At 40.3% G+C, this 144179-nt stretch overlaps 1 protein-coding gene and 1 non-coding gene across 2 annotated transcripts; both read left to right on the forward strand.

Annotated features, from left to right (window-relative positions):
• Positions 1 to 16086: 16086 nt before the first annotated feature.
• trnaa-ggc lies at positions 16087 to 16158 on the forward strand. Its single transcript has one exon. It is a non-coding gene; the product is annotated as a tRNA-Ala (tRNA).
• Positions 16159 to 39786: 23628 nt separating this feature from the next.
• Positions 39787 to 117409, forward strand: rbm19 (RNA binding motif protein 19). Its single transcript, XM_007902328.2, has 25 exons — positions 39787 to 39895; positions 41406 to 41588; positions 45421 to 45549; positions 46190 to 46225; positions 46337 to 46553; positions 47008 to 47282; positions 47543 to 47617; positions 48418 to 48496; positions 49058 to 49129; positions 49260 to 49463; positions 51556 to 51686; positions 52690 to 52814; positions 54049 to 54145; positions 58052 to 58162; positions 58967 to 59167; positions 60153 to 60255; positions 66025 to 66164; positions 69179 to 69239; positions 70190 to 70269; positions 70677 to 70732; positions 72552 to 72668; positions 87408 to 87513; positions 89709 to 89829; positions 103686 to 103774; positions 115113 to 117409. The coding sequence occupies exons 1-24, from the start codon at positions 39860 to 39862 to the stop codon at positions 103751 to 103753; spliced, it is 2823 nt and encodes a 940-aa protein (XP_007900519.2). The 5' UTR covers positions 39787 to 39859; the 3' UTR covers positions 103754 to 103774; positions 115113 to 117409.
• Positions 117410 to 144179: the final 26770 nt, after the last annotated feature.

A 144179-nucleotide genomic window follows, 5' to 3' on the forward strand; every position in this document is an offset into this window, starting at 1 on the left:
AATACAAGGCAGCAATGAAAACAATACAGGTTGAGAAGGTTATTTATTAGTAGAGGTTTTTGGGGCCTTGTGTGGCCCTATTATGTTGGTTAGCTACACGTTGACTGTGACCTCAAAGACCAACATTTTCTTAACTTAAAAACCCCGAGCACATTTTTTGGTTACTGCTTAAAAATTCCTGCCATTTTCAGGAAGTGTTTTGTACAACATAGCACTTAGTCTGAGGCAGTGGTTTAGTAACTACGGCAACCGTGGCTTGATGATGAATCCCTCATTGGATAAATTAATGGGACTCTTACATGGAAGCCTCAGGCAATTTGCTTTCAAATAAAAAATGCATTTAAAATGAAATGAAATAAAATAAAATCAACAAACCAGAACTGGTGAAATCATTTTCTATTCTTGCTCTTTATTTCTTTAAAATAAAGGCAGCGGTTTCTTGATGAAATGCAACAACTATTTTTGGAAAGATCACACACTAGTCTGTTCCAGAATAACCAGAATTCTTAAAGATTACAGACTCAGTTTTCACTTCTGTTTTCTGTAACTTTCTTTTTAAGAACCATGTGGAACCAACCTCAAAGTAAAGGCTGCGTTCAACAATTGCCAGACTAATAATTATAACAATAATCCTTGCACTTGATATAGTGCTTTTTCACATCTTAGAGACATCTCAAAGTGCTTCACAAAATATATTGTAAAGTGGTTTGACTGTATATTTTGTGGGTGAAACGCAACAGCCAGTTGTGCACATCCATGTCCCACAAACAGCAATGAAGTGAGTGACCAATTTTTATTTGGGGCATTATTGGCCAGGACACTAGGAAGAAGAAATTCCCTTCTCTTTTCGAATAATGCCATGAGATGTTTAACAACAATCTGAACAGGCATACAGGACCTTTATTTAATGTCTCATCCAAAAGATGGCACCTCCGACAATGCAGGATTCCCCCAGCACTACACTGGAGTGCCACCTTAGACTATGTGATTGCAATTTCCGACGTGGTACTTGAACCCACAACCTTCTGACTCAGAGGTGAGAATGCTACCACTGCACCAGGCTGACGCACAAGAAAGGAATTTAGAATGGAACGTGCACTCTCTCTTTCTCTCTCGCACTCTCTCTCACTCTTTCTCTGTCACTCACTCTCTCTCCCTCTGCCCAAAGTCATGCACCTTGCTCACCCAATCCTAGAAAGTACAATACTGCAGGCTGTCAAGAGAGCCAAGGCTTGGAGGACCTCAGAGTGTGGGTTGGGAAAAACTGCTGGAGTTCAGCCAGGCAAAACTTCATAGCTTGCCACTGTGTACGTCTGTCTGGGATTTGGCTCTTGCAGGGTCAACAGGGCTGAGTGTGAACAATCCTAGGGTGATGGCGGAAGCAGAAAATGTTGATTCTTTCAAAAGCAAATTCGATAGATTTCTTTTAGGAAATAGTATCTTGGAAGATAGTATACAATTTGGGACATAACATGTGCATGAGGCAGAATGGTAGAAGGAGAATCTTGGTCTTCTTTGGTTTAGCAAGTCTTATGATCTCATCCCACATTCCAGTGAATTGGATTGTTGACCCAACTTCTCAAACCACCCAAAGCAAAGTTACTGCAGGGTTAGAATTCCAGCACAGACACAGAAGATGTGAGGCGCAAGTGAGTGTGTGTGTGAGTGAGTGAATTAAAAATCCAAAGAACCTTTTAATTTGTGTTGGTATAAAACCTCGCCAGCAGGAAAGCACAGCCTGCACAAGTATTGGTTTCCTGCCAGGACTATAAATACAAGTGAGAGCGAGAGAGACCATGAACTTAATAGGATTTCCAGCTGCAATGGTTCCAGCTTCTCGGACGGACTTCGTCTGCCTATTTCTGGACGTCGGATAGCACCATCCCTCCGTGGAATGGCAAATAGCTCGGGAATGTGAGCCAGACCTCGGGTCATAGCTCCTGTAGGCAAACCAGTGCGTGCGTGCAAGAACCCGCGAGAAGCAGAACTGCTTTCAGTCAATGACGTTGCAATTCCTTTTGACAGGATTGCCAACTGGCCAGCCAACAGGCAGTGTAAATGGCCTGGAATATTTTGATCTTTCCTCTTAACAACAACACCTGCTGTCAGCACTAGTGTAATCCTCTCTCTCTCTCTCTCTCTTTCACCTACCCTTCCCCTCCGCAAACATGTACAGTGATTTTTTTCCCCCAACCCCAGAAAGCTGACTTTAGGTGATTTGCTGAGAGGTGTCTCTCTTGGGAAACAGTGACATAATGTAATAATAATAATAATAATAATCCTTGCATTTGATATAGCGCCTCATCACGTCATTGAGACATCTCAAAGTCCTTCAGAGAAAATACTGTAAAGTGAATTGACTGTGTATTTTGTTTGACATCTCATCCAAAGAACGGCACTTCCAGCTATACAGCTTTCCCCACTTGCAATGAATTGGACCTTTAATACTTTGCGAGTTCAGTTGTTTGTCTGCCCCCCACACCTCCCCAACCACTTTATGTCTCTATAGACCTTATCTCTGCCACTTGCTTCTTGGTTATTCACAGGTATTAGCTTCTATCTTTGGTCAATACTGATTGTTCCTTCTGTTCCTGTCTTGTCCAGACACTTTCATTTAAAGACCTTCTCTGCCTTCCCCAGTTAATGGAGCAAGTGTGCTCATCTCTGCCAAAACTACATTACCACTGTTACTCGAAACCATTCTCTCCTTCAACCAACCGTCAGTGTAAATGTTTAATCGTGTGATCTATTCTCAAGTTGAATGGAACCTTTAGAATCTTAGCTTATTAGTTGTGACGACTATGGACCTCTTTCCTTCTGCAAACTTCCTTCATCTTTCCAACGTGCTACTTATTATAAGGTCTGTCAGAGTCAGTAATACCATCTGCTGTTACTTTATGGATGTTCTGCCTCAAGCCGGAAGCCTCTGTTGCCAATTTCCAGATCATCTGCCAAAGGAAAGTGTATGAATGAAACCCATCTTCAATTCTGTAGCATGCAGAATTGCATGCTCTTTTTTTCTTAATGAGCGGACATGAACACCCAAAACTGAAAACAAAATCAGCCATTCACTTCATAGCCATTTGTGGGACGTTGCCATGCACAAATTGGCTGCTGCAGGTTGGCAACGATTGCACAATAGGAACGCTCGCCCTCTATACCCTACGCCCTACCCCCTCCTTCCCCATCTTCAGGTCGCGTCTGAAGGTGTTTCTCTTCGACCGTGCCTACGGTCACCTTCTTCCTTCCCCCCAGCTCAGCATCATGCACCGCCACTGTCAGGCGCTCTGGGACGATACCCTGCATGACAGGTTCTATATAAAAGCAAGTGGTAGTGGTGGTTGTTGTTGTTAGGATCCTGTGAAGTGCATTTGAGATGTCTTGATAACATGATTACGCAGTATCAAATTCAAAGATTATTATTATTTATTATCCCAGAGCTTGGCAAGTTGCTGAATCCGTGGGTTTTTTTTTAATTTGGACGGACGCCTGTTTTCTGCAGTCCTTAAAAAGAAACTCGCAGAAAGCGACAAACCCTAAAACATCACCGAACAAATTCAAAGTTTGCTTTTCAAAAAAAAATGAAACATCTGCTCACCGAAGGAAAAAGAAACAACTGGAATCGGGTTCTGAAGTTGTTTTCATTATCGTTACAATTTAATCTTGCGTTGTAAATATTCCGCTGAAGTCTCCTGAATTGATTTGCGACAGCTGGCTAGCTTTGTTGAAATAATTTATTGTAGTACTGCCTTGTGCCTTGCCCAGAATAATTATGTTGAGACGGATGCACTGACATCCCAAGCTTTTAGTGTCCGTATTATCATGACTGAGTTATTTGTCCGCAAGAAGGAAAGATAATCTAATTTTCAGATATAATCCAATTGCCACACAACGCAGTCTAAATTTAAACCGGACATTGATTAAAACAGACAACAGAGAGATATCAGGAACAGTCTACTGTCTACTGCGCAACAGCTGAAAGTCCTGCCTTATGGCATCATAGAGATTGGGAAAAAGCTTCAGTGAATCTCATATTCTGTGAAAGCCTGGAGATTCCTCTTGTCTGTTGTTTCTTTCAAGTTTTAGTTGTCTCTCTCGCTCTGTCTCTCTTTTTTAATGCAGCTTTCTGTGTGCTGTGGCCTCACTAGAAATAATAATAATCCTTGGATTTGATACAGCGCCTTATCATGCCGTTGAGATGTCTCAAACACCTTGCTTCCTTCAAGGTCCATCTCAAGACCCTCCTCTTTGACCGCGCCTTCGGTCACCCTCCTAACCCTACCCTCCCTGCCCTCCAACCCTCCTGATCCCAACCCCCAGTTTGGGTCCCAAATCCCTGACTGTCCAGTGCCTTGGGACGTCCTCCAGACGTGACAGGCGCTGTGTAAATCTAATTTGTTGCTGTTGTTGTTGTGGAAAGACCTGCTCACTCGTTTCGAAGGCAAAACATGAGACTGTTCCAAAATACTCCGAACAGCACAAAGAGCAAAGGAAAAAACGTTGCATTTCGCCAGGAGCTTCATTGACCTCATTTTTTATTGTCGAGCATTCAACAATGTTTACGATCAGCATAACACTCCAGCCTTAATAGCAGCCCTGAATTGGCACGAGTTCAAAGCCTTGTGGATTCCCTTTCATGCTTTGTCCCTTTTCTTCTGTTCTCCGAAGATGCTCCTGTGGATCTCCTCGCTGTCTCTCTCCCGCTGCCCCCACCCGCCCGCCCCCACCACCGCCACCAAAAGCATTAAAGACGCAGCTTTAGAATTTAATGGGGACCGGGAGCCATCTCGTGCCATGGATAGCCCACTGCAAGTAGGTGTGCTTTGCTTTAAACAGGACAGGAGGCTGTGGATCAGAGCGGAGAGGAGAGGGAGGGATCAGAACGATTCACAACATGAGTAATCTGACACTGCATACACAATCGTGAAGCTCCCAGCTACCAGCTCAGCAAAGCGTGAACTGGGAAAACATGCCAGCCAGCATTTGCCTGTCGTTGGCATAGATCAGTCGTCAGGTATAATCACGGGGATTACTGTTAGATTGAGTTGAGTTAACGGGCACGAGCCTTGTCAAGTCTTTGATAGCCTGGACTCCCATTCGAGTTTGTCCTTCAGATGAGACGATAACCGAGGTCCCTGTCTGTGTCTGTCCCTGTTCAAGTGGACGCTAAAGATTCCATGACGCTACTTGGAATGAGAAGGGAGTTTATCTCTCCCACCGTTGTCCTCACCGACAACCTTCCCCCAAATAAAATGAGTCATTCACTCCAAGGCTGTTTGTGGGACGTTGTTGTGCGCAAATCGGCAGCCGTGGTTAAATATAAGAGCTCCACACTTGCATACCGCCTGAACACAGGGAAATTTCCCTGTGTCTGCTTACTTAAGTTTGGAGAGTGTTAAACACAAGAGCAAAGCCTTGGAGGAGGCGTTGCGGGGATGGGGCCATGGGTTGGGGGCAATGGGGCTAACTGCCGGTGTTTAACCCGTTATAAACCTACCACCTCCGAAAAGAACGGCTCTTAAATTATGTAGAGCCTTCAAGGAAGGGAAGGTCACTGCAAAATTAATGGGACATCTCAAGTTACGGTTGTTTGGACAGCAAGGTGAAGAGGGACACTGAACCTATTGGACAGGTGTGCTCTCGAAGTGAAAGGCGCTCTTGTTAATGCTAATTGTATTGTGTTGTATTGTAATAATAATAATCCTTGCATTTGGTACAGTCCGTTATCACATCGCTATATTAAAGGCAAGGAATTATTGTTATTATTGACATCTCATCGAAAGGCGGCACCTCCAACAATGCAGTGCCACCCCAATACTGCACTGCAGTGTCAGCACTGCTATATTCAGCAATGCATATCCACACAACATATTTGGGGTTAAAAAAAAGCTATTTCGACACAGTGGAAGTGTGTGAAATGCAACTTTTTTTATATACTGATAGACTGTGTTACTGCTCTCTGGTCAGTCAGGAGGGTTTTCCTGCCACCTGCAGGTAACTTAGTAGAATAGCAGATGATTGACCATTTCCTCTTCTATTACCCTGTTTGTCTGCTTGGCTCAGGTGGTAGCATTCGCGCCTGTGAATCAGAGAGTTGAGGGTTCAAGCCCTGGTGTAGTCCTGGAGATGCATAGTCCAGGCTGACATTCCAGTTCAGTATCGGGGGAGCCGTCCTTTGGAAGAGACAATAAACCAACGACACAGCTGTACCTGTTCATGTGGATGTTCGAGATCCTGCTATCCGAAAAGAGAAGGGATTTTTTCCCCTCTGCTCTTGCTGACAATCTTCCAGGGAGTCCCACAGCATAGTGGTTAGCCCACTCGCCTCGCAAACGAGAGGATCCGGGTTCGATTCCCAGGCGGGGCAAAATCTTAGGCAAGTTTCCTTACTCCACACGCCTCTGTTTACCTAGCAGGAAGGAGGAACCCGGTTGTTAGTTGATTGGCGTATCACTGTCCGGGCATAATAATTCTTTCAAAATATAATTAATTCATGACTGTTTGCAGGACACTGCTGTACAAAATTAGCTGCCGTGTTTCGCCCACAAAATACACAGTCAATCCATGTTGCAGTATATCCTATGAAGCACTTTGAGATATCTCAATGACGTGATAAGACAAATGCAATCTATCAAATGCAAGGAATAGTATTATTATTGTCATCATCACTTGTCTTTTGTCTATGTGTGGGCTTCCTCATTACAGCAAATACACAGTCACGACACTCACAGTAAAACATTTTTTGAATTAAGAGAAGCTGTGTCAAATGTAAGGCTTATTATTGTAGCATCAGTCGCCTATGACAGAGACCTTACTTTATTTCCTACATTTTTGGCTGGCTTTCATATCTTGAAGTATTTGTTCTAATCTCTCCTCAGTTCTCATCGTGTACCTAAAACAAACCACTCCTTTTTTGGGGGGTTGGGGCGGGGGTGGTGGGGGGCGGGGGGGGGGGAGGCGAAGTTTTATGATCAGACGGTAAAGGAAAGGAAATGACCTTTGACCACAGCTCAACTCGGAGCCTCTGGACCCAACCTTATCAGTCCATTAAATGTCAAAATACAAGGACACCTTGTAAATGCAGCATCGTGTCTGATAAGTCAGTTTATTTCAAGGAGCTTGGGTTCGTCCCCTGTTAAACGCTGTCATGTTTTGTGGTGGGCCCGCTGTCCTTTTCTACCCTGGAGGTCTCAGAGAGACCTGTCATTCCATGCTTCAGTCCCTTATCTCTTGCAGATGAGTGAAAGTCCTGCTTGTGTGTGGTGGCTCCTGTGGTTAACACTGCTCGCCTAGGAACAGTGGCTGAATTCAGTCACTTACACTGTCTTCACGGTGACCACGTGCATGAGGTTTAGGATGCGTTACATCATTGAATACGAATGGGCTGATTTCCTCCCTCTCCTTCCCAATCACCTCCTCAATCTTATAATAATAATAATCCTTGCATTTGACATAGCGCCTTATCGCGTTACTGAGGCATCTCGAAGCGCTTCACAGGATATGCTATCAAGAGGAGTGACTGTGTATCTTGTGGGCGATGGGCGGCAGCTCCTGCGAAGCACTTTGAGATGTTTCCCCCGACTTGAAAGGTGCTGTATCAAACGCAAGGCTTATTCATTTTTTTATTGATGAATTCGTTCTTTATTATCGTTAGAATTCGGTTTATTTGAAGAATCCTAAGCAGTCGCCTCAGAAGATCACGTACGATTACTGTCGACTTCAAAAATGGTTTGAGTTGAATCCCGACACATTTTTCGATAATCCCGCTGGAACCATTTTGCCCATAAAAGGACAAGAACGCAAACAGCCTTGCGTTAATGCTTTGTTTTACGACCTCCAAGATGATTTATTCGGCTCTGCCATTGGTTTTAAGTGGTATAAATTTTGCAGAACCTGCTGTAAATTTCCTTCCGTGTGCATCAATCTTGGCTCTATCTCCTCCGTGTTCCCAGCCTGGGGAGGCGCGGACACATTTACAGCCTCTCCTCTCAGTCACACAACAAAATGCTCATCTTCTCTGAGCCCCCAACAGGGTCTGGCCTTCAACCTGTCTGCCCCCACCCTTTGGAACTCCATCCCACAGTCCCTTAATCCTCGCTCCCTCCCTTGCCTCCTTCAAGGCCCATCTCAAGACCCTCCTTTTGAACCGTGCCTTCGCTCATCCTCCTACCCCTACCCTCCCTGCCCTCCACCCATCCTGATCTCAACTCCCAGCTCGGATCCAAATCCCTAACTGTCCAAAGCCTTGGGACATCCTCCCGACATGAAAGGCGCTGTGTAAATATAATTTGTTGCTGTTGTTAAGCCAAGATGCAAGTGCAGATTTTCTCAAAACAAAGCTTTTCGACTGAACCTGGACAGTAATGAGAATAACCACAATTATTATTATTTTGTTGAAAAAATATCAATAAAATGATATTAAAAATCTGGAAGCCTCAATGAAGTGATAAGGCACTGTATCGAATGCAAGGATTATTATTACATTTGATACAGCACCTTTCATGCTAGGAGGACATCCCAAAGCGCTTCACGGGATATATTATATAAAGTGCAGTGACTGTGTGTTTCGTGTTTTTTTTTATTTTTTTAATTTTATTTTTATTTTTAAGCACTCTGAGACGTCATCCGGCGTGGAGGGCGCTATATAAATCCAAGTTGTTGTTGTTGTTGTTGTTGTTGTTGTAGCCAGGTTTTCCCACAGCAATGCCCCACCAAACAGCTGTGAAGTGACTAACTTTATTTAGGGGGATTGTTGGCCAGGACCCCAGGAAAGAGAAACTCTCTTCTCTTTTCGAATAGCACCATGGAATTTTTAATATCCACCTTAATGGGGCAGGATCTCGGTTTTAACGTCTCATTCGAGGGATGGCGCCTTCGACGATGCAGCATTCCCCCCAAACTGCCGCTGGAGCATCAGCCGAGACTGTGTGAGCTCAACATATCTAGTTGGGGGAAGGGGGGACTTAAACCCACAATCTCCAAGCTCGGAGGCGAGACTGCTATCAACTGAGTCAGATTCACTCCTGAAATCCAAATCGTTATCACCATAAAATAATGATGCACTGCACATAAATCTCCTAAACTCCTTATCACGTATGGGTAGGACCAGGGAGACTTGCGGTAATAATGGCTAAGAGATTTGTTCAGGGGAAAAAAGGGAAGAGTTTATGATGGACGGACAGATTCCCGCACGGTGCTGTTTATCATCCCCTGGCTCCCGGCACCAACGGCGGAAAGAAATCCATTCTTTTCAAAGCAATTTATCAGGAATTTTCCTGTGGATTTAATCAGGATCGTCGTCGGGGTTAGATTGGGGTCAGTGAGTATGGAGCCACGGAGAAAATGAGTAGGGGGAGGTGGGGGATGGGGGGGGGGGGGGGTCGGGAGAAAATGCCAGAGAAATACCTACTCCAAGAGATAAGTGTCGGCACATTGGCTCTGTAAATGTCAGACTTATTAGAGAGGCTAATCCCTTCTCCAGTGCTTATCGCCTGAAAATATATTTCTTTATCATAAAGGACTCTATCGTACACGAGATATCATACGCATGTTCTCTAGTTTCTTTTTAAGTACTTTATCTGCGGGTGAAAGGACTCGAGGGTCTTATTTTTTTATTTCTCTCTATTTCTCCCCCTCTCTGTTTCTCTCTCTCTTTGTCTCTCTGTTTCTCTCTATTGCGTTCTCTCTCTCCCTCTCCCTCTCTCTTTCTACACCGTAACCCTTGTAACAAACCTCTTCCATACGGTAAAACGTAGTGACTGTGCATTGTGCAGACCCATTCCGACCGGCGACTGCTTTGGCTGCAGGTGAGAGGGTTCTGTGTAACGTTTGGGGGGCGGGGGGTGCAGGAGGGGGCAATGGAGAGAGGAAGGGGAATGGTTTGGGGGAGACTTTATAGGAACAAATACTAAAATTGACAGACGCGCACAGAGAATGCAAAGCGAACAAGAAAAAAAAATACCCTGTCCTCTCCTGTCGTCCTGTAGCAGAATTATAGCCGACTCCTAAGAAACACAGTAGCTGAAGTAATTAAAATCGTCTGACCCCACTGGTTCACTTCACCTCACTTTGGGGCGCCAGACCTTTATCACAGAGAATAGAGGCAATCCTAGCAAAAGCTAGTTGGGATTTATGAGGGTTCTGGTAGCTCTCAAGGAGATTAAAGACAGGTTGAAGGTCCCTCCCCCCACCCCACTCCCCACTCTCTTCTCTCTCTCTCTCTGTCTCTGACTCTCTGTTTCTCTCTCTTGCTCGCACTCTCTCTCTCTCTCTGCCGCGTTTTCCCCACAAAATATACAGTCAATTCACTTTACGGTATTTTCTGTGAAGCGCTTTGAGACGTCTCGAAGACGTGATAACGCATTATGTCAAATGCAAGGATTATTATTATTATTCTCCCTGCCCCCTCCGCAGGCCCTCTAAAGGTAGTCTGCGAGAGTGAGAGATAATGGGTGTGTCTTTGTTCCTCCTCCCTCCCCCCTACCCCCTCCTCTCCTCTTCCCCCAAAACGGGAAGCTTCACATGAACATCCCTGAGCGTCCCTCAGTCTATTCACCCTTGAGAAACGAAGATAAATGGAGCTCTGTGACAGCGACTTAATTGTTTTAAGTTTCACTGTTTTTTATTGTATTGTAATAATAATAATTCATAATGATCCTTGTGTTCGACACAGCACTTTCAGGCCAGGGGGAAAGCCTCAAAGAAGCTCTTCCCATGATTTACTGTGAAGTGTAGTGGCTATGGGTTTTGTGGGATATAATAATCCTTGTAATAAGCCGTGCATTTGATACAGTACTTCATCACAATCCAATACAAAATGACATCTGTATAGCGCCTTTCACGTCGTGAGGACGTCCCAAGACATCATGTCATTGAGATGTCTCAAAGCGCTTCACAGAAAATACTGTAAAGTGTATATTTTGTGGGCAAAACGCAGCAGCCAATTGCGCACAGCAGTGTCCCACAAACAGTCCTGGAGTCCTGTAGCTCAGTGGTTAGAGCACTCGCTTTGCAAGTGAGAGACCTGAGTTCAATTCCAGGCAGAGGGCGAAACCTTGGGCAAGTTTCCTTACTCCACACAGAGCCTAATAATAATCCCTCCAAAACCAAAAACAATATTAAATTGGTCATTTTCAATCTACGACTGTTTGTGGGACATTGCTGTGCGCAATTGGCTGCCGCGTTCGCCCACAAATATAGTCAATTCACTTTACAGTGTGTTCTGTGAAGCGCTTTGGGACGTCCTCCCGACGTGAAAAGTGCTATATCAAATGCAAGGATTATTTATTATTATTATTGAGCACAGGAAACACTCTTATGTTGCCCACTGATTTCTGCAATAGTCATTTCACGCAATAGGAACAGCCTTACATTTCAGGAGCTGAAGGATGACATTTTTTTGATGTCTTGGTCAAGAGGGGAAAGAGAGAAGAGAAAGAGGGTGGGGCGGGTGCGGGTGGAGGGTGCATTGTTTTCCTGATGTTTGATGGAGACATGTTAAGTCACAAGAATATTTGCCAAGAGTCTGTCAGTTACATTCCAATAGGAACTATACAGGATCTGGTATGAGGCTGCATTTGTGGGCCTATAGATCAGTAGATTTTGTTCATTTTCTGCAAGTGTGTAGCTGTTTCTACCATAAATCAGTTCATTCACTCTCTCCTTTGCTCTCTCTCCCCACACCACTCTCCTCCCCCCTTGCCCCCTCTCCCCTTCAATCCTTCCAAGTTACGTTCTGGCAGCAGATAAGATTACAGTGTCCAAAAAAAGTCATGGATTGAGTGGCCAAATTATTATTATTTTTATTTTTTGAAAGGATTATTATCCCTGGAAAGTGATCCGCCAATCGACTAACAACTGGGTTCCTACTTACTGATAGATAAACAGAAGAGTGTGTTAGTAAGGAAACTCGGTTGCACCTTGCCTGGGAATCCAACCCAGGCCTTCTCGCTTGTGAGATGTGTGCTCTAACCAATATGCTACAGGACTCCAGTTTGGGCAATGTACAGCCTTATTGCCATGAGCAAGACGACAGTCACTACATTTTACAGTAAATCCTGCAAAGCACTTTGAGATGTCTCAATGACGTTATAAGGCACTATATCAAATGCAAGGATTATGATTATTATATCAAATGCAAGGATTCTTATTATTCTTGTTTTAGCAGGCAGTGAATTTTGGCAAATCCTCACGCTTGCCCTCGCACAGTAAGAAAAGAATAAAACCAGCGTCTGAGGCCCACCAGCTGTAATGTGAAACGAGAGTCAGGGATGTGAAAGGACAGTAGTCTGTGAGTCCCTGTGATACCTTGAGGCCGCAGTCACCCTTCACAAAGCAGTGGAACCGGTTATAAGATGGGAAACCTTTCTGAAGCAGCACATTGCTGAGGGCACTGAGACATATGCTTTTGCAAAGGGTTGCTCCTTCCAACTGACCTCAGAGTTTTATTTCGCATAGTTGCACTGCACGAATATGTCACACCATATCATTAGCAATGGGAAATTGTAATGTAAACTAAGTAAAGGGCCATTTCCCTTCCCTCCTCCGATTTTATGCCAGCCTGGCTCAGCTCACAGCATTTTTGCCCCTGGGTCAAGTTCAAGCTTGGTGGTTGGGGTGGGTGAGTGGAGGGGGTAGAAGTGGGTTGGGCTTTGAACTCAGATACTCTAGACTGATGCTTCAGTGTGGTGCAACGACAACAACAAGATTGCATTTATAGAGCGCCTTTCACGTGAGGAGGACATCCCAAGGTGCAGGACAGTGCACTACCATAGGCGCCATTAATTGAGTGAGACGTTAAACCGAGGTTCTGTCCACCTGTTCGGGTGGGCGTTAAAGATTCCGCGACCCTATTCAGAGGGCGTTCGGTCAATCCGGTCTATCGATCGTTCACCTGATCGCTGGCACCGCGCTTGCCAAATCCGTTATGAGACGTCACCCATGTAGTTGTCTGGGGCTCATGACAAGCTGACTCCCAAACTTTGCCTCATCATCGCCAGTGACTGAGTTTCCAATTTTCTCCTGCAGGAAAGATACTTCCAAGTTAACAATAATAATAATAATAATCCTTGCATTTGATATAGCATCTTATAATGTCTTCAAGACGTCTCAAAGCGCTTCACAGAATATACTGTAAAGTGAATTGACTGGATGTTTTGTGGGCGAAACGTGGCAGCCAATTGCGCACAGCAGCGTCCCACACACAGTCGTGGATTAAGCGACCAAATTATTATTATTTTTAGCTGATTTTTTATTTAAGACCAAATTTAAGTATTATCCACAAATGGAGTGTGGAAGGGGGGGGTGGGGGAGGGGCACCTTAAATGAATTCAAGATCCTCATCCTCACCTACAAGGCCATTCACGGCCTCGCTCCCTCCTACCTCTCTGACCTACTATCCCCCTACCTACCTGCCCGTACCCTCCGTTCCTCTGGCTCCGGTCTGCTCCACATCCCCCGCCCTAACCACCCTACCATCGGTGGCCGGGCCTTCAGCCTCTCAGCCCCGAGGCTCTGAAACTCTATCCCCCAGTGCCTTCGCCGCTTCCTCCCTTTCCTCCTTCAAGGCCGGTCTCAAGACCTTTCTCTTTGACCGAGCCTTCGGCTCCCCTCTCGACTCTCTACCCCCTCCTCGCTCCCTCCCTTCCCTCCCCTCACCCTGACCATTTCCCCCCTGCTCGGGTCCTGACCCAACTGTACAGCGCCTTGGGACGTCCTCCCGACCTGAAAGGCGCTCTATAAATGGAATCCTGTTGTTGTTGTTGTTTGCGTATCTTAAGGCTGAGACCGTGTGGGAAGTTCATGAGTCTGGGAGGAGGCAATGAGCCTTATTATTTGGAAAGAGAAAGGAGATCTAATCATTGACAAGTGAGGAGAATTGGCGTGGAGGTGGGCTGAGTTTTGAAAACCATCAATCGCCTACCCTATTGCCTTGTCCCTGGGAGAAGGCTAGAGAGGTTAGTCACTTGCTCCTGTATCTTTTGGTCACAGTCAGATAGAATCTGTTAAGCTTGATCTGCTTTTTGTTTCTGTCGAAAGGAGCCGGGGACAGGCAGTGGCATTGTGTAAAGGTCACCTTGAAATAATATAAAACAATTTTGCCTGTTGCCCGGGGGGGTTTGCAAGTGAACCTCAGCGAGGAAAAGGCACTCGTGTGTGTAGAAATGAGTCTTTATCTGCTGGGTGTGTCGTGTCTAAGGTAAGTAATTGCTGCCGCGTTTTGCCCACAAAATACAGTCAATCCACTTTACTGTATATTCTGAGGCGCTTTGAGACATTTCAACAATGGGATAAAGTGCTATATGAAATGCAAGGATTATTATTAGTATTATAAGTTTGTGCGTGGTGGAGGGGAGTGAGGGGGTGTGGAAGGAAGTTCCCAAGACCCCCCACTATGGTTCAGAAACTTTGCCTGCCTGCCAGGGGGTGGGGTGGGGGGGTTAAACTAAAATAATAAATCACACAAAGCTTTGGCAAGTCAGTCAGAAAAAAGCCTTGGCAGGCTAACACTTCGGTTGAATTTAATTTTGTCTGCAGGCCAATTGGAGCAAGGGAGTGATCTTGGGTTGGGGGGGGGGGGGGGAGGAGAGCGTGGGGGTTGTAGGGGGGGTGGGGTCACAAATGACACTAGAGCAAAGCAGGCACTGCCGTTTAACACACGGCATCCGCAAAATAAATCAACTACACAGAGGGAATTCTCTATCGAAAAAAATCACACTCTGGATTTTATCAAAGTACTGCAAAAGCCATTTCCTTCACACCCACCTTTCTCCCATTTACCATGAAAAAATATTATTTGATCATAAAGCAGAAAGGCTTCATTGGATTTAACCATCTTGCCTCCTCCCCTTCTTTTTTCTCTCTCTTCTCCCACCCCCTCCACCACCCAGCATCAGGTTTCCAGTTCACTGACATTTGCTTCCACATCAGGGATAAACTCAGCTTTTTGTCTCTCCTTGATTTAGATCACCTGCCTCTCCACCAGAGATTTGAGTAGAGGCTATCTCTCTTGGCCATACGTGCCAAAGGTTCACAAGGTACACGAGTCAATAATAATGCTTGCGTTTTATTCGGCACCTTTCAAGTCGGGAGCACGTCTCAAAGCACGTCACAGAATACACTGTAAAGTGCGCGGTGACTGTGTTTTTGCAGGCGAACACAGCAGCCAATTTGCCCACAGCGATGTTTGAACACGAGCTGTGGGTTGGGATCAGAGAGGGGTAGAGGGCAAGTGGAGTGGAGGAGGGAAGAGGACTAAAGTCATGGCCGAAAAGGAAAGTCTTAAGATGAGCCTTGAAGAAGACAAGGGAGGGGGCAAGGCAAACATGACCATATAGCGCTCATCAACTACATGCAATATCCACCTTGTTTTGTGTTCCTAATTTGGAGCATGTTTATGAGCAACAATGCAGAAATTGCCTGTATCCTTGAAGCAAGTTATGTTCTTTAAATAAGATTGCTAAAGAAAGGGGATCAGTCCTTCAGCAATGATTTGGGGGGTTGGGTGGGTGGGGGTAGAAAGAAATTGAGACATTATCTGTGCCCCTAGAGAGAGGTGAGGGTGATTACATACATATTTGGTGAAATGAATCTGTCTGGCATTTTTTAGTTGTTAATTAGCTCTTGGGAGCTAATATCTAGGGAGTGAATATAATCATCTGCAATCCATGTGTGTGTGTGTTGTGTGTAATATTTCACCTATGTGGGAGATTCTTGATGGTATTTGCAGTGTTATGGGTGTCTCATCCAAGCTACCTAGCAAAGTGCGGTCCTTAAAATAAATTGTGGTTTCAGAATTAAGGCTGAATTTCAAAGATTTTGCCCAATTCTAGAATCCATTTAGGATTTAGCTCTATTTATTAGCTCACACTATTTCAATGAGCAAGTAGTAAATACTGTATATGAAACAGGCTCCATAGGGAAGCAGAAAGTGTTGATTCTTTCAAAAGCAAATTAGATGGATTTATTTTTGGAAATAAGACAGTATATAGATTGGGACATGCCAAGTACATGTGACTGCCAGGATGGTGGAAGGCAAACTGGATGGACCTTGGTCTTCTTCATCTAGCAATTTGTGTTACTATGTGGAGTCCTGTAGCTCAGTGGTTAGAGCACTCGCCTGGCAAGCGAGAGACCTGGCTTCAATTCCCGGCAGGGCAAAACCTTGGGCAAGTTTCCTTACTCCACACGCCTGATAATAATCCCTCAAGAAAAAAAACAATAATAAATTGGTCATTTCAATCCACGACTGTTTGTGGGACACTGCTGTGTGCAATTGGCTGCTGCGTTTCGCCCACAAATATACAGTCAATTCACTTGACAGTATTTTCTGTGAAGCGCTTTGAGACATCTAGAGGATGTGAAAAGCGCTATATCAAATGCAAGGATTATTATTCTCTCTGGACTTCTAAGAAATCTAGACTCAGGTGAAATTTCTTCCCCATTAAGAAAATATTCCTGTTGCATTCACCTCACAGATTATTTTATTTAAAAGTTTTTTTGATTCTATAACAAATATAAAGGTGGGGGAAGGGGGCAAGTCATTGAATAGATTATGGAGCAAAAATTGTGTGTAATGTAATAATCCCTGGAGTTGATTATCACATAATGTGCTGCATTTTTCAACCCAAGTTGGCCCCAGGGTGAAATTTACCCCACAAAATGTTTATTTAAAGCTGAAACTGAAGCAGCAGATGGGAAATACAGACTTTATACAACCAATTGCAGATCTGTTTTAGGTAAAATATTTATCATCCTTTGCATGTTTACACACACACACACACACACACACACATACGTAGCCAGCTGACTCTTTCTAAGTGGTGTGAATTAGAGGAGGGGACTCGATCTTTGATAAACGTGTTCAGCCTAAATGAATCTTATCGAAACTGACAAGTAACAATGCTTAATTAAACAAACCGCACCCAGAAAGTTGTTCCGCTCTGAAATGCACTGCCTGAAAGGGTGGTGGAAGCAGATTCAATGGTAGCTTTCAAAGGGATTGTATAGTTATTTAAAAAGGAAACATTTGCAGGTTGGCAAGAGCCAAGGATTGGGGACCCCAGAGTGTGCGTTGGAGGTAACTGCTGGAGTCTAACCAGATAAAACCACATAGCTTGCGATTGATATCGCTGTCTGGCAAGCTTTCCCGCTGCTGGTCCAGCTAGGACCGCTGTACCTATTAGGGCTTTGGCTTTGCAGGGTTAAAAAGAGCTGAGTGGGATGAGTCCTTGCCCCCATTAACTAAACATACTTAAATATAGGGTTTTGTTTGAGTCCATGCAACAGTTTAATGCTAACTGCCTTTACAACATATTTCTGTCCAGCAATTTAGTCCCAGAAGCTCTCTCCTAGACAGCTATAAATTTTACTAGATTGCATCCTCCCAGCACGCTGGTGGTCTCAGCTCTGTGTAAAATGCTGTAGGATGACTGCCAACGATAGAGAATACTATAAAGTTCTTCTCTCTTGGCTCCTACTAGGCAGAACCAAACTAAGTCCGCTTTAGGTAAAGAATATTAATGATAATAATAATCCTTGCATTTGAGACGCCTCAAAATGCTTCACAGAATATATTGTGAAGTGGATTGACTGTCTATTTTGTGGGTGAAGTGCCAATATGAAAAAAAACATATTTTCGTAAGGATTGCATTGCTCTCCCACTGAACTTCTGATAATTAGTCATTTCGAGGAAAAAGGGCTCAGAGACGAGTTATGAGGAGTGATGAGTTAGGCATATGTATCAATACATAAGCCAATATTTCGGGGATATTGACAGTGATAACTTAAGTGGTAGTGACAAGTTAAGCCAGGGTCGAGTTATCAGGAGTTTACTATATTAATAGTTATAATCGTTGCATTTGACACAGTGCCTTTTACGTCGGGAGGACGTCTCAAAGCGCATTGCAGGATTTACCGTGAAGTGTAGTGACTGTAATTTGTAGGCGAATTTGTGCGCAGCAATGCCCCACAAACAGCTGTCAAGTGAATGACCAACTTTATTCAGGAGAAGAGGGGATTGTCAGTCAGGACACCGGGAGAGAAAACTCCCTTCTCTTTTTAAGTAGCTGTCTAACAGACGGTAACCTTGGTTGGGAATTGTGAGCGGGCGTAGAAAGAAGGTCCTGATATAAAGAAACACGCAGCGTGTTGGGCTCACACCCTTTCCCCTTCCCCTCCCCTCCTCCCTGGTGCAAAATTCTGTTTTCCTGCACACGTCCCTGAACATGATGGATAGGCCCTGGGCTTTGATCATGTCGAAGACGAGATTTCTTTTCCCCCCCCAAAAAAAAGAAAAAAAAGGACTGACTACACAGGAAATGCAAACAACATTCGCGGCAACTATCTAGCACTTTTGAACTGTCCTGAAAAAGTAAGTGCGACTGAGATGCCAACAGCTGTGCAAAGTTACTGGTAACAATGTGGGATGGCGGTCTTTGTTTTGCTTCAAAGTTTCAGGCTAGGTGTCTGCACTCTATCACGATACAAATCATGCATCATAGACGTACTGTTTGCCACAGGACAGCAGGCTTGGATGAAGCACCAGCTCTCAGAATATTCTGCGCGTCCTGTGAATAATTAACATCCTCTCTTTCTCCATCCATCCCCCACGCCTACCCAGCCCACCCCCACCCATTGACCTCACTCCAATTCCGCTATAACATGCCACCATCCAACGGTGGAAAACAGAGCGAGGCCATTCAGCCCATCAAGTCTGTGGTGTGCGATATCAAATGTAAGGATTATTATTGTTTCATAGTGGAGTCCCATAGCATAGTATTTAGTGCGCTCACCTCGCAAACCAGAGGAGCCGGATTTGATTCCCGAGTGGGGCGAACCTTAGGCAAGTTTCCTTACTCACCACGTCTTTGCTTACCTAGCAATAAGTAGGAACCCGATTGTCAGTCAATTGATGGATCGCTTTCCGAGGGTAATAATCCCTCTCCAAAAAAATATGGCTACTGAATCCACGACTGTTTGTGGAACACTGCTGTGCACAATTGGCTGTGTGTTTCACCCACAAAAAAACGATACAGTCAAGTCAGTTTACAGTATATTCTGTGAAGCGCTTCGAGACGTCCCAACGACGTGATAAAGCACTGTATCAAATGCAAGGATTATTATTATCATTACATATTATTATCTAATGAGCCAAAGGGCCTTCTTCATCCAAACCAATCTTTGTGACTGCGAAACCGAGTAAATCGATTGTGTTGAGACCTGGTCAGTGTCAGTTGGATTGATGAAATAGAAAGGCCTTTTGAGGCAAGGAGCTCCTTCAGAGCTGCCAGAGCTGGCTGTGTCCTCCGGGCCTGAGGGAGGAAAATGCCAAGACAAAGTAAGGTACTATGCACCTTGCTTCTCCGTGGCACCAGGCTTCGGGACCACATCACTCCCACCCTCGCTCGCCTCCACTGGTTCCCCATCCCCCAGAGGATCGATTTCAAGATCCTCATCCTCACCTACAAGGCCATTCACGGCCTTGCTCCCTCCTACCTCTCCGACCTACTATCCCCCTACTTACCTGCCTGTACCCTCCGTTCCTCTGGCTCTGGTCTGCTCCACATCCCCCGCCCCAATGCCCCTACCATCGGTGGCCAGGCCTTCAGCCTCTCAGCCCCGAGGCTCTGGAACTCTATCCCCCAGTGCCTTCGCCGCCTCCGCCCTTTCCTCCTTCAAGGCCGGTCTCAAGACCTTTCTCTTTGCCCGTGCCTTCGGCTCCCCTCTCGACTCTCTACCCCATCCTCGCTCCCTCCCTTCCCTCCCCCAGACCATTTCCCCCCAATGCTCGGGTCCTGACCCAACTCTACAGCGCCTTGGGACGTCCTCCTGACGTGAAAGGCGCTCTATAAATGGAATCTTGTTGTTGTTGTTGTTTTAAGGCTAGCCACGCAGTCCATCTCAACAACCTGTTCTCCAAACAAAACAAGCTCAGCTTTTTTGACAGTCCGAGACTCGAACCTCTTATTCATTTCCAGATTGTTCTGTGTTCCCTTCGTCCACATCCAGAGGCTGATTTGCACGGACCCTTCATGTGTCACAGCCCGAGGTTTCATGGCGTGAGATTTTATTGTTCTGTGATGTCCGGCCAGAATATGGCTGATATCTAGCACTTTGGGGATCCGAGGTCGCTGCTGACATCACTTCCTGCGCGCACAGGTCCAAACCACGAGAAGTGACATCAGTGATCACTCCCTACCCGCTATGCGCAGAAAAGAAGCTGGACACATACCATAATGTAAGAGGACTTGAAGCGCGTTATAACAGGAGCGTCCTGTACGTCATGGCTTCCTCTGCACAGCGCGGTGCATTTTAAGACCTTTGAAGGACAAATAACCAGGGACGGCTGACAGTTTGTCACAGTGACACACACAGCATCCCCTCCCCGACCCCCACCCCAAAGAGTTTTAATGAACTGAAACAGTTCAGTGCAGCAACCCTTCACCACATCCACTGTGTTCGGCGGACAGCCAGAGCAAGGTCATTGAGCTTTGTCTAATTAAAGGATTCCAGTACAATTGAAGAACATGTGCCCTCACATGGCTCACACCGGTGCCTTCTTCCCTAACCAACCCCCTCGCCCCCATCTTTACTTTACACGTCCTCTCAGCTAACAGCTGGGTTTGATCAGTGAAACATGTGTGCGACTTTTAGCACTTTAAGGAGGCTGTCCGTTGATCAAAGCCTCCAGATCTGGCAGCAAGGCCAGGATGGTCTGAATTGTTTGAAAGGGAAGAGAAGAGAAGAGAAGGGAATGGAAGTGGGTTGGGGGGGAAACGGACAGAGGCAAGATCTGAATCAACGAAAGATTTAACGTTCACCGGAGCCTCTCTTTGTGTTCAAGCTAACCTCCCAAGTGTCCCTACCCCCCTCCCTCCCCTTCCCCACAGGCACCCCTGCCGCTTTCTCGAGAGGACGTGTAATAATTTTGCTAGATAAATCCAGCAGAGGCAGTCAATTGTTGCATTGATCGAGGTACGTCAGAATAACAGCACAAAACATGCTGTGTTGTGTCTGACTTTCATTTTGACTTATGCTCACTGCGCAGGCTTCCCCCACCAATAGGAGGCCAGGGAGAGGCTAAGACTATGAGTGATGTTTAGGTTCACAAGTGCACGTTTATCAGATCAGACTGTGACAATCGCGGGAGGGCTTAGCTTTACTCATTGTAAAACAACCAATAAAGCTGCTAACTAGCTAAGCTTCCTAATAAATAAACCAGCCAGCCCGTCCGCCCGGATAAACTACTGGATAGGGGTGTGGTGGTGGAATGTAGGGGTGGGGGTTAAATACCACCACAACAACAACAAAATTACATTTGTATAGCGCCTTTCACATTGAGAGGATGTCCCAAGGCACTGGGATTATTTTATAAATAATGATGATCATTTAATTTGGTATAACGCCTTATCACGTCATTGAGACATCTCAAACCCCTCACAGAATATACTGTAGAATTAATTGACCATATGTTTCGTGGGCGAAACGCGGCAGCCAATTGCACACAGCAGTCTCCCACAAACAGTCGTAGATTGAGTGATCAAATGATTATTAGTTTTTTTTCAATGAAATTAATGAATGGAATGGGGAGGGAATTGGTAGGTGGAGAGGAGGATTTGTGTCATGAGGGGTGGGGGGGGGAGCATTGGTGTAATGTGGGGCAATTGGTGGGGGTTGTGGGAGGGGGAGTAAGGAAAGCACTTAAATTTGTTTAGTTGTATTGGTGAAGAGTTGAAAAGCATCAATCACTTGAGGATGAAGCAGAGCAACATGTTCGTGTCAAGTCTTTAGGAAAACTGTGACATTTGACAGGTTCCACCACTCACACACACACTCACACACACACACCAAAACGTTTCAATTTGTGGCACAAATTAGATGTTTTAATAACCCCAATGGACAGCGGAGGGTAGCTGTGTACATGGTGTCAGCCTGGCTCAGTCCATATCACTCTCTTCTGCCTCTGAGTCAGAAGGTTGTGGGTTCAAGATGGCATAATATTGCCTTGGAGGATACCAATATCCAACCTGTATCGCGCCTCCATTTAAACGGATTCCCATAGGGCAGTGGTTTGGTCGCTCACCTTGCAAGCGAGAGCATCCGCCTCTGTTTACTTAGCAGTAAGTAGTTGGTTCTTAGTCAATTGGAGGATAGCTTTCCGGGGGTAATCCCTTCAAAAAAAATGTGGTCGCTCAATCCACACCTGTTTGTGGGACACCTCTGTGAGCAATTGGCTGCTACGTTTTGCCCACAAAATACAGTCAAACAACTTTGCAATATATTCCGTGAAGCGCTTTGAGACGTCTCGAAGACGTGATACGGCGCTCTATCAATTGCGACCTGGAGCCATGTGTGTGTGTGTGCCCCCACCAGTTTGAGTGACTGTCTGTGGGGAATATGATGGCCCAGCACATTCTTAAGCTAGGTACATTCATTTACAAGGTTTTGCCCTCTTGACAGGAGGGTTTCGTCTCCAGGTAGTTTCTGTCACGTGAAATGGATCAGGAGCAAACTGGAGCAATTCGAATCTTGCACGGTCTGTTTGGCAGGGAACTGGGGTTCCGAGCCTGATCAGAGCTCAACTTCTTAAGCCTGGCTCAATCGGTAGCACTCTCTCACCTCTGAGTCAGAAGGTTGTGGGTTCAAGCCGCCAGGTTGGGACTTGGAATCACTTAGTCTGAGCTGACACTCCAATGCAGCGCTGGGGTGTGTTGCATGGTCAGAGGTGCCGTCGTTCGGATGAGACATTAAACCGAGATCCCCTCTGCCTGCTTAGGTTAAAGATTCCCGCGGCATTATTTCGAAAAGAGAAGGGAGCTTCTCTCCCTCTCTCTTTCTCTTTCTATCTCTCTCTCTTCCGGTGTCCTGGCCAACAAATCCCCCAAATAAAATTGGTCACTCATTCACTCACTCACTCACTCCATGGCTGTGTGTAGGACACTGCAGTGCGCAACTGACTGCCCCGTTTCGCCCCCAAAATGCACAGTCACTTCACTTTACTGTATATCATGTGAAGCTCTTTGATACCTGTTTATATTTCACCTTCAGAAGCTTTATTTTCACTGTGCCTCTCTGCTTCCCCTACTCCCCACCGACCTCTCCTAAAATCTATCTCCTACGCACCCCTCTCCCTTTGGTTTGATATCGTCCCATTCTTTAGCATTCCTGAGCCCCTCTGTTCTTTCATTGGTGCCATCCACACACAGTTTCACTGCTGTGTTTACATAACGCAAGCTTTGCCAACTAGATACATCTGCAGGCGGGTAAACCTTGCTTCAAAAGTCGTTACTGTAGTGTTTCATCTCAAAACAAGCTCTCCGTAAAGACATCCATCCGAAAAGGCAACAACAAAGACATTTCATCCACAAAATACACAGATGATCTACTTTGCAACATCAGGAAATTAACTGAAACAAGCAAAGGGGATCGCCATCTCCATTCCCTCCCCCAAGCCCTCCTCTCACAGCCCCAAACCATGCTGTAGCAGAAATCTGCCTAACTGAAAGACCTAGCAGGCTTCCAGATGTCTCTGAGTGTAATTCTTTCTCCCACTGCTGGGACCGAGTGGCGAGTTCACATGTCTGGTAAAGTTATTAAGAACAGGCTCAGAGCAGAGTGAGCATCAGGGCGAGAGGAGAGAGAGAGGGAGGCGAAGGAGAGAGAGGCAGACGAATGCTTAAGACAGTACCGTTCCATTGTAAGAATTGAACAAAGCAACCCAGCCTCCTGCTTGTCCCTCGTCCCCTCCGCACCACCATTGGTGGCCGTGCTTTCAGCCGCTACGCCCTGAAATGTTGGAACTCTCTCCCTCAATTCCTCTGCCTTGCCCCCTCTTTCTTTCTCCATTTTCAGATCACGCCTGAAGACCTTCCTCCTCGTCCCTGTATGATAGGTAAGGGTATCAGAGGATATGGGGCAAAGGTGAATATTTGAAGTTGAGTACAAATCAGCCATGATGGAACAGGCTTGAGGGGCTGAATGGTCTCCTCCAGTTCCTATGTTCCTATTTCTGAGCCTGACTATCAGTCAATTCCGATAGCCTACTCGGTCACCGCTTCAGTTATTCTATCTACAATTGCGTGTTACTTAAGCTTCAAAAGACTGGTTTTGCTGAGATTGTTTGCATGATAAACACAACGAAATGCAAGGTTGCCACAGGCAAGGTTAAGCAGGCAAGCTGTCTCAGGAAGGAATCTCTCTCCCTCTCTCTTTCCCTCTCTCTCAATCACGTGGTCCTTTGTAAATGGTAATGAGTTGCTTCCTCAAAGTCATGTTTCACCAACGCAAAAAAAATCACTCTGTGCTCCGCTTTTCAAGGGGAGAGGACATAGGTCTTTCTTTTATTATTAATACTAATAACAAGCCTTGCATTTGATGTAGCGCCTTTCACATCGGGAGGACGTCCCAAATCGCTGCACAGGATTTACAGTGAAGTGGATTGACTGTGGGTTTTTTTTGGTCAGCCGGGTGTTTGACACATGCGGAAACCCATCACCGTGCTTGAGAATATATTGTAAAGTGGATTGACTGTATATTTTCTGGGTGAGACACAGCAGCCAATTGCGCACAGCAGCATCCCACATAGAGTCGTGGATTGAGTGACCACATTATTATTATTTTTTTTGGAAGGATTATTACCCCTGGAAAGCAACCCATCAATCAGTTAATAATTGAGTTCCTACTTACTGCTTGGTAAGCAAAGGCGGGTGGAGTAAAGTTTTGCCTCGCATGAGAATCGAACCCAGGTCTTCTCGCTTGCGAGGCGAGTACTCTAACCGTTACGTTAAGGGACTCCAACTCGCGGTTTATCAAAACCGTACGCGCAATGTTGAGGCAGGTGACTGATTCTAAGATGCTCTTTGAGCCCACGCATGTGTTGCCTGGAAGGAGTAAAAGACAGGTACAGAGGAGTGACAGAAAGCTTCAGTGTGCGAGACGGAAAGAGAAAAAAAAGTTAATTTGGCCAGGGCAAGCCCTCTGCTGGAAGGGATAAATGGAAAACAGATTAGCGGACAAAGTTATTGTTAATAGACTGCAGCTTGCCTAGGAAATAAATACCTCCAAATTGGAAAGCCCTGGGGACCAATAAAAATAAATACTTAGTCAAAGTCATTGCAGGAGGAAGTTCGGGCCTTGGTAACACACTAGTGCGATTTTTTCCCTGTTCTCAGCCTCTTCAAGATGTTTTCTGATGAGACTGCTGTGCATAAGTTAGAAGTTCAAGTACATTGAGCTGGAGTGAAAGGGGGAGGGGAGGAAGAGTGGGGGAGAGGAGGGATGTCATTCCTCAGCAAAGGTTAGAGACATTCATCTGAGCGCCTGCAGGGAAACGTCAAAAAGTTACCTAAGAATACAGGCTCATTGTAACGACCAACGTGCCTAATAATTTTGTGCATGTTGCCCACAAAATACACAGCCAATTCACTTTACGATATATCCTGTGAAGTGCTTTGAGACGTTGTCCTGATGTGAAAAGCACTATGCCAAATGTAAGGATTATTAATTATTGTAAATGGAACTCCTTTTTGAGGGGTTTAATATGGAAGTCGGTACCTAAGCAATGACTAAATAATACAACGCTTAACCGTATAATAATAATAAAGTTATATAGAGTATATAATAATCCTTGCATTTGATATAGCGTCTTATCATGTCGTTGAGACGTCTCAAAGTGCTAAAATTAAACCAAATATGGATAAGTTTAACCATTAATCCCTCAACGAGTGTTGTTGGAACAACAGGTTCAATTATGGACTGATCTCTATTGAATGCTGAGCCCGTTGAGAATTATTATCCCTAAGCTTTCTAATACCAACTTCAGGAAACGTCTTCATTACTCCAGCCAGGCAGAGAGGGAGGAAGGACTTAAAATGCTCTGTGTTTGGCAAATGCTCAGAGCAATAAAAACTTAATAGAAAAATTATTTTACTTGCCCCCACTCCCCGCCACACATGCACACACACAAACAGGCCTTTATTTACAAGCTCAATCGATCGATAATTAAGTAAATTGGATGCTATCTGATTCCACCCAAGTCCGCTGCCTCCAAATATAGTGATTGACAGAGTAACAAGCTGGTCCCTATGCCACCGAGAATATGGGGTTGGACTCTAACCTTCAGCCCACCCATGGTGATGGGTTTCCATCTGCTGGGAAAAGTCAGAAGCACTTTTATTGAATAAAGTAATTGAGGGTTCGAAGACTTGAGTAAAATGTCGTTAAAAACCGTGGAATTGTAAGGGATTTTTGTGTTTTGGTCGGTCGCGGAGCAAAATCTTAGCCAAGTTTTCTTACTCCACAATCCTCTGTTTACTCAGCAGTAAGTAGGAACCTGACTGTTAGTTGATTGGCGGATCACTTTCCAGGGGTAATAAGCTCTCCAAAAAAAATATTGGGTCACTCAATTTGTGGGGCACTGCTGTACATAACTGACTGCAGAGTTTCAGACACAAAATACACAGTCAATCCACTTTACAGTATTTTCTGCGAAGCATTTTGAGACTCCTCAACAACGTGATGAGGCGCTTTATCAAATGCAAGTTTTATTATTATTACTATTATTCCTTCCCAGACATTCACCATCAAACCAGTCACTACCTGTCATGGTAAATCCAGTGAAGTGCTCTGAGATGTTCTTCCAACAGGAAAGCGCCGTGTGTCAAACACAAGTGATTATCATTATCTGTTCCTGATTATTATTTTCAGTTCCAATCCAAGTTCAAAACAGACACTGGGCCTGGGATTCTTTTCTCCATTGTATCTGTAACTAGTTTCCTCTTCTTCAATAAAAGAATTTGGAAAAACCTTAACTGGTTGCCAAAGACTGCACGCACCAATGACATTTCTGACAATCACAATGAAATCAGACTGAGTTTGGTTAACGAAACTACAACTACAGTATTGTAGCTTTATAAATCACAGCAGCTTTGAAGTGTGGCAAGCTTATGCCTGTCGTATCCTGCTAACCCTAGAGTAAAATGCTGCGTAATTAATGCTGAGACACTAACACTTCGCCCAGTTTATTGACGTGGGGGTTTTCTGAGAACTCCCTGGCCTTGCATCTGCACTGGCATCTATTTGGGTGGCAAGCGAGATCGCTCACCAACAAGGGCATTTTTTTGGGTGTGGTTGAGCAGCTCGTGAGTACCACAGTGAGTGCCGAGGGTGGGCAATGGAAGCTCACCACCCTACCTTCGGACCAGAAGTTAAACTGTCCTTCGGATGAGATATTAAACCAAGGACCTCAGCTGGACGCTAAACATCCCGTAGCACTATCCAAAAAGGGAATGGAGTTTCTCACTCCTGGTATCTTGGTCAACAATCCCCCAGATAAAGTTGGTCACTCACTGCATGAGAGTTTGTGGGACACTGCTGTGCGCAATGTAGTAACTGCGTTTCGCCCACAAAATACGCAGTCACTCCACTTTACAGTATATCCTGTGAAGCGCTTTGAGACATCCCGACAATGTGATAAGGCGCTATATCAAATGCAGGGATAATTATTATAATTACTATTAGCATCTCCCACCCTCGACCCGTGCCTTTGTTCAGCCATCATTTAAGGTGCGTAACAAAATGGACTGAGGCAGAAGGAAGAGAAACAGGTGGGAGGACAAAAAGCACCCATAGGCGCTGGGTGTTACCGTTGGCTCCTTCAAAACGCCTTCACTCCTTTGACATGGGAGTATTACGTCTGGAGACTTGAAAGCTTCACTTGCCAGAGTTGTGTTCCCTAGAGGGCAAGGCTTACAATGTAGCTAATAATAATAATAATCCTTGCATTTGATATAGCACCTTGTCATGCCGTAAATGTAGGGTAGCATCTCCTTTATATAAATTCTTCCTTTGATTTTGTCCACCTGTTTATCACCCAGCTTTGAGTTACACCCAACGCTCATTATCATAGAAGTTGGCAAGAGTTTCTTAACCTATTTGTAGGCAACAGCTCCAGACAGGTCGACATTGATTTTATTTATGTGGAGTCCCATAGCGTAGTGGAGAGGAAAGGGAGAGAGAAGGTTTATTTACTCCCGGAAAGCGATCTGTCAATCAACTAGCAACCTGGTTCCTGCTTACAGTGGCTGTGGAGTAAGGAAACTGGCGTAAGGTTTCGCCCTGCCCGGGAATCGAACCGGGGTCCTCTCAATTGCGAGGCGAGTGCTCTAACCAATACGCCTTATCGGAGGAGAGAGGAGTGGGGGGGGGGGTTTGGAGGGAGGAAATCCACTGAGTAACCAAACTTTTGACAGTAAAAAGCTAAAGAGATGTTCGCTGGCTTCTTGAGCGATCTGTGTGCCACCTCCTCTCTGCAGAAAACAAAATGACCACTAACTAAATGTAAATTATAAATCACTTTTATCGCATTTTCCAACTGCAGTCCGAGACACGAGAGCAAAGCGGGAAAACGCCACTTAGCGAAAATATTTATGTGTTTCTTTTGGCAGCGAAAGGTGGAAAAAGCACACCTGCTGCTCATTAGCCATCTGCAATTGCATCCAAACTTGGTCTTGCATTTCCAAAAAAAAAAATCTCTAAAGAGCTCTAAAAGGTTGCGGGTTTTATTTACTTGGGGCTCTTCAAGTCCCTTCAGCTCTGACTCTTACCAAAATCGAAGCCGAGCTATTTTTCTGGGTGCTTGGTTAGAGTGGGGTGAAGGTCGTGCGAATTTACTCACTCAATCCACGACTGTTTCTGGGACACTCCTGCGCTCAGTTTGGTGCTGCGCTTCGCCCACAAAATATACAGTCACTTCGCTTTACAGTATATTCTGCGAAGCTCTTTGAGACGTCTCGAGAATGTGATAAGGCGCTGCCTTATCAAATGCAAGGATTATTATCCTTAAGTTCCCTGGAGCCAACAGATGAATCATTGATGCCCCCTGGTGGATCGGACAGGCACTGCAGCTCAGCCGCACTCTGCCTTCTGACCAATCACTGTGCAACCGGCCACCGACCTGCCCAGCGCTCTTAAGCGCTCCGAGACCCTGCCCCGCGTGAACGGCACCGCATCAATGCAAGTTGTTGTGGTTGTGGTGGTTGTTGAAGCTGGGTGTTCCAATCCCAATTGCCTGGTCTTTCCCCACACCCGTTTATAATAGTTTCTCTTCAAATACTTAAGTCAGTTGCCTTTGAAATAGTCCTGGCTTCACACATTCCTTGTTCTTTGCAAAGCGCAGTGACTGTGTGTTTTGTATGTTATAATAATAATAATAATAATAATCCCTGCATTTGATATAGCTCCTTATCACATTGTTGGAACATCTCAAAGCGCTTCATGGAATATACAATAAGTATATTGACTGCGTATTTCGTGGGAGAAATACAGGCAGCAATTGCACTCAGCAGTGTCCCACAAACAGTTGTGGATTGGAGTGAATTTTTTTAGGGGATTATTAGCCCCTGAACGTGATCCACCAATTGACTAACAACCAATTTCCTATTTATTGCTAGGTAAACAGAGGTGTGTGGAGTAAGGAAACTTACCTAACGTTTTGCACTGCCCGGGAATCAAACCCGGGTCCACTCGCTTGCAAGGTGAGTGATCTAACCAATATGCTACAAGAGGCACAAAGGGTGAAATCGCGGGGGTCAATTTCCTGGGTTTCCTGAGCATTTCCTAACCAAGTGTTGCACCATTTCTCATCTCTTAGTTAAGAAATGCGTGAGGAAAGACAGCAAAAAAAACCTGTGAGTGCCAAGAGAGTGGCAGGACTTTTGATGGACTTAAAAACACTTTATGTTTGGCCTTTTTATTGCCCTTGCGCATTGCATTCTGCACCTGCAGAAGGCATGGAATATCCCATTAATGGCTCTCTGCACATTGCGTTACCCCTTATCACCACCATCCTGTATATCCGAAAGATTACTAAATCCCAAACAACGCAGCAGACCCCAGTAAAAATTCCCTCCATTGCATCAGAGTATCACGTTACCCTGGAATCCAGCTAAGAAATCTATATCCCATTAGCAGAGAGCTCTGTGCTGTTACTTCCAAAGGAAAGGACATTATACAGCCCGCATGAATGTTTTCTTTATATGCGGTTTACATTTATTGAGCTTTATGAATCGACTACATTCTTTAAATTATTGAGAAGTTTTTTTATTGGTTTGGTTCTCTGATCCTAAGAGTGTGAGGCCTTGCCAAGGTAACAGTGCTCTGCTAACCAACTCGGTCCATTGAATTTAATAATAATAATCCTTGTATTTGATATAGTGCCTTATCACGTTGTTGAGACGTCCCAAAGTGCTTCCGAGAACGTACTGTAAAGTGAAGTGACAGTATATTTTGTGGGTGAAACGCAGCAGCCAATCGCATACAATAATATACCACAAACAGTCAAGGTCAAACAAATGGTTACGTTGATGGAGCTATTGACATGTGGGGAATAGTTTTTCGAATGTTAATTCAGGAGGTCGAGAAATATTGGCAGCCCAGGACAATTCCTCTAACTGAGAGCCCAAAATGTAAAGAATGTGGAATTGACTGATCTCAATGGGTAACAGTGTTGTAGAACCTTGTGCGGCTTTAGATGAGACAACTCGGAAAGATCACTTTCTGACCGAACCCAGGGATTTCTCTCCGAGTTTTAAAGGGAAGGGTCATTTTTCAAGATGAATTGTCTGTTTAAGATGAGATCTTGTTCAAAGGGAAAGAGAGTCGCTGTCTCCAGGGACACTGGGGGCAGAGATGTGCTCAAAATCTATTCCGTGTTGGCATTGAAGGAAGTCCGGATTTTGTGACGGTATTGATATTGAAACGGAAGACGATGTCTCTTCATATGGTGTTTGTGCCACTGACCACAAATCACAAGCCAAAGACACTTTCATGCCATGCAATGTCAAAGGGAGTTGCAGACATCCTTATCCTGAATGGGAACACATCATAGCAGCAGATTTGCAAGCACTGAGACTAGTTCTGAGTTCATTTTCATTCTGGAGTGATTCCTTTTACAGGGGAACTCAATTATAGAACCATACAATCCTACAGCACAGAAGGAGGTCATTTGGCCCATTGTACCTGTACAAGCTCTTTGAAAGAGCTATCCCCTTGCATATATATATATATATAATAATCCTTGCATTTCATGTAGCACCTTATCACGTTTTCGAGTCGTCTCGAAGCGCTTCACATAATATACTGTAAAGTGAATTGACTGTATATTTAGTGGGCGAAACATGGCAGCCAATTGCGCACAGCAGAATACCCCCAACTGCCTACCCCACCCCCTCCACCCATGTGTCCCTCTAACCCCACCCAAAAAAAACAAAGTTGTTTTGGGCTAGCGAGCGTACGCAGGATTAAAGCCGAGACTTTAAATCAAGCCGTGGGTGATACCCCAGCATTGGGCAGGCCTGTGTTATATCATCCTAATCAGGTGTAACAGCAGCCAAACTGAAGCTCTGCTCAACAGCCTGGAATGTGCTCAGATTCCAGAGGGCCTGGAGTGTCCTGAACATAGCCAAATGGTTTGCATTAGCATTTTTGCTGGTTGTTCTCTCTATGTGGGGGGGGGGAGGATGAGGAAAACGTTGAGTGTTTTGGATCAATACATTCATTGCTTTTCTCTCCACACCCCCCCGCACAACAACAACAACAACAAATTACATTTGTAGAGTGCCTTCCACATCAGGAGGACGTCCCAAAGTGCTGGACAGTCATAAATGTGTACCCAAGCTGAGGGTTGGGATCTGGAGGGGTGGAGACCAGGGAGGGTGGGGGTAGAAGGGTGACCGAAGGCCCGGTCGAAAGGGAGGGTATTGAGATGGGCCTTTAAGGAGGTAAGGGAAGGGGCAAGGCGAAGACACTGTGGGATGGAGTTTCAGTGAGTGAGGGTAGAAAGACTGACCGATGTCGGTGGGGTGGGCAGGGCAGGGGACGTGGCAGGGTACGTGGAGCAGGCTGGAGACCACCGAGTGGCGAGAGCAGACAGGTCAGTATGGGGTTAGCATGTTTCACACACTTTGCTCGGTGAAACCCATCGTCATTACCTTACATGAAAAGCGCTACATAATGTTACAGCAAGTTGTTGCTGTTGCATTTCCGCTGCGAGTTATTTTGTGTCATCGATGTCAACCCTCATGGGGAGAAGGAGTCAAACTCCTAAGCAACTTAGGAGACAAACCGCCCGACTGTCGCTCGCCCTCAGAAGGATTTCTGTTCAAACCGTGGTTTATTTCTTGGACTGAGAGGACAAAATTATGTTGTTTTATTGTCTTTTTGTGCAGGCAACGAGTCAGTAAATGTCAAGTGGTGCACTGCACTCGGTATCTTCAGACCTGCAAAGCCAGGCCTGAAAGGTTCCATTACATTCTCTCTCGGGTTGATTTAATGAGACATTTTGGCATTTGCAGTCTGGCATCGCTGCAATAAGCGCCGGAGAATCTGAAGTATGAAGTATCTCCAGTGAAATTTAACCCTGTAAAGGGGTTCGTTTGCAATTTAAGTTGGTGTCAGCCTGGTTCAGTCGGTAGTGCTCTCACCTCTGAGTCAGAAGGTTGTGGGTTCAAGCCTCTGTGTCGGGCGTTTGAATTCATTTCGCCCACAAAATACAGGGCAGGCATTCTTATTAGGGTGGATGTTCTGGAGGGATGAGATCAGATGGTTGGAAAGGGCCTTTCAGACCATCTGATCTGATCTCAAAGGCCAGTTTGGGTTTCCAGTGAAGAGCTGCAGGTGCTGATAGTTTTCATGTCGCCAAGTTGACACAGCACAGAGCCCTTCATCTCAAAGGAACAATGGCAAAGTGCTTTATAAACGAGATTAATGAGAAATCAAGTGAATGTTGTCCCATATGCTAACAAGGCAGCCAATACACCCCAGCTATGTCCCACAAATAATTATTTTTATCATTAATAGTAGCACCTGTCCAGGTGCATGCTAAAGATCTCATAATAATTATAATAATGACAATAATCCTTGTGTTTGATACAGCGTCTTATCATGTCGTTGAGACATCACAAAGCATTTCACAAGATATACTGTGTAGTGTGTATTTTCTGGGTGAAACAAAACAGCCAACTGCGCACAGTTCCATTCTCATGACACCATCCAAAAAAGGGAGTTTCCCCTGATATCGTGGCCACCCCTACCCCCCGTATAAAATTGATCACCCACTCCATGATTGTTTGTGGGACCTCTCTCGCTGTGTGCACAAATCGGTTGCCTCGTTCTCCCGCAAAACACAGTCATGCCATGCTACAGTCCGACCTGCGAATCAAATTTGAGATGTCTCGACGGTGTGACAATGTGAAAGGCAAAGAATTATTTTTTGGACAAACCCAGAGAAACTCACCTCCGTGTTTCCTTTGATGACCTTGTGGGTTTCAAAGCACAAGTGAAGGATGCTGGCCTCGGCTTTAACACTGGCTATTGTTTAATATTTCTGTCTGTCAAGCGGACATTTCTTGGAAGCTTGTAATGACTGCTTTTGATTTACTGGGTGTCATGTTTGTCACTGCAGATGGGAGCTGTGCCGAGAACACGTCTCCAGTGCCTGAGACGGGAAGCGAGTGTGTGTGGGCTGACAGCGACCTGGGGAAGAAGCGTTATTTTTAACACTTGCCCAGTAAACCAATCTGGGTATCAGTCAGTCAGGAGCAGGGGCAATCGTCAGAAGGGCCACCGATCATCTGCACAGTTCCTCCGAGGTTTGAACGCATGCAAGTTTAATGACGAGGGTGATATGCTGAGATGACACAGCTCGAGGGCTGTTCATCATCTTCCACTTGAAACCGTGCTCGCTCGTCCAGGCTTATGGATTTTTTTTCATGGGATGTATTCCGAGCGGCTACGGAGAAGGATCTGAGAGACCGCCGACCATCAATCAGTCCTTATGATTGTCTTAAGCAATGATTGTGTGAAATTTCACCTCAGGCTGTAGAGGGGCCCTGACAGATCGCTAGGCGCTGATCTCACACACAAGATGGTTTATCACGGGCAGAGATAAGAGGTGGTGACAGGGTCGGAGTGCATCGGCGAAGGTTGGGGTTTCAGGGAAAATCGATCCCATTTCGAAGGGGTAGGAGCTGAGTGGGAGCGTGGGCGGGTGGGGGGGGGAACGGGGTGAGGTGGTGGGGGGGTGAGGGTGAAAGATGTCCGAAGGCGCAATCAATGATGAAGATCCTGAGATGTACCTTGAGATGGACCTTCAACTGGGTGAGAGAGGGAAGGAGGGAGAGAGGAAGGGGGGAGTTGGAAGGATTCCGGGATGGAGTTCAGGGCAGATAGACTGAAAGCCTCATTGTCGGTGGTGGGGGGGGGCCTGGCTGAGTGGGTGGGGTGGCTGGTTGGGGGTTGCTACCACTGCACCAAGCTCACGCAGAAGTTTTGATCCCAACTCGTCATCGGTGCACGTCAGAGATTATTGCCCCAAATGGTAACCGTTTGACAAGTGGAGCTGGATGAAAGATGTGGGTGACGAGGGCCCATTACTGGGGCCCATTTGATCTCATCATTCCAGGATCCCCATCCTATTAGTTTCCACATCACAAGCTCTGTCAAGCTTTTCCTTAGATGATGAGTTCTGGCTTTGAGCACCAGTTCCCAGTGAACCAGATCCTAACGGACTTTCTAACTCCATGGCAGCTCAGATCAAGTCAAGACCCTCATTGATACACGGGACATCTGACAACTCATCCTCTTGGGCCGCTAATCAAACCCTTCCTGTCCATTAGGCACGCTTCCTTACTCCACACGTACGCCTCTGTTTACCTAGCAGTAGGTAGGAACCCACTTGTTAGTCGATTGGCAGATCTCTCTCCGGGAGTAATAATCCCTTTTTTAAAAAAAAATTGGGTTACTCAATCCACGACTGTTTGTGGGACATGTTAATGTGACACCTGCCCTGGACGCTGATGTGACAGAGCAGCTGAGCATTCAGCAGACATCCAGAAACGCACATCATCATTCCCACATCTACGTACAGAATCAACAGCTACCTCGCTCCGAATGTTTAATAGAATTTCCCCTTCTTCCCTCCCTCCTCCACTCACTAGCCCCCTCCCTTCCTCCCTCCCTCCCTCCCACCAATCAATCGCACAAACCCAGTTGTGTCAGGGTCATGAACACAAACACTGAGGCCCTATGTAATCTGAGTCTCTGTTAGAAATGATTGGAGATGAACAAGCTAATTGTTTCCTTTGCTAATAAATTCGCTTCGATATTATGTTTCCGGCCGTATTAATTCGGCTTATTTTAGTAATCATAGAAGCACAGTTTAAGCAATGAAACTTGCTCGCAACAGTGATCAAAGCCTGTGTTATGCAGGGGTAGGGCGAGGGGGAGGGCGAGGAAGGGAAGAGGGAGTGAGGAGGAGGGGGGAATACTGGCATCAGTAGCAATGCGGCAACAACCAGACCGGATTGTGATTGTTAATAAAAACGCTAACCTAATAATTCTTGCACTTGACAAAGCGCCTGTCACTTTCAAAGGTCTCATAGCGACCTGTCCACTCCCTCCGTTCAGTAGGCTTTGTTCTGCTCCATGTCCCCCACTCTGTCCGCCTACACCATCGGTGGTCAGGCCTTCAGCCTCTCTACCCCCATCTTTTGGAAATCCCACAGTCCTTTCAACTCACCTCTTCCCTTACCTCCTTTAAGGCCCATATCAGGACTTTCCTCTTCGACCTGCGCCTTCGGTCACCCTTCCACCTCTACCCTCTCTGCCCTCCACCTCTTCTGATCCCAACCCCTAGCTGGGGTACAAATCTTGACTGTCCAGCGCCTTGGGACATCCTCCCGATATGAAAGACGCTATACAAATGTAATTTGTTGTTTTGTTTCAATGTTTGCGGTACATCAGTGCGTACAAGTTTGGTTGTCGTGCCCCGCCCACAATCCACACAGTCACTGCACTTTGCGGGAGTAACTCTTAACTCCACTGCAAAGCTCTTTGAGATGTTTTGATGTGATGGTATCATGGGGTAACATCTCAAGAGCGCTTTTCAAGGAGATAGGGGGGACAAAGTGGGTGGATGTGGTTGAATGGGTCGAAAAAGGGCGAGACAGAGAGGTAGAGGTAGACGGAAGTTATGCGTGTTGAATTTAAAAAGCTGAGCCATTGATGGTAAGGCGCTGGTTCAAATGTAAGGATAATTATTGTTATTAATTTTTATTATTAGTGCAAAACAAGTCAGAGCTCGGAGCTAAGCTTTGCATGAGGGCACCTGGTGCAACGCTCCACAGCACAGAACACACGTGTTCCACATTAGCAGCGATTCACTTACAATAACATCATTGTGGAACTGCGAGAGTTATCCTCTCGAAGGCTCCTTGCTCTCCTGTTTGGAGGAGAACAGGTACTCGCTATCCATAACACTGAGCAGATGATCTGCTCCACTAATCCAGGCTCCTCATACACAGATCGCAGCTGGAGGCGGTGGTGGGGGGGGTTGGTGGCGGGGAGGGGAAGTTTGGAAAAAAAATGCTCCCTTCTTAACTCGGTGGAGACGAGATTTAAACGGAGGGCCCCATTCTGTGCCTCGATCAGGTAGATGTTAAAGATCTCATGTATTATTAATAATAATAATCCTTGCATTTGATATAGCGCCTTACCACGTCATTGAGACGACTCAAAGTCCTTCACAGAATATATCGTAGAGTGAATTGACTGTGTATTTTGTGGGCAGAGCCCATCAGCCAATTGTGCACGGTAGTGTCCCACAAACATGGACAGTCATGGATTTTGTGACCAAATTATTGTTATCTATTTATTTATTTTTTGGAGGTATTCTTACCCCCAGATAGCGATCCACTAATCGACCCTACTTACTGCTAGGTAAACAGAGGCGTGTGGAGTAAGTAAACTTGTCTAAGGTTTCGCCCCGCCTGGGAAAGTTTCGCCACTAATCGAAAAGGGAATGGAGTTTCTCTCTCCCAGTCTCCAGACTGGAAAACACCCACCCCCTCCCTCCCTCCCTCCCTCCCCAAACCCGTAAAATTGATCATTCACTTCATGGCTGTTTTTGTGTAGGATATTAGCTACCAGCAAACCACACAGCCTCTGTGAAGCGTTTTGAGGTGTCCACCTGACGTGAAAGGCGCTGCATCAAATGCAAGGATAGTCATGTCTATCAGTAACCTTTTATGCCTCACCCACAAATACACAGTCAATCCACTTTACAGTATATTCTGCGAAGTGCTCTGAGACACTTCAATGACATGATAAGGCGCTGTATCAAATGCAAGGGATGTTATTATTATTATTTTGTCTTTGACCTCCCATCAGTGATTACCTCTTAACGGAGGATGCGATTAAGCTTTTGATGTACATTAAGAAAAAGCAATTTATTTGATTACTAATTATTTATCTCCTAAAGTGGCTAAAAAAAAACCTGGGCTCAGGTATCGGAAGACAATGTCAAAGCTAAATGACGATGTCAGTGTCACTGTTGTTTCACCAACTTCCCTGTGTTGTCTTCAGTTTCCGTGACAACTAATTCACATCGTAGGAAACCTACGGACTCCCCCAGGGAGTCTCGTGCTCAATGGATTTACTGTAACGGAAAGAGATTTAGTATTAAATCTCCAAATTATCGTGCCAGAAGTCAATCGCTAGGAGTTTGCTGCTTTCTTCCATTGCCTTTAGATGTGCCTCTGTGGGACCTGCTCCCTTTGCCACAACAATTCTCAGGCCACTGATAACTTTCACCTTGTAAAGGGCGGGTGTCAACCTGGCGCAGTGGTAGCACTCTCACCTCCGATACAGAAGGTTGAGGGTTCAAGCCCCACTTCAGATCTTGGAATTACAGCTCAATACAGCGCTGGAGGTGTGTTGCATTATCGCAGGTGCCGTCCTTCGGATGAGAAGACGTTAAACTGAGGTCCGTTCTGCCTGTTCAGGTGGATGTTAAAATTCCCATGGTAGTGCTGGTATTTGAAAAGAGAAGGGATTTTCTCTCTCCCACTGGCCTGGCCAATAATCCCCAAAATAAAATGATTTGCTCACGACATGACTGCTCGTGAGACATTGTTGCATGCAAACTGGCTGCCGCATTTCACCCACAAAATACAGTCAGTCCATTCACTTTACAGTATATCCCGAGAAGCACTTTGATACATCTCGATGAGGTGCAAAGGAACTATTTGAAATGCAACAAATTATTATTGCTATTATTATACACAGTCACTACACTTGACAGCAATTACCCCTGAAACACTTATTTCACTGGAGCAGTATTAAATGCAGAGATAGAATCATTGTTATCGTGGGATTTCTCCACTAACTTATGCAATCAGATTGGACACAGTATAAAAGCTTCTAATAACACTAATCTTTGCAGTGGATACACAGTGAAGTTGACCCTGACTTAACTTGTCGCTGCCACTTCAGTCATCGTGCTTCAGTCACCAGCCCCATTTATTTATACATTTATTCTTATGCCTAACTCGCTGCTCCTGATAACTCATCACTGAGCCCTTTAGCCTTGGAGCGACGAGTTATCAAGAGTTTATGTTTGCTCCTTCTCACATCGTCGAGACTTCTCAAAGCGTTTCACAGGATACACTGTGGAGCGATTGTGTGTTTTGTGGGGGAAGTTAGCGTTAATTTGTTCTAACATATGCGCTGCAATAGATTACCAGCGTTGTGTCTTTTTTAAAAAAATGTTTTTGACTTATTCTGTGTTTGTGATACTGTATTTCATTCTCATCTCCTGTCTTGATTTTGTGGTGTCTGCCGCCGCCCAGTGGTGCCTACAAACCAGTGTACATTGGGCAACAGAGAACTGTCAAGAATTTTCAGTGAATTTACAGAAATATAATAATAACAATCCTTGAATTTGGTATAGCGTCTTATCATGTTGTTGAGATGTCTCAAAGCTTCACAGAATACAATACAGTTACTACTGTACTGCAGGTTATCAAAACAAGGAGGATCCCATAATTAATTAAAAATTAATGCATCAATGTTTTAATCGAGAAATGGGTCGGATTATGCCACAGTGTACAAAGCATTGGATTATTTGGTGCCTACCAATCAGTTCAACTCTGCCGCTCTTTCCCCATATTTTTATTCATTGAAATTCCCACAATTTACCACTTACACATATTAATCTGAACTAAATCTGTAAACCTTTTGACTTAGGATCTCAACAAGGTCTGCACTGCCCTCTACGAGGAATGTGCAGAACTGTTAGCTGTCTTCCACACCTCAACATCATTACCTGCTGAAGCACTCAATCACACTCCAACGCAGTGCGAGTGGGCAAAGCTGAATTGTCAGAGGCGCCATCCTTTGGATGAGACGTCAATAATACAGTCAATAATAATATTAATAATCCTTGCATTTCATATAACGCCTTATCACGTCTTCGAGACGTCTTGAAAGAGCTTCACAGAACATACTGTAAAGTGAATTGACTATATATCTTGTGGGCAAAACACGGCGGCCGATTGCACACAGCAGTGTCCCAAACAGTCGTGGGTTGAGTGGCCCAATTTATTTTATTTTTTTTGAAGGAATTATCAATTCGCTGTACAATATATTCTGGAAGCGCTTTGAGACGTCTCGAAGACGTGATAAGATGTGCAAGGAGTATGACGTATTATTATAGATATATACTCTGGATATATGCTGTGCATATATATATATATAGATATATAAATACTCTCTAAATGCTGTCGGGATGCACAATGTAACGTACACTGTATGAATACTCTCTGGACAGGTGATGAGATGTTTGGAGATCCAGAACGCCTTTTGTGCCCTTGTCTCTGCCCCTTCACGTGTGCGCGGACGGGCTGCCGTAGTGCGGCTGGGCTCGGCCCCGCCCCCCCCTCACCCACTGGCCCCGCCCCCTCCTTGCTGGTCGGGTCGCGTGCTGTTGACGGTTTAACGGTCGCGGCGCGAGCGGCCGTCGGAAGCCATGTCGCGGCTCATCGTCAAGAACCTGCCGAGCGGGGTACGTGCGTGTGAGAGAGGCGCCGGGCACCGCGTTACACACAGCCTGTCCTCCCGCCGAGGAGTAGGAGAGGGGGCGGAGCGGCGGCGCTTTCCTCCTTTCCCCCCGGCCCTCGGTTCCCTCAATCCCCGGCTTCACGTGGGCTCGATGGCCGGGAAAGGCCGAGGCTTCATTAGGCCGAGGTTCACCCTCACCCACTCAGCGTCTGTCCTTTTCTCCCCTCCCCACCCCCTCCCCTTCTCCCTCTCCTCTCCGTGGTGGCCGCACGTGCCAGGGCCGGGCTGGGCCTCTCCCCCCGACCCACCGCGTGTCCGCCAGCCCCGGGGGAGCGCTCGCAGTCTGGACGTGTGTGGATGGATGTACGTGTGCGTACGTGCGCGTGTATGTGTGTACGTGCGTGTGCGCGGTGCGTGTGCATGTGTCTGTAGTTACAATCATCATCATCATCATCATAATAATCTTTGCATTTGATATAGCTCCCCATCATGACGTTGAGACGTCTCAAAAGCGTTTCACAGGATGTGTTGTGAAGTGACCGCGGAGCCGTGTCCGTCCGGACCTCTCGTCTTCCCTTCTCCCCGTTAAGTTATTCTCGTTAATTGCAGCAAACGATCCTCGCATTCGATGCGGCACCTGGCGTCGTCAGGGTTCCCCCTCGAGGTGCTCTGCAGCCAAGGCTGCAAAGCGCGGAACCCAAACCGTAAATGCTGTGATGGTTTCTTGCTTCAACCACGGCTTCCATCCATCCGGCTTCGAGCTCCACATTTCTCGCCAGCCTCTACAAACCTTGTCGGACCATCTTGCTGAGCCAGGCAGCAAGATAATTCTGCTTTCCCACACTCAATTGCTGCACTGCTGGAACACCTTTGGGAAAGTACTGAAATAAATTTTAAAAAAAGTCCGACACCTTAATGTGGAGGAGAGATAATTTGGTGGGGGTGGGGGACTAAATGGCAGCATTGTGAAAACCAATGGCCAATTTTTATCTTGGAGAATGGTTGGCTTCTGCATTCCCATTGTAGGTGCTCAAGGGAATACCTGTCTTCCTTTTAACAGTTGTATGTGGATTGTACTTAAGAAATCTGCATCACCAAAGACCTGATGCTGTTAACTAGCCAGTACAAGCTGTCCATTCAGAATTCCTTCTGCTTTTTGTTTAATAATTGAGCATTCAGCCAATCAATTGAGTATAATCATAGCCTACAATATATGTTATTTTTGTAACAAAAGCAGAAAGAGCTGGGAAAACACAGCAGGTTAGGCAGCATCTATAGACAAAGGAAAGTGAGTCAACATTTCGGGTCCACGATCCTTCGTCAAATGTTATATTTGTGATTGGTCCCTGTGCTTGCATGACTGGCTATGCATTCTGGAATATGTCAAATGCAAGGATTATTATTTTTATCTGTTGAACTTTGGATAGTGTATTTTGCGTAAAATGAGCCCTAATTTGAGCATAGAGTTGTACCACTTGAATTGAACCATGATTGTTTATTTGCTAATATTTCAGATGAAAGAAGAGCGTTTTAAAGGTCTATTTGCTGCCTTTGGAACATTAACTGACTGCATCCTGAAGTTCACAAAGGATGGGAAGTTTCGAAAATTTGGGTTTGTTGGCTTCAAAAGTGAAGAGGAAGCACAAGCTGCCTTTAAACACTTCAATAAGAGTTACATAGACACTACCAGAATAATTGTAAGTATTACTGTGTGCTATTGACCATTGGTAGTTGATAATTCACCCATTGGACTGCTGGTACTGCATAATTTAGTGTCGGCTTTTCTCTGATCTACAATGTTTCTCTCTCTCCGTCAATCTCTCTCTCCGTCAATCTCTCTCTCCGTCCCTCTCGTCTTCTATCCCCACTTGACCCTCCCACAACCTCCCTCTGTTCCAGTCTGGGAATCCTCCGCCGGGCTCACCGCGGCACTCGGCGTTGGCTGTCCAGCAGCAGCCACACCGACTGCCCCATTCCCCACCACACTCGCCAGCCACCCCGGACACAGACCCGGGGAGTCAACCTCTCCTCCCTCATCCCCATCCCCCCACCCCTGCCTCACAACCTGGACCCCCCTCCCCTCCCACACACCCTTCTGTCAACCGCTCCCTCCACATCGGACTGCAAAATGTCCGCTCCCTCTGCAACAAGGCCCTGGTCATCAACGATCTCATCCTTGATGAGAACGTTGATATCATGGCCTTGACAGAAACGTGGCTCACCCCAGGCGACACCTTCCCCCTCACGGAGGCCACGCCACCCGGCTACACCTCCCACCACATCCCCCGCCCCAACCGCCGTGGCGGTGGTGTTGCCCTTATCTCAAGGACACCACTTGCCCTATCCCCCTACTCCACTGGCTCTTTCCCCTCCTTTGAGCACCTCACCCTCTCCCACCCCTCATTCCTCTCCCTTAAAATCCTCCTCCTCTACCGGCCCCCTAAAACCTCTCCCACCTTCATCTCTGACATTTCAACACTCCTCACATCTCTTTGCCTCTGCTCCGATCGCCTCATCATCCTGGGCGACTTTAACCTACACTTCACCCCCTCCTGCTCCATCTCCACAGACTTCTCTTCCCTGCTCTCCTCACTCAACCTCTCCCTACACATAAACTCCCCCACTCACAGTCACGGCCACCCACTCGATTTGGTGATCACCCGGGGCCTCAGTGTCTCGGATGTCACTATTACCGACAAGGCCATCTCTGACCACCACTTCATCTCCTTCACCACCTCCACACCCCTCCCCACCTCCACCAGACCCACCACCATCTTCTACCGCCCTTGGAAGAAGTTACCCCCACAATCCCTAACCGATGCCTTGGAGTCCTCTGAACTCCTCTCCCTCTGGCCTTCAACCCTCACCGACCCCTCTTCTCCTCTCTCCCTCCTCCACAATACCCTCTCCTCCACACTCGATACTCTTGCCCCCATCACTTCCCGCACTGTCTCCTACTCCCGCTCCTCCCCCTGGTACACCACCCACCTCCGCTCACTGAAAAGCCAGGTGCGGGCTGCTGAACGCACCTGTGTCAAATCTGGCCTAACGGTCCACCGACAAATCTGGCTGGACCTCCTCAAAATTTACCGCTCCACTCTAGCCTCGGCCAAGTCGTCCTTCTACTCCAGGATAATCCTGGAGGCGAAGAACAACCCCAGGCTACTGTTTTCCACCACAACCCGACTCCTCCGTCCCCCCCGCCACCCCGCGCAGGTCATCTCCTCCAACCTTCACTGCGAGGAGATGCTGGATTTCCTTGAATCCAAGATCAAGGGAATCCGCTCCGCGGTCACTTCCCCTCCAACTTCCACCCACCACCCACCCCTTCCCTCCCACACTCCGACTCCTACCCATCCTCCCCTACACACCTTCGTACCCGTTTCCCCACCCTCTGTCACTGAACTCATCCTATCCCTAAAACCAACCACCTGCTCCCTTGACCCCATCCCCACTCCACTCCTTATCTCCCAGCTCCACTTTCTTGCCCCACATATCACTGACATCATCAACCTGTCCCTCTCCTCTGGCTCTGTCCCCATTCCATTAAAAACTGCCATCATCACGCCCACCCTGAAAAAACCCTCCCTTGATGCGTCGCAGCTATCAAGCTACCGGCCCATCTCCAACCTCCCCTTTCTCTCCAAGGTCTTGGAAAGAGTTGTCGCCTCCCAACTGCGCTCTTTCCTTTCCACCCATTCTCTTTTTGAACCCCTTCAGTCAGGTTTCCGTGCTGCCCATAGCACAGAAACTGCCCTGGTCAAGGTCACCAATGATATCCTGACCATCTGTGACCAGGGCTCCCTCTGTCTCCTCGTCCTCCTCGACCTATCGGCAGCATTCGATACGGTCGACCACGCTATCCTACTCCACCGCTTGTCCTCCCACCTCAACCTTCAAGGCACTGTCCTTGAATGGTTTAGGTCGTACCTTTCTCACCGTCTTCACTTTGTCTCAACGAATGGCTTCTCCTCCACCCCCCGTACTGTCTCATGTGGTGTCCCTCAGGGCTCTGTCCTCGGTCCCCTCCTCTTCACCCTCTATATGCTCCCCCTCGGTGACATCATCCGCAGACATGGGTTAACTTCCACATGTATGCGGATGACACCCAACTCTACCTTTCCTCCTCTACTCTCAACTCCACGACCACCGATGTCCTGACAGCTGCCTGTCCGACATCGAGTCCTGGACGAGAGACAACTTTCTTCAGCTCAACGTGCGAAAAACCGAGGCCCTCCTGATTGGCTCACGTCAGCGCCTCCGCACCTCAGGCGCTGACACCATCAGCATCCAAGGCTGCACTCTCCACCTCTCAAAGCCAGTCAGGAACCTCGGCGTTTTGTTCGACCCTGAGCTGTCCTTTCTCCCTCACATCCGCACCACAACTGGCACCGCCTTCCATCACCTCCGGAACATCGCCAGACTACGGCACTACCTCACCCCTCACGCTGCTGAAACCCTGGTCCACGCCTTTGTCACCTCAAGGCTGGACTATGGGAACTCTCTCCTCGCCGGCCTTCCCGCCACCTCCCTCCACAAGCTGCAGGTCATTCAGAACTCTGCAGCTCGTGTACTGTCCCGCACCAGGCTTCGGGACCACATCACTCCCACCCTCGCTCGCCTCCACTGGCTCCCCATCCCCCAGAGGATTGATTTCAAGATCCTCATCCTCACCTACAAGGCCATTCACGGCCTTGCTCCCTCCTACCTCTCCAACCTACTATCCCCCTACCTACCTGCCCGTACCCTCCGTTCCTCTGGCTCCGGTCTGCTCCACGTCCCCCGCCCCAACCGCCCTACCATCGGTGGTCGGGCCTTCAGCCTCTCAGCCCCAGGCTCTGGAACTCCATCCCCCAGTGCCTTCGCCTTGCTTCCTCCCTTTCCTCCTTCAAGGCCGGTCTCAAAACCTTTCTCTTTGACCGTGCCTTCAGCTCCCCTCTCGACTCTCTTCCCCCTCCTCGCTCCCTCCCTTCCCTCCCCTCACCCTGACCATTTCCCCCTCCTTGCTCCCTCCCTTCCCTCACCCTGACCATTTCCCCCCTCCTCGCTCCCTCCCTTCCCTCCCCTCACCCTGACCATTTCCCCCCTGCTCGGGTCATGACCCAACTGTGCAGCGCCTTGGGACGTCCTCCTGACGTGAAAGGCGCTTTATAAATGGAATCTTGTTGTTGTTGTTGTTGTTGTTTGTGTTTCATTTTAAAGATAATATCAGTTTTTAAAACACAATTATCCCATTTGAAGGCAGAGCTAAGTGGGTGAATCAGGTGAAGAACTCCTGCTAGGAGGTCTATTGGATTGTGAATCATGTTAGCAAACAGTGTCCCAGTTGTTTAATTGCTAACCAGTAGCACATGTCCACTGATAATTTGCTCCTCCATTGAATTGAACTGTTATTTTAGACATTGCAAATCTGCATTTCTGCTCTCAAATGCTCTGTAGTATTCAGTCTTTATAAATTTATTATCCATGCGAGCGGAATCTATTGCTTTAACCTACAGCCAGTACTGATGGGCATGTGATACATTCTAGGTGGAATTTTGCAAATCATTTGGAGATCCAGAATTGGCAAAACCATGGAGTAAACATTCCCAGAAAAATACAACTGGACAACTGACAGAAACATCAAAGCAGCAAAGATCTGAAATTGAGACAACAAAGGTAAATTGCTTCTTTTAAAATTTCAACTCACAATGAATACTGTAGGAATATAACATTTGGAGCAAATAACTTAGATTTAAATTAATTTATTAATAAGTGCTCATCTTTAAATTTCATTTGATATGTGCATAATAAGTTTTAAGTTCTGTAGAAAATATATTAACATCTACTGCCAGAATCTGAGAACTGTAAAGCATCTTGGTCTGAATTTTTTAAAAAGAAAAATCACCTTAGAACCCGATGAAAGTGGGTCATGCATGATGAACCGTAAAACCAGAGATCACGGCCTGCATTCGAAGGGGGGTAAATTCAGAACAAATCTGCGGAAAACACTACTTCAGTGAGTGAGTAGTAAACTTATGGAACAGGCTTCCTGGGGAGACAGTGGAAGCAGAAAGTGATTGTTTCAAGCACAAATTAGATAGATTTCTTCTAGAAAACAATATCTTGGGATATAGTGTATAGTTCGGGACACATGTCAAGCGACTGCCAGGATGGTTGAAGGTGAACTAGATGGACCTTGGTCTTCTCTCACCTAGCAAATTCTTCTGTTTTTATACCAAAAAAAACTCCTTTTATACTCCTGTGAAAAATATGTAAAGGGAGAATGCAATTAAAACTTTCACATTTATGCTTGCAGGATAAAATGAAGTTAGTCACTAAGGACTTGAAAGAGGTGAGTAAAAATCTGAACTTTCTTTGGTTGAATACATTTATTTGTGCTTTTCACTTTGTGTTATTGGATACAAATGTAATGTGCTATAACAATGAATTGGTCACCTTATAGCTGAAAGAAGATGAAGGGTTTCAGGAATTTTTGGCTGTAAACCAGAGTCGTTGCAATGTACCAACCTGGGCTAATGACACTTTACCAGCAAAGACAAAGAAAGAAAAGACAAAGAAAGTGGATGATTATCTAAACTTTGATTCAGACGACTCTGAAGAATTGAGTGAAGAGGAAGAAGAGAGTGAGAAAGAATCTGAAGATATCAGCAAAGCAGAAGGTGAATACCTTTACTTTAGATTTTTTTTCCCCTCACTATTAGGTTTTGTAGTTTTTCTTTAAACTGATCTATGAAATACATTCTTTGTGATCATTTTTTTCTGATGATTATGTGAGGACGTGGATGGGGCTATATAAATCCAAGTTGTTGTTGATAAATATTATTGATTTAGGAATGCAACCGCTAAAGTTGCTGACTTGTGCCTTTAAGTGGTTGATCACATTACTAACTAGATTTCAAACCCAAATCCTAGTCTTCCTAATGCTTCAATCATATTCCAACTTATGGACCTACAAGCAATGGAAATTTAAATACATCTGGCTAATTTTGCATTTGGTTCTAACCGTTTGAGAGCACCAGTTAAAGCCTTCAGATAATTCTTTTGTTATGAAACAATATAATGAACGTGCAAGTAAGTCCTCAATTTTTAATTTTCTTGTGGTTTAATTTTCAGACAAAGCAAAAAAGACACAAGAAAATGTTGCCTTGAAAAAGGAGCTGTCTGATATGGACTACTTAAAGTCAAAAGTAATTGCAGCTGAAAATGAGATGTCTGAAGACAGTGACAAATCTGAGACCAGTGACAGTGCAGAAAATAAGAAGATTGCCAGTGGAAAAAATGTACCATTGACTCCTGAAAGGGACTCTGAGAGTGAAGAGAACAGAAAACAGGAGAACAGCAAGCAAGAGAAATCCACTCCAACTCGGGGACAGAATAAAAGCCTGGAGGTTAGTTTGTTTTTCCTTTGAACGTTGATTGTGTTTCTGCTTGCTATCAATTTAAAAGAAAGCATTTCTTTTTGAGTATTGGGGTCATTAATATTGCAATAGTTTATAATCGTATGCTTGTCAGTTTTACATCACTTACCATGACTGAGCCAGCTGGCCTCTATAGGGGTTTGTTAAAAGTGTGGTTTGAGTAGTCTGGTACAGTACTTAATGATATTCCTTGTTTCTGATCTGATCTATGTTTTATCGTTATTCTGCAGAAGAAACCCCCCCAAAATGAACCCACGACTCCGTACACTGTTAAGCTTCGAGGAGCTCCATTCAATGTGAAAGAGGTATTTGCAAAGGCCATTTACAGCCTGCACTTAGTTTTTGCTGACTTTTTGAGGGCCCTTATTGACTGAGAAATGGCTGCAAAACAATACCCATGATTGTGAATTCTAGTTTGCTAATGTAGCAGTTTAAATCATGGTATCACTGATGTAAAATGGCTGAATTAATGTGAGTAAATGTGTACAGCAAAGGCTGGCGCTAATTGCCTTTGTTTAAATTATAAAATACAGTACTGCATTTTATAGCAGAGCTCTTCCAGCCCTGCTTCCAACTTTTTTTTACAGTGCTTGAACCATTTTATAATTTTTTTTATGAACCATTTGCTTTGAATAGCATGTTAAAATGTACTTGTGTGATTATTTTAAGAAAAATGCCGTCATACAAATGGGAGATTACAAAATATAGATTAAATTGAATGCTTCCAAAAAACGAAGCATGCATATAGGAGTCATAGAATGGCACAACATGTTAATTGTTTTATATAAGGAAATGAGACCAAGCATATGATCAATATTTTCCAGCTATTTGTAGAGGTTTAAGATCAATCTTGTTTTGAATTGAGGTTCTGTTATTCTTGCTTTGAATTATCTTAACTTATTTACTTTTTCTTGACCAATAATGTAAGAACGTTTAATATTTATTTACATAATATCGTTAAACATGTCTCCAACAGCTGTTTCTTTATATCTATCATTTAACTTTGGGGAAACCAATTCAAGCTCAAAAACACAAATGAAGCCCTTCTGTATTTAAGATAATTTTTCATGTATGTTCATGTCTGTAAAAAAAAATCTCTCTACAGAAACGAGTAATGGAATTCTTTGTTCCTGTGAAACCTGTAGCTATCCGAATTGTCAAAAACGCAAATGGTAACACAACAGGTTTGTACCAATTTCTTTATTTTGGGGGAATGGCAGATTTGATATCTGTCAGATAATCTAAACATTAAGCTTTGAAGTATCAAGTTGCATTTATTTGAATCATAATTGTGTAATAGTAAATTAATTTTGAAGAAATATTCATGTTACATAACCAGTGGAGTATGTTGATTACACATTACTTAGGAATTGAAACCCTCTGACTTATCAATGATTAAATATTGATTCTAGAATCATAGAATCTTATAGGACAGAAGGAGGCCATTTGGTCCATTGTGCCTGAACTGTCTCTGAAAGAGCTACCAACTAGTCCCACTCGCCCGCTCTTAAACCCATAGACCTGCAAAATTTTCCTTTTTAGGTACCTATTCAATTACATTTTGAAAGCTATTATCGAATCTGCTTCCACCAACTTTCAGGCACGGCATTCCAGACTGTAACAACTGTACGGGTTTTAAAAAAAATTCTCCTCGTTTTGCCTCTTATTATCTTGAGTACTTTTATATCTTTCATTGTTTTCATGGCAGAAAGGTTCTTGCAATCAAATACCCATCTCTCTTTCAGGTTATGTGTTTGTAGATTTTCAATCCGAGGAAGATCTCAAAGAGGCTTTGAAAAGAAATAAAGACTACATGGGTAAGGGATTTTGTGGAGCAGTAATGGCGAATTTACACAATATTCCAGAGGTACTAAACTCCTGAATTTTTGTTGAGTAGAACCAAGGTTGATTGACTTTTCAGGTGACTGTTTTCTTTTGTTTTTCAAGGTGGAAGATACATTGAACTTTTTAGAGAGAATGGTGCTCAGAAACCTAAACTGGGTAGAAAAGATAAAGATCGACCATGGCTGAAACGAGAAATGAAAGCTGATGAGGAAGAAGAGGATATTGCTGATTCAGGAAGATTATTTGTACGAAACTTGCCTTACACTTGTACAGAAGAGGACTTGGAGAAAATATTTTCTAAAACTGGTATGTGCCTAATCTTCATACTATGATTTTGATGCCACATTTTTCTCTGTTACGAAGAGGTAGTAATTTGAACAAAGTATTCTCTCTTGACTTCCTATCTTCAGTTACTCTAGTGCATAAATTTAGAAATTGGTGGAAGAGAATAAATGGTAAGTCTGTACATGGATGCTACGTTATTTTAAAATTCATTTGGTCTTCACAAAATCATACCAGCAAATATAAGATTTATCTGGCCTCCTGCTCTGTTTCTGTACTGCTAAGCGCAGAGGGGCCTTGGCTTCAGTAAATGTACCTGAATCATGTTTCACTCAAGCTCTAAAAGTCGTCTGATAAGTTCCTCAAATTCTTTTGAAAATGGGTAACTGTAATCCTGTGTTGATCTTTATGTAAGAAGCAATGTGCCACCTCAGTAACTTTAATTATACCTGCCCTGGAGACACAAGTTAATCATGAATGTAATTGTGGGCCTATCAAGGTTTGTCCCTGAAGGACATGCTGCCCAGGAAATTAAGAAATTTACTGGTGGGCAACTAACCCAGATCAAAAGTATCAATGGTGGTGGATAAGTCAGGGTGCTGCCCTGTTTTTGATGCATTTTTCAAACAAGCTCTTTAATTTTGCAGTTTGCTGGTGGAAGTAGCAGGAGAAGCACGAGTATTGCAATTCTAATAAGTTCTGATTAAAGCATACTGCTCCTTTAAAGTAGGATGCATCATAAAAGTGAGGCAATCACATGCTGCATTATCTGCTCAACCTAGAATATGGAAATGTTTAGAACCCTTTGCCCTGCTTAAATAAAGGCCCATCTGCAGCTGAAAGTTAATTTAAAAATATTTTGTACATGTGCTTGTGGTGGTATGATCAGGAGAGCTTGCATGGTATGAGCCATTGAGCTTGTGTGTGGAATTTCTATGTGTAATTGAAATATTATTGCTATAGAACTTCTAACTATGTTCCTCCTAGGCAGTCCTTAAGTGCTCTGGGACCCGACCCTGCGTGAGGGGCGCTGTATAAATGCAAGTTGTTGTCATCGTCTGGAGGAGCTAGCTCATTGTCGCTCAAAAAGTTTATACAAGAATCTTTCTCTCTTTCTCCCCCCCTCATCAATAGTTATGAAATGGTCATTCTTGTGCCTATTAATTTGTTACAAAAATACTGCTTAGATTATATTTAACTGATATTAAAACAATTTAAAGTCTGAATAGACTGTGCTTTGTTAAAGACAATATATTCTCTCTTCTCAACAACGAGGCAGCTTTCCAACAATCAATTTTAAGTAACTTTTAAAAAAAGTAAAGTTGGCCTTAGATCAGAGTAAACTTGATTGCAATGATATTAGATCCTCCTCGATGAACACAGAAGTTGGAATGGTCATAGTTTATAAACAAGTGATATTTTATGTTATGATCAGAAGGTTGACAGTAAAGGTGCAATTTGAAAAAGAAATATTGTTTGACTCTTTCATGACTAATGAGGTACAGTTTGCTTTTTGTCTTTTTATAAAATTAAAGTGCTTTCAAAGGGGGCATTAATTGTGGCTTATTAAAATTAGTCAGTATCAATATAACTAATGCTTGTGTACTGCTGATGCTGTCAAACTACATTGCACACACTGTGTATCAGTTACATGCCAGATTTGTATGAATGCATTCTATCGGAGGGCATCCAGGGTATTAACTTTTGCCTCCAACTTACAAGAGTTGATGTGCTTGGCATACAGTGCTTTACATTTATTTAATTAATAATAAAATACAAATAAAGTTTTGCACCTGGTTCCTGATTTTCAAGTTCTGAGTTGGGACCTGAAATCTAGAATCATTTTAGACAACTTGTAACTGATTTTACTTTTGCTGTATTGCAGGTGTATCTGTTGCCCTGAAATTAAATTTTTAAAATAATGGTTAACTTTGGTTAATCAAATGCTTATTATATTACCTGTCTAATATTGGTGATTGTAGACATATTTACATTTTGGAAATAATTGCAAATGATTTTTGATAACCAAACATGAGGAGTGAGACTGAAAGCATAAAAAGCAGCTAATTGTCTTAACATTAATGTTTGATTTTTGTTTTTTTTTGTCTACGATCAGGTCCAATAGCGGAGATTCACTTCCCCATAGACAGTCTAACCAAGAGGCCAAAGGGCTTTGCCTTTGTCACCTATATGATTCCAGAACATGCTGTTAAAGCCTTGGCAGAAATAGATGGTGAAGTGTTTCAGGTAAAGTTGCAATAATTCTTGTAGTTTTGAAAGAGAGAAAAACTTATTTTGTAGAAAATGAAATTGTATTTTAAGAGCAGCTGCAGAACTTCAGGGGTTGAAAGGATGTTACTTGAATGCAGTACTCATTTGTATATGTAACTAATCTAAATTGCCAGAGGGTGGCAGACAGTGGCTACTCCAGTGCTAACCTTCTGAGAATTGTAGTGCATTCATGGAAAATGATTGTTATGCATTTATTTAAAAGGTTATTTTAAGAATAATCTAAACTAAGGAATAATAATCCGTCCAAAACAAAAAACAATAATAAATTGGTCACTTCAAACCTGTTTGTGGGACACTGCTGTGCGCAATTGACTGCCGCATTTCGCCTACAAATATACGGTCAATTCACTTTACAGCATATTCTGTGAAGTATTTCGAGACATCTAGAAGATGTGAAAAGCGTTATATCTAATGCAAGGATTATTATTACTTTGTTTTTTTACATTTACTCTGTAATAAACATTTAATTTTGATAACCCAAATTCATTGCTGTGGTTGTCATATGATAGACTTCATGATTCATACTACTTACATATTGATTCATTCCAACCTGAAAATCTAAAATTGATTTCCTATCTCTGTGACCTGCTAACACCATATCGACCTGTCCGCTCCCTGCTCAGCAGGCTCCGACATGCTCCACTTCGCCTGCTCGGCCCGCCCCACCATCGGTGGTCAGGCCTTCAGCCTTTCTTCCCCCACCCTTTCTGTCCCACCCTTTGGAACTCCATTCCACAATCCCTTCACCTTGCTCCAGCCCTTGCCTCCTTCAAGGCACTTCTCAAGACCCTCCTCTTTGACCGTGCCTTCGGTCACCCTCTTACTACTAACCTCCCTGCCCTGATCCCAACATCACTTTAGAGGAGAGTGAGCTTGCAAACATTATGTAAAGTTAATATAGAAATAATGAATTAATCTTAAAATAGATTGGACTTGTCACAGAGAAATTCTCTTTTAGGGCAGAATGCTGCACATTTTACCATCTACTGTGAAAAGGGAAAAGATTGAAAATGATAAAGATACACCGGGTTCCTCCTCTTACAAGAGAAACAAAGAAGCTAAAGACAAGGCCAACAGCAACAGGTTAAGTTTATGCATTGTAATGATAATTGTCAAAATTAATGTCAACTCAAAAGTATTATTAAATGTTAAGTTTATTCCTTAGCATACAAAAATTATGTTTCAAACACTCGTTGCACCATTCCCCCCCTTTCTCATTTGCTGTTGCTGTGCTATTCACCAATCAGTTAATAATTATAAATGGTACCAATGCTTTTCTGTAATAGCATTGTCTAATAGAAATTTCACTTTCGTGTTTGACAATCGCCATGCATGCGTTTTTCCATGCATGGGTGCCTTTTTTGCAGACTGCATGCTATATTTTGCCAGAGATTGACACTTCTAATTTTGTCTTTTGGCACTTTTCATATGTTCTAGTGGGATTGTACAGTTCAACAACTAAAAATCACTAATCAACTGGAATTCTGCTATATATATGTATAGATTTTAAACTGGTGCTAAAAGTTAATTTCATGGCATTTTTGTTAAGACTGCTGTACCATGTCAAATACTGTTGATCTGTAAAGTGGAACATGGATCAGAATAACCAACAGCTAATATAGTGTTGCAGCAGTGGGTTTGGTAATATTGCAAAATTAAACAGCTTCACTCTATATTCATGTTTAAATATTAGTCTTTTGATGCTGATTTTAACATCACAGCGGTTGGTCTGTTGATCTGTTACAACTTCTACATGTCAGTAAGGATTCATGTCAGTTACAACCTGATTCTTGCTCTGTTCCAAATTATTGATAAATGAGGTGGGAGGTGAGCCTAATAAAATATTGCTGTGGTCTGGTATTGTGCTTTTCGGGGGAAAAAGAGATCTATAATATGGATGTGTGAAGGTTCAATTTTGGTTCTAGTCAAGTATTTATTATTTTATTAATTTATTATTATAATTACTAATTCCATAGACTAGTTTTCTGAACAAATAATTTTAAGTAATGGTTCCTTGTTGATTACTTGAAGTAGAAAATGCGAGCCTTTGAATGTATGCACTGAACATCTAAATTAAGGAAAGTTCTGTAGTTAATGTGAAGTTTGTATTAAAATGTAGATCATAACCTTCTACTTAAGCCATAAATAGTGACTTTCCAGTTGAATAAACATTTGGGCGTTTAGCAATTGCAAAGCTCCTTTTTAATTCATTTTTTCTCTACATTTTTAATCTGTAGTAATGTAAAGTAACGGGAAACTAATATGTTTAATGGAGTTATAATTTATATTCTGTATATGTTCCTTTTGTATTTTTCAGCTCACACAACTGGAACACACTATTCATGGGGACGAATGCTGTAGCTGATGTCATAGCAGCAAAATATAACGCCACAAAGAGCGAAGTGCTAGATCATGTGAGTTTTCTATTTGAATAGTACAGATAGTTTGAAATCGCAGTACACGTGGTTTATATTAACATGATATTAAACAATAAAATCGTTCACTAAAAATTGTCACAAACTGGGAATTTGAGGATTTGCATGGGTCATTATTTCTTAGTCTAAACTGTTTCTCTCTTGGATAAAAAATACTGTGCTTCTGTTGCCTGGTCTATTTCTTTGCATTCTAAAGAAAACATTTAATACCTGCTTCTTTTGTTATACTGTACTGTAATTGAATAATAATTCCTCAGTTTTTTTATCGGTTAATGCTTTCTTGACGTGGATTTTAGGATTCACTGGCAGAAGACCAATAGAATTGTAAATAAACGATAAACCATTTTTATCATATTACTTGCATTTTATTTTTGGTAATATTTACCACATAACTAAGTCAGCATTGACTTCTGAAGGTTCTGGTTGTGAAGCTTACTTTCCAGTCACTAAGTTGGTGTGATTCCTAATCCCTTAGCCCACCATTTGCAATTAAACTTAATTTTTCTGCTGGATACAATTCCTATACTCGTTTGTCTAGCCATGCAGCTTCCGGCTAGTGCCAATGAAATCTTTTCACTGAACTAATTGAAGAAACAAGTAGATTCTGTAACTGGAGACGGTAAGGTTGATATTCTGAAAGGATAAGATTAAATGGTCCGAAGAGACTCCCTCTGCACCGCTCTTGTGAATGTACCATAACTAATCTGGTCTAATTAGATCTATTGAGGGGATGTGCTCTCCACTTTTACTGTGGAACTAGTTTGAGATTTTTATAGAATCAATTCTACCACTATTTTAATCAATAATATGCACTTTTTCAGTGGTGTGCTGTTTTGGAATCCAATAGGTTATTTCAACATTAGTTCAGGTGATGAGCCACACCACGTATTGCTGTATTTTAAATTTTCCAGTCATTAGAAGGAATGACTGAAGTTTCCGGATCGTTGCCTTTACCATTTAGCATATTTAATGCAATATGTAAGACAGTTACAATGTCTAACCACTCTACTAATAAGGTAGTCCGGCTAATCTTGGAGGAGAAGCAAAATTTGCCTTGCACATTTTAGCCGCCTGAAACTAATTTTCCTTTCAGTGTCTTAAATTCCATGTCACCCTGCTGATTTATTAATGTGCCACACAGAATTATATGAGGATCTCAAAATCCAAGTACTGCATACCTCCTAATATTGAATTATGGAAAACTCCTTCATTCACAATTTATAAACCTTTTAATCTGTCAACAAGCTGGGTGATCTACGCATGCCTGCAAACTTGCTATCCAAATTTTCCAATTCTTTATATCATTTGTATATACGAGATGGTTGACTTGAGATATTGGTGACTTAAATATGACTTCATTCAATGTCAAACTGTTGTTACCAAATTTAATTTGTAAAGATCATTGTTCGCATTGAAGATTATTTTTAAGGTGATTTTGCACAGCACATTGTAAACTGTTGAGTGTCACTAGCGTGTGCAGTGAGCAACTGAAGCTCAACAGCAACAACTATGCATTGAATTTATTTGAATCTAATTTAATTCTTGTTCTATATGCAGAACATTGTTACACTGAGAGACATTCTGGCACACGCTGGGAATACCTTCTTGAATGTTACGTTGTTCATTCCAAAAAAAGGGTAAAGATTGTGTCGGTCAGGATGTAGCATAAAAAGCTATTGTGGGAATTCAATTGTCATTTACTTAAATGGGATAGTGTTATTAAATAAAAAGTTGCTCAGCACATTAAAACTGTTGATCATGAAAATTATTATAGTTTGGTTTCTCAAAAAAAGCCCACAACATTATGTGTGGCTAAAGTTCTGTGTGTTGCTATTCCTTTTGCTTTATCTGAAAATGATCTCTGCTGCATTTTGTCAATTATCTTGATTCAAGGGCCAAACAAAAATTATTTGTTGCAATATTATGAAAAACTGGGGCGAAAAAAGCTTTTATCCTTCCGAAGGAGACTGGAGCTTCTCTGGGACTCCTAAACAGTTTAAAGACAAAACTAAAGTGATTGCTGGCTGATTTGGCTATATTATTAGAATATCCATTTAACAAACTGTTTGACCCACAAAATATACAGTCAGTTCACTTTACAGTATATTCTGTGAAGCGTCTTGAGAAGTCTCAAAGACGTAATAAGGCGTTCTATCAAATGCAAGGATTATTATGAAAAGCTCTTACTCTCAGTAGAAAACAATTGTGGAGATCCCAATTTGATGGAGAGGCAGTCATTATAAATACAGAAGAGCTACTATTCAGTTACGTGTTGAACAATTTAGCTAGGGACCCCATGCTGTTTACAGAAAACCTTATGATCTGGTAGCCTGAGAGGCTTTTTTAGATATGAAATGCAGGATTTTTTTTAGAAAAAGGCAATTTCTTTAATCCTCTTTGCATATAATTTGGATTTGACTATTGTTTTTTAAATTAGTTCATTAGTTTCTTCCCTTTTTGTGGTCACTATGCATTATCCTTGGCCTAGAGGACAGGCAGTCAGTGCTGATCTGTGACTAGCCACTGAGGGGTGTGCAAGAACTCCGAAGGATGCTTATCCTATGCCTAGGGAAGTGACTGGCTTCTCCACCGCCAGCAATAAATTGTCTTCTGAACAACGCAAAAATGCTTCAATTAAACCTTTCCTGGCTAGTGTGATTTTTAGATTCCTTTTAAATAAATCTGCTGGGAGCTGTCCATGAACACTAAATATGAACAGTCAAATCAAGATATGCAAATACTTAGTAATAAACCTTTTCCACTGTCATTTTTAATTAAAAAAAGTTATTTTTTTAGGCGGATAATTACAAATGACTACATTACAATGGTGACCTAATAAGTTGTGAAGAGTTCAAACATAGCAATTTGCTTTTATTTTCTTTGACCACAGTAAAACTATTTTCCGAGCTGTGTTTGCAAAGTAGTAATGGTTACATAAAGATTATAGGGAGAAATCAACGTAATTTCTTCTGCATAGAGAATTGATTTTTATGAAAATTCACTTATGTGTAGAACACTTCAGAACACCAACTGTACACGTATGATACACATTAAAGTCTGAGCTCATTGACTACAAACCTATAAAATGGTGTCTGGTACTATGATACCTACTATTTTTGCATCAAATACATGTAAGATGGTTTTAATTTTGATTGATTCTGTACTTTATTTCTCGATTGAGTGCCTGCAGGAGGATAGAGAAGCAGGTTTTTAAGGGTGATGTAATTTATTTGTATTGTTCTTGTGTGATGTCTGATATACAGGTTTGAATAAACCCAGAATTCTGCATCGCCATGGATCAACAAGTAGAGGAAATTACTTTTTAGAAAGTTATACCCTATTGTAATCCTTTGCAAAACCTGGTTTATTACAAAAAATGAACAACAAATCATTTTTCATTTGTTGTAATATGTATCTAGTTTAATTTTTTGGAAAATGCTAAATTATCAATCGGTTGTTAAATGTTGTATTGATCATTAAATTGAACTGTTTATATCCAGTTAAACATTAATTATTTTACTTAAACTTCCTTGAACGCTTTTGGTATGTTCCAATAAACACTTGAATTGGATAACTTGGGAGTAATTTAAAATTTAGTAATTTATTTAGATGACACCATTTTATGGTTAATAACTGCCATCTGAACCACTTGATTAGATTACAGCCTTGAAATCACTTCTTGATTATTGTATGATTCATATATAGTATTCATTTTACATTGTCGGTCTAAATTAAGCTTGGGTGAAATGAGTAGAAATAAATTGTAAAATCGTCCGATATTTCAATTCCTACCTTGGCTAGACCTCTTTCCTTTGTAGGAAAAGGTTTTGAACAGATTTACAGAGGCATTTTCATGCCTATAAATTCCACTGTTTTGCTTTTCAGGAAGGAAAAGGCAGCCTTGCAGTTCGCATGGCTCTGGGTGAAACACAGATTGTGCAAGAGACTAGACTGTTCTTAATTGATAACGGAGTTAGCTTGGACTCCTTCAGTCAGGTAAGACAATCCAAATAAATACAGCTGACACTTCAGACAAGTGTTAATAACTATGTTGATTAATGCATTAAGTAGAAACATTAATGTATTTTTTGCTCTGTTGCTGAAGCATGCAGTAATTAATCTCTTGTCCAGCAGCCTGAACATGTTTTCTATCAAGTACAGTTGTTGGAAAAAGAGTAAAAAAAAATGTGGTTCTTCAATTGACTATTTAACAACAATTCTCTATTTTATCCAAAATAATCCATTTTGTTGACTACTGGGTGTAATTCATAAACCCAAAGACTGAGCTCACTTTTCAAAAGCTGAACTTGCTCTATTGGTGCAAAGTGAAAATAAGGTGTTTCAATATGTTGCTTTTTCTGCTCTCTGAAAGTAACTGGAGAAAAGAATAAATACTAGAAATTAAATCTTTTTTGAGGAAAGTGCAAACGTTGAGTTTTCAATTATTCTACCCGTGTATTACATCTAACTCCACTGCCTAGTTCATTTGATGAGAATATTGAGTATTGACCGGTTTGAATTTGGCCTTTAAGAAAGTTTGCGCATCATCCACATGTAGCTTCTGGATATGACTAGTGTGTGTGTGTGATTTTTTTATATATAACTTGTAAAGTGGGTGAAAAGCAAGGGTGGGGTATGTTGGAGTTTCAGCATGTTCTGTTTGCAGCTGGTGAAGATCAAAGCAAAAGCTACAATATTTGTTAGTGATTAAAATACAGCAAGGCGTTTCGTGTTTTGAAGTATGCAGCATTGTCTACTTTGGATCTATTTGTTTTAATATTTTCTGCTTGTGAATTATAGGCTGCTGGGCAGAGAAGTAAAAGTGTGATCCTTGTAAAGAATATCCCTGCGGGAACCAAAGTGCAGGAACTGGAGAAGCTCTTTGCCCAATATGGAGATCTTGGGCGGGTTTTGCTTCCAGGAGCTGGCGTAACTGCTATTGTGGAATTCTTAGAACCTACAGAGGCCAAACGAGCATTCACTAAGCTTGCTTATTCCAAGGTATGTCCTGCATGAATACCATTAGTATGGGATAAACAACCACCTTTGTTTTTGACTAAAGGTTTATTGATACAACACAATCTTTCAGGTTCCGGCCACCACTTTATGGTTGCAATTCTAATGTAATCTGTCGTGAGCTTCAGTACAAGTGTACAGCAGTAAATTTGAAAGCCTCATTTTCAGTTTAGACAGTCAAGTTTGCTGTGATGTCGGAACTGAGAATGGTGGGCAAGAACAGTGCAGTGTTCTCCGTAGTGTGAATGAAGGTCAAGGTGTTCCTGTTTATTTTATACTGACCTATTTATCCAGAATTCAGTGGTTAGTAATTATCACGTTTTAACATCTTGTATTCAGCCACCGTCATCTTCTCACAAAGTTGCTATTAGTTTCAATAAAAAAATTAAAGATGGTGACAGTAGCATGAAGGAGCAGAGCAATGACAAATTCTCCAGAACCAGTGTTTAAATTGAATTAAAAATGGAGTGTTCGGGTGATGTGTAACATAATTAGAAAATGTACTAAATGACCTAGCGAGATAAGTAAACTTTCTAGATGACAAAATCAAAAAAGGAATAGAAAGCGTCAAATCACTGAAAATAGAGCTTGAAAATGTCTCAATAAGATTATAATATGTCCAGTGTTCACTTTCAGATTCTGCATGTATTTACTGCTGAATATTTTCTTTTATTCAGCTGAATACAGCAAGAACAACAACTTGCATTTATATAGCGCCCCTCACACTGGATAGCATCCCAGACCCATATCAACAGTGGCAAAGCACAACGCTGAGCTAGGGGAAGGGGGGAGGTCATGGTCAAAAAGGAAGGTCTTCAGGCACGACCTGAAGTTGGGTAAGAAGAGGGCAAGGCAGAGGGATAGAGGAAGAGTGTTCCAGAATTTTGGGGCGTTGTGGCAATTTAATTCAGTAATTAAATCATGAGATGTTAGGAACCACCCCAAACAAATCTCTGCTTTTTACCCTCAGTTTCAGCATGTTCCACTGTATCTAGAATGGGCCCCTATGAATGTGTTCTCCACTTCACCACCAATACAAAAAAAGAAGGAAGAATCAAAAACAAACAATGAAGGTAAATATTTCCTGGAAACATACACTGTATGTACTTCAAATGCATTTGGTTTGATTTAATTTGACCGCTTAAGACTGGGTTAAGACATTATGCACTGTTCCTGTCAGATCATTCAAATTCTTTTGATAATTATTTTTAAACTTTTGCAAAACGGGGATTATCTATGTTGTCTCATGTTAAAATGACAGATGTGACAACTTGCATGGAGCAACTGAAAGCATCCTATTAAAATAGGACTGCTACTATTTCTTTTCTAAAAAAGGAAGTGCTTGGGAATGACCAACCGAGACATCCGACGTTTACTCTGGAGTCACTAGTTTGAGGTAGAACTGTTGCAGCATTTATGAGAGCAGCCCTATGTCAAGACATTGATTGTGACCTTCAACATATGTATTTAGCTCTTAACCAGATTTCATCTCTGTAGGTGACGTATTGTTTCCATGCCACTTATTCATATGCACGTATACAAAAGGCCTTTTGATTGCACATCTCAATACAAGTGTATGTATGAAAACTAATTTTATAGCACACCCAGTGCTGTGAGTTAACTGTTTGACAAAACATAGACTTGCATTGCTTTCCAACACCTTTGAAGATGAGGTAAAAGATTCAACAGAAATTGAAATTACTAATCTCTTTTGGGATATTTATGCTAGATTTTCCTTGTATTACACAAAATGACTTAAAAATGGGCATGGGTAGCAAAAACGAAAACTATAAACTAAGTTTCTGTTCAGTAATGTTCTGGCTGATTGATGTGTGTATTGAGGATGTGTTCTGAAACTAAGTAATATGGAGGAAAAAGTTAATTCCCCAAGAGGCAACGTGGTTTGGGTAAAATGGAGAAACCGCTGGGTTATATGTATTTTGTAGGCAAACCTATTTGGTTTGTGAAGTTCTCACTTTAATAAGTTTACATGTTTACAATTTCTATAAAATGAGTTTGAAAATTCAGTTATTGATCTTTGTGACTAAAATTTTTAATGTCATAATGATCAAATCTGTCTCTAAACTTTCTCCAAAGGGAATTTGTAAGAAACTATTTATTTTTCCATAAAGAGATTTGCCTGGCAGGGCTCCTCCAATTTAAAATAAATATTTTTAAAACATTTTTTATATAACCCCCCCACTGTTTATTTACATTCTTTGCGACCAACAAAATAGTTAAGGTTAAATGATCATCTTAAGGTAACTATGTGATACATATTGTACTACACTTTTGCTTACGTTGTACTTTACGATGTTAAACACTGAGGCAGCTATATACTTTCAGAGACATCTGAAATCAAAATGTTGATCTTGAGTGGTCATTAAATGCATCCTCCACCTTCTAGGACACTACAAGTGTACTTTTTTTTCCTGTTCTACTTCACAAATAGCATTTGTTTCCTGCTCTACATTGTATGCTGAAGTCTTTTTCTGTGGACCTGCTTATCCTTCGCCCCATGTGATCCTACAGAAGCTGAACAAAGGTTCAGGCTTAAAATTGGGCTAAAGAGTCATAACTTCTTGTTATAGATTAGTTTTCTTGGTTGGTAGTGCAATCCCCATTTTTGTTCTGAAGAAATTAAGTGTGTTGAAACACTTTGCTAAAGTTTTTATGTTCAAGAACTACCTGCTTTTTGGGAAGGTTGTAATCCACAGTGTGCCAATGCACCTTACTCCTACATAGACTACACTGGCAAATGGCCTGGCAAATATTCAGGAGAATATTAACATTTCAAGAGTCTATTAGACAACACAATCTTTAAGTAGCTGCTGTGGAAAGCTTTCAGAGAGCTAGATTTATTTAAATAATGTGATACAGTCCTTTTTAAAGTAACTGGCGCGGAACAATAATTAAGTTTATTGGAGTCGCCTTATCTTTTTCCACATACTGTTAATAGATTGAAACTACTGATCAGAAAAAGAATAAAATGATTTAATGAACAAAATCCATTCCTAACGAAACTAACTAAAGAGCAGCTGTGATAATGTGTGACCTTCGAGACCCCTATAAATGGCTTATAGCCTTTTGTCCTAAGCAAATACTGTGAATTAATAATTGTTTTGTGGCTGCATAGGTTGCTATGATCCCATTTCAGAACATTCAGCATTAGTCAGTACAGAATATAATTTTTCTGATATTATGATGAGAATTTAATACTCTAAAGGAGTGAAGCATTACATTCCTTATCAATTTCTCTTGAGATCTTTCCAGCAGAGATCATGCTGAAATGTATATCTTTGTGTTTTGCTTAAGGAATATTTATGACCAATCCCATAATCTTGCCCTGCAGTTTCTTCCAATCATTAATCTTCATTTTAATCCAGGTTTTAATTTTGCTTCCAGTGTTTTCTTATCTAAGTGATATTTTCAGTTGTGCATTTGAAAAACCTGATGTGTTGCAGGTTTATTGCCCAACTATAAATGCGTGTTTTTATGAAATATCCCACATAACTTTTGTAATCAAATTTTAAGGCCCCAAAATTGGGGGGTAAAAAAGAAAATAATGCATTTCAAAAGGATTGTTTCAGTCATCTGAGAGAATAATGTGAAACAAAAAACACGGTGTCTGTTGTCCAACATGACCCAATTCTTACTGTATAAGCAGTACATATCACTGCATTATATTAGTGACAGGCTAATACTAGTCCCAATGCTCTCTTCTTTCTTGTTCAAGGACATGACTCATTTTGAACTTTCATGGTTTTTTTTCATACATATACGAGGCTGCAATAGTGGCCTTTGGGGGAGGTGAGCCTTGAGCTTTGAGACTGAAAGCAGCAATGCCAATCTGGCTACTAGTCACTAGGGAGCTATTATCTTACTGTGCCGAGACCCAGGCCCTGTGATAATGAACTTCAGGGGAATGCTTAGCGAAGGCTGCAGTTCACTGATAATAGCTTTTGTTGTGCAAGATGTGCTTTGCATGCAGAAAACCACAGAATTTTGTAGCTCAAGAATAATGTAACTGCTTTTTGCTTTGCGTGACTGCATTTTATCGTGCAAGCCACAGATGGAGGTGCATTTAAATCTTTTTGCTGATGGATTAACTGTCAATGATTTATTAATTTCCCCTGAGTTAACAGAACCCTTACTTACTGAATTTAAACAGACATACATACTTCAAATTTTCTTTGGTTTGAGAAAAAAAAATGAGCAAAATTAAAAGCACTCAAGTCTTTGATTGTACCTTTTCATTTGAAATTTTAACATAAGCACATCAAGTGAAAAGGTGACTGGATTTTGTGTGGTGTGTGTGTGAGTGATAGTAGAGCAGAATCGTATTTGTTTAGGGGAAATGGGACTGAATATGTTTTGCCCTTTATATAAATCTGTGTGTGCCCTGCAAGAAAGTATTTTAATTTGCATTAAAAATTATTGTATTACGACGTGCCTGACAAGGTCATACAATAAAATAGGTTATCGACCTTTGTATGGTTTTATGACTAAGGTAACGTCTCACAGGAGGAATTGATTCAGTCAAGGTCATAAACCTAAGCCAATTGTATTTGAAATATACCATCTAAAATATGTTTCCATTTTATGATTTATTAAATTGATGTGCAGTGTGAAATTGCAATGAAATGTTTATCAATTGAAAACAGTAGGAAGTATAACTGATTCTGTACAAGACTAGGTTTATTTTAGGCACAAGGCAAATTGAAGTATGCAAATTAAACAAAGTACATTGCTCATGAAATGTTATAGTTTTGTTCCTTTAAACAAGCCTCCAATTTTGGTGAGTAAACTTAAGGATCATATCTCACTGACTGATTCTGTGGTTAGTTGGGTTCCTGTTTATGATCACTGTCCAATGACCCCCAACTGTATGTACCATCACCATCAAGTGAAACTATGCTAAGCATTAATCAACACCTTTTGGAGGGAAAAACAATGTGAGAAGTGACACAATATAGCTCTGAACTCCACTTGTCCTCAAAAACGTGGATGTAAGAAGAAAATAGTGACCTGTTTGTGCACTTTTTTATTTATTCACATTAATGATTATGTAGACCTTGAAATTGTCATAGCAGGGAAGAAGTGTTAATCTATGAAATGTTTGGGGGTTGTACCAGTGCAAATGTTTCCAAGAAAAAATAGAAATTATAAAACATTACAGTATGTCGGCACATTTTAGATCCAAGAATTCCATTATTTTTAGTCGACTCTGATAGGAATTTTCTCAACAGGTTTTTGTTGGAAGTATATGTTAAACTTTTTCCCAAATATACAGTGTGTACACTCCAGGTGATATTCTAACAACACTGTAAGGACATGTCATTGATGTAAAGTTCCTCGACATTTGCATGTAGTTCATCTATAAAACAAAACAATAATAAATTGGTCATTTTCAAGACTGTTTGTCGGACACTGCTGTGCGTAATTGGCTGCCGCGTTTGCCCCACAAATATACGGTCAATTCACTTTACAGCATATTCTGTGAAGCACTTTGAGACGTCTAGAAGACGTGAAAAGCGCTATTTCAAATGCAAGGATTATTATTATTAATGGAAACGGGTAAGCATTCTTAACATTACTTGGATTCTTTTTGAGCAAAATTTGCAGAGCCCTGAACTTGATGTTGAGTGCAAATGAATACAGGTCTTGCATTGATTGAAGCATTATTTTATAATTGTACTTGACATTGGACATTCATATCACTAAGAGTGTCAAAGTCTTTTGGGTGAGGAAATTCTGCTAAGAGCAAGGATAGCGAAAATATGATGGGAAACCTGTAGCAGAAAGGACTTGGCGGAGAGAATGCAAATGGTGAAATCTGACTTTATTTCCCAACCTTAATCAACCTTTAATAGGGGACTGTCTAACCATGTTACTATCTGAACCTGAGGATGTATAGATTTGACTTTTATGATTGATATAAACACAAAGTGAACACATACAATGATAATCGTGAGATTATAGACTGAAGTGGAACAAATTGAGGTGAAGAGAGAGGTGTAGATTGACTACTATTTGCATCTTCTTCCAAAGTTGCTAATTTTATAAATTTTATGCACGTAATCTGATATTTTATACAAGATGAACCTCACTAATGTAGATATATTGCACTTGTGAAAGAATCTCATGCCTGGAATTGTTTCCTCATCATTGTAAATCTGCTATTCAAGCATCTTCTGGCAGTAATACTGAATTTGTGGTTGCTGTGCATAACTGAAGCATTAAGGATAGCCTTTTGGACAGCCGACATTCAGTATTGAATATTCATCCCAGTTACCTATTTATTTTCTCCACTGAAAAGCTAATCAACTCTTTATTTCTCTTTTTGTGGCACATTGTGTTTTTGACTGTGCTGAATATTGATCTACCAGAATCAGTAAATTTCCTGTTTGTTGGTAATTATTGACCACGTTGATTTTCACACAGTTATTGACAGGATGTCAGTGCCTTGCTCAATGTGTTGGAATTGTGTTTCATATTTATCAACTGCATTTATTTTGCTTTGATCATAAACAGATTAACTTTCAGGCTATTGTGCATTACCAATATTATGAGCACACTCTTCCTCTATTCCTCCGCCTTGCCCTCTCCTTCCCCATTTTCAGGTCGCTCCTGAAGACTTTCCTTTTCGATTGTGTATATGGTCAACCGCACCCCCCCGGCTCGGTGTCAGGCTCCACCACTGTCGAGCGCTCTGTGACTCTACCCTGTGTGAGGGGTGCTTTATAAATGCATGTTGTTTTTGTATATTTTGTAATTGATGCTCATTTAAGAATAGCAAAGGTTAATATAATAAGAATAACTTCATGTTTTATGCTTTGTAGGAGAGGAGCAAAGTGATCAAACATCAAATAAAAATGAGACCAAAGATATAAGTTCTGATGAGGAAGAAGAAACCATACCAGGATGCACCATATTTATCAAAAACCTAAACTTTTCAACAACTGAAGAAGCTCTGAGCAAGGTAAATGTTCTTGCTAGTTATGGATAGGAATGATATTGGTAATGCACATTGTGATATAAGAGCTTCCATTTTTTCATACTAAAAATTTTAGTCCTCTTAAAGTTGCTTTATTTAAGTACCGACTTTGTCCATTTAAGTCACAGATCTCTGTAATGCTGTAGAGGATAAACTATACACTGGAGCAGGCAGTAGCCATCAAGTGGACTAGACCTTATGTGGCTTGCAGCTATTTTGAGTCCAGAAGCAAGAGGGAATTTATAACTTAGGACTAAACTATAGCATCACTGACTGAAGTTGCTGACTATTAAGTAAGGCCATGTTTTTGTTAATGCCCATTGCAAATAAGTGATGCAAATGACAGGGAAAATGGGCATTAACAAAAATGTGTCCTTAGATCTACACTGATCTGTTGTGATTATTGTGATTGCTGAGCAAAGCAGCTAACTGTCAGCTAAATAACGTTTTCATCGTTACAATGTTCTGAACTTCAGAGCTTTTTATTCATATTGGATGTGTGTGTGGCCTTCGGCAAATAGCATTTAGTTTAGTTAGGATTAATACTATAATAAATCTGTTTGTAATGTTCAAATAGCCGTAATAGTATTTTCAGCCCCAGTGTGTGAGCTAAAAATGTACAGAAGCGCTTTGCCCAAGGAGATAGCATGCTTCCTTGACTTACAGATATTCTTTGAGTGTTAGCATGTTCTAAATAACTAGTGCCATGTATTATAGTGAGTAATTTGAGTATGCTAAAGGAGATTTGTTCTTGCAGCAGAGACCCAACAACCCAGAAGTGGGTCTGGCAGCTTTTTTATTTTGTGGTACCTTTATAACATTGGGTCCGGTTTTATGGTTCCCAAACTCCCACATTATAATGGGATTGAAAGTTTGGAATTTCTTCTACTTGGAAATCACGAAAGCAAACATTTGACCATGCAGTGGTAAGCACTATGAATACCACCCTATTTTCTTCCCAGCACATACCAAGTATAACTGGCATCCTCTAATCACCTTAGAAGGGGCAAAGTAGAGGGAAAGGGGTTTTAACGTAGAAGTTAATTATTTAAGCAAAAAGTATTTTATAATTGTAATCAACGCAATTTTGAAGTACTCCCTGTAGAAAAGGGTGCAAATCTTTTGATGTTAAAGGCAGTTATGGTTCACTCACATTTTTAAGAAAATTTCACTGATAAGTGAAACTAAGGATGCGGCACAATAAAGCTTAAATAGTTTGAATCCTCAAGACATTATCCCTCATTCTCACTGCCCTGCCTGGTGTCTGACTGAATGTTCTGCATTTGACCGGATTAGCTACAAACCTACTAAATCAACTTGACAAGCTTTGTTTAATTCAGTGAGTATTTCTAGATTTAATTCCCTCTGTGGGTTTTTTCCCCCCCCTTTTTTGCTTTGCCTCCTTTTGTTCTTATTTCTGATTATTCAGCATGGCATCTGAAGTGTTATCTAAATCTTTTACAAACAAATAATATTTGAAAGGTATTTCAAATATTATACGCGCCATGACCAGCACTGCCTACCACCACCTCCGCAACGTGCCAGACTCCGCCACTGCCTCACTCCTCAGGCTGCTGAAACCCTCACCCACGCATTCGTCACATCAAGGCTCAATTATGGAAACTCCCTCCTCATCGGTTTTCCCAACTCTTCTCTTCACAAGCTGCAGATCATCCAAAACTCTGCAGCTAGTGAACTCTCGCACACCAGGCTCCGTGACCCCATTACTCCCATCCTCGCCCGACTCCACTGGCTCCCCATCTCTCAGAGAATCGAATTCAAGATCCTCATCCTCACTTTCAAGGCCATCCATGGCCTTATCCCCGCCTACCTCTCTGACCTAACTCCCTACCAACCTGCCCGCTCTCCTCCATTCAGCCTGTTCCATGTCTCCCGCCCGACCCGCCCTACTATCAGTGGCCGGGCTTTCAGCCTCTTAGCCCCCACACTCTGGAACTCCATTCCACAGTCCCTTCACCTCACTTCCTCCCTTGCCTCCTTCAAAGCCGGTCTCAAGACCCTCCTCTTCAATTGTGGCTTCTATCGCCCTCCCACATCTCTACCTTCCCTCACGCCTTCCCCATGCTCGGGTCCTGGCCCCTGACTGTCCAGCGCCTTGGGACGTCCTCCTGACATGAAAGGCGCTCTATAAATGCAATTTTTTTGTTGTTGTTTCACTCTGTTGTAAGTTTCAGCCCTAGTATTATGGAGTCAATTCACTGCATTTGTTTTTTTTAATGAATTTGAGCATTTAGTTCATAATTAGCATAGGTTCAAGAGAGAACTGTGAAGCACTGAAGAGTTGCTAAATTTGGCAATATTTTTTATGGGAGAAAAATGTACGATCTATAACAATTTGTGATTGTACAAACTATCTGCTGACTGTTAGCCAGAACCGTCCTTTGCTAAACTTGTGGAAGTCAGGCTAACAACTGGACACAGGGGTTTTACCAAGGGATCCAGTTCAGTCGCACTTTAGGTACTTACAGGTCTTGTAGCTGTATGGTGTAGATAACCCATTTTGTTAGTGCTATCAAATGTATGATGTGCTGTCATTCGCTGCACTATTTAAGAGGAATAATGGCAACATTTAAAGAGAACACTCCTTTGACTCAGTATTTATGACATTTGTAGGGAACACTTTTGTCTGTTTTATTGACTTGATTATTCAGTCTTTGCAACATTATTTGCATCCTATGATACTTTGGTGAACAAAACTACTGTTTTGATTTGAATCCAGTTCAGATTAACGAAACAAAAATCTCTGTGGACCAACTGACTGTAGGCGCTTTTGAAGTTGAAGTGTATTGTTGCAACTGTTGACCTCTCTTAATCCATTGAAACCCCAGCAGAGCCATTTGTCACCTTGGAGTACAAAAACTTCTATCCAAAAGATTGAAGAAAATATATCACTTGCTGCTTGACCATAAGAACTCTCCTAAATTGTTTTTGGTTTCCCAAAATGTCTGATTAAAGTGTAAGTTTTATGTCTTGTGTAGATGTTTCAACAGTGTGGACCATTGAAAAGCTGCATTATTTCAAAGAAGAAGGACAAGACGGGTAAACTGTTTTTGTGCATTTAACTTTTTACATTAAAGAGATAAACCTGATCTCAAGAGTTTCACACAAAATAGTCTGATTTGCATAGCCTATCATTTGTAATGGTGGCTGAATGGCTTTCTTTTGTGCTAAAAAATATTCTATTGTTTCAAGAATTGGTTATGACCCATTTAGTGAAATCAAGGGTACTTAATACCAAATTTACTAGAATGCTATTTTTAATCTATTGAGTGGCAATACAGTACAATACAAATTTACAGTTATAAAGGGCCTTTCGTGTCAAGAGCATGTCCCAGGGCACTGGGATGGAGATAACTCAAAGGTTAAAAAGACAGATATAGAATCATAGATTTTACAGCAGAGAAGGAGGCCATTGGGCCTATCGTGCCTGTGCCGGCTCTTTGAAAGAGCTATCATCAACTACAACAACAACAACAAGATTCCATTTATAAAGCGCCTTTCACGTCAGGAGGACGTCCCAAGGCGCTGCACAGTTGGGTCATGACCTGAGCAGGGGGGAAATGGTCAGGGTGAGGGGAGGGGAGGGAGCGAGGAGGGGGGAAATGGTCAGGGTGAGGGAGGGATGGGAGGGAGCGAGCGAGAAGGGGGAAGAGAGTCGAGAGGGGAGCTGAAGGCTCGGTCAAAGAGAAACTAGTCCCACTTCTCCACTCTTACCGCATATGTTTTGAAAGTATTTCTAGTTTGCAATAAAAAGTTACTTAATATGAACCGTTAGGTATGGGTATTTTCCTCTATCTGGTAGCAGGAGAAGAAGAGGGTTGCATTGTGAACTTGTCGGGCAGACCTCAGTATTACTTCATCTTACGCTGGATGTTACGAGTGACAAACAGCTATGATACTGAAACTCGTGAGTTCTGGTCGGGAATAATGTCTAACCTTTAGAGTTATCTTGTGCTGATTTTGTATTTCTGATTCATTGTGCTCTCTAGGTTCTCTTTTATCAATGGGCTATGGTTTTGTAGAATATAAGAAGCCAGATTGTGCTGAGAAAGCATTAAAGCGATTGCAGGTAACCAAGCAAATATTGTATTGGTGGAACAATATTTGTCATTTTCATTATTTGATGTACTGAATGTAACTGAAATCCTTTAGGTTCTATAGACAGTTTTTTTTTAAAAAAGTATACCTGTAACAAAAGTTGTGCTTCAAAATGTTATCATTCATTGTAATGAAAGTTTGCTATGTCTAACTCTTATTGTAAATACGAGAGTTGTAAACTGATATTGACAATCAAAGGTGGATTTTTTTAAAAAGAAAGAATGCAATACTTTTATTTAAAGTATACTAAAATCTTCACCATTTCCCTATAATATATTCTTTTTTTTAAATAAATAGCCCCATTACAAATCTTTAAGTTTACTTTCTTTGTGTCACACTGATCCTTATGGGATTTACCTGTATTTGTTTCCCCCTCAGCACTGCATGGTGGATGATCATCAGCTGGAGCTAAAGATATCAGACAGAGCAACAAGGTATTTGTTTTAATCCATTCGATGTTTTGGATTGCTTCTGAATTATGTCAGTTATGGCTAGTAAGTTTCCATCTAATCTTCCCAGTTCATTGACCAAAGCCTTCCCTATATGGCTTCCATTCGTGATTCTTACCAGACCCATTGAATTTATCAATAGAACTCCTCGCTAACCATAGCCTTCACTTTAGATCAGGTCCAATTGCATTAATTGGCTGTAATCAAAGCTTAACAATACTCATGAATGCATTGTATTGTCACAATTTAAAGATTTTAAGCAGTGTTAAAAACACCTTTCACTTACATTTCCACTAAAGCCAAATTATTGGCCAGAATTCTTCCCCATGATCATTAACATTTTCCTTACCACATCTCTTCAATACCTGTGTAACTTTAATCCTTATGATTTGTTTGTTATCCTTAATTGCACATTATATAAACTCTTGTGTTGATAAATCGTTGATACTTTGTTCTGATTCGATTCTTTGTGGTAGACATTAGTTGTTGGCAATTCTAGCTTGATAGATACGCCAGCCTTCAGAAATTCCAGTGCTACTCATTATTTCTAGAATTGGCAGTACACATAGTTGGCAAATATTAGATGCACTTCTCTTCTCTCACCAATATTTTGACTTGCTTTAAAGAAGAAACTGACTTGGTATCAATTACATTTCTAAGACCGACCACTTAAAAAAGAGGCTTTTGGAGTTGGTGCATATAATTGTAAATAGTAACTTTTCTAGCCTGTTAAAAACCCAGTATGACCATTTATCACCATGGAGCAGAACAGTTTGTTCAGAAGAATTAAGAAAAAAAATGTTGCTTGCCACCTGGTAAACAACAACTCATTTGAATTAAATTTGCAGGCACCCCTCAAAAAATGTAAGTAATAAATATAATCCTTGCATTTGTTATAGGGCTTTTCACGTCTTCTAGACGTCTTCGCAGAATATACTGTAAAGTGCATTGACTATATTTGTGGGTGAAACGTGACAGCCAATTGTGCATGGCAGTGTCCCACAAACAGTCGTGGATTGAAGTGACCAATTTATTTTTTTTGAGGGATTACTATCAGTTGTAATAATAATAGTAAGTTGTAGCCAAAGGGAAACAATTCTAAAAAGGAATAGATTATCTTGTGGTAGGTGAGAATTGTGTTTTGAATAAGGAAGAGCTGAAACAGGTCATGAGGGATTCAGTGCAAGAAGAACTAAGAAACTAATATGAAATCCACATTACATGCTGTGAGATTACTTTGTGTTAAGCTCGCCAAAGCTGAAAGTTACCCAAGGCTAATTGTCAACCAAGGTTTTCCAGTTCAATGTGTATTTATGTGTACTTTCTGTTACTGATTTTTCAAGAAAGCTTCAGCTTTCTAGCATTTTGCAAATGTTGCTGGAGAACTAGATTACGAGAAGATCTCAATTTTAATGCTTTTCACTTCAATAGTCTGCTTCTAAGAGGTAGAGCTTTGTCAAAATGGATCACTAGGACTTTCCTTATCCTAACCTTGGTTGTTCAGTGGTGGAGTTGACTCAGATCTGATACATGACCAAATGCTGAGGACAATCCCATTTAACAGATCCAGAAATTTCTGACCTGGTAAAACATAGCACCTGCTATGTTCTATTGCACACTTGTTGGAAGTGATGTCAGTGGCTCTGGATCAACTCCTTGGCCACCGAGAGCAGTTGCCCTATTAAAGTAAGAGGAGCTTACATGAGTGATGCCATCTTCCTTTTTCAATCACTTGGATCAAGTCACCTAGTTTAAGCACCAGTTTTCAATAGTGTTAAGAGTTTTTTATTTCCTGTATTTTCAGGCCTATGGTCACCTCAGCTAGAAAACTTCAAAAAGCAAAGAAGCAAAAAGTGTCCAAAATTCTGGTCCGAAATATTCCGTTCCAGGCCAAACCAAAAGAAGTCCGTGAGCTCTTCAGGTAAAAAATGTTCAATATTTCTCCCTGTTAGTTTCAGTTATTAAGATACACATGTGTCCAAGCATTTAGTGACTTGTTCAGAACACACTGCTAATTTGAAGGAGAAATTGATCCACGATAGCTGATGTCTATATAATGTATATTTGTAGTGATGCCTAATTTGGTTTGGGAGTTGTCCTACTTACTCAGAAATGTCTGTCAAAACTACAGCCTGGTTGTTGGGATGAACAAAATGCAGCATTACTAATACCATTTACCTCTGATCATGTCAGAGATCCACTGAAGAGGACATAGTTCAGTGCATTGCTAGCAATTTTATTCAACTATTATTAAAAAGGAAAGATTATAGTCTAGGTTCCTAAGGATGGTACTAGGAATGAGCAATTATAGGTACTGTTTCATAATGGTCTCTAATGTGCCTTAAAATCCTCATTTTTTTTTCACGTTTTGCATGCACTTTCAAAGCAGAAGGTTGATTTTAAAAATTAGTTAGGAATTCATAGAATTATGCAATCCTCCAATACCAACACTTGACCCCTGTAAGTATCATAAAATCTCATTTACACATTTAATCTAATGTAAGATTTTTTTAATTGAAAGTGTTTGGAGTATAGTGAAGCCTACATATTTCTGTGCAAATCTTAATACAGTTTTAATGTACATTTTAAAACTCGAACAAATAAGCATTTACATGTCTGACTATTTATGTCTCTGATGTTTGTCAATTGATTTCCCAAACCGTTGGTATTGATGTTCTTTGCAATGTGAACTTTTTGAATATTGGTTGCCCTTTCAGTTTTATTTAGTGGAGCATTGGTGTTGCGGTCTTCAATGGATTTATATTATGTCTTTCCAATAGACAAGTGTGATCATTTTTAAGATTCAATCTTGTTAATTAAAATTAAAGTAACAATTCATGCTTGTGGTACAGATATGAAGTAGTTTATCTCAAACTCTGTGTGTAGATCACATTTTATTAGGTTGCCATTAAGCGAACTGGAGATTTATTTTTGTGCCATCTTAGTTAATGGCTAATGACACTGTTCACAGTAGGACAGTTCATTTTTAACTGACTGGGGTATGCAAAGCACTTTTGTACAAACTGAATTTCTGCGTTAAGAGCAAGACTTTTGGAGGATTCCTTTGTGATCAAATCGTGATGAATTTTGTTCCTTGAGGTAATGAAATTATTCAGAAATAGCAATATGAATACTGAGCTTTAAGTCATTTTACAGAGGAAGCTGTTTCAATGCATGTTTGTTGGATATGGTTACAAGAATGTATGATGTGTATATTATAATGTCATTAGAAGGTTGTGTGATTGATGTTCAGAATTAATTCCATCAAATACTATACGCAATTTTGTAATTAAGCTACAGGATATTTTTTGAATATTTGCTCTTGTTTAAGCTTCTATTGTTGCGTGAGCTGAATAACCTGGTGCCCAAACTGCTGTTGTTTTTTTACTTTGGCCACCAGAGGGCACAATAAGCCTAGCGGGTGGATTTGAACCAAACCCGTTTTCCTCCAGTCAGTTAGTTTACAGTGCAGCAGGAAGCAGCTCGAAGACAGTTGGAAAGGTTTAGATCCAATACATGTTGAGTTAAGGCTGAGTAAATGAATGATGAGTTTGGGGTTTTTCACCATTCACCAATCAGATTAGACTTGAACAGTTTCGAAATGAATGGAGAAAGGGTCAGAGACCTGAAAGCCAGGAGGACAGTGATCAGCATTGTGATGGAGCACTGCTGCACACCTTTACTTTTTCATGCAGTAAGTTCCAAATTTCACCTGGGGAAAGAATCAACTGAGGCCGTGCGCTTTTCTGAGGATGAGATGGAAAAAAATCATTGGTTCACTAATTTCTGGCTGCCTTTGCTCATCTCATCCTTCAAGTTTACAGAGAAGCAGAAGAACTGGGTTAGACTATACTAATGGAGTAGTAAACCTTAAGGGTGGAAGTTTTTTAATAATATATAATTTATAAAAAGTTGGCCTTTGAGACTTGAAACCAGCATTACTGTCCTCTTTGGATTTTCACTTTGAGATGACTAATTCACTTACTAACTGTAAAAATATTTTCATGCATTAATACATGAGTAATTAGTGAGTATAGCAACATTTTTTAAAATCCATGTGACTGGGGCGTTGATGGCTCAGCAATAAGTGTTAACACTATTATTGCTGTATTAGCAAGCAATACCCTAATTTTCCTTCTCTGCTGGAAGTCTGCTAGTTTGATTGTTAGAAGTCTATTTCCAGCATGAGCATCCTGTTTTTCCAATTATTTTGTTGTAATGTTGGTGTTAACGGGCATTAAATTGACATACTGCAATTTTTTTCCTATAGGATATTTGTTTGTCAGGTTTATTGATATTTTAAATTGCAATCAAAGGAAACCTTTGTTTATTTTCTTGGAAAAAAATTAATCCCTCTAGTGGACTTTGCTACCACTGCATTCCTTCATTAGTCTATAATCAGTAAAAGGCATTGGAAGAAAGTTCTCGCTGTATAAACGTCTCCTTGTCATGGAACTTATGCCTGGATTAGACTGCTTCTTGCTGAAACCTTGTGGTGGAAAAAACAGCACAGTGTTTGACCAAGGTCAACTGGAGACCATCTTGAAGAGATTTTTCTGGCAGGATTTTGATTTTTCATCACTGCAATATAAATGCAGCCAATATGAATCAATTCATGCTTCATCCCCAAATTGTCTGTTAAAATTTATAACTGATTTATGTAGTTAGCTCTTTAATAATATAAACTAACTGATGTGCAAGCCCAAAGCAAAGGCAATTCGGAGCGGGAAATTTAAATGCAGCTTCATGCTCTGAAATTACTGCTGCTGAAAACTGTATGAACTCAGCATTAAATTCTGCCTGCATTACATTAGTCCCATTTCTACAGGCGAAATATAAAGGTATTCAATCACAAAAGCAGCTGTTTTCCTTTCAAGTTGAATTTGTGTTTTAGTGCATTGTACATTTAGTGGTTGTAGCATTGAGGATTTTGTTTCAAAAATTCAACCAAAACTAGAAATCATCACAGAAGTGTAGTGAAAATAAAATGATAAACAAAAATTACATTTGAGGACAGAAATGTTGTTTGAGATTATTGGGGAATTGGCTTACTAAGGAAATTCTTTTGGCAAGCAAAAAAAAACACTGAAAATCGGTGCATTGGTAGCAACTTGTTCTTTTGCGAAGGGTGAGAAATACTTTCTAGGATTTCTTTTGGCATTATAAGTTTTGTTAATAGTAGTGCCATCACTGCTGGTTTGAAACGACACGTTATGTCTCTGACATGACACCTGATTATAAAAGGACTGAATCAACCAACTTGGGTCTGGGTGTTGAATACCCAGCATGCATTCTGCGATTTCTCTTCCTGACCACAATTCCCACTGGGTCAGTGTGCTCAGTTCTTCAGTATGTATGTCAGCTGTAGAGGATAATACCATATGTCATTGTCAAATGGCTGCTTTGTGAGAATTATTCATCAACATATGAAGCTGGTCATGATCTATTGTGGAGTTTCTGACCAAGTAATACTTTTTTGCGTGTTTGTTTATCAGTTGTGTGGGTGCATATATATTGTGTGTGTGTGTGTGTGTGTATATATATATATATATATATACACACACATACACACACACATGCAGGAAATTATTACAGGTATTCCAACATATTGTTGTGCATTACTAAACTGACTTTTTCATTGTGCTCCTCTCTCTTCATGCCTATTTGTCATTATCTTTTGAACAAATGAATTTATTATTTGCTCTTTTCTTTGTCATGTATGATTTTTGTTTCAAAATAAAGTGTTTTATTCCGTGGTCTCTAAGTCATATTATACCATTCACCATCACCAGAATAAAACATTATCTTTTCGCAAGACTCTGTAGCTACTTGCAAGGTGTACAAAACTACCCTAATTGTTGATCTGCACTCTCTCTGACTTTGCTTCTTTCTATAGTCAACTGCCTTTTCTTTAATCACCATTGGCTCAGATACCAAATATCAAAGACAACTGAAAATAAGAATCCACCATATACCATTAATTTTCTCCAATTTTCTTCCCTCTCCACAAAGCAATGGAAATCTCATGTAAGGGATAACTTGCAATTGCAGCCGCCTAATACCGCACCTAAATGGGCATTCTTCATGTGTGAGGCAAAGCTTTAAGAGCCAATAGGCTATTCAAGCACAGGTGGCATTATGACTGAGATTGTATGAGGTGAGATGGAATTGAGCAGTAGTCTTTATTGGCTACCCTGTCAAATTAACCCTGTTTTATTTGAATCAAACCACATGAATCTACATCTTTTGATCTGATACCTTAATTGTAACAGCAAAACAATCTTATACCTTTGGACCAATTGACTGCATAATGTCAATTCCAAAGAAACTGATACAGTGTATGGATTTTGTACTTTTTATGATTTTTACTCATTTCCTTCACCTATTTTTATTTAGATTGCCACATATTAAAATGTTGTGCCTTTATTGTACAAATTTAGCCAATTTAAAATCATTCTGATTGGTAATTAACAGCAGCAGACACACATCAAAAATATGTATTTTAAAGAAAAGGGATTGTTATCTGTCATTGTTTAAATTTCTTATGTTAAATTGCAAAAGATGAATGCCTTGTTTGGGAATAGACAAAGCTTTTATAATGCAGATATTTTAGAAATTATGAAGCAAGATAAACAAAAGTAGTAGATAAAATTAATTGGTGAGATTGAGCTAAATCACCAGATAAAAATTTTAAATGCAAACCAGAAATCGCATGAGTTGAAAGACCTTACTATCCTTGGAGTATACTCAGTAAGTGCTGATGAAATTATTTGAGGATGTTGCCTTCGTTTTGTCGTCAAACTGTCAGTCAGATGTGCAGTCAGCAAAGTCCTGATCTGACAGTTATGTTTTGCAGCTAACGAGATTTGCTAAGAAATCTTTCATTGTATTTAATTACCAAGTAAGTGATTAATTCGTTTTTATTTCGGGTAGCAAAATAATTCCAATTGGGTAAGAGCGTGTGATAGTGCTAGAAGCTGCTACTTACGTGGGTAGATAAATACTGATCATTAATTATCTTGCAGTTGTATCTATCGGGCACACAAGTGTTGTTGGTGTGCGAGTGTAGTGTGTATGTGTAAGGAAAAAAGACCTCAAAAAGGAGTGAGCTTTGGAGGTTAAAAATATTTGTGAAGTAGTGCACAATTATAATCAAATCTAAGAGTCCATAGATTTTTTTTGTAATGCCAATTTTTGTGTGTGAATATCAACGGCAGCTGGTGATGGGGTTGAGAATAACAGTGTAAGTGCCTGGAAAAACTCAAAGATATTGCTGGATGCTTGGAAATGTTTCTGTGAAGCCTGCGGTGAAGTCCAATTCAGGCTGGATTTTGTTTTGAGTTGCAGAAGCTAGAAGAATATTTTCCTCCTCCAATTAAGGCCTGTTAAGCTTTGCAAAGAATACAGACAATTAGAGCATTTCATATTCATTTCTCTTAATTCTATTTTCTAATCCACCTTTGCATATGAAAATACTAAACCAGATACAAGTTGCTTAGTTGAAAAGCTGCATAGGATTTAAGCACTTGTGAGTTGAAGAGAATCCAAGTTGGGATTAGGGAATCGTATTCTGCTGTGGCCAACAACTACTAATAAAACCAAATGGTTAGCAGTATAAGTAAATGGAGCCTGCACTTAGATCATACAGCCAGGGTTAAACCCATCATTATCACCATTAAATGGTTGGGTTTTAGATGTAATTTGTCTTTTGGTCGCATACTGTTGAAAATGATTGTTTATTACAGATTGCACAATATCTGATTGCATTATTTCAGCTATACAGCATTTTATCTTCAGTGGTTGTGATGTTGGAGCTGGCTTTTTGTTCCAAAAAAATCTTTGGAATGACCACTAATGCTTCAAATTTTGACCGTAGGCACAGTACTGCAGATGGAATGTATATGATATTAATGGAAAAAGATGCCGTAAGATGTTATGTAAAGCAACATCATAATTTATTTGAATATGTTGAGCATTTGTTGAATTTGTTGTTAATTCAATAGGTATGAATTAATCAGAGCTTGACATACTTTCAACATTTTTCTATGGATTGTTTAACGTTAAACGAGAATGTTTTTAACAATTTCAGATTAAGCTTAGTTGATCATTTTCTGTTTATCAGCCAATATTGTGTTCAGTATTTTGGACCACGAATATTGCCCTGGGCCTTTGGGTTACATTTTCCCAAGTGAATTCTAATAAAGCATTGTCTTACACTTAATGCAGTTGTGTAAATTTATTGATAGAAATTGACTCTTGTATCATCAGGTTTGTCTACCCTATAAGTAGGGTCAGGTTTGAAGTTGAACATATTGGTAAATCAATTGCAATTCAGTTTCACAGTACTCCTAGAGCAGTTGTGAACCCAGTCTGTAGATGTCAAGTAGTTGTTTTTTTAGCCAGTAAGAATGATAATCCGCAAAATGTTTGCAACCTTGTGGAGTCCTGCAGCTTATTGGTTAGAGCACTTGACTCGCAAGCAAGATGACCTGGGTTCGATTCCCAGGCAGGGCGAAACATTAGGCAAGTTTACTTACTCCACATGCCTCCGTTTACCTAGCAGTGAGTAGGAACCTGGTTGTCAGTCGATTGGCAGATCACTTTTCCGGGGGTAATAATCCCGTCAAAAAAAAATAATAACCTGGTCACTCAATCCACGACTCTGTGGGACACTGCTGTGCTCAAGTAGCGTTTCACCCACAAAATTTACAGTATATTCTGTGAAGTGCTTTGAGACGTGACGATAAACCGCTGTATCAAATGCAAGGATTATTATTATCATCCTTAAATTTTTTTATGGTGCTCTTAACCAACTAAATTTGTGGAAAAGGAATTCATTTTTTTAGTAGGTATACAATTTCAAACTTCTGTATTTTTATTTATTTTTTATAAATGTGTTTGTTTGATACAGACAATAAAGTGTCTAGTTAGACTGTCAAACTTCAATAATTGATTTGCTTTCTTAATTTCGGTGTCCTGCCGATGTGTAAACTGATACAGTAGAGCTTATTCTCACCCCACTTCTGTTTCCATCCTACCTTGCATAGTCTTAAGTCGTTGCTTTCATTGTTACCCTCCTACAGCCAAATTAAATCTTAATTGTGTTGAAAGCTATCATAGACACCTAGTACTCAGTGCCAAGCAAAATATTCTCCTCACTAATAAAGTAGAGGAAATCCTATTTAATAAAACTCTAATCAATCCCTATTATTCTATTTAATTATCTTTCCTCTTGGAAGAATAAATGATCAAGTATCTACACATCAGGTGTGCCCACATAAGTGAGATTGTTATATTCACGCCTTCAGAATTTGGGCTGTATTTATGACTTATATCTTTATTTATTTCATTGCCAAACCAACTGCCTGTTTTCTCCCCTCTTCCCCCCCCCCCGACATAATTATTCCTCCCCACTTTAAAGAGAAACATTTTTTGTAAAGACAGACAAAACAGTGTGTCCCCAGCTAACATATATTAAAACAGTTTTTATTATTTGTCTTTAATTTCTCAATCATGTTTACTGATCCCACATATATACTGTCCATTTTAGCTGACCAGACATTCTGGGTGATGCAGGATAAAGTGTAGCATGTCTGCTATAAAATGTTGATGGTAATGCAAACACTGATTATGGCTTTTTGTGGCCATTGTTCACGGAGTGAGGCAACTTGGGATGATATTCATTTAAGAAATGTACGCAATTATACTGTCATTCTGGTCAGATGATCTTTCTCTTCACTCTTCACCCCTACTCCTCATAGAATATTCACCCTTTTTCTGGACTGCAGCATCAGTTTTTCTTTTGTTGCCAGCAGAGAGAACTGGATTGCTCTGTGTGCATGTGCGCGGTTAAATACAGCAAGGCTGTGTTTACTTTTTTGTGTTTTCCTGCCTATAAAATTGTGTAGTTCTTTATTACAGGGTTATCATAATTCAAGAAATACTTTTTGAACTTGGAAATGATTCTGATTTTTCACTTTTCACTTGTACCTGCTTTATTTTTTTGCACCTCGGTACAGCTGATCTAAAGCAGATCAGCTCTGCTCTACTGATCTTTAGCCTCCAGCCAGTTCCTGTTTTCAAAGCATGCATTGAATGTCATAGATTCTTCCGAGTGACCAATTACCCTTAATATTGGCTTGTGCTGTCTCTTGACATTACACAACTTCTGGAAAGCGTGCATCCTGCGGTGAAACTCAGAAAAAAGTTTATGTCTAGCTATCTCAAGGAAGCCAAATATCTTCTAGGTATTCAAGTGACCCTTCGTCATCCCTCTTGTTACTATGCCTCAACTTTGAAGGTTAACATTATCAAATGCAAAGCAATTTGCCAACTGGTGCTCCACCACTGTTGTGCGCTCTGGGATGCTACCCTGTGTAACAGGCACTATATAAATGCATGTTGTTGGTGCCGAGAACAAAACTGTAAACAATTAGTTTATTCCTGACTTTTATCTGTAAATGTTAGACCAAGGCTTTGGTACTGTGAGGCCATATGGCAGGCAATCTGTGTAATACCTGTCTTTGTCCAATTTAATGAAAGGCAAACCCATGTTTATTTTTAAAAAATGCATTAAGAACTGCAGTTTTGTCATGAAACTCACATTTATTCCATTGAAGGAAAATGTCTTGTTTGTCTACAATTGCAAAGTCACTACTACCTATGAGACATCCTGTGACCCGGTATAGAGATGTTTCAATAAAGTGATAAGCGTTATATCAAATGCAAAGATTATTAATCATTTTGAGTTGTGATCCTTGTTGTAAAAAAATATTGCTTTAAATTATCTTAAACCTGACCCCAAAGGTTAGTTTTTAAGCCATTTCAGTGCTAGAATGATGAAGGTAAACATTGAAATGAGATCAAACTTTGATTCTTTTTAAAAAGTCAAATAGAGCTGCTAGGCATGCATGAGTTATCTTCTCCTCAATGCTGACAGCCTGATCCTGCCTGGTCAAGATAACTCATTCTCAGCCAGGAAAGGTTAAGATTTTATGTTGCATTGCTTTTGCTGTCATTTGAGGTCTTTGCTGCTTTCTCCATTGAAAGATTTGTGATTCAGAATGAGGCCTTTTTATGCGGCAATGTGGAGAAAGATCATCAGTCCAAGCTAACAGCATAAAGGATGCATATTTCTTGCATAAACCGTGTTCCCGGCTGATTCTTCTCCAATGGATATTTGCAAATCCTTATTACACATGGAGCTTGAACTTTCAAGAAATAAAAATCACATCTATAGTGGGCAACCAATATTATTTAATCATCTCTACACCAAGACCACACAATTTTTGTTCCTATTACATTCAGAAACCACAATCTACTTACTCATCTAGTTGATCCATACTGACTTGGCATTGAAATGGCAGAATAGATGCTAATGATGATACCTACCAAGTGTACCAGTTTGATGTGAAATTGGCTTTTTAGCCACATTAAAATCAAGAAAAAAATGTATTTCAAATCTACCTCATATGTGTGCCTGTATGAATCCATGTGCAATGGGTTGTTAGATGCACACAGAATGAATGTTTGTTCCAGTTGCGGTTCTGAGCATAAGCAAGTCTCCTCTTGAAGGTGGCTTAATGTTTTCCAGCATTCCCAGCGCAGGGGCTGGGTAGTATGAGTTGTGAGTTTTTCTGTGACATCTGTCATGATTAGCCTGCAAGCCACTGAAGTAAAGTGTCACAACATCCTCCATACTGTGCTTTGTATAGCACTTTGTTCAGCAGCGTGCTTAAGGACTGTTACTTCAACCTCATTCATCTGCTAGTTACCATTTAGTTAGTGAAACCATACTTGTCTGATCCCCATCATTATAGAGGTGTATTGGAAAATCACAAAGTAGGAAACCATGCATTTTGTTTCTGGTTTGGAATTAAATTTGCATTTATGAAAGACATTCTTGACTGATAAATACACAGCAACAAATCATATGAGCATGGTATTTTCCTTTCCTCAAGTTTCTAAAAAGTGTATAATATGTCTAGTTGAATCAATTTGTCATTTGGCTGTCCAACCGTTGTTTGAAGTGCACAGAAAATTGTTTACGTATGTGAAAGAAAATGTAAGGGGTCATTTGGAAGCTGGAAAAGGAAATTAAGTTTAAGTTGCTCATTAGCAACCCACTTAAGAGAAATTTACCCCAGGTTCCAATTTACAGATTTAAAGCCAGTGGAAAAGCAAAAATTCTTGAGCAATTTTGCATGGAAAATCCTAAACAGTGGTTCAATCAATTCTTTCAGGTGACTGATTTATAGACTCCATTGAAAGTTGAGTATTCTCAAACGTTAGATTTAAATGAGCCAAAGTTCTAAGTTATTTTGATTTAAATTTCTGTCCCACATATGTTTAGTTAAACGGTTTCCTTAATGGAATGAATGGAAGCATAAAAATGAGAGATGTAGCATATTGTGGTTGAACATTTTTAATTGTGATTTGAAATTGTAGTTTATGATGAATATTTTATGTTTATCAGGTAAGTCCTCCCAACGTGAAAGGCGCTCTATAAATGGAATCTTGTTGTTGTTGTTGTAAGTATTCCACAGTAGTTTTTTTTACAGGAACCGTAGAAGTTCTTTTTACACAATTTTTTCTGCAATTTCTGAATTTAACTGAACATTGCAGGCTTCATTTCACAGCAAATAAGGCATGTTAATACTCCTGCCTCATGTACAGTGGTGCACATGCAACATACAATGCCTTAATGTCGAAAGAAAATATTACATTCAAGATAATTATACACCTCATGTATACATACACCTTGTTAAAATCAAAACTAAATTATTTGCTGCTTGTGTATGAAAGATTTCTGCTCCATACAGGTGTAATTGTATAACTTAGTATTTAAGAGTTTCAGATAATTTTTTCACTTGGGAGCTGCTGTCCACAGCCAGTCACTCGTGTTGTCAATCAATCACACTCTGACATTCCTGTCAAAACATTTCAGTAGTGATACGGTGGCATTTAAATGACAATTACAACATTTCAGATTACCTTTTTACAAACGGTTATGAAGACATTTCTTTTTAACTCTTTTATAGACGAACTTAAATTTGGTGCTTTTGATACTCCTTTTTCATTGAAGGGTTTACTTAATGTACTTAATATTCATAAAAGATGAACAGAATATGAAATGAGCTTTTGGCAGAGGGGGGTGTGGGGTTGAAATTGCAATTGTGAAAGATTTTGATATTCCATCGAGTACCATATATTACATTGAATTGTCACGAAGCATTACATGGCAATTGAGGGACTGCATGGGTCACTAAAGAACTGAGAGCAGAAGTGGCTTGCATACTGCTTCATTCACCTCTAAATTCCTTGTATTTCTTGCTCATTGTTTGCCACTCAGATTGCTGAATGCTTAAAGACATTCTTGTATGTGAAAGGTGCTGTATAAATACAAGGTTGTTGTAAGAACTGTATTGCTAAGCATACAGTGTAGTGCTTTGACTGCAGGTGAAAGAAAATAATATGATATTTAACAATTTTAAATTCATATTTGGATCAATGTTTATACTATTGTGATCCTGTCCAGTGGTATTCAATTAATAATAAACGTTGCATTTGATGTAGTGTTTTATCATGGCTACCAAATACCTCTGCTTGTCAGGGTTTACTGTAAAATTTAGTGACGGTATTTGTAGGCAAATTGGCAGCTGACAGAGAAGAGTCTCTTGTTGTTTTTGTCTATTCTACAATATTAAGTGATGCAGATATACATTGCATCTTATGGTTCAACTAGCTACTGGTATTGAAGTCCGAAATTTTCTCCAGTTGATAAGGCAACACATCCAATAATAATAATAATAATAATAATAATAATAATCCTTGCATTTGATATAGCGCTTTTCACGTCGGGAGGACGTCCCAAAGCGCTTCACAGAACATACTGTAAAGTGAATTGACTGTATATTTGTGGGCGAACGCGGCAGCCAATTGCGCACAGCAATGTCCCACAAACAGTCGTAGATTGTAAATGACCAATTTATTATTGTTTTTGGTTTTGGAGGGATTATTATTAGGCTCTGTGTGGAGTAAGGAAACTTGCCCAAGGTTTCGCCCTCTGCCTGGAATTGAACTCCGGTCTCTCACTTGCAAAGCGATGTAGAGGCAACTCAATACATTCAAGAGATTGTTATTCAGATTTCAATATCAACACCTTCCACTTTAGTATTGAACTTAGCAGTAATATTTCAAGTCAACTTGAAAGGCTGTAGTTTTTTTTCAGACAGCACATACTACCTCCAGCTCTGTAGTTGATCAGCTTTCATTGTCATTGGAGTAAATGTCATTAAATAGGACAATGAAAGCCCCCAATAACGTATGTGTAGAGGTTCGGCATCTTACTCAAAATAAGATCAGGGAAATCTGAGGACATGATTATAAGATAAAGGACTCAATTTGACTTTAGTTTAAGGAATAAAAGAATGTTGTAGGTGTCAATGTATGGAATACACGACCACCAAATGTAATTACTGAGTCAATTGAATAATACATAAGGGAATTGGATCAATTCTGATTCAAGAGGGAATAAAGGAATATAAAGGTAGGAAAAAGATGCCATTAGTCAGATCAAGTCCTAGGTTTTTCTTATTCCTATGTCAGTCCTCACAGTTCGTGATATTCTGAGAACAATTAAAACTCTGGACACTGTAATTTTCTGGACAAAGGATTTAAACAAAAACAATGACCGGTAAGGGTTAGCAATCCCATGAATGTAAAATGCTGTTTTGATGTATTCTGTTTGAACCAATGTAATAATCTGCATTTCACCATGTCATTTGGACAGAATAGGATTAGCCAGGTAAATTAAACTGAGGAGACATGAGGGCCAAATCAGTGACTTTTTCACTGTGGCTCAGATTCCAAAATATTTGCTCTATTTCAGACTCATTACAGTGCTTTTTCTTTTGTGCTTATACTCATGACCCCTGTGGCTGATTGTGGATTTTTCTTAAAGCTACATGACTAATGCTTTGTTCCCTCAGTCTAGCACTGCCACTTTTATAATGGCAAGCATCTCTTGAAGCCTAACATTTGAATTTTCATTGTATTAAAGGTCAGGAATAGGGTGCAGAACAAAGTGGATTTACTGTGTTTGCATCTGTTTTGCAGCTGTTTTGGTATCTCCTCTAACCTCTGCTTCAGCCACCCTTCTCATATCTTCTATTAGATCTAATAAATCGGTTCTGTCATTACACAGATGTTGCACAGTTAGGGACATTCAACTTGTTTTTGAATGATTGTTCAGGGTGCTGGCACAGTCATGATATGCTTCACAGCATATGCATAACATTTCTGCTTAAGTCTGATTTTTTTTCTCTCCTTGAATATTGCATCGGCAGAATTTTGAAAGGGAACGTGCAGATTCATTTGTGGTTTTCATAATCCCAAATTTGCACACTGTAGTGTCTCAGGAAATGCAGGAGATAAATGCCTGATCATGCTGGGTTCGCTTGGTTAACACTGTATATAGATTCATGGTCTCTGTTGCTTATTAAAGTATTCATTACTGCAAATTCTAGGCTTGAATTTCATTTTGGGGCTAATCTAGGGATGCCTTTAATTTACATTGAAATGTTAAAAATATCAAATGTAATTAAAACTATGTGCATTTTACATGACAATGGGATTTTTCTGGTTATTCGAAACCAAATATAGTATTCTAAAAAGAGTGCAAATATGCTTGTTTTTGCTTATTCTTTCCTATTGTAGGAATTGCTTGTTTTATTGAAATGGGTGAACTTTTAATCCTTTCATTTTAGCTGAGTTAATGTAATTCATGAAAAATACCATTTCTGCTTGTATGCTGCAATGATGTTTTCATGGTCCTTCTCATTTACCAGGCACGCCTGGCTTCTTTAAGACCAGTTGTAGACTAGTGCAGCCTTAGCATTGTTTTGCTTGGGGTCTTTATTGACTGAGCAGAATTTTTCATCGGGTTTTTATTTGCTAAAATGTAACTATTGCTTAGGGAGCATAGATATCAAAACACGCCTTACAAACAAAGTCTCTGTAGTTTAAAGTCGAAGGAGGAAGATGAAGAGATTTTGGAAGAGAGTTGGGGAAAAGTGGCTGAAAGCTTGTACATTATGTATGGGGCTGTTGTTGAAATGAACAGGGGAGTAAGACAGCAGGAGATTGCAACGGTAAAGTGGGGCAAGGCCGTAAAGGCAGTTGAGGGCAAGTCGGACGAACTTAGTCGATTTCCTGGGGACAAAGGCGCTAGGAATTTGTTCCAAGTAACAATTTGCAGCTATTGATTATCCGTGGTGTAAATAAATACTTCCTGATCTCTGTGCTAAAATTGCCCTTCAAAACTCAAGCATCTTATCTTACTGCCTTAGCATATCCGAAAGTCTTCTTCCATGATCAATTAACTCCTTCCTTTCAATGTATTGTGTTTTTCCATCTCCTTGTGTACGCTATACTGTATTTCTGTTCTGGATGTCACATAGGTATTGATGATCTGTCAGAATATTAAAACCAAACTTTATTTAGGCAATTTGGGCCATTACATAACACTACAATGTCTAAATAATTGCTGCGTCCTTCTGTTTAGTTTGTCTTAATGTTGTAATATCTGATCGGAGATGCAGATTTTGAATAATGATACAGATAGGATAAAGGCTTTCATCATCTTTTCCTTTTGTTTCAGTACATTTGGAGAGATAAAGACTTTGCGACTGCCTAAGAAAATGGGTGGAACTGGCACACACAGAGGCTTTGGATTTGTTGATTTTCTCACTCGACAAGATGCAAAGGTACTGAACTTCATAGATTAAGAACACAGTTCCTTATCTAAAGTTTTGCCACAAAACAAATAATTTCAGAACTTGCCTTTCCTAAGTAATTATTGAAGGTAGGGGAGTACTGTCTTATTCTTTCTACATTTTTTGCAAATAGAGTATAGAATTAGAAAATAGAGTATGATAGAGAATTCATTTTTAAATCACTATGCAATGACTTGTAATTCAACACTTAATTCTGAAGAAATAATTATAAAATCTATCTGAGAACAGCCAGCAGGTCATTTGAGAGTTTTTGGCAGACTTTCCATGGTTCTTACATTTTGAATTGCATTACAAATTCACCATATGAGTAAATTGGCTAGATATTTATGGTTTTAATACTGGAAATTAAAACTCTCATAAATATTGTTAAAATAACAATTTTTTTCAGAGGTCTTTTGACACGAATGGGTTAGTGGTGCTGAAATAGATTATTGTTGAAAAATTCCAACTGTGGGGCACAGCAGCTTTAATGATGTGTATGATTAACTAAAATATTTCTTGTATCTTATTGTGCAGTGTTGTATACCTGGGGCTTTCAGTAAATAGGACTGATACTGCTTGAATATGTGTTTCAACTTTTAACCATTTGTCACAGTGATGTTTTTGAGTGCCCAAAGTATATTTTTGCTGTTTGTTCAGCAGGCAATTGGTTAATGAAATGTTAGCTTCGTCTCACTGATATTTGAATATAACAGTTGGGTGAAAACTAGAATTGCAATCTGATCTGCAATTTTCACTTTCATGAAAAGATCAGCAGTTTTACACGTTTCCAAACAATGTCACACATGCATTTTATGAATTGTAAATTTATACTAAAAATACCAAAAAAGTAACAGATTCTCTTTTCTTTCACTTTTTCTACTTCCTCAGAACTAATAACCTAATCTATTGCCGTTTTACACTAACTTCATATTCTAAAAATTTTTATTTGGAATTGATCTCACCCTATATTCTACTAATTTTGAATTAGAACATGTATATCTCTTAATTTATAGTAACTGTTGATTGTAATACCTAGCTTACAAGACCACACTGCATATGGGAACGCTCTATATTTTGCAATACTGTCGTCACTGCAAGACAGTAAAGAAATTTTGTATTTAGGATTACTGTGGTATTTACACCAGAATGTGCCTGGAAATAATGACATATTGCCGACTGTGATGTATCCTCACCTTATTTAACAAATTGCAAGAAAAATGTTCGATTCATCTGTTTGGGTGCAAGCTTGTAAATAACATTCACAATACTGAATGGATCAATAGTTTAACAAACGTGTTTGGAAAGGGCCCATATCTAATCATTCGGTTTCATTTGTTATTGCAACATGCAGGATTAGCTTTTGTTCCTCTTCTGTGCAGTGTCTCTTGATCTAGAATAACTTGCTGGCAACATCTGGCTTAGGAACTAAGTCAATTTCAGATTGTTATTAGTACATTGAGAAGCTTGCAGTGGATTTGAAGCCGGCCTAAGTTTTAATTTGATGTGGTATACTGTGGCGATCTGGAGAGTCTAATTAAATTGCTGTCAAAGCCTGCTTGAAGAGCTGTAGGCCCTCTTCGAGCAGAACAGTTCCAGATTCCATGCTTCTTTTAAATTCTCTCTGTTAGTGTGACCATAGTTGTGCAAGAAAAAAAAGAAGACACAAATAGATAGAACTTGAACCCTGCATTAAGCAGCATCTGCTGCATTCAGCGATTTTTTTTCCCCCCCCCCCAGCAGCTTAACTTCACCAGTTTACAGACAGACCCATCTTGGCAAATACGATTAGATGCAACCTGATTGCCATTTGGAATGGGAGGTTTTCCAGACTGTTCACTAATGATGCCTCACAGTTTTTCTGGTTGTATTGTTCAGAATACTTGCCTCGTCTTTTACAGGTTCATGTGAAGCCACTTGGCAGTGGAAGCAAAATGCTGTATTATGACACTGAGCAGCTCTGCTGGCACAGTTTTATATGCTGCGTTTACACTTAGGGAGGTTTCCAATTAGCACAGCAATGTGTTGAATTAAATAAACACTTAGAAGGCAGCCATTTATAATTTAATTGCTGTTTACATTTGCACAAGAATTTCTTTTACAAATGATAAACAACTGTAATTGGCAGGGATACATTTTGGTAGTAATTCAGAAATATTGAAAGGTGTTTTCTTTCTGTTTTATAGAAAGCTTTCGATGCTCTTTGCCACAGTACTCACTTGTACGGACGACGATTGGTATTGGAATGGGCAGACACTGAAGAGACAGTGGAGGCATTGCGCAGGAAGACAGCTGAACACTACCATGGTAAACTCACTTCATATTTAAACCGGTCATATTTAAGTCTAACGCAATGTGGATATTCAGTACCTTGCTTTTTTTAATAAATCTGTAATAAGTATATTGTAGTATTTATGGTCAATATAAAATACCTTACTTTGAAAATGTGTGTATTTTACCACAAGCCCAGAGCTTTTACACACAAGGCAAGGTTTTACAATATGAAACAAGGGGATTAATTCCAGGTCCATAGCAATGCCTCTGATCTTGAGATTGTTCTCATTAAAAGTACTGTTTTATTCTATTTGCTTATTTGCAATTAAATCTATTTTAGTGCGATATCCATCATAACATGTATGTATATTCTTCTGGTGTGTTTAGTTTGATTAAATCTGCTGCTATATCTGTAGCCACAATTCTAACATGCAGCAAAACTGGTACTACAGCAAAATGATGGATGGCCTTTATGTTCAAAGCTGCATTCCAGCACCCTTGCACTTTCCCGGTCTCTAAAATAATTTACTTCTCTTTGATGTGATTGAGATCGTTCCTTTACGCCAACGTGCTTCTTGTCTACTGACATTGTGTTCCCAACAACCCTAATCACGATCGAAGGTTAAGTTTACTGTAAGTTTGAAAGTTTGGAAGACACAAAAAGTTTCAATTTCTTTCATTTGTGAAAAAACATTGAATAACTTTCTGTACGGCTACTCTTGGCTACATTCTGTATCAGCAAGTAAATCTGATAGTAATAACAGACATGTTCTCTTTGAAGAATCATAGTTGCGTGATTTTAAAACAAGAATTGTTAACATAGCACTTGTTTTATGGAGATCTAGCAAGCAGAATAATGTTTCGAAACCTTAATATTTTTATTTAAATTATTTTGTTTTTCATTTGGCATTTTTGTGTCATCTAACAAACATCAATACAAGCCTCTCGGAATTCAAATCCCACTGAAGCAGATGCTTACAGAGAGCACTTCCTGAAGACGGAGCTAAATTATTATTGACCACTTCTGGTGGTGGGCTGCCAACAGGCACCTGCAGACTCCTGCTAGGTGTAATGTGCAAACTATCATGGAGACGTTTTGCTAGCAGTATTGATCAAAGCTTCAGTGCACAGGATGAGAATATGATATGCCAGAGGTCTGAAAGTAAGGGAGAGGGGCAAATTAGGGATAGACATCAAGAGTACTTACTTGTGAGATAAAGGAGGAGATTTGCAAATCATTTTGAGGGAGTCAATGAATACTGAGATTCCAACAGAATCAAGCTAATAAAGAAGCAAGCTAATTTGGTTCTCATTTTCAGGAACGGTAACAGAGCCACATCTTATCAATTACAGGCCCATTAGTCTGATCTGAATAAATGGAAAACTAATGAGATCAATAAAATTGATGTGAAGATAACCTTGATTATTTTGCCTACTATTTAGGCGGGCTGGGGAGATGGCATTCCTGACTGATGGTGGGAAGCGATATAGTATTGTGTACCTCAATTTCAAAATACCTTCTCTAAAGTAGCAATAATAATAATCCTTGCATTTGATACTGTGCCTTATCACGTCTTCGAGACGTCACAAAGCGCTTCACAGACCGTACTGTAAAGTGAATTGACTAGATAGTTTATGGGTAAAACGTGACCGCCAATTTACACACAGCACTGTCCCATAAGCAGTCGTGGACTGAGTCACCAGTATTTTTTTTAAATTAAGTACCGTGAAAGACCGCTTCACAAATTAATGTTTGTATATATCAGGAGCATTACCTGGATTAAAAACTAGCTATAGAGTAGGCAGCAAAGGGTCGATGTAACAGAAGTTATCTCAGAGTGCTGGCGGTGAGGTTGATTTTGTGGAATGTGGTGAAACCGAATGCACCAAAGGGTTTTATCCAAAGTTCTTTTATGATCTTGTGAAGTTTTGCTTTCACTAAATATTTTAGTACATTTTTTGGGCCTCATTGAAACTGATTTACTTAAGTTAACTTTTATTTGATTAAGGTATGGATTGATAAGTCTTTTTGTGCTCTGTCAATATGTTTTCAGTAATCTTTTTGCTATTATATCTTAGAGGGAGGAATATTGACAGAAATGTTGCACATGATGATTTGCAGAATGTATTTTAGCAAGAGAGCAGACATTTAGTGAATGTGAGCCCACATTTACAAAAGTACATGGTAAATAGTTTTTTTTCAGTTTGAGATAATTAGTTGTTCTTTGTACTGTATAATGAACAATCTAGTCTTTCAATATTTTGACAGCCACATAATCGGACAGTTGCACAGTCTTTCAAAATATAAGTTTTTTAAATCCTTCAAAAATGATTAAATACCAGCTATTTATTTTTTGAAAAGAAATTCTGTTTGATGTGTATTCCTCAGGCAAATTGTTCCCATTTTATTCATCACTACTTTCCACTGTTGCAGTGCAAGTGATAAGCCTGCCTGATAAGTGCTGTTAGTGAGGGTGATTATCATGGCAAACATAGGTGAGGCAGTATGCAGCTATTTCCAGTTATTTATAGATGGGCGTTCAAGTGTTGCTATGGCATAGTCTGAGTTGCTAACAGTTTAGTCATCTGAAATATTTGCAAGTGAATCTTTATTGAAGAGTCTATGATTAATATACATAGCCATGCTGAAAAGCATGACCTTTTTTAATGGCAATTCACAGGATTTCTTGCCAGGTGTCTGTTTTAAAACAGTCATGAAGATTGTTACATGATGTGACCTTCTGTCACATCAGATGCACTTCTGCGGTTTTAAATGTGTTTCTTTTCTTTGCAAATATTGCAAGTTATTAAGAAAAACAATGGTCAGGATGGGAAAGAAATTGTAAGTGACATTATAAGGCTTGATTATATTGCATATCTTTATGCTTCAATATAAAAACACATTTGTACTGTCACCCATCACTGATTTGGAGTTAACTATGTAAGTGATGATATTTTAAAATGGCAAAATTTGTATATATGTATGTTATAATTACTAACCTTTACAACAGAATGCTGTAGGTGGGTAGAACAATAAGGTTTGCATTACCTTGGAAGACAATCATTCTTGGTCTGTATATTAATTTTAAGATGGAAAAATTTAATTTTTTTATAGCTTTCTTTCATCGCCTCAGTGTTTTCACCTGGAAAAAATGAAACTCCATTCCTTGCTCATTAGTATTTTGCAATTCACAGTACCCTGACCAGCGAGAAATGAGTTCTCACTAGGTTATTTTGCCAACAGCAAATCTGATGCACTGTTGATCTGATGATGTGTATTTCTTTCATCTGGAGAACTGTATTAACAGCAACACTTGATGAGGCCCCAAACAGAGAAAATAAAATGCGTTGCCTGCAGGGTTTCAATTGCTTTTTAGTTACAGCCATGTAATCTGAAATACTGTGAAACATGAAGCATTTTAATATTGTTTTTACTCATTTTATAAGCAGTAGCAATTTGAAATGGTAAAATTGTATCAATAATTTATTTATGATTTGTATTTATTCAGGAACAGTGAGCTACTTCACAATGATTTCTCTGTTAAATGAAGGAGAAGACACACTAAAATGGACATTCCGCTTAATAATCCTGTAGTTGCGCAAATGTAACTTGAATCTCAAGAAACCAAAATAAATCAAAAGGGCTGTGATATTAAAATGCAACTATAAAATACGGGCACAGGAAGTTGAGGATAAATTACTTGACATTTGGCAAGATGCTAAAGTAGAGAATTGTGCTACTCAAGTAATATTGTATGTGATAAAAATACTAACCTATGGTCATGGCATAAATTACAGGTACTGTTGGGTCCATCATTGGTATTTGTGCTTGATTGCGGATTGATGGAATTTCTGTTCTAATCCATAGACAGTGTATGTAATTCTTGCCATTGTATCCATTGTTTCTGTGCAGTGTTTTTTTCTGATAAATTACTTCATAAATAAGTATATTTACAGCTATAGCTCATCCAATGGCCCTGTGTGTAAAAGTCCATCCCAGTGCATTGAGTCTTCCAATAGAGAAAACTAGTTTTAAACCCCAAATCTCCAGATAGCATTCAGGAGTGAAACCCTACCTGATTTTTCCCTTCTCTAAATAAGAGGTGTTTAGGTCACCAGAGATCTGTTAATTCAGCATAGATGTAAATTGAAACCTGTGAATTTCTGGTCTTATGGCATTAAGTGGTGACTAACACAATGGCCTGTTGGGTTGCTCAGTCACCTTCATTTAATTTGCTCTCTGAAACCTCCATGCAGCGAGTGCAGTTGGTGGCACTCGCTGCATGGACAAGTAAGCTGTATGATATGATGATATTTATGATGTGTCCTTTAAAATATTTATCTGAAATATTGTTAGCTTTTTCCGATCGCTTAATTCATTAGGAACTAACACAGCATTTCTGCACCAAAACACCAGAGCAATGCTGAAAATTCTATTTGTTATTTGTTTGATACTTATTTTTTAAACCAGAAAGAATAAGTTGCAGTGTTTACAGTGTCCTTCTGATGTCTAATTTGTTGTTGTTTACTGCTTAAGAATTGCTTTATTTCTTAAATTAGGACTCAGTACTACTACCAATAATAGTAATCCTTGCAATTGATATAGCACCTTATCACATCTTTGAGACGTCTCAAAGCGCTTCACAGGATGTATTGTAACCTGAATTGACTGTATATTTTGTGGCAGTCGTTTAAAAACAGTGTGTCTATATGAACGCTGCCTTCTAAAGTAAAACCACAAGATAAGACAATTTAGTTGAAGTAAAAGAGCTGTAACATTATGATCACAGCAAACTGATTTGTTTTTTGCTGATGTTATTGTGCAGTTAGGCGACTGTGTGCACTCAATCAGCTGTGTGAAGTCACAGCAGCTGAAAATCAGTTTTTCTTTACCGCATCCCATGACTTTTTGAAAACTTTAAAAAAGGCACGGTATCTCAGGATTTCACTAAAATTTGCAAAATTGGAGATTTTCATTTTCTAGTTATTTCACCAAATTTCAATCGAATTGCGTCCTACAATAATACTAATTCTTGCATTTGATATAGCGCCTTATCATGTCTTTGAGATGTGTCAAAGCGCTTCACAGATTACACTGTAAAGTGAATTGATTGTATCTTTTGTGGGCGAATATCATATTCTCCCACAAAATCATAGTGGTAAAATATCATAGTGGTACATTTAATAGTATGGTCCAGGACAGAAACAAGTTTTTGCAATGACCTGCATGTACTAATTTGATAGTGAAAAGGTAAGCTTAAAAAATATTCACTAAAGCTTTCCATAATTTAAAGAAGTTACTGCAATACCAATGAAGAGTTTTCACACTGGAGTTTGGTGATATTTAAATTTCAGAGTTGACCATTTTCCTTTCCTCAAATAAATACCATTTGTAAAGACGTCGTGACACATTCACTTTTGCACGTGTTCAAAGGGCCATCAAGGAAGGGGATTGAGACGAGAGAACACTGGCAGTATTAAAAAGGATGACTGGAATTCAAAGAAGTCCGTAAATGATTCCATTAACAAAATATCTGATGCAAGGAAAGCGATTGTTTACTCTGGTTCATCATGACCATTTTCTAGCAGCGGTTGGTATAGGAAAACCTCTATTAACATAATTCTGCCTCTTATTAATAATTTAAGGAGTTTATACTGAGGAGATAATCGCATTTGCTTTGTATTGAAAGAAATCTTAAAACTATTTTAGGGAATTAACAGTAATATTTTTAGATCTAGGTCTGTATTCTTGGAAATGTTTGTTGGGTATTTCAATGTCATTATTTTAAGGAACTTAAACAAGACTAGATATTGAAGATTTATATGCAATGTGGTATTGAAGTAAAGTTCTCAGTGAAACATTCTACTTTCCTTTTTCTCTACGAATGTCTCTTAAGTTCAGGATCTTATGTCTCTTTGTTAAATCGTATTTTTAATAAACATTAAAAGTTTTATTTTGTAAATCACTTCATTGTTTGGTTGCAGAAGTAATGCGAGTATTGTAATATGCTGTAGGTGAGATTCGGTCAGATCTAATCAGTGATGCAATTGTAATCCAATAAGGGGGAACATTGTGCATTTAAATAAATCGAATGTGTGTACACGGGATTTTTAAATTATGAGGTATTAGCATCTTAATAGATCTATTATTTCTAGAATTTTAAAAAGTGTGTTAATTTAAGCTGATGTTGCCAAAATGCATTTAAAAAGCCAACCTGGCAAGTTTGCTGCTTTGATCGCTGGTCTGTGCTGAGTTAGCTGTTTCAGCTAGAGCAGCACTTGGGGCTCTGCATTTGGCCTCAGCACCCAAAGGGTTAGGGAAAGACTTGCCTTCAAGAATCCCACATGAATAATGACCATTGGATGAGATACTGGAGGATGCCCAGTCATGATGGAACCAAAACGATTCAAGTTGCTTTCCAGAGAAGATGAGGAAATCTGATTTGTTTCTTAAAATAAAATTTATGGTGGGACCCAGCAAACAAAATACTGCTTTTTGACAATTATTCAACAGCAAAATGGCTGTGGGAGACTAGAATAGACTTTTGAGATCAAATTAAAATAATAGAGAAGGAGAAAGGAATATAATGAGCAGTAGCTCTTTTTTTTACAAGATATTTATTTATTTAAGATTAATCTTACAGTAATTAAACCTCTTGGTGTCTGAATACCTGTGTTGCAGATATAGTGAGTTTTATTTTAATGTTAGTGTGTGAGATCTCAAAAATCATTATAACAAATAAATGTCTAGCCAAGGGGACAAAAATTTACTAGGATCTATGTGTTGTCTGAGTATTCAAATACCTTACTTACCATTTTACTTACCTTAAATTGGAAATATCCTGGCTATTCTGAAATATTTAAAATGCCCAGGTGACTAACAGTGCCTTTGTATTAGGTTGAATTGTGATGATTTTAAAAATAAATCTTGAATGTGATCTGTAAGAAAATAAGATTTTACATATGCTTGTCATCTTATCATTAGCATGCAAAGATTTTAAATGCAACATAATATCAGACCTTTATAATTGACTTCTATGAAAATCCTGAGGGACTTTCCTGAACCATGAATAGCTAGCTTACTGACTGGGAGTGAATTGAATCGCATAAAACAAGTAGTGGGAACTGAATAAATATGAGAATTTAGTGCTGTATGGGTATTAATTGTGTATAAAAAGGTCATAATCCTATACTCTTATTATTGTGCACTGTTTTTTAAGATATTCTAATTAATTTTAGTGCATCTATTTTGGTGCAAGGATACGATTTGAAAAGGCCAGAATAGATGAATATCCTTTTATTATTTAACACCACCAAACAAAGGTATCCCACCACTTTACTTGTGGCAAGAAATTACAGTAAGGAAGTAAAGGGGCATTTCTCCAATAAATTAGCCAAGGAGAAAAAGGGCCAGTTGGGATGCACCATCGCATTTAGAATCACAAAATAGTTCACGTGACTTTCTTTGCATTATATTGGGAACATTTGTTTGAAAATGTGCTTGAGAAACCTGCCCACAATGAAATCAGAAGTTTTTGCAGGAAGAGAATGGGAAAGAAATTGCATATTCCTTGTGAAAAGTTGCAGTTACAAGTCCAGTTTGTCTGGGGGAAGGGTGGGGAGTACAAGCATCAGGAGGGATAATTGTGTTGGCAAAAATTAGCATTTAAAAGAACTGGACAGATTTCCTCTTTAGCACTGTTTGAAATGAATCAAGCCATATTTCTCTTATTTTGTTGGCTAACTGAATGGCTGGTTATTTTTAACCTCTAGCAATAAGCATAGGTCCTTAAGTTCTTATTTTCCTGATCAACATTGATTAGTCCTATGCTAAAGAGTCAGTTTATTGCAAGGCACAAGTAAAGATTTTTTTCCCCCGAATATTTATAGTTTCAGTCATTGACATTTTTCACTGGTTTAGTGCTCGCATGCAATTGATTTTCTACTCTCTGGTATGCCGTAATTGGATTACTAACCATAAAATCCAGGTGCCTCAAGGAACATGCAATTTATATACGGTATGCTCTGAATGAACTTGTACCAATACTGCAAAAAAACAGCTTTGCTGTGCAATGCCTTGTCACTGACTTTACACCCTATCGTGTGAACATCACCACTGCCGAGTTATTCTGGTTCTCTTTGATTTCTGTGCTTTACAAGCCTTTGTTTTGTTTCCCTTCATTCTTAAGACGTGCTTCTTTGTGTTTCGATCATTTCCAAATACTGCTAGATGTTTTGTTTTAATCTATTACACTCCGGGAGATTTTTTAGGTAATAGGATGCTTCTGTGCCCTATATCGAATCCTGTTCAAACCTGCTGAATTTCTTCCTGCAGTTTCTACCTCTCCTGTGGCTGTGTCTCTGCCTCAGTGTGAGATTTGGTATTCATACTTCTTTTAATGACTTTTCTGCATCCTGGCCATTTTACACAATTTGTTTACAGTTTTGTTGTAAAAGATTTTGCTTGGTTTACCATACATTGTACAGTAAGTCCAAGCTTCAATACTTTATCAAAGCTTTTACCATAAACTGTTATTTTGGTTGTGTATGAATGGTTAGTGCAACTTCAAAATGAATTAGTCTCATGTCAATAATTTGTACTTTAGAATGTAGGAACCATTCATTGCTGAACACTAGTTCTTGCATTGGAGAATGCGTCAAAACATTCCACCTCCATTGTACTCTTATTTCACCTGGGTTTCTTAGTACAAAAAAATGTCTGGCTACAAAACTCACATTGCCTTTTTGATGTCTGGAAGGAAATTTCTTCACAGTATTGTCAGTTTATCCACGTCCTTTTCATTTTTGAATTCAGTCATTGGTTCATATCACTGCACTCTCTTTGATGCTTAGTCTCTATAACTATAATAATTTATATTCAAGACCAGGAATAAATCTTGTGTCTTGCTTAAGAAAACTTTTGTCCTTTGCTGTCTATATTAATACCTTTCTTCACTGCAATGTAATATCCTCTAATCGGCCACTGTGAATCTTTCCTGCATTCCAGCACCTAAACGATGCAACTCTAACTGCTTTCACTCTGAATATACTGTTGTCTCTTAGAATTTGTGCTTCAAGTTGTATTTACCACCTGCAGCTTATTTATAGCAATTCGAACATGAAGTACCTTTGAGATCCCCAACTAGCTTAATTTGACGAATCTCTCCTTACCTTTGTGACCAGCTCGTGCTCCACATTCTTACATAGTAGACCTCTCTAATTCACTGCAATCCTCATGTCACCAATTTTAAGCTACGTTTAACATTCAAAGTATTTTGGGGGCTTTTGGCCAAAACTATTTTTTGTGGGTGACAAGACTTGGCTTATTATAGACTATCCATTTCAGTCTTGCTGGCAGGCACCCAAGAAAGATTCCTGTATGGTCATCTCAGATCACACTCGAGAGTAATTTTGCCTCGGAAATGAGTGGCAGAGATCGAAGGCTAACTACGATCATGCTGGTGAATCTCTGCATATGTGTACTCGCCTCTTCATAAAGGGGCTTAATGAGTATTTGATCTGTTGGGAAGGAATCAAAAATCCTTAGAAGCTGCTTGGTATAGATTATTAATTAAGACCCTTAACTTTTAGGTACTTAATCTAAATTGTTCAAAGTTGGTTTGTGAGTGGGCAATGACCACCTTCAACCACCAGGGGAGCTTGCATCGTGTGGAACCCAACATTAAATTCAGGCAGCCAAAAAAACAAGATTTTTCTTTAAGATAAGATGCATGCGACAGTTGATTCCTTTACAGGAACAACATCAACAGTTCGCAAAACATGGTGATGGAGCCTTTGATGTTCCACTAACAATATGTCCCCATATATCCACAGAACAGACAATCTGGCAAAATAAGAAGTGATGCTTTGTGGTTAAACTGACAAAGTAACTACTGCTCAGCATGGAACAGTATTAACATCAGGCAGCGAGGAGAAATGTGTGATCCATTCAGTTGCCTTCACAGCATAAGGATACTTTGAAGGGAAAAAGGGGATATAAATGAAAAGCATTATCTTGGGCTGTGTACAACACATTTGCATTCTGTCACAACATTAATGGAAAAATCATTAGTTGCAATCAGAAATGCAAAGTGGATTTCTTCAAAACTGTCCTGTCAAGTTAATTTATAATTTATTGATGTTTTCTTCTATTTACATATTATTTATCATCATTCTGTTGCAGCTGTAGAGTTTGCAGGAGAAAAACAGCTTATTTACACATTTTGCAGCATGTCAAGTGCAACAATATGCTTGTTGGTTAATGCCACCAAGGCTTACATACCCGGTGTTGTCTGGAGCTAACGTTAAATGTGTAACTACCAGCTGTTTGTTCCTAGTACAGCTATTGCCATCTTGCTGTGACTTTTAAATCTGCATTAAACAGAACTTTGCTGAGGAAAATTGCACTCCAAATATTGTTTTCAAAATAAAAGGAAATGTAATAAGTTGTAATGCAAGCAAGTGTTATAATGATCATAAAATGGTGGCAGAATATCCCCCAAAAAGGATCAAGGAGAACAATAATTTTAATTTTTTTTTGAAAAAATGAATATTTAGATAAGTTTAATAACTTGTCAAGGCAGAGATTGAGTTCATTTAGTTTTTTCACATATCTACATTTCCAAAGTTGGTAAAGAGTCTTGCACAATAAGCAAGCATTTTTAGGTGGGTAGTACAATTGATCTAATGTAGGTTTGTGTTTTATCAATTATTTGTAATAGTCAGATGCGTTTAAACAGTTTTTTTAAAAAGAAAATGTAAAATGATTTATATTTTAGTTTTAAGAATTGTTCATAGTTTCACTTAAACTGTTCAACTCTAAATCGTTATTTTGAATCAGAAGTGACTGGAACAAAAATACTCAAGACATAGCAAATCAGAAGCACAAACCGATTTCTTGTTAAGATCAGTAGTGAAGTGCATGATTAAAAATATCAAGATACTTCCTCGGGAGAGGAAATGTGACTGCCAAATAAAAGTTTCTTGGAGGAACTTAGAAGAATAACTGAGTTTTGCGCTTGGAGACCTCTACGGAGAACTATTTGCTTTGTCAAAAATATAACGGCTTCATCCATGTAGTACGTTAGGAAGAAAAATTCAAGCAGTCCATAGTACATCAGTTTCTGTCAGGGTTTGGGCATTTGTTTGAATTGTTTTAAAACGTGTAGGTGGTTTACAGTCAGGCTCTCTAGTAGGTTTCATATAGAATCCAAAAACAATTGCTGTGCGCAATTGGCTGCCGTGCTTCACCCACAAAATACAGTCAATCCACTTTACAATATATTCTGTGAAGCACTTTGAAACGTCTCAAAGTGCACTATATCAAATGCAAAGATTATTATTTTTTTAAAATAGGGATTTCATGGTTTCCAACATTCCTCCCTTGTTGTCAGTGAACTTTTGCACAGCATTTTACTGAAGTTACTATGATGGAATCGTTGTCATATGGAGCCTTGTTAGACCAGAGGGTATTACTAGTAATTCAGATTATTTTCAGAACCTTCCATAATTCAGTTGTCGACTTGACTTAACGTAATGTTCTGATCATCACACCGTGTCCTAGCTTGTACCTGGAGCTCAGGCAACCTGATATTTTAGCTAACTGAAAAGTACACTTCTTATTTTGCTCAACACTAACAACTTGGATTTACATTGTGCTATACTGTATATGTAAAAGAATATCTCAGAACATTTAACAATGGGTGTGAAGGTTCTTGGCCAAGGTTCATAGAAATTTAGAGGCAGTAGCACAAAAGCTAAAAACAGCAGGTTTTCAGGAGATTTTTGAAAGACTGAAGAGATGTGGAAAGGTTAGAATAGAGTGTTCCAAAAAGCGGGTTTGATGGCTGGAGGGTCAAACTTTGACTGGCCCTCTGATGGAGTGCGAAATATACAGGGAGCACAGGCTATCCTTTTTGGACAATATAATTGAAGAAACTGCCCATCAAAGAAGAATGAGGTCCACCACTATTTTTCTTCTGAATGTTTGCAGCTAAATGGGCTATTGTAGTTAAATTAATGATGTCCTGAGTATTTAAACATGCATATTGCCAGAAAATAACAGGTTCTTTCATTAACGTTTTGCTTCCCCCTCCATGAACTCTTATTCCCAACTCCAGTCCCTTGACATGTTAATAGTTATATCTCACTGTAAACATTACCGTATCGCATTATTAACTTTAAAATAGTTTTTACATCAGAATTGTAACAACATTTCTTGGCTGACGACATATCGTCGGATATTTGATTCTTTTCAAAATCGGTTCCTCTGCGGTTGAAATCCTTCATGTCTCTTAAAACACTTGATTTGTCACCTCATTAACATCCAAATGCCTCATGGTTTTTGCCCTGAACGGAAGTGGTCTCTCTCTGTCTTCAGGCTTTGGATCCATTCAAAAATGGACATTATGGAGAAAAATTAATCCACAGAACTGTGTCTCAGTTCCTTGTCCTCAACCACTAATTTGTCACCTCAATAACTTAAGAATGCTTTATTGGGTTTTGAATGAGGCACTAGTTTTCATCAAGGCTCTGGATTCCTCTTGAAAATGGGAATATACCAAACAGATGTGTACCTAAAATCACAAACCTTTGACCTTGGAATTTAAAAAAAATCTTAATTTTGCTATCAAATTGTAATTTTGCTTCACCACACAATGGGGTTTCTTCATCAAGCATGCATACTGGGAATTGCACTTGTGGTCCTGTTCATGCATCTGCAAGCACTAATTGTTCAAAGGTGGTTTGAAAACGCTAGAGCTGCAATGTTTAGGCGAAAACCAATAAAACAACTGAAGCCTACTGCAGCTTGCTTTCGAAGCTTCTAGCAGGGCATCAAATAGAATGGAAGAAGGAGTGAGTCCCAAAGTGCAAACCTAAAATTATGAATGAATCGATCGTTCATCTTTTCTGTATTTGCACGTTCACTTTCTGTCAATGTTATGCTAATTTGAGTGTCTTTTTTGTTATATATATTTTTAAAAACGATAATAAAAATGTGTAACTAGAAAAATTCAAGGACAACATTTTGTGCAATAGATTTTCAATTTGTAATAATATTTGTACCTGATTTATACCTATCTAAAGCCCCCCAAGACACTACCCTATGTGAAGGGTGCTACATAAATGCAAGTTGTTGTTGTCTAGATTTCTTCCTATTTTGGAATGTTTTTTCTTTTTTTCTCCTTTTTTTTGGAGGGGGTGAAATATCTCCATGAACATCAGTTTTACCATTTTGTTCCATTGGTTATTTTAATACTACGTCTTTAGATCAGGTTTAGGAATTGCTTTTGAATGATCTGAATTTAAAAATTAAAGTAATCTGACTTTCGATCATGCCGAATGTCAGTTCTAATGACATAATTAGGTGATTGCACCTAATTTGTTGTTGTAATGGGACTCTAGGTAGTGATGATTGTATATTTAGGAAACCTTCCAGTTTTTTTTCATAGGAATTGAGCAATGCAACTGAAGCCTCTGTTAAGGCCAAATCGTTGGTGTAATGTTTTTCTTCGAAGCTCGTTTCCTTTGCTTTAAAATCCAAATATATTCACTGCGCCCTAGCACTAATGGCTGCTGGTTTAATCAGTTGCTCATCTGCAGGAGCATGGCATTCTATTGTTGGTGTTAATGATGTAAATGATAGACAGTTCATGCTTTACTACTTACTGTTCTATTTCTAGGCATCCTGGTACGACTACTCCCCAAATCCAATTTCCCACTCCATTGTATGGATGGCCTATTTATTACCGCTGAGCAAATGAGACTCAAGAAATGTGTGTGTGTGTGTGGGTGGGGGGATTCAAATCTAATTATTGCATATTGATTGTCTTCAAATTCATATCTTCCTTTTTTTTTCTCTGTTCTTTCTCCATGCTTCTTCACAATAGATTCTCCGAAAAAGAAGCAAGCAAAGAACCTGGATGGAATTATGGATGATATGGAGCAAGAGGACTGAGCACTATGTCTCCATTTGATAGTAAGTACTTTAACTGTATTTGCACAGTCCTCGCTGCATCAAGGAATAAACATAATGTTATTTCAGGAGCAGCTCAACATATGCACTAATAGCATATTACATGGAATAGAGAGGGGAATAAAAGGTTGACCCATTTAAACCTCGATTGCTTTACTTTGTGATGCTGGGTGCATCAAATTGTAGGGCATATTCAGTGTGAAACTAATCACGATAACTTTTAAGAAGAAGAGCAGGGTTTATTTTTTTGCTGCAGACGCTAGTTTATAAGCCAGAGTGAGAATGCCTAGAACAGTCAACTTAAGAGTATGAGAGTTTACTGTTTATTGAGCGTGCTAAAAGAAATTGATGCATCGCATTGTACTTTCCAGTACTGTTTTGTCGATGATCAAGTCAAAAATTAAAATCTTGAATTTATTTTGGAAAGAATGAGTAATCAGTGTAATTCACCATTAACCCCTGATGCAATCATTTGCAGGTGATTAATAAAAAATTGAAATAAATCGATGTAATTTTGCAATAATCATTGCACTTCAGTATGTTCTGATTTTCAGAACATGACCTGAAATCCTTGTAATCTGATCGGTCTGAGCAGACAAAGTATTGTACAAATAGCCAGTCTTGAATGTACGTCACTGTCTGCACGATTGCTTACTGTGAAAGGATCCAACAAATTTGACTTTGCTGTAAATTTGACTTTCAAGATGGATTAGATTTGACTATATTTTTGATGGTATAGTCAAGAGAAGCCTGAATATTTTTCTAGAAATGAAGTTTACCAAAAATGGAAAGAAACTTAAATATTTATTGAGATTAGCCATAATAGTACAATCCTATTCCGAAGCGAGTCTATATTTAAAACGTGCTGTCATGCAGGTTTTGCCCTGTTTAGTCAGAGGTCCCTTTGCCTCTGTATCATGGGTTTGATTACTTGCAGCGGAACTCTGGAATTTTTTTTTCTATCTGTTGATGAAGGTAATTTAAAGACGTGCTTTGTGTTTAAGAGCAGTGACCTGGCAGCATTAGAGTTAGGACACTTGCTGCATGCTCCTGCTTTCAGTCTCAGCGTTTCTTCCAGCACTTGAACGTGTCTGCCAATATATATGATGATTTTTCATCAGTACTCAGCTTGACCCACCTCTAGAAAAACATATGGTTGATCTTATTTTTTTCCCCAGTGATTTACATAATCAGAGGAGATGACAGAAACTGAATGGTTTGGAACATCAGAATACATTTCAGGCATTGAATTCAACATTAATTTTAACTGTGGCTGAAATAAGCTTTTTAAAAAATAATTTATACAAAAATGAAGCCCATACCTGTAACGAGGGATTTATCTAAATGCGAATTTGCATAATTATCCACCCACCCAAAGTTATTGTAAATGTATTTCCGAGTACATCCCTGGTGCTTATTTCTTTCACTCACCACAATAGGTCCATCTTCCTTAGTATTTTAGTGTTTTCCTCTTCAGCCATTTTCAATTGCCCCAATTTCAAAGTCCCTGGCTCCTGTCCAGTCTCTGCCATGTTGTTTCAAGACTTCTAGTACTTGCCTACATAGAGCATACAAATAAATCTCAGCAAGTGCAAATTCAAAATCATGAGCAAACGGATTGGTGAGCAAAGAACGAACAGAGTGTAAGGAAAGGAATAGTCATTGATGGAGAGATGGAATTCAGAGAAAATTATTAACAAAAAAGAATAGCCTACATGCCTTTTAAGAATTCTGGACATTCACATCAGACACATCAGAATAAAACAAATGGAACATGTAAAATTACGAATGATGTGACCATCAGTTTATACTGTTAACCCTTCAATTTTCATCTGCCACCTACAGGTTGGACTTGAATGCTTTACTTTAATAGAAAATTCCTTTATAAAAAAAATCTGCCTATAATAGCCTATAAGTTGCTAATTGTAGCTTGCATCTTTTATTTAATCATAGTTTATTGTCATATGTTAACAATTAAGGTTGCACTAATCCTGGATAGAGATGCTACATTGTTGGAAACATTTTTGTCCTGAAAAGAACTGATTGAATCATTCATTTTATATGAAGCAAATGTTTCTCCCAAGAAATGAAAATTATTGGAAAAGATTATAACTAGTGTTTATTTTTGACTCTTGATGCATGATTACATTTATAGTTTTTTTTTGATGGCCTGACATGACTCTTACCTACTTTAAACACCTTGGGACAGTTCAGTCATATATAATCGTCTTGAACATCTTCAAATTCTTTAACATTGTCTGGCACTGAACAATTCTAGGCAGGGTATTTTATGGTCTCTCGCTCTGTCTGTGTGCTTATAGTTGAAGGTTAATCCATTCCCTATCAGCTTGGGAGAAGAGGGAGGTTCCCCAGAATAGTTCCCTCTCTCTCGCCCTCTGTCTCCCACTTTCTTCCTTCTCCAGATCAATAGTATCTTCCCATTATCCAACCTGATCCACTCTTCTGATGATAATTGACTGCATTCTTTTAGATTACACCCCCCCCACCTTAGTGCACAGTTTAGAACAGAATTTGTTTATCCCTTTATGTGTTACTGAATCCTTCCAGTTGCTGTTCACAACTGTGTATTTTTTTCTTGAGACTCGTGCCCTCTGGGTACTTAGCTGGGTTTATTTGTAACCTGTCAAAAATGCTGGTAGTTCATGTATCTACGGAGCTGCTTGAACAAAGCCCACAAGACAAAAGATTCTTAAAGCACAGTCTAGAATTTATAAAAATATCTCAATTTTTAAAAATTCTTATCAAAATATATATACTATTAAAACGTAGGCTGGCAAAACTGTATTTCATAGCAGGCAAGTGATTTTAGCCAAATTAATAAATGTATTCCAATATTTATAGCTAGATATATGTAAAATAAGCAGTAAAAGAACGTTTTATATAAAAAAATTCTGTAGCCTTGTTACTCCAGCATGATTTGTCCACAGTAAATCTGGGTGGAGTGCAGCGTCAGCACTGACTTTGAAGCATGCTGGGTGATGCTGGCAAAGCTTTAGGAAATCGCAATCAGTAAATCTTTGCAGAAGCACAAAGCAATTTGACAAATTACTCGATGGTTCTAAGGAGATGATTATGCAAAATTTCCAAAAACTCATGCCAGAGAAATGCATCAATGTCCTCCGTAGAAACCAGCAGCTCTACAGTAATGTTCTGTACTAAAAGAGATCCATTTAACATTGGCAATCCTCAAATAAATGTGCAACTGAAGCCTGCTAATTGGGATGCACCAGTGGAAGTGTCGACCCATTAAGCAAGTTTCATCAGTGCTGATTCAAATACATTTGTAATCTTACATCCTCTTTAACTGATACCAGGAACATTAAAAATGCAAGGGACTAAAGTTGTTATGAACTTGTATATATGGCCATGTGCTTTATACTGGTTTTACACTTAACATATATATGTGTGTTAATTGAAATGTATAATCGATGATATGGTAGCTGCCATAACTACTTTCTTAATGTTAAGCTAGGGGAGGTGAGAGAGCATCTGACCTCCATTCTAACCAATGACAGTGCAGGGATAGGAAGCAGCACTATTTATGATTCAGTAACAGAATGAAAGGAGAATAGGGATTATCTACATGTAGCAAAATGTACCATTGATTCCTAATTCTATAAGGTGGTGCTGTTGCAAAATGCTTACCAAGAAAATTACTTCTAAAATCTAGATGGCCAAGACATTATAGCCAAAAGAAGAACCTGTGCATCATCTAAGAATCAATTAGTTAAATTATTGTCCACAATTCCATTTTGGATCGCCCATTTTACATGTGATTCATTTTAAAATACAGGGAGCATGAACAAAGTCCACAATATACTGGGCTTTATGTTGAATGAGAGAGAATTCTTGATGGACTGAATGACATTGTTCTATTCTTTTTTATGAAAAAAATGTTTTCTTCCTGAAGGTATTCTTCCTTCTACAGGTGTGCAGTGTTACAGTCACCAAGTTTATTCGAGTGCTGATGCCATACTTGATTCATGCCTTGTGTTCATGAATGAGTAGTGACGGTGAGAGTTGGTAGACTATTCATTACAGCTGGCCATGACCCTATCCTCACTTTCATGACTGCTGCCCAGTTTTTACCTTGAACTTCATGCTTTAGGCAAATTACCAGCGAGTTTTAAAATTATTCTTGCACTATACTTACACCTAATAATAATAATCCTTGCATTTGATATAGCGCCTTATCATGTTGTTGAGGCGCTTCACAGAATATACCGAAAGTGGATTAACTGTATTTTGTAGATGAAACATCTTCGAAATGTCTCACAGCGCTTCACAGAATATATTATAAAGTGAATTGACTATGTTTTGTGGGTGAAATAAAAAAATTCTCCACGTCTCCATCTTTACTGCCAGTCAGTTTGTCTCCACCTTGGCCACAGCTGGAATCATTCTATTCTGAATCTTTGTGTAAACTTCCATGTCTTGTTTTATTGAACAAGTATTGAATAAAATTTAAGTTGAACAAGAAAAATCAGTACTGCACCACAGTTGTAGGTTTCCAATAAGTGCCCTGTGATTCTCCACACATGGATTTTGGATCTCAAAAGCTAATTAGCAGTAGGTGAGTCACTGCTGCCCACGTTACATGTGTCTTAGTGGTTGGTTTCAGAGCAGTCATAGCAAAGTCCTGAGAGCAAACAGAAATCAAATTGTTGATTTCCCTTTACTCTGAATTTACTAAAATTGTAACAAGACAACAACAACTTGTATTTATCTAGCTTCCTTCACTCGGGGTAGTGTCATGGAGACATTTAGAGCTTCTTGTTTCTTTGCCCAAGATCCAATTTAGGCCTTGAGATTTACAGAAGCTCTCTAAAATATGTGGGATTCTTTGGAAAGTTTGTTAAAGATGTAGATTAGTTGTCTTGCACTATCTATTTCCACGTTTGATGCTTTTAATTTTTATTTTTGTTGTAAGGATTCTATGTATACACTTAACTCTCTGCTGAACTTGAATAAAATAACTTCATTATTCACAGGCTGCAGCTCATACTTTTGAAATTTTCATAGATAATACATAGAAATTATTCATTCATGACAAATGGTTCTCTGCATATTTAAAAAGAGTGGTGAAAATACACCTACAAAAGTGAGGCAATTAAAAAAGGGATGTGAGAATTCATGAATTATTTTGCATTTTAAGCTATTCTGAACAAGCTTCAATGCTAAGTGTATGGCTTATTCCACTGGAAAATACATTTTAGCTTACTGAATTTTGAAAGGCGTGACTATAGTTGATAATTTGAATTTGTTAGAATTTGTGAACATTTTGTAACTTCTTTTGAGTTGGTTTCTTTGAAACAGTAATGTTAATATGCAAAAGTGTACCTTTAACAATTGTGTTTTAAAATTGAAATGTCCCTTCAACTGACAGGCTTGGGAAGGTGTTATGAATAATGGGAAAAGCTGGATGTAAACTCGTTAAAATGAGGCAGTATTTTTGGAACAGAATATTACACAAGTCAAACTGCCTTTTTCCCCCATCTATTGAAACCTTCATAATGATTTCAAGCATAAGAACTTCGAAAGGTCTTTAAAAGACTTTTTTTAAAAAAGAAAGTGCAGTTTAATAGAATAAATAGTGGAATGTTATTTGGAGTAATTGTTCATCTTTTGAGGGGCATTAAAGTGTGCTGACGAGAATATTTTTCTTTTAGAGTAAGAAGTTGCAAGGCTTCACCTGCCTGCTAAAGATTCTACCCACCTTGATACTACAATAAATTAATGTACTAAAAGGAAGCTCTTTGATGGCCCATGTGGCATTTTCTCATTCCGACTAATCCTGTATCCTGATGTTCACGTGCCAATAGGAGAGTCTGAAAGCATATATCCACAGCCTTGTATCTTTTTCTGCACATCTTTCAGCTTCAAATTCAGCATCGACATTTGGCAAATACCTGGGCGCAAGAGGCATAGCACTATTTGTAAGGAAAGAAAGAGAAGTGATTTTAAAATAAAGGAAGAAAATGTGTTGATGGGACAAGGTTGCTGAAGATATTGCTGCATTTCAACTACATTGTTTTTTAAAAAAAGTCTTATGAACAATAAAGCAAACATTCCTTCTTGTCCTTATATAAATAAATGGACAGTATGGTGAAATCATGCCGGAGGTTGATTCAAACACGCTTTAAATTTACATATGCAAGAATCAGTTACTTGCTAAATAAAGAAGCTTATTTACACCCAGGCATAAAGCTCACTATTTGTGTTAAGCAAGTGCCAACACCAGTAATGAATACAAATTCTGCATGTGGTATCTACTGCAATTTACATCTTAATACCCTGTATACTGTCCACTAAGCATCATTATTTAGCACATTACAATTTTTAAAAATTGTTTGTATTTTGTAATCAAAATGGCCTTTAGATGGAATGGATCCAAACTAACAGTTACTCCTATTTTGCATTGTGTGCCATTGTCGGTCAGGAAATTGCCTCTACCTCCTAAAGATCCCTGCCACACAAGGTAACACAGTGGCACGGTGTGCTAGGGCACCAGGTTTGACCCAGATTTGATCGCCCATGCCATTGAGTGCCTGATCTCAGCAGCGATGCTGTGGGGCAATAACAAACAGGGGGCCAGGCACTTCCCCACTGGGAAGTAAATTAAAGGGAGTGGCATCCTCGGGCCATTCTTGTGTGTGTTTTGGCAGGCAGTTCAGTGCAGTAATGTCAGGCGCCTGAGAGCATGGCAAATGCAGTGAGTAGCTGTCATGCAGATTCTGGTTTGACAAACAAAATAGATATAGTTTGACCCAAACACAATCTCTACCATTCACTGTGTGGTTTAGGATTAACAAAGTACCAGTTAAGATGAAGATAATACGTGCATTTGATATAGCGCCTTATCAGATAGAACTATCTTGAAAGGGCTTTACACAGTGAGTTACTTTGCACTGCATTGACTGTTAAGTAGGAAAAGACAGCACTTGATCTACAGCAGCAAAAAAATACCCCACCACACAGCAATAAAATGAATGATCAATTAATCTTGTTTTTTGGTTAAAGGAAGAAATGTCTTTCAAGTTGCAAAAAAAAGCATTCGCAGTTAAAATGGAGATGACAATGGAGGTGCAATTTTTTTCCTTCGCAATGAAAATTGTCAGTAAACACTAGTTCCAGTCCAGATCCTTCATGGATGATTCTCTTTCTTTCCCTTCCCTCCCCCCCCCCCCCCACACACACACATACAGAAATGCTTCTCATTTTGATAATAGAAAATAAAACAATGCACTATATCGAAAGGGAGGAAGCAAAGCTAGGGTATCAGGGAGGAAGGTGAGTGGAGAAAGTAACACAAAATAGCAAACATATTAATTTGGAGAGTGAAAGAGAGGAACAATGCATTGAAATTGTTTTTAATAAACAAAAGAAATGCACATCAAATTAAGCAAGAGTAGAGTTCCAACTTTGAACTTGACACAGACAACACTGGCAAATCCATATTTGTACTTTCTATGAAAAGCTGAAATATTTCTGTCTGCATCGAGTCTATCCATAAAATATGGTTTCTGCATGCAAAGTGATCCTTTGCTCTGCGTAGCAGCCAAAATATAACAATGATCACTGCGAACGTGATAGCATTTTTTTCCTGTAGGGTTCTGCAACATTATTTACATAGTCTTTGACCCACTCTGACTTTTTTGCATAATACATTTGATGTACTGTAGCTTTAGGATATGTCAGTTTATTCTGGTTCCATTTGACCTGCAAAGGGAAAATGCAGTTACCCTTTTAATGGAGATGTCAATTTGAAATGAGCATCATTAATTTGTGATAAGCAATAGTGCCGCTATCACAAATACTCTATTTTGCTTTTCGCAGCTAATTACATGTGTTCAAATTTGATGCCGTGTAGGAGAACTTAGTATCATGCCAAACAACAGATGTGTTAGTGAGCCACTTAAAATAACATGTTGTAAGCTTCTTGTCATGTAGATAATGATCCTGGTCTTAGGGCGAGGGTCTGTTTACCAACATTAAGATGTGTTTACTACTTTCGTGTTTTTGAGGTGATATTGATGATTGTAGAGGATAAGTGTAGTAGTTGGTTCAAACCTGAACCTCTGGATGATGATGATGAGCAGTCGGCTTCAAAAGCCATGTCAGTATAATAATGTGCATTAAAAAAAAATGTAGCTTGTTTCAAATTTGGCCCCTGTAATAAATACCCGTGTATTTCACAAGCAGCCTGCCTAGCCGAAGGCTATGTTGTGAAGTTACTTAGAATTCAGCCGTTAGATCTGTTCTCTGATGGCTGCGCGTGATTGACACTTACAAATTACCCAGCTGAAAGTGTTGAGTCTTTGACCCCAGAGTAACATCTTCAGTGCGGCTGAGATTTGCCGGCATTTTGTCATCTAATTACTGCAAATCCCTTGAAAATTCACTTGATGGTGAATTTTTAATGCAGGACAATTTCAATGTGATGCATAGCGCAGATGGTCACAGCCCTGGTTTGAAAAAAATGTGGTTCCAATAAAATACTATTTTCCTGCTTTTGTATTTTTATTTGTAATATAATTGATTTCAACGCACCTTCGTTTCTTGATTAAAAATCAAACTTCTAATATAATGAACTCTTCATATTTGAGTAGGAAATTGTACTCTCGTGTCACAGATTTTGTCACGTTACCCATCACCACCATCCCTTCGTTTTTGCTGCTCGCCTATTTTCGAACTTCTATATTCTGCAAATCTGTTTTGAAATGCAAAAACAGTCTTACTAAAGGATTTCAAGCCATTTACATCTTGATTTTATTTCATGTACTTGGTCGTTCCGAATTAATGTTCTTTTTGGCATGGGGAATTTTTAAAAGTATAATTCCAAGTCAAAATTTTAAGCGGAAATGTTCACATAATATGGAGTTCAGCTTGCAATTGCTTCTTGCTTATATATATATATATATGTGTAGTATTCCTACACTTTTGTGGAGGAGAAAGGAGATGATACCAAACACACAATAGGATTGGATGTACCTTATTTTAAGTGTTAGTCATGTAACACTCTTTTTTGAGTGTCTACAAGTGAAATAATGGGCAGCTGTTAATCTTATTTCATTACCACAACATGAAACTCCTTTTAATCATTGGATGAAATGATCATAAGTGGAACCAGTTCTGCAAAGTATGTGCCACCTCCACTGGCTGTCTCTGCCTATACTAGTTAGAGAAATTGGAAAAGATTTTAAAGAGAAGCCTTTAAAGAAATTAATTTACTTCTGCGTAAATGATTTTATATCTGAAATATCACAAGTTCTTCCCCCCCCCCGTCAACAAAAATCAAGTTAAATTTTAAAATGCATGTATGCAAAATAACATGTATTTTAAATGATTAAAAATTGGCCTGTTTCATTTTCCCTGTGGTTTACAGGCAAGTCCTAGCAAGTGTGGAGATTGGCTAGGACTGTGTCTAAGTGTGAACAGACAACTGTAAGTTAATTTGTAAGTGTGAGAGAATGGGTGTTTATATGTGAATTTATGTAAGTGTAAATTGGCAGGTAGTGTAGATAGGTATAAAGTAGCCATGAGTAAGTGCCAGTCAAGTAGTATATTGTGTTTGTGGGCAGAGTATGTGTGGGTTTTTAATTTATTTGGTTTGCTTTGCGGTTGCAGTGTTTATCAATAATCTGCACAATATTAGAAGCTAGCATTCAGTTTATAGGATTGCACCAGAAAACATTTTTATTAAAGAAAAACATATTGTTTCTCTTTCCTTCTCTTCCCAGCCTTCGATCACCACCACTTTTAAACCTCTTGTTGTCCATCTCTTTTCCTTCTACTCAATATTACATGTCCGGATATCTGTGAGAAAAGTCTGTAAATCAATATCCATATCCTTCCTGACTCGTCGCATTTGACATCTGTTGTACGGGATGATTAAGAGATGACTAAAATACTGTGAAACATTGTTCAGCTTCCAGTGAAATCATCTTGAAGGAAAAAGGCAGATTCATTTCAGAAATCAAACTTTGTCACAGTCCTATAAAAAGACGGTTATGTACTCAAATTCTTGGCTTCTCTTTATGACCATTTAATTCACTTGAATGCACAGGTCACTTTTTGGTACAAACAAATAGTACCACAAACAAGTAGTACTACAGGCAGAATGTGATGAAAAGCAGCCTTGTTTAAAAAAAACTCAGTTATAAACTTGCTAGAATATGGCTGGCTGGGTTTTGTTTAATGTAGTGCTGTTTGGGGCCACGCACCATAGAATTATGCAGAGGCGAGAGAGATGCATTATCAGAGGTGCTGCCCTTTCAATGCAACGTTAACCAAGGTCCCTTCTGCCTATACAGGTGGACTTTAAAAGATGCCATTGCACTATATGAAAAGAGGAGGGAGTTTTTCCTGGTTCCAGCCAGAAATCCTCTGGATAAATTTGTAATTCACTTCATGGCTGTTTGCGGTTTCTTGCTGTATGCAAGTTGGCTGCCAGGTTCACCTACAAATAGTCACCACTATTCACAGAAACTTTGAAGTGCTTTGAAATGTTCTCAACGTTATTAGCACCATATCAAATGCAAGGATTAATATTATTACCACTTTGCTTCAGAAACTTTACTTAAATATCAGCAAAAATGTTAGCAAAAAGGAAAGTGGAGCTCAGTGGTTAGAGCACTTGCCTCGCAAGCGAAACCCCAGGAATCGATTCCTGGCAGAAACCTCAAGGAACAAAAATAATAATAAATTGGTCACTTCAATCCACGACTGTTTGTGGGACACTCCAGTGTGCAATTGGCTACCGCGTTTCGCCCACAAATATACAGTCAATTCACTTTACAGTATTGTCTGAAGTGCTTTGAGACGTCTAGAAGACATGAAAATTGCTATATGAAATGCAAGAATTATTTTATTATAAAATGGGTCACATTAATCTTTACTAATAAGAAAGCGCCTGGTAAAGAGGCTGTGTTTTGAACAGTGTATTCATTGGGAAAGGGCAGTCTTAACCATTAAGGATACATTTACTTTTTGGGGATGCTCTTCGTCTCTGGAAATAAACTCAACAAATCAACTCACTAACGGAGCTTCTTCTGCATTTTGATGCTTGAAAATGCATTAATAATAAAACTATTAGTATGTACGATAGGATCTCATCAAAGTGTCGAAACTTGAATTGCAATTGGTTAAAAACTGGACGATTAAACATCACGTTAAACTTACTCCCACCTTCAAAATCTAATCTGGGAGGACAGGAGAAATGAAAAACAAAACCGGTAAATACTTTAAAGGAAATCGAAATCAAATGAAGATTTTACTTGTATCTGTCCTCTTTGTAACAATTTTCTCCTCTTCCCCCAAGGCACTGCCTCCTGCTGGCATTCGGTTCCATGGGCTTCAGCTGCGCTCCTGTACCTCTTCCAAGTGGACAAGTGTTGGCAAGCTTTCGATCAGGGGGGTACCAAAGCTCAATATCCACATGCAGTCTCCAGCAGTAAGCTAACCACACAGACCGGGACCGAAGTCCACACACACCAGGATCGAAGCATTTGGTTGCCTGACTTAATTTCACACGAGAGAATGGCATCACGAACTGGTCAATTGGGAAAGCGATTTATTTTTATTTTAAATTAAAATTATGCATTTGTTCAATAAGATCAATATTGCTGTAAAATGGGTACTTTTTAATTTTATTTTAATTCTAGTTAATCATTTTAGCAACACAACCTGTGACCCAAACAGGCGGTAATTTCTTGCACGTGGTTGAACTTTAGGACAAAATGTATATGCTTATTGTTTTGGGTGATTGTGGTTGCATCACAGACTGTGCTGTGTGAAGTGTTGGGTAAAGTTGAGATTCTACTATTTGCATGATTTATTCAGCCCACAAGATCTGGAATTGCTTCCCTTCAAATTCTTCACAATTATTACAGATTTTATTTCAAAATAGTTTAGTTTTTTTTTAATAATTTTCACAGGAAAAAAAGTAACCTTTTAGTTTCTGAATGATTGAAGTATAAATAGACATCAGGGCTTTGTTTGCAGCGCTGAGTTTAAGCTTTAATGGCAGATCTTAGGTTGCCTGCTCCGTAACTGATCCACAGAATCCGTCTATCTAGTGAGGCTACGTTTTTAAAGTTTGTAATTATTAGAAACTCAAAGAGCTCGGTAAGATTTGTTAAAATATACTTTTGTGACAATTGACCTCATTGCCTTTGAGTAAACATTTGTCAGATTTCTATCCACTGACTCCTGGGAAGTTCAACTGTGTGCACGTTGAGTGGGTAAAAGGTAGGGGCAGGAAATTGATATCCTCCATTGTCGAATTGTCTGCCAACAACTGTTGCCTGGGCTCATGTAGTAATAATAATCTTTGCACTTGATATAGTGCTTTATCACGTGTTCGAGACGTCTCAAAGCGCTTCACACAATGTACTGTAAAGTGAATTGACTGTATATGTTGTGGGCAAAACTCATTCATATATGAGAAATGAGCTCTTGAACGAGTTGTTGTGAGGGCTGCCACCAACATACCCCCAACCACGATTGGTACCTTCAGGATATGACCAAAACATTCAATAGATTCATCTCAAACATGAAGGGAGAAGCTGCACAAATCACTCTAAACTTCATCATAGGCAAGTGATTTGATGCACCTAACTCCTTACACAAATTCCACATTCAAAATTTAACCATGGAGTGTCTTATCTATTTAAGGAGTTTTCCAAATATTTGCATTTAAAAGTATGGAATGTAGGTTTAAGTGAAGCCAGAAGGTTTTATCGTTTGGAATTTTAGCTTGCGCAGTTTCTAGAACTAATTATGTGTAAATTTATTTTGGTACATTTGCAATACATTGAAATACTGTAGTTGAAAGTACTGCATTGTAAGATGGACATACTGCATTGCTCAAACCTGTTTCTCTATTAAAGTTAGACATGTACTATTAAAATTAGCATTAGACTGATGAAATGAGAAGATGTCAGTTCTATGGCAATCTCCTCTGATGATGGGGGTTGAAATTCTGTGAATATGAATTCCCTATGGATCTTCCAAGGTAGAAGATTTTAATTTTCACCCTCGAGACAGACCGTCTGATGGCACTTTTTTCAAATGGTAATTTCTCAGTTTGTAGCTAGAAATCACCCAGGCTTGTCTGGTTGATGCGTATGAAGGGAATTGAAGAGGATGATTTTCAAGGGCTTCGTTCTCACCTGTCAGTCCTTGCTGCAAGGAAGAAGGAGAAAAAAATGATTTGGGTTTGACGTTAGGGGTGAAAAAGCAAGGGTCAGGATGGAAAGGATGCAATCAAGGCGCTTTGTGGAGGTGGCTTTGGGAACATTGAACACTCTTGCTGAAATGTTAAGAACACTTTATTGCATTTGAGTACTGATTGATCATTCTTTTACTTGACGTACGTTCTGCCTAGGGACGACAATGAGTGCATGTGATTCTCCCACTTGCAATACGCAGCTCATCTTAAAATAAACACACAGATAAAAGAATAACCTGTTTGAATTCCCTTATGACTGGATCGAGATTAACCCACACTGAATAATAGTATAGTGTTGGCTGTTGTGTAGAAAAGAAAATGCCCTCGTTAATGTGATGTTTTTGTAACATTTTCATAAAATAAAAAGAAAATCGTCTTCAAAGGAACAACATGCTTTTCGAGATCATTTGTACTGGTCTATTTAAATTCTGATGATATCCTGAAAAGGAAGCCAGATAAATCCTTAGCTCAGCTACACTCAGTTACATTTATTTTGAAATATTTGCCTTTGTGGTTTTTGTGTAATCACTTCTACTCTACATGGAGGGTGAAGCAAAAGCTTATTGAAACTGTAGGTTACACTTGATGAGCATTTACTGGTGTTTTTCTTTTCTAACCATTGCTTCAAGCTTTGCATTACAGCACACTCTTTGTAACATCCGTTGATTTTTTTGATCTGTACATTGTTTCACCCGCAAAATACACAGTCAATCCACTTTACAATACAATATTCTGTGAAACGCTTTGAGATGTCTCAATGACGTGATAAGGCAGTATATCAAATGCAAGGATTATTATTATATTTTTATTATCTTTTTTATTTGATAATTCTGCTAGAACCGCCTGAATGTACTGTAACTTTCTAATGCCCTGTGCCAGCATTTACATGCTTCAGATGGTGCCGAAACTATAACATTCTCGTCTGTTTACAGGGGCTAGAGAGTGCACCCATTTGGCAGCTCTCTGTACATTGTATGCCTCTACTATGAATGTTGCCTAGTTGTTCAACTGGAATGGGCATAACAGCTGAACCTGATCATGTCTTCGCCCAAAATCCACACCCAACAATCCTGGAAAGTGATGAAGAGCTTGGCTGACTTTCATCTCGCTCTAACCCAGGGGTGTTGAGGCCAGGGCATTCATTTTTAAAACCTAGAAGAAGGCTTCTCTCTCGCTCGCTCTCACTCTCTCACGCACACATGCACAGAGAAAGTGACTGACCTTGAAACAAAAATCTTATGTACTGGCACCTGTCAGCACGAGAGAGCTGAGATGTGTGGCATTCGGTCACAAGATATCACAAATGCCTCCGATTTCTGAATTAAAATGTTTAGTGTAGCAGCTGAAACACTGCCCTCTGCTCACCCATCTCAGACCAGCACTTTTCTCAGTCTTCCTAGTCGTACATTGATTCAAACCTGAATGAATTTTCCTTGGTGACTACAGCTATTTGGTAAATGCATTTCCTATTCCATATACACAAGCTCGTGTATGTATGTGGAATAGGAAATGCATAGTGATACAGTTTTTGGTGAAATACAAACGATTTGGGAATATTGTGGCATGTGATTTTAAGCTCCGAGAGGCTGCCCAGTGTGAAAGACGCTCCATAAGTGCAAGTAGTTGTTTTATACGCTTATCTAATTGTAGGTTTATTGCATATTAATAAAGCAGATCTGCAGTTGATTTCTCACTTGTCTCCTAGTGGTGCTGTCTGACGCCATAGTTTAGTTCAGTCAATGATGACTGCTCAACAACCTCACCCTAATAGCTATTTTCCGTGTGGTGACCCGGTGAAAATGAGCAGACACAAGCTTAATCACAGCCAAGTCTTGCCTTACAGGTGCTTTGCAGAAGGGGCCGTCTCAATGTTGCCCAAGGCACTGAGACCATTTTGGGGCCTATTTCTGCCCCTGGCTGAGAAGCTAACGTGGCACAGATGGGATCAAATTCGGACTCAGCGGGTCATAGTTTTTTTAAGGATCACTGCTTTTGTTTCTCAGTCCTCATGATAATTATATACAGTACAGCCAGCAGTTATATAAATGCTATCCCTCCCTTTCAGATAAGTATTAGTGCGAATGTGGCCATAAGGGAACGCTTTCACTTGAATTGTGGTCCTGTCTGCCTCCAGCCTTATACATGGGGGGTTCTGGAAGCCACCCAAACGGTGACAGGTCTGACAGTTTCTCAGGTCCCCATCCTGTGCTTCCTACCCAAGAACCTCAGGTGGTTTGACTGAGTAGCACAGAGACAATTAATACCTACCTTTCAGTAATAGTGAGATGAATCAGTCCCCATGTGAGGCTGACTGGACAACACCGAGGAGGGTGGGGGCAACCTCACAAGTGGCGATGTTTATCATAAGATCTTTCTGACTGACCACTGAGTGTCTGTCTTCACCATGCTGCATGTTTCTAACTGATGATCAATGTTAAGAATTCTTTTGTCTGTGAAGAACAGCAGGCCAAGAGTTGAACAATGGAAACTGCTGCATATTCTGAACTTTTAGTCGATTGCCATTGGAAATCTTAACGTTTATGCAGAATTTCAGTGATTGTTTAGGGTAGTCATGGCTAAAGTATATCGTACATGATCTCTGGAAAGATAAAGTGCCGTCTAAATGTCATGGTGTATTGTCCTGTCAGCAAAAAAACAAAAATCTGTATTTGTGTTTCTGCACTTAATTGTGATTAAGTAATGTCATTACTGGTGGGTTCTGATTGTGTTCTGCAGCAAGCCTTTGATAGTTAAATAACTATCAGGTTCATTCCTCTGCTGTTGTGTTGAACCCTACTTGGTTGATTTTGATTAGTATTTATTTGAGGCATTGTTCTAATCTAATAAATAATCGCATACATTCATGGCAAAGAGATATACTGCATCTGTGCAATGCTTTTCAACCTCCAGGAGGTGGCACTGTTTTAATATCCGTCGATCCATCCCACATTCACCAAGTCGTTTTAAAATGTATTTGAGTAGAATGAAATAAATTCCTTTTTTTTTTGTTCCAATTGTAACAGGATTCCAACTCTGAACTTTTTCCAAGTCACAGAAAGCTATGCGAGGTTCTTGTAGAATCCTTTATCTCTAGAATTTTTTTCCCAAGGGGTGTGCATGAGTGTGTGTGCTGAATGATATAATCAGCAGTCCATGCAGAGACTTCACACATTAAGTGTGATGTGTCACTATCTGTGGAGACTAGTCGCTGAACTGCATATTGAGTATAACTCTGACCTTACACCTCCTGTGCTTCTATATCAGATGATCGAGGAAGCACAGCACTGTATAAAGTACTCTTGTAATTCTAAGTCTTTGCTGACCATTTGCCATTTTTTTCTCAGTGATTCTCAAATAGATTACCTCCTACAGGTATTGAAAGGAATATCCTTTGTCATCTTTTCTTATTACCTTTGGGTACTATAGCAGTACAATAGTTATCAATTAGATTCAGCATGCTCCACTCTTCGCCTGTGGATTACTGAATGTTAGTTGGTAGTTTTCATAAACTTGCGTTGCGTACATTGCTGTGCGCAATTGGATGTCGCGTTTCGCCCATAAAATATAGTGAATTCTCTTTACAGTACATTCTGTGAGGCGCTTTGAGACATCTCAACGACGTGATAACTATCAAATGCAAGGATTATTATAGACTCTATATAAGTTTAGTTCAGATTGTTCAGATTGTAAGTTTCCCAAATCAGAGATGAAAGCTTTCCCAATCGCCAACAGTGCAATCACTGGACCTTATGCACTCTCAGCTTGTTGCTGTTTCAATAAACTTCTGCTTCAATAAAAGTACATTTGTTTTTATACATTCCTCATTGAATACAGTGTTTTATTGTGCACTTAATTATCTTTCAATGGGGATTGTTAGTTTGACATTCACACCCTGTTACTTTGTCCCATTAAATTCGAACAGCGATCTCCCTTTGCCACTGTTGCTGGGAAAGTATGCAATTGTGTGCACTGTGACTGCATTACAATTGGTTTCACGTATGGTTCCACAAATAGCTAATAAGAGCAGCAGGGCAGGCTTAGTCTTTTCCGATCTTCTCACTTTCTCATTCCATAGCCTCTCCAAAAAGGAACAGCAGCAGCACTTCATCGCTATAAAGCGCTCCTCCAGCAGTTTGGCAGACAGCTGGCAAAACCCACTCACTCACTAAGAGCAGTCGCATTCGAATGGCACGCAGGTTCATTCAGAGAAGAGCTGTAAGTGCCCACAGGATATCCAGTTGCAAAGAACACCGGCACAATGTTATTGGTGACATGGCAGTGAAGCAAAATTACTTCACTTTCTGGAGACACTTCAAATACTGGTTTGAAGAAAAAAATATTTTTGTCGAGATTCCCATGCTCATATATATGGTCAGATTACTGAAAATCTTATGTAAAAGTCTTCTGAAGGACTTCTCACATTTTTCATGAGTTATTCAGAACCTGTTCGATGGACTGGGGCCAGCACACCATCAAGGTTGAAGTGTAGCATGGGACATCAGCCAAGCTAAATAAGTAGTTAATGCCATGCTTGTGGTTTAAAAGCATGTCGATTGTGTGACGAGTTTCACAATATTTAAGGTCCTGGAAAGAGTAGGGGAGACAGCATGATGAGGTTTGACTTCAATATATTGAGGATGGAAAGGGCAAGATTTGGTGTTGTGACATAAAATCCAAAGAATAAATTAATAAAGTGACAATTGTGAATAAAAGTAAGATAAAGAATCAAGCCTTCAACAGTAAGAGATTGGTTTGACCTGCAAATATATATGGCCTTTGAGGAACTGAAAGACAAGCTTATCATTAAAAGCTGTCATTTATACTGTGGGCATTATACCAATTCAGTCTCATCTCATTATAATAATAATAATCCTTGCATTTTATATAACGCTTTATCATGTCTTTGAGACATCTGAAAGCGCTTCACAGAATATACTGTAGAGTGAATTGACTATTTTTTGTGAATGAAACGCGGCAGCCGATTGTGCACAGCAGTGTCCCACAAACATGATTAATAATAATAATAATAATCCTTGCATTTGATATAGCGCTTTTCACGTCGGGAGGACGTCCCAAAGCGCTTCACAGAACATACTGCAAAGTGAATTGACTGTATATTTGTGGGCGAACGCGGCAGCCAATTGCGCACAGCAATGTCCCACAAACAGTCGTAGATTGAAAATGACCAATTTATTATTGTTTTTGGTTTTTGGAGGGATTATTATTAGGCTCTGTGTGGAGTAAGGAAACTTGCCCAAGGTTTCGCCCTCTGCCTGGAATTGAACTCAGGTCTCTCACTTGCAAAGCGATTAATTGAGTGACCAAATTATTATTTTTATTTATTTTTTTGAATGGATTATTACCCCTGCAAAAGTGATCCTCTAATCGACTAACAACCGGGTTTCCACTTACTGCTAGATAAACATAGAAGTGGAGTAAGGAAACTTGCTTGATGTTTTGCCCTGCCCCGGAATCGAACCAAGGTCCTCTCGCTTGCGAAGGGAGGGCTCTAATCAATACACTGCAGAACTCCACCCAGGACCCCACCTTATTTGCACCCAGAACCCAAACCAGTAGATTTCTCAGGGCAGTAATTGGGTATTGGATCTTTTGTCTGATTTTTTTCTCTTCCCCTTCCTAGAGAGGTGAGGCTAGTTGGAGCTCTCTCATCACTGCCCTATTTAAAACCAGTTGATTGAACCTGAGCTCTTTCCAGTCAGTCTGTATGACTCAACTACTCACTGAATAAACTTGCTGAGCCAATACTGTAGCTCGCTCCCCCAAATCTTTTTTTATATACCAAGATGGAATTAAAGCATGCGTTGAGCATTTGCATTTCACCTGCTGTTTTGCACATTTAAACAATGTTCTTCTGGAGACTGAAGATAAGCGAGCTGGTCAAAAAACCAATTATCACATTGATGCAGTCACCCTCACAAGCAAAGCAAACTCCCCCTCCTCCCCACCACACACCCCCAACCCCCAATTTTTTTATTCAATCATTTTTACAGAAATATGCTGGAGAAAATGTATTGTTTGTGCACAAATCCTCCCAGTTTGGTCCATTTCAACCTGCAATAGCCCAACACAAACTAGTAGGTTTAGCTCTGTCAATAACCCTATGAGCCAAAGTCCTGGCAAGACAAGTGCTGTATTATGCTGCACTGTTACTGTTATTTTCTTTGTTCGTGATACCCAAATAGATCATTCACCTCCTACAGGTATCACTGTTCCACAGAACACAGAATATAATTTGTTGTCTATTTCGCATTGCCTTCAGGTAATAGCAATCATTCTTTAGATGAAAGTTTTGCTCCACATAACATCTACGGATTGGTGAATGTTTCGTAGGCTGTTTTTTCTTAGTTCGCTTATGTGAACAGTTTAGTTCCAATTCTGAATAAGTTTTTGGTTTTGGTCCATTAATAATGATAATAATAATAATCCTTACATTTGATATAGCCCCTTACCACCTTGAGACGTCTCAAAGTTCTTGACAGAATACACTGCAAAGTGAATTGACTGTATTTTCTGGGCAAAACACAGCAGCCAAATGCACGCAACAATGTCCCACAAACAGTCGTGGATTACGATGCGGTAATGGTTATTGGGCTGATTTGAACTCACCTACATACTGCAGAAAGAGTTACTTTTTAAGTAATAATTGGCTCACAGCCTAAAACTGGCTTAAATAGGCACTCATGCCTATAATTAGTGCAGGTTAACTAGTCTATTCATATGGTGAAGCTTGACTCAAAGATGACAACTCTGATACCTATAGGCAAGTTTTTTAACTTTATCATCCATTTCTTGCAGATTCTTGAGTTGAATCCTCTTAATTGGAAAGCCCTGATGGAAAGTAAATTGGCCTATTCTGTTGTCTGTAATTAAGCAAAAGCTATCAGTACTGACTTAAATACATTGAGAATCAAATGGTGCCTGAGAGAATGTCCCTTTTAAAGAAAATGCACTCATTAATCACATCCCTATTAACTGGTGCCAAGTACACTCTGAACTTTCAAACAAAACTAAGGTGAAGCGAGTGGGGACTTTATACAGCTCAGTCGTTTCTGCCTGTGGTTGAGGTTTGTGCCCAACAACCGCTAACTACTTTGGGTCATGTAAGCGAGTCTGTGCACGCCAGACGAGATGCCTCCTCCAACAGACATGCCAACCTAACAACAATGGTCCTGACATTCCTCTGCAATTGGGACAAGGTAAGTCAGGCAGCTTTAATAGCAGACAGTGTGGACCTGCACAACTATCGGTGCTGAGGAAAGTGCCTCACGATGTAAATAGCATCAGGGCAAAAAGCAAACGTTCTAGGAAGCGTTGTGCAATATTAATGCAGCAATAACAAGATTCTGGGGTAGGGGAGGGTGAGAGTTCACACAAGTGGAAGATTCACTCTCCATTCAGGTCTCCCTGACTTCGTTCAGCACCTCCCCAGTCAAACTCATTGCAAAGCAAACCTCCATCCCAGCGCTCTCTGGAACCGCACAGTTAATCCTCATTACAGGATCTCCGTGCAACTTAAAAGCCGTTGCAGACTGCCTACTAAATAAACAGCCAATCCACTTCACGCTATATTCTGTGAAGCTCTTTGAGGTTGTGTATTTTGTGGGTAAAATGTGGCAGCCAATTGTGCACAGCAGAGTCCCACAAACAGTCCTGGATTGAGTGTCCACATTTTTTTCTTTGCCAATGGCCCGTAAACCATTCCATTACGCTGCCTATACGCTGTGTAACATGCTATCGAGACTGAATCAATGCGTACTGAGCCCAGCTATCACATGAGCCCAGTGGTGCAATCATTGCTGCAGGTGATGCCATCTGTACAGTTATTGCTGAACCTGCCAGTCTGCTCCAGGCTCTCGTCCATCGTTCAGAATAGCTGACAGAGAAGAACAGACAGCATTTGCCCAGCAATGAGCCGCCTGCCGTTTCCGTTTGGTTTCCACTCTCAGGGCATCTGAACTTTGCTTCTTGGAAGCGTAACTTTGCCTCTTACAGTAAGCCCTTCCAAAATCCTCGATGTATCTTACAGTGAGAAATCACAAGCAAAAATAAACCATGCCGCCTCTATTTGAAGCGATTGTACTAACACTCGAATCTGACAGTACGTCTCAAAGCATTAAGGAGCATGACTTATCATCAGTGTGTTTAATGTTGATGTAACTTTAGATTTTTTTTGCAAATAGTACGCAGAAAATGAAGCCATGCTTTAAGGATTCTTTGCAAACTGTTTTATCTAATTGTCTCCCTCCATTGCTCTCACTCTCGGCCATCCAATATCACTCGACAATATATTCCGTGAAGTGCTTTGAGACGTCTAAATGATGTGATAAGGCACTATATGAAATGGAAGGATTATTATTATCCAATCCTCCCTCCCTCTCTCCCATCAAAGCCCAGATCAAAAGTGAAAAATCTGTTTCAAGGCTCTGTATTTTTACAGTGTACTTTAGTAAACATTCTGTGGTCAAACATCAAATTACACTTATTTCGAGTGCCAGTTTTTGAGAGACCTTCTATTAATTTGGTATTTCCAATTCGACAACATTACAAATGAGCGATTGGTTTTGATGTGAATGTTCCATATAATTGGATAATACAATAGGAAGTGTAAAAATGAGAAATATCAATTTTGTGCTGAATTAACTAATCTCGTGAAATGGAGGGGGGGGAGAGAAGGGAGGGAGGGGGGGAGCCGAGATTAACCTTTACATACGTGGGAGTGAGCAAATCTACTGGACAAAATCCCTTCCCTCCTAACACATGCGCACACTCGCACACAACATCACCACCACCAACGTGCGCCCCTCACATAGGGTACAACAAGATTTCATTTCATTTTTTTTCATTTATAGAGCGCCTTTCACGTCAGGAGGACATCCCAAGGCGCTGGACAATTGGGTCGGGACCCGAGCAGGGGGGAAATGGTCAGGGTGAGGGGAGGGAAGGGAGGGAGCGAGGAGGGGGTAGAGAGTCGAGAGGGGAGCTGAAGGCACGGTCGAAGAGAAAGGTCTTGAGACCGGCCTTGAAGGAGGAAAGGGCGGAGGCGGCGAAGGCACTGGGGGATGGAGTTCCAGAGCCTCGGGCTGAGAGGCTGAAGGCCCGGCCACCGATGGTAGGGCGGTTGGGGCGGGGGATGTGGAGCAGACCAGAGCCAGAGGAACGGAGGGTACGGGCAGGTAAGTAGGGGGATAGTAGGTTGGAGAGGTAGGGGAGCAAGGCCGTGAATGGGCTTGTAAGTGAGGATGAGCAACTTGAATTCGAGGTGAGGATGAGGATCTTGAATTGGTAGCATCCCAGAGCGCACACACACCAACTCCAGAATGGGCAACTTGGGTCAAATGCTTTGTTTTTCATTCAATAATAATCATAATAATAATAATCCTTACATTTGATATAGCGCCTTGTTACGTTGATGAGACGTCTCAAAGTGCTTCACAGGATATACTATAAAGTGAATTAACTGTGTATTATGTAGATGAAATGCGGCAGCCAATTGCGCACAGCAGTATCCCACAAACAGTCGTGGACTGAGTTTTTTGAGGGATTATTATCCAATTTAGTAATTCATTATTACTCATTCAATGTAATGTCTAAGCGCTCTGAGACACTACCTTGCGTGATGGGCGCTTTATAAATGCAAGTTCTTGAGTTTTTTGTTGTACAAATGTAATTTGTTGTTTGTTGTTGTAAAGTGTGAGGGATTCTGGAGGAAATTCCTTCATTCCATCTGTGTCAGAAGGGCAGCAGTGGGGAAGTTTGAGAAATGTTCCATCAAAATGTTATACAACGGTCTCTAGGTTGGAAATCCTTGTGTTTTTTAAAAAAAAATTACAGGTATCTAATGTGCATTTGCTTAAAGACAATTGCATTAGATCGCTTACCCTCTGTAGCCAGGATTGCCAATAATGCTGAGAGGCTTAAAGAGTGGAACAAGGGATAAATGTGTAAATATCAGGAAAGGGGGAGGTGGGTTGAAGGTTCTGAATTCAAAGGGTTTGCTCTGGTATTTTAAATTGGATTGTTGCAATGACTTTGCCATTTAAATTTGAGCTTAATCTCCCAACCTTGTAACGACACAAGAGGTAACCATGGGCATTGAGGCCACCTTGTTTGTTTCCCTTCTTCAGCTCGTTTTAAATGTCAACCTGGGCGGAATTTTTGGATCAATCATATTAAACAAAACCACTTGGACCCCTGAGTCTTTTTAAAGGAAAGCCTATTCAATTAAAGCTCCCGTTTTCTCTATTCCACCACCTGTTCAAAACAAACAACCCAACTGGGCTTCAAAATGTTTATACGTTAAAAGCGTCCCTGATCACTAATATCTAAGTTACTTATTAGGCAACAAATCAAGCATCACTGCAGGTCTATCGAAACACTGGCTACAACGTGCCAAAGGGAAAAAAGTGCAACTGGAACCAAACACACAAGGATTTGCATGTTTCTTTGCTCAGCTTTCATGACAATGTCTGGATCTGTAAGCAGTTTCATTGCAGACTCACAGGGCCATCTCACGGCAATGCAGTTGACAATTTTTAAGGATCCAACAATTGAATGCCACCGATTGATAATTGTTAAGGCGCTCTGGGACACTATCCTGCGTGAGGGACACTATGTAAATGCAAGTTGTTGTTGCTAACCACTGTATTGAAAATGGTAAATAATGGGCAAATGCCAAATAATTTCTATAGTCTTATACATTTAATAATACAAATTCTACATTCGAGAAAGAAAAAAAGGGTGATGATTAAAAGGTTTTATTTCAGTATTTTCTTATTTCGCAACATGTCAAAACTCCCATCCCTGTACTTCAAATATCAATAATAATAATCTTTGGATTGATATAGCGCCTTATCACGTCGTTGAAACGTCTCAAAGCACTTCACAGAATATATTGTAAAGTGGATTAACTGTGTATGTTGTGGGCGAAATGCGGAAGCCAATTGTGCACAGCAGTGTCCAACAACCAAATAATAAAGCACAGACTTATTATCTCAGTTCTCTTACATTGCTGCAATCAGTCTTTTTTACGCTGTTCTCTGAATCTATCTATTGCAGACTCACAAGGCCATCTCAAGGCACACTTTGAAGCAGTTCTCTTTTTAAATGTTGGTATATCAAAGTTGGTCAAGCACAATTTTAACCCACTAACGGCTTGTTGAGGTTATCAAAGTACCTAGAAGCGTGTGTTTTCTGATGAGTAGCCTCAACCAAACATCTTTTTTTCCATTTTCTTTCTGATGCCATTTGCGTCAGTGGTGTATCCTTGACCGAACGCTAAGGAATTGCAAGTCAAAAACGTACAGGGTTTTAAAACAATCTTGGAAAATGACTCTTGCATTATGATAGGCAAATCATGACATGTCTTTGACCCATGTGAGTCACTTGATAACTAGCTTGTGAGATTCTTGCTTCTAAGTTATTTTTATATATATATATATTATATATTTATGTCAGCCACTGAGATACTTTGCGAATGTCTTCAAAAATTGCTCAACAGCAACAATAGCAATTTAATTTATACAGTGACTTGCACATTGGGAGGATGTCTCAAAGCGCTTCAACCAATTTACTGGGTATCCAAGCTGGGGGAAGGAAAAGGGAAGATGGTTGAAAAGATAGGTCTTAAGTCAAGTTTTGAATGCGAAAGTGACGGTGCATGGAATATGAGGGACTTCAGGACGGAGTTCTCGAGAAGGGGACAGAGTAGCTAAAAGCTCACCCAGCGAGAGCACAATACCATCAGCTGCAAACATAACCATTTCACCCGGAACGCATCCGTACATCTTGTCTACATCTGTATTGAGCTCTCGTCCAAACTGCAATCCCTCGCGATTCTTACCCAAAATGCGAGGGGACGCAGTTCGAAACCCCCAAAAAGTAATTTTCACTCGAGTTGACGCTGGCAAGAAACTGCAGCTGCTGGAGGGGAAAGAGAAAAAACGAACGTGAACTTCAAAATCGTCGCGCACGGTATTTGCGCCCAGCCTGGCAGCAAGCCCGTAATAATAGCTTTTTGCATGACAACAGTTGGGTCGGCGCAGAGGTTAATCCGAGAGAGAGAAAGAGAGAGAGAGAGAGAGAGAGAAAAAAAATTAATTCATGCATTTTGCTGTGAGCAAGTATTTGTCAGGCGAAGGGATTCTTTTGGCGCGTTGATTTTTTTTTTTTCTCGAACGTTTTAAGGATCGTTGTCAGCACCGTTTCAGTTACGTTTACCCAGGGCTACTGACAGCTGATTTATTTCCCCCCCCCCCCCCCCCCTATGTAAAACAGCCTTCGCCCCGTTTGCTTGTGTGTAGATGTGGTCAGTGTCTTAACACCGCAGCAGCTGAGCACGGCCGATTATACTGCCAGAACAGTCAGCGTCGAGATAGCAGACAAAACATCTGTGTTTCATTTTCATATCTAGCTAAATAAAATGACACACACAAAAAAACACACACACACACACACACACACAAGCAGACTCGAGGGGGGGAAGCAGCGTGTTTCTCCTGGGAACGAGTAAAGCATGTTGGAGAGATGCAGGTTATCAAAGAGCCATGAAGACAATAATGTAACCTGACACATTTGAAATGAGACACCAGTTGTCGTGGCAACCGCTCACGTGGGAGTCGATCTCGAGAGACAGCCATGAGATGTAGTATAAATGATGTTTGATTAGAACTTAAATCATTTAGGCTCAGGGAAGATAGGCCTTTTGTCAGCATGAGACCTTGGGTCACTTATAAAGCGACTGGGTCTGAACGTATTAGCTTACACGTGGTCCTCGGGGTGAGAGGCCATGCAGACTGATTAGTTTGCCCTTCTCCACTTAGTTTTTCATAACCTTCTGAGTGCTAAAGCATCATCTCTATACCCAAACCCACTTCACATGTAAAGAGATCACTTGCTCTTGATAACGGGAGCGTTGCTAGCGGTTTGGAATTTTTTTTGGCAGATCCCAGCCACTTTACTGTACATTTCTGTTTTGGGTGGGGCAGGGGGTTTCTATTGTCGCCGCGTCGTGTTAAAACAAGGCAACAACAAAAAAAGCCCTCAAATAGTTAATGAAAACGTTGGTCACGAATGTTTCACTTCCTCTCTCTCTCTCTCCGCTCTCCCCACGAAAAACGAAATCTAATCACGACCGTACTGTATGCACAGAACATTTCTCTCATTGTAATTTAAACTTTAAACGCGTTGAATATCTTTTTAAGTTCCACATTGTTGCACGCGGAGAGAATGGACATTATTCATCTTATTTCAAGCGAAATTCTGACAACCTCTCCAATTTGCAATTAGTGCAGTTGCAGTTTATTTTCTCTCTCTCTCTCTCTCTCGCTTTCCCTCTCTCTCTCTCTCTCTCTTTCTCTCTCTCCACCGTTGCTCCAGGCTTCGGGAAATTGCATGTTTCTTTCTGTTTCGGAGGTGGCAGGCGCAGAAACGTATCGTGTGCAGAACTTGCCTGAAGGGCCGTGTCATTTGCAGTGTTTCAAGTAATGAATCCAGGATCTGTGCTCTCTTAGACAAATGACCTGTGGCCCAGTGACCATTTCTGGACCCAAATGATTTTGTCAGCTGTCACTTTGCAGCCAGAAAAATGTCAAAGCCTGTGGACAAGTGCTGCATGCAGGAATTTCCACCTTCTATCAAGTATTACTACGCTAAATAAGCCCGAGTTATCTAAGAAGCAATGTGATCGTAACTTCAAAGTCAATTGTAAAATTACTCCATATTATTCCCTCCCCCCTCCATTCACCACCTCAGCCATACACCTTTGTATCAAAGATATGGGTTGTCCAGCAGACTGCGGACCTCAGCGGTTGTTTATATAACTAGCGATGCCTTTTATCTCAACGAGACAATTATACTTTCCCTGCAGTTAGTTGATATATAATAATGATGAGGATCCTAGCATTTGATAAAGCACCTTATCACATTGTTGAGACGTTTCAAAGCGCTTCACAGAATGTATTGTTAAGTGGAGTGACTGAGTATTTTGTGGGCAAAACGCTGCAGTCAATGGCGCACAGCAGTGTCCCACAAACAGTCGTGGATTGAGTGATATTTTATTTTATGGGGATTATTACCCCCTGAAAGCGATCCGCCTATCAACTAACAACCTTGTTCCTATTCACTGCTGGGTAAACAGAGGTGTGTGGAGTATGGAAACTTGCCTATGGTTTTGCCCTGCCTGGAAATCGAACCTGGGTCCTCTCGCTTGCGAGGTGAGTGCTCTAACCAATATGCTGCAGGACTCCAGGTTTCATGGGATTAAATGGGCTGAAAGGTCTTGTTCATCGAAACCTCTCTTTTGCTAGAATATTTGCCCTGTGTCTGTGCTGGTGCTAGTTTCTCCTCAGTGGAGCTCTCTACTCTAACTCTTGCTCTTTCCCCTCACCTATCATTGTTGGTTTTCTTCACGTATTTGTCTGATTTGTTAATGCTGTCATGCCAATAAATTTGTACATTGTTACAAGCATCTGAAGAACGCACAAAATATTAATACATTCAGTAAACATCTCATATTGAAGGAAAGAAAAATGGTACCGATCAATAAGAAAGCATATTTGCAGTTTAAAGTATAATAACATTAATAACAATCCTTGCATTTGATATAGCGCCTTATCACAACTTTGAGATGTCTGAAAGCGCTTCACAGAATAAACTGTAAAGTTGATTGACTGTGTATTTTGTGGGGGCAAAATATACTGTAGTAGTTTCTTCCCTGAATCAGCAGTCAGGCCTTCCGTCTCTCTGTCCCTACCCTTTCGAACTCCATCCCACAGTCCCTTCACCTTGCTCCCTCCCTTGCCTCGTTCAAGGCACGTCTCAAGATCCTCCTCTTCGACCGTGCCTTCAGCAACCCCCCTACCCTTACCCTCCCTGCCCTCCACCCCTCCTTGTCCCAGTCCCCTGCTCAGGTCCATATCCCTGACTGTCCAGTGCCTTGGGATGTCATCCCAATATGTCATCCTGGTTTAACATGGGGGACGGAATTTGTCATGGGTTGTAAGTTGCATTTTCTTTCTGCGTTTGTTTTCTCTTCTGATAAGAAATTCATCCCACAGTCTCTGTAAGAAATTGTCCTGGACATGCCTGCCACTAAATGTCATCACACGACACACAAGGAAAGCACACACAATTTCCTTCTCCGCAGTATTGTCTAAAGACAGCTGTCAAAATGCCCCTCATGTCACCACTAGGGTGTACAGCACAGTGAAGACTTCATGTTACCAAACCCTACATACTCTCTTCCCAATGAACAATCCTGGTTTGAATCCACGGCTTACGATTTGATCTTGATATTGTGGAGTCTGGTTCCATCGCTTTCCCCCGCAGCCTTTCCTTTTAGGCTTTTATGCAACATTTCTGAAAAAAAAGCTTCCTTTCAGCAGGCTATTAATCCTCTGCACCCTGCAATCTTTACTGCAGAGCTCGCTTGCACTTTTATAGAAATCTGCCTTTTGTTTCTTCATTTCTTTTGTGCAAAGAAATCTACCTAAACTCTGAATGTCAAATAATAAGCCCAGATCTGCTGTAACAATTGTGTTCTATCATTTCCTAGAAATGCTTTTTGTGTGTGTGTCTGGGGGGGGAGTGGGGTGTTGTATTTGGCTAAATTATTGCCCTAACCTCATTCAGAATATTTTCCTTAACATTGTGAGATGTTTTCATCAAACCCCAATAGTATTGTACAAATTCTGAGCTGAAATTCTGTAGCTCTCTCCTTCAATCTTTCAGTGAGATTCTAAGGCCTGAAATTTCACAAATCTTAGGCTGTAAGATCCTTGTAAACAGGAGAGATACTTGGTTTAATATTTAGCCTCCCACCCCAACTCCCTTGCCTCCTTCAAGGCTCATCTCAAGACCCTCCTCTTTGACCATGCGTTTGGTTACCCTGCTACCCTCACCCTCTCTGTCTTCCACCCCCTCCTGATCCCACCCCCTACGACCCCGCCCAGCTCGGGTTCAAATCCTCGACTGTCCAGTGCCTTGTGACTTGAGGGCTCTTTACAAATGTACAAATTTGTTGTTGTATTAAAAGCAGAGAAATCGGATTAACAGATCTGCCTGTGATTTATTGAAATAGCTGAACATACTCGATAGACTAAATAGCCTCCTCTGTGTTCCCTGTGTTGCTGAATGCCTTTCGCTATTTACAAAACACATCATCTGGTAAGGAAATATTGCAAAGTAGCCCCTATAGAAGTGCATGCAAATCACAGTAAAAATGTTTTTGATTCAAATCTCTTGCTCTCTCCCTCTCCCCCTCCCCACTCCCCTTCCCAGTTATACAGTTCACAATCTGCTTGCCGATTCCCCTTCAAGTCTTCTCTGCACTGCAAAGCTTCAAAGATGAGGAAAGCCTCTCAAATGGGCTGCCGTCATAGCTTGCACTGCTCAGTATGGAAGCCAAATCCCAATGGTCTGAATCTGCACCAAGACACTGATCCTTATACATCAGATAGCGAGCGTTTCCAACGCTCAGGCCGCTGTCGAGTTTGATGGCTTTGATCAGTGAGTTTAGCTCGGCCGCAGCTGACAATGATTCATGGCCAATGCAAAGTGCTGATTTGCTGATATGGTCCATCACGGCCTGAAATGATTTGCGTCACAGATCTGCACGAGCAAAGCAGACCGTAAGCCCTGCTATAGCAGCGCAGTGTTTGGTACACTTGGACACTGGCTGTTCTGTTCTGCACAAGTGCTAAATCTCATTTTGGCGTGTAAATATTCCCCACTCTCTATCAGGTGCATGCCAGCTAGACTGAACTGTACTGAGACGCCCACTTGTCTAGCTGTGGCATAAAACACTGGCATCGCTCCACTGAGCCTTCTGTGGTTTTTGGATGCGTTTGCGTGTTTCTTGTTTCCAGAATAACAGTGGTTGCTACTTAACCCCTTCACCCTCGCCTTGCTACGTGCATTGTGATTCTTCTTGTTCCCGCATTCAAATGCATGCACACGGTGGGTATCTGCTAATGGCATCTCACTGCAAACACTAACCTTGTTGGTTCCTTTCTACGTATCACAAGATCAATATTGTGTATTTGGCTCACAGCGCGGAGCCCGCACTGTGCAGTCACTGGCTCTGTTCCACGGGTTCTGTTCAAGCTCTGAGCATCCAGTAAGCCACCAGAACTTTACAAAAACGTGTAATGAAGAAGGCTAAATCCCACCTGTTCCTTTAAGGAACAGCTCCGGGCAAGTTTCAGTGAAGATTCCCAATGCACATTCCTACGGTGCTGATTACGTTATCTAATTTATTCTTGCAGTTGACTGGACCCTTGTAATTTGTGATGCAAATTTGGACTTCACCTCTACCTCTCCGACCTGTTTACTCCCTAATCCACTAGTTGCTGCCTCCGCTGGACTGGCTCCAGCCCCCTGCTCGTCCTTCGTGCCCTCCGTTTCACCATCGGTGGCCGTGCTGTCAGCCACTAATCCCTGAAACTATGGCTCACTCTCCCTCAATCCCTGCGCCTTGCCCCCTCCTTCCCCATCTTCAGGTCTCTCCTCTTCGACCGTGCTTATGGTCACCTCGTGCTCTGCCGCTGTCAAGAGCTCTGAGAAACTACCCTGCGTGAAGGGGCGCTATATAAATGCAAATTCTTGTTGTATAAGGTGTCAACAGGCACCTATAGAGAGTTCACCCAAAAACACTTCCCTCGATTTTACATGCTTCTTGACCTTGTCGATGAGGTGGGTGATTTCAGTAAAGGATGCACCCTACTGTTTCGGTCAATGCCTAAATGCATGTGCGAAACAGTGTGCGTGTGTGAATTGTATTGAAATAAGAAGAGATTCCCAAGATGCTTACAGCGGTTAGGTGAACACGATATGATTTGGCTTTTTTTTTTCCTCTGGAATAATATTTGAATCTGGGTCACTCACTGTAATTTATGCCACTCTTACATTTTATCCGAGTCTGAAAATCAGCTGATGTGTGTATATGTACATCTTCACAGACCCTTTGATTATTCCTGTCCATTTCAGTGGCGGGTTAATTTTGGATGGGACTGAAATCTCATCTCAATGCCAGAGACCGGCAAAAAAAAACGCAATACATTTTTACAGCGACTATTTGAAAAAACAATGGAGTCTCTCCCGATGTCCTGGCCAACAATCCCCAGATAAAAATGGTCATGAGTTTCACGGCTGTTTGTAGGACATCGCTGTGTGCAAATTGGCTGCCGCATTCGCCCACAAAATATACCGTCAATTCACTTTACAGTATATTCTGTGAAGAGCTTTGAAACGTCTCGAAGACATGATAAGACGCTATATCAAATGCAAGGATTATTATTATTATTATTTAATCCATGACTGTTTGTGGGACGCTGCTGTGCGCAATTGGCTGCCGTGTTTCACCCACAAAATGCACAGTCAATCCACTTTACAATATATTCTGTGAAGCACTTTGAGACGTCTCAACGACATGATAACACACAATATCAAATGCAAGTATTATTATTATAAAGTGCTCTGAGAAGTCCTCACGACGTGAAAGGCGCTGTATCAAATGTAAAGTTTTTGGAAAAAGAATCCTGTGTGTGTGATCTGATGATGAAAGGCACGTTGGAAGGAAATTTATTGAAACTAAAGGACAATTGGTGTAAAAATGGCAGAATTCCTACTTGATAATGGCAGGAAAAGAAAGCGCATTGTGTAACATCATGCATCTACTTTCGTCTTTGTTTAAAAATTAGGATTAAGGTAAGGGTTTAATGGCGCAGTTCAGATGATAGTTTTAAAATGGATTTATCTTGCTTTTATGCTGCACTTATTATTAATGGAGTTTGAAGCACAGAAGCAGTCTGCCTATAAAAATCAGACATTATAGTCAACATATTTCAGGTTGATGGTTGGTTTTACTTTTTGTCAATAAAACATAGGATGAGTTAGCAATACGCAGGCAAATATATTTGCTTTCTGTCTCTCACCTACAGATTTATTAATCATTTTGCAGGCAGTGTACGTACACCCAACACTGAAATAGCTCCCTTCTACAGCAAACCCACCGGTGCGTGTCGCTGGTAGCTCTTTACCGCATGGCCAGTCAGCAGAACACTGAAAACTGCTTTATTGTTTCTTAAATCCCATGAATTTAAATTGCAGGGACTACATTGTACCAGAGGCAATATCAAATATATAGCGAGAAAATGCATATTACTGAAGTATCACAGGCACAACTTTGGGGTGATTGTCCTCCCACCGTCAGATAATGGTATGCCGTTGAAATCCGGGATTGTGTGTGTGTGTGTGTGTGTGTGTGTCACACTGGCAGTCTCCGTGCCTCTGAGGGCAGGTATACCTTTCAAGCCTCCCATTGTTCCCTCGGAAAATGATAGCAGTGGTGACGCATAAAGACTTGATGTCCCTGCATCTATTAACTTTGCAATTTATTTTTTTAAGTAGGTGCATTTCTGCTTCTTGCTAATATTACTTAACAATGCAAATGTTGAGGCAGCAATTAGCCCCATTCTATTCCCAATTGTAATCTTGCAATGGTATCATGCTAATTCTGGGTTTATTTTTTTTTACAGTTTAATAATGTCAATATACCTGCTCATCGAAAGAAAAATGTTCTGTGTGGACCACTGCCAATTGGCCCATCATCTTGTCTGTGTTATCTCACGACATGTTTGTTTGTTTTATATAAATTCACTTCACTTTCCGGTTCTTTCCCCACACAGTTTATGTTTCCGTGGCTCTGCTGCTATTCAGTTCCTTTCTGGACATTTCAATAAATCCAGGCTCAGTGGCCACTTAAAATAATGAATGCATAAGCAGGCTATTTAACTTGGTCCAGTGGTGACCAAGCTGGGGCCAGAAGTGGCACTCTGGGGCCGTCAAAAAGCACTCCCCTTGTCCCCCCCCACCCCCGCAATATTTGCCCAATAATCAAAAAATTATGATTTTTGGCATAAATCAATAAATATTCCATCAAGAAAATGTATTTTGTTGGCCGACCATAAAAGTTGGCCCCCCCTGACTTATACTGTAGTCCCGAAACTTCCGCCTGGCTTTTGCCTTTAAGATCATTTTGCCTTAAAATTGAAGGTCACATCAGAATAGTCGTAATCTAGATGCATGAAGGGGGCTATATGAATGCAAGTTGTTGTGTTGTTGAGTTATACAGTATACAGTATATCACACTGACCCAAAGAAACTCCTCACTGACACAATCTTGATGAGGAACTTGACCTCCTGCAGTTCAGTGTAATGCCATCTGGTGTCCACTCGGTTTCCTTAATAAGGAAGCCCATTCGAATTTTCACCATGTCACACCTCCTGTAGCATAGTGGTTAGAGCACTCACCTCTCAAGCGAGAGGATCCGGGTTTGATTCCCTTGCAGGACAAAACCTTAGGCACGTTTCCTAACTCCACATGCCTCTGTTTAACTAGCAGTAAGTATTCGGTTATGAGGTGATTGACAGATCACTTTCCGGGGATAATAAATCCCTTCAAAAAAACTTAAAGATAAAAAAGTAATAATAAATTGGTCACTCAATCCATGGCTGTTTGTGGGACACTGCTTTGCATAATTGGCTGCCGTGTTTCGCCCACAAAATATATAGTCAATTCACTTTACAGTATATTCTGTGAAGCGCTTTGAGACATCTCAAAGATGTGATAAAGCACTATATCGAATGCAAGGATTGTTATTATTATTATTATTATGTTAGGTACCGGGTCTTTGCCAGGTTGACGGTGATAAAATATTTCATTAGTTGGAAGAATGCACATTTGCTTTGACAGTTCCTGCATGATCGGAGGTTTGATTCCAGAAACTGGGGAGGTATTTTACCTTTGCTCTGCATTTGTGGGCAAAAGAGGCTTCAATGCATTGGTGGTTCGCAAGATATGACATTGAGGGTTATTACTCTTTACATTGGCTCCTAAGAGTGATTTAAATAATAGTCAGTAACCCACTATTAATGCTCCTTTGACTCCACTTGACTCGGTGAAACTTGTTCAGCTAAAATTCAGACAGATTGTGGGCTTCATCCAAGCAGGATAGAAGGGGGAAATAGGTACACTCTCGCTTTGGAGGGCAAATTTAGGAACATAAGAACAGGAGGCCATTCAGCCCCTCGAGCCTGTTCTGCCAATCTACTAGATCATCATGACTGATCCGTACCTTAACTCCAAATTTGGTGGAGGACAGGGGGTTACTCGACACAGGGATGGTTCACCTTGTCATGCTGTGTGACCAGTCATGCCAACTGTTGTAAAAGCTGCTCAGAACAATGCCCCCAAGTACAACCGACACTGCACATCCCTCACGACCTGGAGCTGTGGATCATCCAGGGTATTGGAGTCTACTAAATTTGCTTGTACAGAGGCAATTGCAGATGCCCAAATAAACCCAACGGCAACGTTTACAGATACTGTAAACGCTGTGGAGTCCTGTAGCTCAGTGGTTAGAGCACTCGCTTTGCAAGCGAGAGACCTGATTTCAATTCCAGGCACAGGGCGAAACCTTGGGCAAGTTTCCTTACTCCACACGCCTAATAATAATCCCTCCAAAAAAAAAAAACAATAATAAATTGGTCATTTTCAATCCACGACTGTTTGTGGGACATTGTTGTGCGCAATTGGTTGCCGCGTTCGCCCACAAATATACAGTCAATTCACTTTACAGTGTGTTCTGTGAAGCGCTTTGGAACGTCCTCCCGACGTGAAAAGCGCTATATCAAATCTGAGGATTATTATTTTATTATTATTATTATACTGTCACGCTTTTTGTTGGACAATGAAATAACTGGGGAGCCTCTGATTCCCACTGTACACATTGGATTGCACAACGTCCATAACAGACCCCATAGTATTCACAAAGATTTCAGAAAAGTTTGATTGTTGCCAACGCAACAAGAACAAGGTCACAAAGTGCGAGCACATCAGTTGCAGAACTGCAGCGAGCAATGTGGGAACACAGACATGTTTTGGCAAATAAACTTACAACTTTTGTGTTGCCTGCTTTTAAATTCCCCTAATTTCCACGCTTCACCAGTCTGCAAGGTTGTTGCAGCTCTGTGAGAAACCAATTTACTCGATGCAAATTTATCTCGTTCTTTCTATATCAGTGTCTTTAAAGCCCCATATTATTGGTCAATCTGAATAACATCTATTAAAAGCCTCATTCACACTCTCTTTTCCACTCCGTTAGCATTGCAGAACAAATTTAAATCTTTAAAAGAAACACAGATTTTCTTAGTTTATTCCTCAAGGCAATGACACCCCTGGATTGCAACATGCCTGCATGCTGTTGAAAGGTTAAATACTACCATTCCTGTGTTCATGAGTAAAAACAATCTTACATTAACGCCTTTCGGAATTTCTTTGTAAAGTACACACACAGATTGATACAGGTGCAGAGAAAACTGAACTGTATAGGTAGCAATAATTTACAAGAAATAAACAATAAGCTATAATAATAATAATCATAACCCTTGCTTTTGATATAGCGTATTATTATGTCTTCGAGAAGTCTCAAAGCACTTCACAGAATATACTGTAAAGTAAATTGACTGTATATGTTTGTGGGCGAAACGCAGCAGCCAATTGAATACAGCAGTGTCCCACACACAGGATTATTATTACTAATACACGCTCTGCAATGCTACCCTGAGTGAGGGGCGCTGTATAAAAAATGCAAGTTATTGGTGTATACAAAAGCCCAGATATGATGATTTATGGGAACAACCATACACATTCCAAGTTATTCTCACCTTGTGAGGTGGTGCATCTGAAATAACTTGACAATGAAGGACCAGAGTGGTTATAATAATAATAATCCTTGCATTTAATGTAGCACCTCATCACGTCATTAAGACGCCTCAAAGCGCTTCATAGAATATACTGTAAAGTGAGTTGACTGTATAGTTTGTGTGCAAAATCCCCTCAAAGGTGTGTGTTTTGACTCGGAGGTATCAAAGAGCTGCCAGCAGTTGCCTGGACCATTTCTGATCCTGTTGTTAACTACCCTGCTAATCATTGTTACCAGCTCTGTTAGTGGGGTAAAGACATTAGACCTAGCACATTGAGCTTTATTAATGATATTGAATTTATTGTCAACCAGTGGATATTTAGCACAACCACCTATGACACTCTGTGGCGTTATCCTCATTGGTAAATAACAGAAAGGGCTACAATCATACAGCATGCAAAATCACAGTAATAATCCTTTTACCTTTAAAGCCTTTCACTGCCCACAAACTTACAGTCAATCGCTGGACAGCGTCGAGGAACATTTTTTGTCACAAGCGAGATTTTAGTTTAATCAGTTGCATTTCGCAACTCTTTGCCATTGGTTGGAATAAGTGGACAAAAAAAAGACATTATTCCACAGGAATTCTAGCCTCAAATAATTGTCAGTAGCAACGCGGGGGGAAAAAAATTAGCATTCAATGATACCTTAACAATAATCAGGAGGTAATGCGATTTTGAAAGCTTTTGTATTCTCCCTGTTGCACGGATTAAAGCAACGGTGAACTGTTTTGTGGAATACGAGTCTGCCCATTAAAGTTCCAATGACTGTAGCCTAATTGTATAATAAAATAATTAACTGTAATTTTCTGGCCCTCTGAACTACAATATCAAATCAGTTGCAAAAGGGACCTTGAGTTCGCAATTATACCCTGAGGGCTGTCTGCATTATAACAGCTATTAGTTCCTCTTGTAACCTTAGGACATTATTTTAGCACGTAGCTCGCAAAAGCTAAAATATTTACAGGAATCTGTGTCCCTTTCATTTGTAAAGGCAGTAAATACAATAGTGTAACGGACCCAAGAAGCCAAATAATAGACCGCCAAAGAAGCAGATCTGTATGTAACTAAAATAGGAGCTGTATTACAGGAATAGCTCTTCCCTGTGTGATAAGGTGCTTTTTTCTGACATTTTTTTAAGTGTGTTTAGTAGATCAAAAGCTTTTCGAGGGGGGGAGAGGGGTGCGAGGCTCAATCAGGAGCAGAATTTCTGTTTTGCATATCTGTGGACTGACCCGTATATAGATTTGCATGTTGTAATTAATGTGTTAAAAGCAGACTCCCTGCGTGTTTGCTGAGGCGAGGAAAAATAGCCAGCAACTGTGAACAGCACAGAATCGGTTGGTCTATTTTGTCCTTTTGTTTTTTTCTGGATCGCAGGTTGTTAATATTTTATCCCCTGCTGTGATTGAGAATTTTCAGTTTTAATTGCAAGTGTGCAACGTGTTCGGGCGTGTGTGTGAGTGTGCGTGTTTGTTGTTTGTGTGAGCATGTGTGCATGTGTCTCTGCGCCGGTTTTCTTTTACCTATAGGTTCATCGTATCAAGGTTACTCCTTCACGTACAATGCTTCCCTTCAAAACACGGGAAGAGCAAAAGAGGAGAAAAAAACGAACAGCCATGATGATGATAATAATATTAACAATCCTTGAATTTGATATAGAGTCTTATCACATCGTTGAGATGTCTCAAAGCGCTTCCCAGAACATACTGTAAAGTGGAGTGGTTAGGTATTTTGTGGGCGAAACACAGCAGCCAATTGCGCATAGCAGTATCCCACAAAAACAGTCGGGAATTGAGTAATAAAATCAAAATAATAAAATTGATATCAAGCAAATAAATATGTTTTTTTTAATTATGAGCACTCCCCCCCCTCCCCTCCACACACATGCGCACACACACACCTTCGGCAGGTTGGAAAGAATCAAACAGCCATCATTTTTTATCTGAAATGTTCTCCCCGGCTGAAACGTGAAGGGAAAAAAAAAAACTCTTAACGGCAAACAGTGCAACCTGCAGAAACTCTGATAGATATCAGTGACTCCTTTGCAGTCTGGTCATAAATCATAATGCATGAATGGCACACTCCACAACCTATTGAGCAACATTTGTGAAAAGTAGCGGCAAGTGTAATCGATTTCTGAACTCCCATCTCAAGCACATGATGAAAAACTGTTGTGCCAACTGGTTATGTATTCATGGAATACTAAATAAACTTTATGAGGTAATTTGAAGCCTGACACACAGTGACTGGAAGATGAAAACTAATAGCTGGAGAAATCTACCATGCGCACAAATATTGTGCAGTTGTATTGATCCTGCTATTGAAGGCACAGAATAGGGGAGCATCCCCACATCAGTCATAAGCCAGACAATAGGGGGAGTCATTGTCTTATTGTCACTTTCCAAGATTAATGACAAAGAAATTTCACCCAGTTCCAGTCTCTGTCTTGTTTTATAGTTTTAGCTAGAATCGGAAGGCAAGCAATTGCTAATGAACCATTTACTGCCGTGGAACAAAATAGCACCCTGCAATTTTTTTGAGTGGGGGTGGGGTGGGGGGGTGGTATTCTTATTTTCTTTTTCAAAAAAACTATCAAACCCCACTTTCGATTTTGGTTGTCCTCGTCATTGTTGTTGTTGTTGTTGTTGCGTTTAAAACAAAAGGCTTTTTTTCCAAAATCTTTTTTGTTAAAAATAAGATTTCTAATGAACGCGGTGAAATGTTGTTCAGGACATTTACAACATCAGCATTTTTCCAGCCTAGGACGGACGTGACAGATTTGCCAGATCATGCTATTATGCATTGTGGAGCAGCAGGGCTGAAATGGCCCTAGTCTAACATTCCAGCGTTACAGCAGGAGCACATTTTCATGCAGCGACCCTTAATGTGAATCTTGAAAATGAGTTTCATGTGGAAGGTTGCATTCTGACACCCTGGAAGGAACATTTATTTAGAGCTTGGGCAAGCGTCTGACAAACAATGTAACAGCAGAGCTGTGGGCATTAAAAAGGCGATTGCATCAGCATATTGCATGTATTTACATGCGTAATGGGTGCTGATGCCTGAGCTTAAGGTCAGAGTGTGAGGGCCCTTATTATATGCACACACGGATGTATGCATCTGTTCACTAAAAAATGTCACATCCAGCAGCATTAAATGTTACGTGGTTCAGCTGTTTAATCTTGGAAATAAATCACCAAGCTCAATTGCTGAGAGCAAACTTTGAATCTTGCCAATTAATGGATCCCTCTACATATTTGGGGGGATTTTGTTCATTAGAAATTCAATATCTTCCACTTTTAGTCTTACATTTGGCATTGCCGCCCCTGTTTTCATTGGATTGCCCCCACTCTGGTAACGCTTGCTTTATCTATCAAGCAATTTCTGAACTATTTCCAACATAGTTTTGCAATAAAACTTAAGGGAGTAGAAATCTGGAACTCTCTCTCTCTCTCTCTCTCCCTCAAAAGACTGTGAATGCTGGATCCATTCAAATTTTCAAGACTGAGGTGGATAGATTTTTGTTAGGTCAGGGTGTCAAGGGGCAAAGGTGTTTAATTGGAGTTGAGGTACAGATCAACCATGATCTAATAGAATGGCGGAACAGGCTCAAGGGGCTGAATGGTCTACTCCTGTTCTGATGTTCCTATGTAAGGAGGGGGTAAGGGGGTGGAGAATGTTTCATGCCGTGGTTCTTGAACTATCACAACTAACGTGTTGTGAAACGCCGCAGATTTCACCCCCAGGTGGATTTTTAAGCGACTGAACTTTTCAAAGTGCATTTGATAAAGCATTGCATTAATGGAGCTCTATCGGGATTTTAAAAGTAACCTATTTATACAGTGCCTTTCACATCAGGTGGGCATCTCAAATCTAGTAATCTGAGTAAAAACTACTACTGATATAATGCAGATTAAATGCTTCAGAATCACTGGGGATAGGAAGAATTTAATCAGGTTTTTTTTGGGGGGTGAGGGGTTACTGTTCCTCTTACAGAAACAAAGGACATAAAAATAGAAATAAGCGAGCAATGTACTGTACAGTTTGTAAAATAAAAAAAGGTCTGTTTTAAACTGAGATGGTTTCATTGAATAGCATCACCCCTCACCTTTTTTTGCTGATACGCTTGAGTGCAAACTCTTAACTTTTAAGGCAAGATTTGCATTCCCCCTCCCTTCCACCCCCCCCCCCCCCACACACACACACACATACACACACAAGTGCTGCGTTGACACATTCTTGAAGCCAAGGCGTAAAATTTCAGCATTCACATGCTGTCCACACGCTTTATGCTGGCTTTGAACATTTTCATGGTCAGCGGACCTGTAATTCCACTGAAACGTTAGATAAACTGTAATGTGGTTCTGAACCTT

The sequence above is a fragment of the Callorhinchus milii genome, unplaced genomic scaffold, assembly GCF_018977255.1.
Source record: "Callorhinchus milii isolate IMCB2004 unplaced genomic scaffold, IMCB_Cmil_1.0 Scaffold8, whole genome shotgun sequence".
Taxonomy (NCBI): domain Eukaryota; kingdom Metazoa; phylum Chordata; class Chondrichthyes; order Chimaeriformes; family Callorhinchidae; genus Callorhinchus; species Callorhinchus milii.

Bases quoted from the DNA above. Each gene is read 5' to 3' on its own strand.
- rbm19 (XM_007902328.2), top strand. From the start codon at position 39,860: ATGTCGCGGCTCATCGTCAAGAACCTGCCGAGCGGG. The intron at 45,550-46,189 runs GTAAATTGCTTC...TTATGCTTGCAG, and splicing joins CTGAAATTGAGACAACAAAG to GATAAAATGAAGTTAGTCAC. The intron at 70,270-70,676 runs GTAACCAAGCAA...TTTCCCCCTCAG, and splicing joins AAGCATTAAAGCGATTGCAG to CACTGCATGGTGGATGATCA.